Below are 144,179 nucleotides of genomic sequence, written 5' to 3' on the forward strand. Positions count from 1 at the left end.
GTTTACTGTATCCCTTGGACTTTCACATTGTCTATGAAAGACAGAAATTGCACCGGGATTGAAATCAAAAAGGAAAATGCCGACTTAAGTACAAGAAGAGTGAATCGTCTAATAGTTTGTGCTTTCGGCGGCTCCAGGGAGACCAGTATTAGATTCCGATGCACCAGTGCATGTTTAAGGTATCCCTTGGACATTCACTTTGACCATGAAACACAGTAATTGCATTGGGATAGAATATAAAATGAACAATGCCGACTTAAGTACAAGGGGAGAAAATTTTCTAAGAGTTTGTGCTTTGAGCGGCTCCTGGGAGACCAGTATTGGATTCCGATGCACCAGTGCAGGTTTCCTGTATCAATTGGTCCTTCACACTGACCATGATACACAGAATTTGCGTCGGCGTTGATTACAAAAGGGACAATGCCAACTTATGTACAAGTAGAGTGAATCTTATACGAAATTGAGGTTTGAGTGTTTGCTGTTGGACCTGTATTACATTCCGATGCACCAGTGCACGTTTACTGTATCCCTTTGACCTTCACATTGACCATGAAACACAGAAATTGCATCGGAATTGAATTCAAAAGGGACAATTGCGACTTAAGTACAAGAACAGTGAATCTTCTAAGAGTTTGTGCTTTGAGCGGCACCTGGGACACCAGAATTAGATTCCGAAGCACCAGTGCAGGTTTACTTTATCCCTTGGAACTTCACATTGACCATGAAACACAGAAATTGCATCGGGATTGATTACAAAAGGGACAATGCCGACTCCAATACAAGAAGAGTGAATGTTCTAAGAGTTTGCGATTTCAGCGGCTCCTGGGAGACCAGTATTGGATTCCGATGCACCAGTGCTGGTGTACTGTATCCCTTGGACCTTCTCATTGACCATGAAGGACAGAAATTGCATTGGGATTGAATACAAAATGCACAATGCCGACTTAAGACCAAGATGAGTGAATCTTCTAAGAGTTTGTGCTTTGAGCGGCTCCTGGGAGACCAGTATTAGATTTCGATGCATCAGTGCGTGTTTACTGTATCCCTTGGACGTTCGCATTGACTATGAAAGACAGAAATTGCATCGGGATAGAAATCAAAAGGGACAATACACACTTAAGCACAAGAAGAGTGAATCGTCTAAGAGTTTGTGTTTGGGCGGCTCCTGGGAGACCAGTTATAGATTCCGATGCACCACTGCCAGTTTACTGTATCCCTTAGACCATCATATTGACAATGAAACACAGAAATTGCATCGGGATTAAATACAAAAGGTCCAATGCCGACTTAAGTACAAGAAGAGTGATTCGTTTAAGAGTTTGTGCTTTCAGCGGGCCCAGGGAGACCAGTATTAGATTCCGATGCACCAGTGCATGTTTACCGTGTCACTTGGACTTTCACTTTGACCACGAAACACAGAAATTGCATCGGGATTGAATACAAAGGGAACAATGCCGACTTAAGTACTAGAACAGTGAATCTTCTAAGAGCTTGTGCTTTGAGCGGCTCCTGGGAGAACAGTATTAGATGCCGATGCACCAGTGCAGTTTTACTGTATCCCTTGGACCTTCACATCGACATTGTAACACAGAAATTGCATCGGGATTGAATATAAAATGCACAATGCCGACTTAAGTAAAAGGTGAGTTAATCTTCTAATAATTTGTGCTTTGAGCGGCTCCTGGGAGACCAGTATTAGTTTCCGTTGCACCAGTGCATGTTTACTGTTTCCCTTGGACCTTCAAATTGACCTTGTAACACAGGAATTGCATCGGGATTGGATTCAAAAGGCCCAATGCCGACGTAAGTACAAGGTGACTGATTCTTCCAAGTGTTTGTGATTTGAGCGGGTCCTGGGAGACCAGTATTAGATTCCGATGCACCAGAGCAGGTTTACTGTATCCCTTGGCCATACCCATTGACCAAGAAAGACAGATATTGCATTGGGATTGAAATCAACAGGGACAATGCCGACTTAAGTACAACAACAGTGGATCTTCTAAGAGTTTGTGCTTTGAGCGGCTCCTGGGAGACCAGTATTGGATTCCGAAGCACCAGTGTGGGTTTACGGTATCCCTTGGACCTTCACATTGACCATGAAACACAGAAATTGCATTGGAATTGAATACAAAAGGCACAATGACAACTTAAGTACAAGAAGAGTGAAACTACTAGGAGATTGTGCTTTGAGCGGCTCCTGGGAGACCTGTATTAGATTCCGCTGCACCAGTGCATGTTGACTGTATCATTTGGACCTTTACATTGACCATGAAACACAGAAATTGCATAGGGATTGAATACAAAAGGGACAATGCCGACTTAAGTACAAGAAGAGTTAATCTTCTAAGATTTGCGCATTCAGCGGCTCCTGGGAGATCAGTATTAGATTCAAATACACCAGTGCTGGTGTACTGTATCCCTTGGACCTTCACATTGACCATGAATCACAGACATTGCATCGGGATTGAATGCAAACGGCACAATGCCGACTTAAGTACAGGAAGAGTGAACCTTCTATGAGTTTGTGTTTTGAGCGGCTCCTGGGACACCAGTATTAGATTCCTATGCACCAGTGAATGTTTACTGTATCCCTTGGACTTTCACATTGTCTATGAATGACAGACATTGCATCGGGATTGAATGCAAACGGCACAATGCCGACTTAAGTACAGGAAGAGTGAACCTTCTATGAGTTTGTGTTTTGAGCGGCTCCTGGGACACCAGTATTAGATTCCTATGCACCAGTGAATGTTTACTGTATCCCTTGGACTTTCACATTGTCTATGACAGACAGAAATTGCACCGGGATTTAAATCAAAAGGGAAAATGCACACTTAAGTACAAGAAGAGTGAATCTTCTAAGAGTTTGTGTTTGGGCGGCTCCTGGGAGACAAGTATTAGAATCCGATGCACCAGTGCCGGTTTACTGTATCCCTTGGTCCTTCACATTGACCATGAAACACAGATATTGCATCGGGATTGAATTCAAAAATACAATTTCGACTTAGGTACAAGAAGAGCGAATTTTCTAAGAATTTGTGCTTTGAACGGCCCCAGGGAGACCACTATTAGATTCCGATGCACCAGTGCATGTTTACCGTGTCACTTGGACTTTCACTTTGACCATTAAACACAGAAATTGCATCGGGATTGAATACTAAAAGAACAATGCCGACTTAAGTACAAGAATAGTGAATCTTCTAAGAGTTTGTGCTTTGAGCGGCTCCTGGGAGAACAGTATTAGATACCGATGCACCAGTGCAGGTTTACTGTTTCCCTCGGACCTTCTCATTGACATTGAAACACAGAAATTGCATCGGGATTGAATACAAAAGGCACAATGACGACTTAAGTACAAGGTGAGTTAATCTTCTAAGAGTTTGTGCTTTGAGCGAATCCTGGGAGAGCAGTATTAGATTCCGAAGCACCAGTGCAGGTTTACTGTATCCCTTGACCTTCACATTGACCATGAAACACAGAAATTGCATTGGGATTGAATACAAAAGGCACAATGGCGACTTAAGCACAAGAAGAGTGAAACTACTAAGAGATTGTGCTTTGAGCAGCTCCTGGGAGACCTGTATTAGATTCCGATGCACCAGTGCACGTTTACTGTACCCCTTGGACCTTCACATTGACCACGAAACACAGAAATCGCATCGTGGTTGAATACAAGAAGCACAATGCCGAATCAAGTAAAGAACAGTGAATCTTCTAAGAATTTGTGCTTTGAGCGGCTCATGGGAGACCAGTATTAGATTCCGTTGCATCAGTGCAGGTTTACTGTATTTCTTGGACCCTCACATTGACCATGAAGCACAGAAATTGCATCGCGATTGAATACAAAAGGCACAATGACGACTTCAGTACAAGTAGAGTGAATCTTCTAAGAGTTTGTGCTTTGAGCGGCTCCTGGGAGACCAAAATTTGATTCCGATGCACCAGTGCAAGCTGACTGTATCATTCGGACCTTCACATTAACGATGATACACAAATATTGCATCGGGATTGAATACAAAAGAGACAATGCCGCCTTAAGTACAAGAAGAAAGATTTTTCTAAGAGTTTGCGCATTCAGCGGCTCCTGGGAGAGCAGTATTAGATTCCGATTTACCAGTGAAGGTATACTGTATCCCTTGGACCTTCATATTGACCATGAAACACAGAAATTGCATCGGGATTGAATACAAAAGGCAGAATGCCGACTTAGGTACAAGAAGAGTGAATCATCTAAGAGTTTGCACTTTGTACGGCTCCTGGGAGACCAGTATTAGATCCGATGCACAAGTGCAGGTTTACTGAATCCCTTGGACCTTCAAATTGACCTTGTAACACAGAAATTGCATCGGGATTGGATACAAAAGGCACAATGCCAACGTAAGTACAAGGTGGCTGATTCTTCTAAGAGTTTGTGTTTTGAGCGGCTCCTGGGTGACCAGTATAAGATTCCGATGCACCAGAGCAGGTTTACTGTATCCCTTGGCCATTCTCATTGACCATGAAAGACAGAAAATGCATTTTGATTGAGATCAAAAGGGACAATGCCGACTTAAGTACAAGAACTGTGAATCTTCTAACTGTTTGTGCTTTGAGCGGCTCCTGGGAGACCAGTATTAGATTCCGATGCACCAGTGCTGGTGTACTGTTTCCCTTGGACCTTCACATTGACCATGAATCACAGAAATTGCATCGGGATTGAATACAAAAGGCACAATGCCGACTTAAGTGCTCAAAGAAACAACCTTCTAAGAGTTTGTGCTTCGAGCGGCTCCTGGGACACCAGTATTAGATTCCTATGCACCAGTGCATGTTTACTGTATCCCTTGGACTTTCACATTGTCTATGAAAGACTGAAATTGCACCGGGATTGAAATCAAAAACGAAAATGCACACTTAAGTACAAGAAGAGTGAATCCTCTAAGAGTTTGTGTTTGGGCGCCTCCTGGGAGACAAGTAATAGATTCCGATGCACCAGTGCCGGTTTACTGTATACCTTGGACCATCAAATTGACAATGATACACAGGAATTGCATCGGGATTAAATACAATCTTTGGAATGCCGACTTAAGTCCAAGAAGAGTGAATCGTCTAAGAGTTTGTGCTTTCGGCGGCTCCAGGTAGACCAGTATTACATTCCGATGCACCAGTGCATGTTTAAGGTATACCTTGGACTTTCACTTTGACCATGAAACACAGAAATTGCATCGGGATTGAATACAAAAGGCACAATGGCGACTTCAGTACAAGAAGAGTGAACCTTCTAAGAGTTTGTTCTTTGAGCGGCTCCTGGGAGACCAGTATTAGATTCCAATGCTCCAGTGCAGGTTTACTGTATCCCTCGGACCTTCAGATTGACCATGAAACACATAAATTGCATCGGGATTGAATACAAAAGGCACAATGCCGACGTAAGTACAAGACGAGGGAATCTTCTAAGGGTATTTTGGTTTGAGCGGCTCTTGGGAGACCAGTATTAGATTCCGATGCACCAGCGTATGTTCACTGTATCCCTTGGACCTTCACATTGACCATGAAACACAGAAATCGCATCGGGATTTAATACAAAAGGGACAATGACGACTTAGGTACAATAAGAGCGAATCTTCTAAGAGTTTGCGCTTTCAGCAGCTCTTGGGAGACCAGTATTAGATACCGATGCATCAGTGGAGGTATACTGTATCCCTTGGACCTTCACATTGACCATGAAACTCAGAAATTGCATCGGGATTGAATAAAAAATGCACAAGCGAACTTAAGTACAACAAGAATGAATCTTCTACGAGTTTGTGGTTTGAGCGGCTCCTGGGAGACTTGTAATAGAATCCGATGCACCAGTGCACGTTTACTGTTTGTCTTGGACCTTCAAATTGACCATGAAACACAGAAATTGCATCGGGATTGAATACAAAAGGCACAATGACGCCTTAAGTAAAAGAAGAGTGAATCTTCTAAGAGTTTGTGTTTGGGCGGCTCCTGGGAGACCAGAATTAGATTCCGATGCACCAATGCAGTTTTACTGTATCCCTTGGACCTTCACATTGACAATGAAACACAGAAAATGCATCTGGATATATACAAAAGGTGGAATCCCGACTTAAGTACATGAAGAGTGAATCGTCTAAGAGTTTGTGCTTTCAGCGGCTAATGGGAGACCAGTATTAGATTTCGATGCACCAGTGCAGGTTTGCTGTATCCCTTGGACCTTCACATTGACCATGAAACACAGATATTGCATCGGGATTGAATACAAAGGGGACAATGCCGCCGCAAGTACAAGAAGAAAGAGTCTTCTAAGAGTTTCTGATTTGAGCGGCTCATGGGAGACCAGTATTACATTCCGATGCACCAGTGCAGGTTTACTGTATCCCTTGGACCTTCACATTCACAATGAAACACAGAAATAGCATCGGGATTAAATACAAAATGTGCAATCCCGACTGAAGTACAAGAAAAGTGAATCGTCTAAGAGTTTGTGCTTTCAGCGGCTAATGGGAGACCAGTATTAGTTTGCGATGCACCAGTGCAGGTTTACCGTATCCCTTGGACTTTCACTTTGACCATGAAACACAGAAATTGCATCGAGATTGAATACAAAAGGCACAATGCCGACTGAAGTACAAGAAGAGCGAATCTTCATAGAGTTTGTGCTTTGAGCGACTCCTGGGAGACTAGTATTAGATTCCGATGCACCAGTGCAGGTTGACTGTATCATTTGTACCTTCACATTGACCATGAAACACAGATATTGCATCGGGATTGAATACAAAAGGGACATTGCCACCGTAAGTACAAGAAGAAAGAATCTTTTAAGAGTTTTTGCTTTGAGCGGCTCATGGGGGACCAGTATTAGATTCCGATGCACCAGTGCAGGTTTACTGTATCCCTTGGACCTTCACATTGACAATGACACACAGAAAATGCATCTGGATACATACAAAAGGTGGAATCCCGACTTAAGTACATGAAGAGTGAATCCTCCAAGAGTTTGTGCTTTCAGCAGCTAATGGGAGACCAGTATTACATTTCGATGCACCAGTGCAGGTTCACCGTAACCCTTGGACTTTCACTTTGAGCATGAAACACAGAAATTGCATCGGGATTGAATACAAAAGGCACAATGCCGACTTAAGTACAAGATGAGTGAGTCTCCCAAGAGTTTGTGATTTGAGCGGCTCCTGGGAAACCTGTATTAGATTCCGATGCACCAGTGCAGGTTTACTGCATCCCTTGGACCTTCACATTGACCATGAAACACAAAAATTGCATCGTGATTGAATACAAAAGCACAATGCCAACTTAAGTAAATGAAGAATGATTCACCTAAGAGTTCTTGGTTTGAGCGGCACCGGTGTGACGTATATTTGATTCCGATGCACCAGTGCACTTTCACTGTATCCCTTGGACCTTCACATTGATCATGAAACACAGAAACTGCATTAGGATACAATACAAAAGGCACAATGCCAACTTAAGGACAAGTAGAGTAAATCTTCTACGAATTTACGGTTTGAGCGGCTCCTGGGAGACCTGTATTAGAATCCGATGCACCAGTGCACGTTTAAAGTGTCCCTTTGACCTTCACATTGACCATGAAACACAGAAATTGCATCGCGATTGAATACAAAAGGCACAATGCCAACTTAAGAACAAGTAGAGTGAATCTTCTACGAATTTGCGGTTTGCGCGGTTCCTGGGAGACCTGTATTAGAATCCGATGCACCATTGCACGTTTAAAGTATCCCTTTGACCTTCACGTTGACCATGAAACACAGAAATTGCATCGCGATTGAATTCAAAAGGGACAATGCCGACTTAAGTACAAGAAGAGCGAATTTTCTAAGAAATTGTGGTTTGAGCGGCTCCTAGGAGACCAGTATTAGATTCCGATGCACCAGTGCAGGTTTACTGTATCCCTTGGACCTTCACATTGACCATGACACTCAGAAATTGGATCGGGATGAAATACAAAAGGCACAAGAAAACTTAAGTACAAGAAGAATGAATCTTCTACGCGTTTGTGTTTGAGCGGCTCGTGGGAGACCTGTAATAGAAACCGATGCACCAATGCACGTTTACTGTTTGCCTTGGACCTTCACATTGACCATGAAACACAGAAATTGCATCGGGATTGAATACAAAATGGACAATGCCGACGTAAGTACAAGAAGAAAGAATCTTCTAAGAGTTTCTGCTTTGAGCGGCTCATGGGAGACCAGTATTAGATTCCGATGCACCAGTGCAGGTTTACTGTATCCCTTGGACCTTCACATTGACCATGAAACACTGAAATTGCATCGGGATTGAATACAAAATGCACAATGCCGACTTCAGTACATGAAGAGTGAATCTTCTGAAAGTTTCAGTTTTGAGAGGCTCTGGGAGACCAGTATTAGATTCCGATGCACCAGTGCAGGTTTGCTGTATCCCTTGGACCTTCACATTGACCATGAAACACAAAAATCGCATCGTGATTGAATACAAAAGGGACAATGCCGCCTTAATTACAAGGAGAAAGAATCATCTAAGAGTTTGCGTTTTCAGCGGCCCCTGGGAGACCAGTATTAGATTAAGATTTACCAGTGAAGGTATACTGTATCCCTTGGACCTTCACATTCACAATGAACACAGAAATTGTATCGAGACTGAATACAAAAGTCACAATGACGACTTAAGTACAAGGAGAGTGAATCTTCAAAGAGTTTGTGCTTTCAGCGGCTCCTGGGAGAACAGTATTAGTTCCGATGCACCAGTGCAGGTTTACTGTATCCCTTGGCCCTTCACATTGACCATGGAACACAGATATTGCATCGGGATTGAATACAAAAGCACAATGCCAACTTAAGTAAAAGAAGAGTGAATCACCTAAGAGTTTGTGGTTTGAGCGGCTCCAGTGGGACCTGTATTAGATTCCGATGCACCAGTGCACTTTCACTGTTTCCCTTGAACCTTCACATTGACCATGAAAAACAAAAAAAGCATCGGGATTGAATTCAAAAGGGCAATGCCGACTTAGGTAAGAGAAGAACGATTTTTCTAAGAAATTGTGGTTTGAGCGGCTCCTGGGAGACCAGTATTAGATTCCGATGCACCAGTGTAGGTCTACTGTATCCCTTGGACCTTCACATTGACCACGAACACAGAAATCGCATCGTGATTGAATACAAAAGGCACAATGCCGAATCAAGTAAAGAACAGTGAATCTTCTAAAAAATTGTGGTTTGAGCGGCTCATGGGAGACCAGTATTAGATTCCGTTGCACCAGTGCAGGTTGACTGTATCATTTTCACCTTCACATTGACCATGAAATACAGAAATTGCATCGGGATTAAATAGAAAAGGCACTAGCCAACTTAAGTACAAGAAGAATTAATCTTCTACGAGTTTGTATTTTGAGCGGCTCCTGGGAGACCTGTATTAGATTCCAATGCACCAGTGCAGGTTGACTGTATCATTTTGACCTTCACATAGAGCATGAGACACAGATATTGCATCGGGATTGAATACAAAAGGCACAATGCCGACCTAAATACAAGAAAAGTTTGTGCTATGAGCTGCTCCTGGGAGATCAGTATTAGACTCCGATGCACCTGTGTCGGTTTATTGTATCCCTTGGACTTTCACAGAGACAATGAAACACAGAAATTGCATCGGGGTTAAATACAAAAGGTGCAATGCCGACTTAAGTACAAGAAGAGTGAATCGTCTAAGAGTTTGTGCTTTCAGCGGCTAATGGAACACCAGTATTAGATTCCGATGCACCAGTGCAGGTTGACTGTATCATTTGGACCTTCACATTGACCATGAAACACAGAAATTGCATCGGGATTGAATACAAAATGGACAATGCCGACGTAAGTACATGAAGAAAGAATCTTCTAAGAGTTTCTGCTTTGAGCGGCTCGTGGGAGACCAGTATTAGATTCCGATGCACCAGTGCAGGTTTACTGTATCCCTTGGACCTTCACATTGACCATGAAACACTGAAATTGCATCGGGATTGAATACAAATTCACAATGCCGACTTAAGTACAAGATGAGTGAGTCTCCAAGAGTTTGTGATTTGAGCGGCTCCTGGGAAACCATTATTAGATTCCGATGCACCTGTGCAGGTTTACTGTATCCCTTGGACCCTCACATTGACCATGAAACACTGAAATTGCATCGGGATTGAATACAAAAGGCACAATGCCGACTTAAGTACAAGATGAGTGAGTCTTCTAAGAGTTTGTGATTTGAGCGGCTCCTGGGAAACCAGTATTAGATTCCGATGCACCAGTGCAGGTTTACTGTATCCCTTGGACCTTCACATTGACCATGAAACGCAGAAACTGCATCGGGATTGAATACAAAAGGCACAATGCCGACCCAAGTACAAGAAGAGTTTGTGCTTTGAGCTGCTCCTGGGAGACCAGTATTAGATTCCGAGGCACCAGTGCAGGTTTACCGTATCCCTTGGACCTTCACATTGACCATGAAACACCGAAATTGCATCGGGATAGAATACAAAAGCCACAATGCCAACTTAAAAACAAGTAGAGTGAATCTTCTACGAATTTGCGGTTTGAGCGGCTCCTGGGAGACCTGTATTAGAATTCGATGCACCAGTGCACGTTTAAAGTATCCCTTTGACCTTCACATTGACTATGAAACACAGAAATTGCATCGGGATTGAATGCAAAAGGGACAATTCCGACTTAAGTACAAGAAGAGCGAATTTTCAAAGAAATTGTGGTTTGAGCGGCTCCTAGGAGACCAGTATTAGATTCCGATGCACCAGTGCAGGTTTACTGTATCCCTTGGACCTTCACATTGACCATGACACTCAGAAATTGCATCGGGATTGAATACAAAAGGCACAAGCCAACTTAAGTACAAGAAGAATGAATCTTCTACGAGTTTGTGTTTGAGCGGCTCCTGGGAGACCTGTAATAGAATCCGATGCACCAGTGCACGTTTACTGTTTGTCTTGGACCTTCACATTGACCATGAAACACAGAGATTGCATCGGGATTGAATTCAAAAGGGACAATGCCGACTTATGTACAAGAAGACCGAATTTTCTTAAAAATTGTGGTTTGAGCGGCTCCTAGGAGACCAGTATTAGATTCCGTTGCACCAGTGCATGTTTACTGTATCCCTTGGACTTTCACATTGACTATGAAAGACAGATATTGCATTGGGATTGAAATCAAAAGGGACATTGCACACTTAACAACAAGGTGACTGATTCTTCTAAGAGTTTGTGTTTGGGCAGCTCCTGGGAGACCACAATAAGATTCCGATGCACCAGTGCAGTTTTACTGTATCCCTTGGACCTTCAAATTGACCATGAATTACAGAAATTGCATCGGGATTGAGTACGAAAGGCACAATGCCGACTTAAGTACAGGATGACTGAGTCTTCTAAGAGTTCGTGTTTTGAGTGGCTCCTGGGAGACCAGTATTAGATTTCGATGCACCAGTGCAGGTTTACTGTATCCCTTGGACCTTCACATTGACCATGAAACACAGAAACTGCATCGGGATTGAATACAAAAGGCACAATGCCGACCTAAGTACAAGAAGAGTTTGTGCTTTGAGCTGCTCCTGGGAGACCAGTATTACATTCCGATGCACCAGTGCAGGTTTACCGTATCCCTTGGACCTTCACATTGACCATGAAACGCAGAAATTGCATCGGGATTGAATACAATGGGGATAATGCCGACTTAAGTACAAGAAGAGTGAATCTTCTAAGAGTTTGTGGTTTGAGCGGCTCCTGGGAGACTCGTAATAGAATCCGATGCACCAGTGCACATTTACTGTTTGTCTTGGACCTTCACATTGACCATGAAACACAGAAATTGCATCGGGATTGAATACAAAATGCACAATGGCGACTCAAGTACAAGAAGTTTGTGATTTGAGCGGCTCCTGGGAGACCTGTATTAGATTCCAATGCACCAGTGCAGGTTGACTGTATCCCTTGGACCTTCACATTGACCACGAAACACAGAAATCGCATCGTGATTGAATACAAAAGGCACAATGCCGAATCAAGTAAAGAACAGTGAATCTTCTAAAATTTTGTAGTTTGAGCGGCTCATGGGAGACCAGTACTAGATTCCGTTGCACCAGTGCAGGTTGACTGTATCATTTTGACCTTCACATTGACCACGAAATACAGAAATTGCATCGGGATTAAATAGAAATGGCACAAGCCAACTTAAGTACAAGAAGAATTAATCTTCTACGAGTTTGTGGTTTGAGCGGCTCCTGGGAGACTCGTAATAGAATCCGATGCACCAGTGCACATTTACTGTTTGTCTTGGACCTTCACATTGACCATGAAACACAGAAATTGCATCGGGATTGAATACAAAAGGCACAATGGCGACTTAAGTACAAGAAGAGTGAATCTTCTAAGAGTTTGTGATTTGAGCGGCTCCTGGGAGACCTGTATTAGATTCCAATGCACCAGTGCAGGTTGACTGTATCATTTGGACCTTCACATAGAGCATGAGACACAGATATTGCATCGGGATTGAATACAAAAGGCACAAGCCAACTTAAGTACAAGAAGAATGAATCTTCTACGAGTTTGTGTTTGAGCGGTTCCTGGGAGACCTGTAATAGAATCCGATGCACCAGTGCACGTTTACTGTTTGTCTTGGACCTTCACATTAACCACGAAACACAGAGATTGCATCGGTATTGAATTCAAAAGGGACAATGCCGACTTATGTACAAGAAGAGCGAATTTTCTTAAAAATTGTGGTTTGAGCGCCTCCTAGGAGACCAGTATTAGATTCCGTTGCACCAGTGCATGTTTACTGTATCCCTTGGACTTTCACATTGACTATGAAAGACAGATATTGCATTGGGATTGACATCAAAAGGGACATTGCACACTTAACTACAAGAAGAGTGAATCTTCTAAGAGTTTGTGTTTGGGCGGCTCCTGGGAGACCACAATAAGATTCCGATGCACCAGTGCAGTTTTACTGTATCCGTTGGACCTTCAAATTGACCATGAATTACAGAAATTGCATCGGGATTGAGTACGAAAGGCACAATGCTGACTTAAGTACAAGATGAGTGAGTCTTCTATGAGTTCGTGTTTTGAGTGGCTCCTGGGAGACCAGTATTAGATTTCGATGCACCAGTGCAGGTTTAATGTATCCCTTGGACCTTCACATTGACCATGAAACACAGAAACTGCATCGGGATTGAATACAAAAGGCACAATGCCGACCTAAGTACAAGAAGAGTTTGTGCTTTGAGCTGCTCCTGGGAGACCAGTATTAGATTCCGATGCACCAGTGCAGGTTTACCGTATCCCTTGGACCTTCACATTGACCATGAAATACAGAAATTGCATCGGGATTGAATTCAAAGGGGATAATGCCGACTTAAGTACAAGAAGAGTGAATCTTCTAAGAGTTTGTGTTTGAGCGGCTCCTGGGAGACGAGTATTAGATTCCGATGCACCAGTGCAGGTTTACCGTATCACTTGGACTTTCACTTTGAGCATGAAACGCAGAAATTGCATCGATATTGAATACAAAAGGCACAATGCCGACTTAAGAACAAGAAGATTGAATCTTCTAAAAGTTTTTGCTTTGAGCGGCTCCTGGGAGACCAGTATTAGATTCCGATGCACCAGTGCAGGTTTACTGCATCCCTTGGAACTTCCCATTGACCATAAAACAAAGAAATTGCAACTGGATTGAATACAAAAGGCACAATGACAACTTAAGAACAAGTAGAGTGTATCTTCTACGAATTTGCGGTTTGAGCGGCTCCTGGGAGACGTGTATTAGAATCCGATGCACCAGTGCACGTTTAAAGTATCTCTTTGACCTTCACATTGACCATGAAACACAGAAATTGCATCGGGATTGAATACAAAAGGCACAATGACGACTTAAGTACAAGAAGAGTGAATCTTCTAAGAGTTTGTGCTTTGAGCGGTTCCTGGGAGACCAGTATCAGATTCCGATGCACCAGTGCAGGTTTACTGTATCCCTTGGACCTTCACATTGACCATGGAACACAGATATTGCATCGGGATTGAATACAAAAGGCACAATGCCGACCTAAATACAAGAAGAGTTTGTGCAAGGAGCTGCTCCTGGGAGACCAGTATTAGACTCCGATGCACCTGTGCCGGTTTACTGTATCCCTTGGACCTTCACAAAGACAATGAAACACAGAAATTGCATCGGGGTTAAATACAAAAGTGCAATGCCGACTTAAGTACAAGAAGAGTGAATCGTCTAAGAGTTTGTGCTTTCAGCGGCTAATGGAACACCAGTATTAGATTCCGATGCACCAGTGCAGGTTGACTGTATCATTTGGACCTTCACATTGACCATGAAACACAGAAATTGCATCGGGATTGAATACAAAATGGACAATCCCGACGTAAGTACATGAAGAAAGAATCTTCTAAGAGTTTCTGCTTTGAGCGGCTCATGGGAGACCAGTATTAGATTCCGATGCACCAGTGCAGGTTTACTGTATCCCTTGGACCTTCACATTGACCATGAAACACTGAAATTGCATCGGGATTGAATACAAAATGCACAATGCCGACTTAAGTACAAGATGAGTGAGTCTCCAAGAGTTTGTGATTTGAGCGGCTCCTGGGAAACCATTATTAGATTCCGATGCACCTGTGCAGGTTTACTGTATCCCTTGGACCTTCACATTGACCATGAAACACAGAAACTGTATCGGGATTGAATACAAAAGGCACAATCCCGACATAAGTACAAGAAGAGTTTGTGCTTTTAGCTGCTCCTGGGAGACCAGTATTAGATTCCGACGCACCAGAGCCGCTTTACTGTATCCTTTAGACATTCTCATTGACAATGAAACACAGAAATTGCATCGGGAATAAATACAAAATGCGCAATGCCGACTTAAGTGCAAGATGAGTGAGTCTTCTAAGTGTTTGTGATTTCAGCGGCTCCTGGGAGACCAGTATTAGATTCCGATGCACCAGTGCAGGTTTACCGTATCCCTTGGACCTTCAGAATAACCATGAAACACAGAAATTGCATTGGGATTGAATACAAAAGGGACAATGCCGACTTAAGTACAAGAAGGGTGAATCTTCTAAGAATTTGTGCTTTGAGCGGCTCCTGGGAGACGAGTATTAGATTCCGATGCACCAGTGCAGGCTTTACCGTATACCTTGGACTTTCACTTTGACCATGAAACACAGAAATTGCATCGAGATTGAATACAAAAGGCACAATGCCGACTTCAGTACAAGAAGAGTGAATCTTCTAAGCGTTTGTGCATTGAGCGGCTCCTTGGAGACCAGTATTAGATTCCGATGCACCAGTGCAGGTTTACTGTATCCCTTGGACATTCACATTGACCATGAAACACAGAGATTGTATCGGGATTGGACACAAAATGCACAATGCCGACTTAAGTACGAGAAGAGTGAATCTTCTACGAGTTTCAGTTTTGAGAGGCTCTGGGAGACCAGTATTAGATTCCGATGCGCCAGTGCAGGTTTGCTGTATCCCTTGGACCTTCACATTGACCACGAAACACAAAAATCGCATCGTGATTGAATACAAAAGGGACCATGCCGCCTTAAGTACAAGGAGAAAGAATCATCTAAGAGTTTGCGTTTTCAGCGGCTCCTGGGAGACCAGTATTAGATTAAGATTTACCAGTGAAGGTATACTGTATCCCTTGGACCTTCAAATTGACAATGAACACAGAAATTGCATCGAGACTGAATACAAAAGGCACAATGACGACTTAAGTACAAGGAGAGTGAATCTTCAAAGAGTTTGTGCTTTCAGCGGCTCCTGGGAGAACAGTATTAGTTCCGATGCACCAGTGCAGGTTTACTGTATCCCTTGGACCTTCACATTGACCATGAAAGACAGATATTGCATCGGGATTGAAATCAAAAGGGACAATGCCGACTTAAGTACAAGAAGAGTGAATCTTCTAAGAGTTTGTTGTTTGAGCGGCTCCTGGGAGACCAGTATTAGATTCCGATGCACCAGTGCAGCTTTGCTGTATCGTTTGGACCTTCACATTGACCATGAAACTCATAAATTGTATCGGGATTGACTAAAAAAGGGCACGAGCCAAGTTAAGTACAAGAAGAATCAATCTTCTACGAGTTTGTGGTTTGACCGGCTCATGGGAGACTTGTAATAGAATCCGATGCACCAGTGCACGTTTACTGTTTGCCTTAAACCTTCACATTGACCATAAAATACAGAAATTGCATCGGGATTGAATACAAAAGGCAAATTGCAGACTTAGGTACAAGATGAGTGAGTCTTTTAAGAGTTTGTGATTTGAGCGGCTCCTGGGAAACCATTTTTAGATTCCGATGCACCAGTGCTGGTTTACTGTATCCATTGGACCTTCACATTGACCATGAAGCACAGAAACTGCATCGGGATTGAATACAAAAGGCACAATGCCGACCTAAGTACATGAAGAGTTTGTGCTTTGAGCTGCTCCTCGGAGACCAGTATTAGATTGCGATGCACCAGTGCCGGTTTACTGTATCCTTTGCACATTCACATTGCCATTGAAACACAGAAATTGCATTGGTATTGAATACAAAATGCACAATGTCGACCTAAAAGCAAGAAGAGTGAATCTTCTAAGAGTTTGTAATTTGAACGGCTCGTGAGAGACCAGTATTAGATACCGGTGCACCAGTGCAGATTTACTGTATCCCTTAGACCTTCTCATTGACCATGAAACACAGAGATTGCATCGGGATTAAATACAAAAGGTACAATGCCTACTTAAGTACAAGGAGAGTGAATCTTCCAAGAGTTTGTGCTTTGAGCGTCTCCTGGGAGACCAGTATTAGATTCCGATGCACCAGTGCAGGTTTACTGTATCCCTTGGACCTTCACATTGACCATGAAACACAGAAATTGCATCGGGATTGAATACGTAAGGCACAATGCCGCCTTACGTACAAGGAGAGTGAATTTTCTAAAAGTTTGTGCTTTGAGCGTCTCCTGGGAGACCAGTATTAGACTCCGATGCACCAGCGCAGGTTTCTGTATCCCTTGGACCTTCACATTGACCATGAAACACAGAAATCGCATTGGGATTGAATACAAAGAACGCAATGCCAACATAAGTACAAGATGAGTGAATCTTCTAAGTGTTTATGCTTTCAGCGGCTCCTGGGAGACATGTATTAGATTCCGAAGCACAAGTGAAGCTATACCGTATCCCTTGGACCTTCAAATTGACCATGAAAGACAGAAATTGCATGGAGATTGGATACAAAATGGACAATGCCGACATAAGTACAAGAAGAGTGAATCTTATAAGAGTTTGCGCTATCAACGTGTCCTGGGAGTCCAGTATTAGATACCGATGCACCAGTGCAGGTATACTGTATCCCTTGGACCTTCACATTGAACATGAAACTCTAATATTGCATCGGGATTGAATACAAAAGGCACAATGTCGACCAAAGTACAAGAAGATTGAATCTTGTAAGAGTGTGTAATTTGAACGGCTCCTGGGAGACCTGTATTAGATACCGGTGCACCAGTGCAGGATTGCTGTATCCCTTGGACCTTCACATTGACCATGAAACACAGAAATTGCATCGGGATTAAATACAATAGTTACAATGCCGACTTAAGTACAAGGAGAGTGAATCTTCTAAAATTTTTGTGGTTTGAGCGTCTCCTGGGAGACCAGTATTAGACCCCGACGCACCAGTGCAGGTTTACTGTATCCCTTGGACCTTTGCATTGACCATGAAACACAGAAATTTCATTGGGATTGAATACAAAAGGCACAATGTCAACATAAGTACAAGAAGAGTGAATCACCTAAGAATTTGAGGTTTGAGCGGCTCCAGGGAGACCTGTATTAGATTCCGATGCACCAGTGCAGGTTTACTGTATCCCTTGGACCTTCAAATTGACCATTAAACACACAAAATTGCATCGGCATTGAATACAAAAGGACAATGCTGTCTTATGTACAAGAAGAGTGAATCTTCGAAGAGTTTGTGCTATGAGCTGCTCCTGGGAGACCAGTATTAGATTCCGATGCTCCAGTGCAGGTTTACTGTATCCCTTGGACATTCACATTGACAATGAAACACAGATATTGCATCGGGATTAAATACAAAAAACGCAGTGCCGACTTAAGTATAAGATGAGTGAATCTTATAAGTGTTTGTGCTTTCAGCGGCTCCTGGGAGAACTGTATTAGATTCGATGCACCAGTGCTGATTTACTGTATCCCTTGGACCTTCACATTGACCATGAAACACAGAAATTGCATCGGGATTGAATACAAAAGGCACAATGCCAACTTAAGCAAAAGAAGAGTGAATCTCCTAACAGTTTGTGGTTTGAGCGGTTCCGGGGAGACCTGTATTAGATTCCGATGCACCAGTGCAGGTTTATTGTATCTCTTGAAGCTTCTCATTGACAATGAAACACAGAAATTGTATCGGGATTAAATACAAAAGGCTCAATGCCGACCCAAGTACAAGAAGATTTTGTGCTATGAGCTGCTCCTTGGAGACCAGTATAAGATTCCGATGCAGCTGTGCCGGTTTACTGTATCCCTTGGACCTTCACATTGACAATGAAACATAGAAATTGCATCGGGATTAAAAACAAAAGGCGCAATGCCGAATTAAGTACAAGAAGAGTGAATCGTCTAAGAGTTTGTGCTTTCAGCGGCTAATGGGAGACCAGTATTAGATTCCGATGCACCAGTGCAGGTTTACCGTATCCCTTGGACATTCACTTTGATCATGAAACACAGATATTGCATCGAGATTGAATACAAAAGGCACAATGCCGACTTAAGTACAAGAAGAGTGAATCTTCTAAGAGTTTGTGCTTTGAGCGGCTCCTGGGAGACCAGTATTAGATTCCGATGCGGCTGTGCCGGTTTACTGTATCTCTTGGACCTTCACATTGACCATGAACTACAGAAAATGCATCGGGATTGAATACAGAAGGCAAAATGCCAACATAAGCACAAGAAGGGTGAATCTTCTAAGAGATTGTGCGTTGAGCGGCTCATGGGAGACCAGTTTAAGATTCCGATGCACCAGTGCTGGTTTACTGTATCCCTTGGACTTTCACTTTGACCATTAAACACACAAAATTGCATCGGCATTGAATACAAAAGGACAATGCTGACTTAAGTACAAGATGAGTGAATCTTCGAAGAGTTTGTGCTCTGAGCGGCTCCTGGGAGACCAGTATTAGATTCCGATGCACCAGTGCAGGTTTACTGTATCCCTTGGACCTTCACATTGACAATGAAACTCGGAAATTGCATCGGGATTAAATATAAAATACGCAGTGCCGACTTAAGTACAAGATGAGTGAATCTTCTAAGTGTTTGTGCTTTCAGCGGCTCCTGGGAGACCTGTATTAGATTCCGATGCACCAGTACAGCTGTACAGTATCCCTTGGACCTTCACATTGACCATGAATTACAAAAATGGCATCGGGATTGTATTCAAAAGGGACAATGCCGACTTAAGTACAAGAAGAGTGAATCTTCTAAGAGTTTGTGCTTTGAGCGGCTCCTGGGAGACTAGTATTACATTCTGATGCACCAGATCAGGTTTACCGTATTCCTTGCGGTTTCACTTGGACAATGAAACACAGAAATTGCATCGGGATTGAATACAAAAGGCTTAATGCCGACTTAAGAACAAGAAGAGTGAATCTTCTAAGAGTTTGCGTTTTGAGCGGCTCCTGCGAGACCAGTATTAGATTCCGATGCACCAGTGCTGATTTACTGTATCCCTTGGACCTTCACATTGACCATGAAACACAGAAATTGCATCGGGACTGAATGCAAAAGGCACAATGCCAACATAAGCAAAAGAAAAGAGAATCTCCTAACAGTTTGTGGTTTGAGCGGTTCCGGGGAGACCTGTATTAGATTTCGATGCACCAGTGCAGGTTTATTGTATCCCTTAGACCTTCACATTGACAATGAAACACAGAAAATACATCGGGATTAAATACAAAAGGCACAATGCCGACCTAAGTACAAGAAGAGTATGTGCTATGGGCTGCTGGGAGACCAGTATTGGATTCCGATGCAGCTGTGCCGGTTTACTGTATCCCTTGGACCTTCACATTGACAATGAAACACAGAAATTGCATCGGGATTAAATACAAAAGGCGCAATACCGACTTAAGTACAAGAAGAGTGAATAGTCTAAGAGTTTGTGCTTTCAGCGGCTAATGAGAGACCAGTATAAGATTGCGATGCACTAAAGCAGGTTTACCGTCTCCCTTGGACTTTCACTTTGACCATGAAACACAGATATTGCATCGAGATTGAATACAAAATGCGCAATTCCGACTTAAGTACAAGAAGAGAGAATCTTCTAGGAGTTTGTGCTTTGAGCGGCTCCTGGGAAGCCAGTATTAGATTCCGATGCACCAGTGCAGGTTGACTGTATCATTTGGACCTTCACATTGACCATGAAACACAGAAATTGCATCGGGATTGAATACAAAAGGACAATGCCGCCGTAAGTACATGAAGATAGAGTCTTCTAATAGTTTCTGCTCTGAGCGGCTCATGGGAGACCAGTATCATATTCCGTTGCGCCAGTGCAGGTTTACTGTATCCCTTGGACCTTCACATTGACCATCAAACACTGAAATTGCATCGGGATTGAATACAAAAGGGACAATGCCGACTTAAGTACAAGATGAGTGAGTCTTCTAAGAGTTTGTGATTTGTGCGGCACCTGGAAAACCAGTATTAGATTCCGATGCACCAGTGCAGGTTTACTGTATCCCTTGGACCTTCACATTGACCATGAAACACAGAAATTGCATCGGGATTGAATACAAAAAGCACAATGCCGACCTAAGTACAAGAAGAGTTTGTCCTTTGAGCTGGTCCTGGGAGAAGAGTATTAGATTCCGATGCACCAGTGCCGGTTTATTGTATCCTTTGGACATTCACATTGACAATGAAACACAGAAATTGCATCGGACTACATACAAAAGGCGCAATGCCATCTTAAGTACAAGATGAGTGAATCTTCTAAGTATTTGTGCTTTCAGCGGCTCCTGGGAGACCAGTATTAGATTTCGATGCACCAGTGCAGGTTTACTGTATGCCATGGACCTTCACATTGACCATGAAAGACAGAAATCTCATCGTGATTGAAATCAAAAGGGACAATGCAGACTGAAGTACAAGAAGAGTGAATCTTCTAAGAGTTTGTGCTTTGAGCGGCTCCTGGGAGTCCAGTATTAAATTCCGATGCACCAGTGCAGGTTTACTATATCCCTTGGACCTTCACATTGACCATGAATTACAGAAATTTTATCGGGTTTGAATACGAAAGGGACAATGCCGACTTAAGTCCAAGAAGAGTAAATCTTCTAAGAATTTGTGCTTTGAGCGGTCCTTGGGAGACCAGTTTTAGATTCCGATGCACCAGTGCAGGTTTACTGTATACCTTCGACCTTCACATTGACCATGAAACACAGATATTGCGTTGGGTTTGAATACAAAAGCACAATGCCAACTTAAGTACAAGATGAGTGAATCTTCTAAGAGTTAGTGCTTTGAGCGGCTCCTGGGAGACCAATATTAGATTCTGATGCACCAGTGCCGGTTTACTGTAACCCTCGGACTTTCACATTAACCATGAAACACATAAATTGCATTGGCATTAAATACAAAGAGGACAATGGCGACTTAGGTACAAGAAGAGTGAATTTTCAAAGAGTTTGTGCTTTGAGCTGCTCCTGGGAGAAGTGTATTTCATTCCGATGCACCAGTGCCGGTTTATTATATCCTTTGCACATTCACATTGACAATGAAACACAGAAATTGCATCGGGAATACATACAAAAGGCGCAATGCCAACTTAAGTACAAGATGAGTGAATCTTCTAAGTATTTGTGCTTTCAGCGGCTCCTGGGAGACCAGTATTAGATGTCGATGCACCAGTGCAGGTTTACTGTATCCCTTGGACCTTCACATTGACCATGAAACACAGAAATTGCATCGGGATTGAATACAAAAGGCACAATGCCGACTTAAGTACAAGATGAGTGGATCTTCTAAGCGTTTGTGATTTGAGCCGCTCCTGGGACACCAGTATTAGATTCCGATGCACCACTGCAGGTTTACTGTATCCCTTGGAACTTCACATTGACCATGAAACAAGAAATTACATCGGGATAGAATACAAAAGGCACAATGCCTACTTAAGTACAAGAAGAGTGAATCTTCTACGAGTTTGTGGTTTGAGCGGCTCCTGGGAGACCTGTATTAGATTCCGATGCACCAGTGCACGTTTATTGTATCCCTTGGACCTCCACATTGACCTTGAAACACAGATATCGCATCGTGATAGAATACAAAAGTCACAATGACGAATCAAGTACAAGAAGAGTGAATCTTCTAAGAGTTTGTGGTTTGAGCGCCACATGGGATACCAGTATTAGATTCCGATGCACCAGTGCACGTTAAGTGTATCCCTTGGACCTTCACATTGACCATGAAACAAAGAAATTGCATCGGGATTGAATACAAAGGGCACAATGACGACTTAAGTACATAAAAAGAGAATCTTCTAAGAGTTTGTGCATTGAGCGGCTCCTTGGAGACAAGTATTACATTCCGATGCACCTGCGCTGGTTGACTGTATCATTTGGACCTTCACATTGACAATGAGGCATAGAAATTTCATCGGGATTGAATACAAAAGTGACAATGCCGACTTAAGTACAAGATGAGTGAATCATCTAAGTGTATGAGTTTTCAGCGGCTCCTGGGATACCAGTATAAGATTCCGATGTACCAGTGCAGATTTACTGTATCCATTGGCCCTTCACATTGACCATGAAACACAGAAATTGCATCGGGATTGAATACAAAAGGCACAATGCCGACTTAAGTACAAGAAGAATTAACCTTCTAAGAGTTTGTGGTTTGAGCGGCTCCATGTAGACCTGTATTAGATTCCGATGCACCAGTGCAGGTTTACTGTACCCCTTGCACCTTCACTTTGACCATGAAACACAGAAATTGCATCGGGATTGATTACAAAGCTCAGAATGCCAACTTAAAGACAATAAGAGTGAATCTTCGAAGGGCTTGTGCTTTGAGCGTCTCCTGGTAGGCCTGTAATAGATTCCGATGCACCAGTGCACGTTTACTGTATCCCTTTGACCTTCACATTGACCACGAAACATAGATATTGCATCGGGATTGAATGCAAAAGGGACATTGCTGACTTAAGTACATGAAGAGTGAATCTTCTAAGAGTTTGTGCTTTGAGCGGCTCCTGGGAGACCAGTATTAGATTTCAATGCACCAGTGCAGGTTTACGGAACCCCTTGGATCTTCAAATTGACCATCAAACCCAGAATATGTATCGGGATTGAATACAAAAGGAACAATGCCGACTTAAGTACAAGGAGAGTGAATCTTCTAAGAGTTTGTGCTTTGAGCAGCTCCTGGGAGTCCACTATTAGATTCCGATCCACCAGTGCAGGTTTACTGTATCCCTTGGACCTTCACTTTGACCATGAAACACAGAAATTGCATCGGGATTGAATACAAAAGTCACAATGCCGACCTAAGTACAAGAAGAGTTTGTGCTTTGAGCTGCTCCTGGGAGACCAGTATTAGATTCCGATCCACCAGTGCCGGTTTACTGTATCCTTTGGACCTTCACATTGACAATGAAACACAGAAATTGCATCGGGATTAAATACAAAAAACGCAGTGCCGACTTATGTACCAGATGTGTGAATCTTCTAAGTGTTTGTGCTTTCAGCTTCTCTTGGGAGACCTGTATTAGATTCCGATGCACCAGTGCAGCTTTACCATATCCCTTGGGGTTTCACTTTGACAATGAGACACAGAAATTGGATCGGGAATGAATACAAAAGGCACAATGCCGACTTAAGTACAAGAAGAGTGAATCCACTAAGAGTTTGTGTTTTGAGCGGCACCTGGGAGACCAGTATTAGATTCCGATGCACCAGTGCAGATTTACTGTATCCCTTGGACCTTCACATTGACCATGAAACACAGAAATTGTATCGGGATTGAATACAAAAGGCACAATGACAACTTAAGCAAAAGAAGAGTGAATCTCCTAAGAGTTTGTGGTTTGAGCGGCTCCTGGGAGACCTGTATTAGATTCCGATGCACCAGTGCACGTTCACTGTATCCCTTGTACCTTCACATTCACCATGAAGCACAGAAATTGCATTGGGATTGAATACAAAAGGGACAATCCCGACTTAAGTACAAGAAGGGTGAATCTTCTAAGATATTGTACTTTGAGCGGCTCCTTGGAGACCAGTATTGGATTCCGATGCACCAGTGCAGGTTCACTGTATCCCTTGTACCTTCACATTCACCATGAAGCACAGAAATTGCATTGGGATTGAATACAAAAGGGACAATCCCGACTTAAGTACAAGAAGAGTGAATCTTCTAAGGGTATGCGCTTTCAGCGGCTCCTGGGAGACCAGTATTAGATTCCAATGAACCAGTGCAGGTTTACTGTATCCCCTGGACCCTCACATTGACCATGAAACACAGAAATTGCATCGAATTGAATACAAATGGCACAATGCCGACATAAGTACAAGATGAGTGAATCTTCTAAGAGTTTCTGCATTGAGCGGCTCCTATGAGACCAGTATTAGATTTAGATGCACCAGTGCAGGTTTACTGCATCCCTTGGCCCTTCACATTGACCATGAAAGACAGAAATTGCAACGAGATTGAAACCAAAAGGGACAATGCCGGCTGAAGTACAAGAAGAGTGAATAATTTAAGAGATTGTGCTTTGAGCGGCTCCTGGGGGACCAGTATTAGATTCCGATGCGCCATTGCAGGTCAACTGTATCTCTTGGCCATTCACATTGACCATGAATTACAGAAATTGCATCGGGCTTGAATAGAAAAGGGACAATAACGACTTAAGTCCAAGAAGAGTAAATCTTCTAAGAGTTTGTGTTTGATCGGCACATGGGAGACCAGTTTTAGATTCCGATGCACCAGTGCATGTTTACTGTATCCCTTGGACCTTCACATTCACCATGAAGCTCAGAAATAGCATTGGGATTGAATCCAAATGCACAATCCCGACTTAAGTACAAGGAGGATGGGTCTTGTAAGAGTTTGTGCTTTGAGCGGAACCTGGGAGGCCAGTATTAGATTCCAATGCACCAGTGCAGGTTTACGGTATTCCTTGGACCTTCTCATTGACCATGAAACACAGATTTTATATGGGTATTGAATACAAAAGGCACAATGATGACTTTACAAGAAGAGTATATCTTCTAAGCGTTTGTGCTTTGAGCGCCTCCTGGGAGACCAGTATTAGATTACGATGCACCAGTGCAGGTTTACTGTAAACCCTGGACCTTCACATTGACAATGAAACACAGAAATAGCATCGGGATTGATTACAAAAGGCACAATGCCGACTTAAGTACAAGAAGAGTGAATCTTCTAAGAGTTTGTGTTCTCAGCGGCTTCTGGAAGACCACTATTAGATTCCGATGCACCAGTGCAGGTTTGCCATATTTCTTGGACCTTCACATTGGCTATGAAACACAGAAATTGCATCGGGATTGAATACAAAATGCACAATGCCGACTTAAGTAAAAGGAGAGTGAGTTTTCTAAGAGTTTGCGATTTGAGCGGCTCCAGTGAGACCAGTATTACATTCCGATGCACTAGTGAAGGTTTACTGTATCCCTTGGACCCTCACATTGACCATGAAACACAGAAATTGCATCGGGAATGAATACTAAAGGCACAATGCCGACTTAAGTACAAGAAGAGTGAATCTTCTAAGAGTATGCGCTTTCAGCGGCCTTCTGAGACCAGTATTAGATTCCGATGCACCAGTGTAGGTGTACTGTATCCCTTGGACCTTCACATTGACCATTAAGCACAGAAATTGCATCGAATTGAATACAAATGGCACAATATCGACATAAGTACAAGTTGAGTGAATCTTCTAAGAGTTTCTGCTTTGAGCAGTTCCTGGGAGACCCGTATTAGATTTCGATGCACCAATGCAGGTTTACTGTATCCCTTGGACCTTCACATTGACCATGAAAGACAGAAATTGCATCGGGATTGAAATCAAAAGTGTCAATGCCGACTTAAGTACAACAAGAGTTAATCTTCTAAGAGCATGTGATTTGTGCGGCTCCTGGGAGACCAGTATTAGATTCCGATGCACAAGTGCACGTTTACTGTATCCCTTGGATCTTCACATTGACCATGAATTACAGAAATTGCATCGGGTTTGAATACAAAAGGGACAATGCCGACTTTACAAGAAGAGTGAATCTTCTAAGAGATTGTGCTTTGAGTGGCTCCTGGAAGACCAGTATTAGATTCCCATGCACCAGTGCAGGTTTACTGTAACCCTTTCACTTTCACATTGACCATGAAACGTAGAAATTGCATCGAAAATGAATACCAAGGGGACAATGCCGACTTAAGTACAAGAAGAGTGAATCTTCATCGAGTTTGTGCTTTGGGCGGTTCCTGGGAGTCCAGTATTAGATTCCGATGCACTAGTGCAGGTTTACTGTATCCCTTCGACATTCACATTGACGATGAAACACAGAAATTGCGTCGGGTGTGAATACAAAAGCACAATGCCGACTTAAGTACAAGATGAGTGAATCTTCTAAGAGTTAGTGCTTTGAGCGGCTCCTGGGAGACCAGTATTAGATTCTGATGTACCAGTGCCGGTTTACTGTAACCCTTGGACCTTCACATTTACCATGAAACACAGAAATTGCATTGGAATTGAATACAAAGGGGACAATTTCGACTTAGGTACAAGAAGAATGAATTTTCTAAGAGTTTGTGTTTGAGCGGCTCCTGGGAGACCAGTATTACATTCCAATTAACCAGTGCACATTTACTGCATGCCTTGGAACTTCACATTGACCATAAGACAGAAATTGCATCGGGATTGAATACGAGAGGGACAATGCCGACTTAAGTACAAGAAGAGTGAATCTTCAAAGAACTTGAGTTTGAGCGGATCCTGGGAGACCAGTATTAGATTCCGATGCACCAGTGCAGGTTTACTGTATCCCTTGGACCTTCACATTGACCATGTAACACAGAAATTGCATCGGGATTGAATACAAAAGGCACAATGCCGACTTAAGTACAAGATGAGTGGTTCTTCTAAGCGTTTGTGATTTGAACCGATCCTGGAAGACCAGCATTAGATTCCGATGCACCAGTGCAGGTTTACTGTATCCCTTGGAGCTTCGCTTTTATCATGTAACACAGAAATTGCATCGGGATTGAATATAAAAGGGACAATGCCCACTTAGGTACAAGAAGAGTGAATTTTCTAAGAGTTTGTGCTTTGAGCGGCTACTGGGACACCAGTATTAGATTCCGATGTACCAGTGCACGTTTACTGTATCCCTTGGACCTTCACATTGACCATGAAACGCAGATATTGCATCGGGATTGAATACATAAGGCGCATGCCGACATAAGTACAAGATGAGAGAATCTTCTAAGAGTTTGTGTTTTGAGCGGCTCCTTGGAGAGAAGTATTACATTCCGATACACCTGCGCAGGTTGACTGCATCATTTGGACCTTCCCATTGACAATGAAAAACAGAAATTGCATCGGGATTCAATACAAAAGTGACAATGCCGACTTAAGTACAAGAAGAGTGAACCTTGTAAGAGTTTGTGGTATGAGCGGCTGCATGGAGACCAGTATTAGATTCCGATGCACCAGTGCAGGTTTACTGTATCCCTTGGATCTTCACATTGACCATGAATTACAGAAAATGCATCGGGTTTGTATACAAAGGGGACAATGCCGACTTTACAAGAAGAGTGAATCTTCTAAGAGATTGTGCTTTGAGTGGCTCCTGGAAGACCAGTATTAGATTCTCATGCACCAGTGCAGGTTTACTGTAACCCTTTCACCTTCACATTGACCATGAAACATAGAAATTGCATCGGGAATGAATTCCATGGGGACAATGCCGACTTAAGTACAAGAAGAGTGAATCTTCAACGAGTTTGTGCTTTGTGCGGCTCCTGGGAGTCCAGTATTAGATTCCGATGCACTAGTGCAGGTTTACTGTATCCCTTCGACCTTCACATTGACGATGTAACACAGAAATTGCGTCGGGTTTGAATACAAAAGCACAATGCCGACTTAAGTACAAGATGAGTGAATCTTCTAAGAGTTAGTGCTTTGAGCGGGCCCTGGGAGACCAGTATTAGATTCTGATGTACCAGTGCCGGTTTACTGTAACCCCTGGACCTTCACTTTGACCATGAAACACAGAAATTGCATTGGAATTGAATACAAAGGGGACAATTTCGACTTAGGAACAAGAAGAATGAATTTTCTAAGAGTTTGTGTTTGAGCGGCTCCTGGGAGACCAGTATTACATTCCAATTAACCAGTGCACATTTACTGCATGTCTTGGACCTTCACATCGACCATAAGACAGAAATTGCATCGGGATTGAATACGAGAGGGACAATGCCGACATAAGTACAAGAAGAGTGAATCTTCAAAGAACTTGTGTTTGAGCGGATCCTGGGAGAGCAGTATTAGATTCCGATGCACCAGTGCAGGTTTACTGTATCCCTTGGACCTTCACATTGACCATGTAACACAGAAATTGCATCGGGATTGAATACAAAAGGCACAATACCGACTTAAGTACAAGATGAGTGGTTCTCCTAAGCGTTTGTGATTTGAACCGATCCTGGAAGACCAGTATTAGATTCCGATGCACCAGTGCAGGTTTACTGTATCCTTTGCTCCTTCACATTGACCATGAAACACAGATATTGCATCGGGATTGAATACAAAGCTCACAATGCCTACTTAAAGACAAGAAGAGTGATTCTTCTAAGCGTTTGTGCTTTGAGCGTCTCCTGGTACACCTGTTTTCGATTCCGATGCACCAGTGCACGTTAACTGTATCCCTTGGACCTTCACATTGACCATGAAACACAGACATTGCATCGGGATTGATTACAAAATCAACAATGCCTTCTTAAGTACATGAAGAGTGAATCTTCTAAGAGTTTGTGCTTTGAGCGGCTCCTGGGAGACCAGTATTAGATTCCGATGCCCCAGTGCAGGTTTACGGAATCCCTTGGACCTTGATATTGACCATCAAACACAGAATATGCATCGGGATTGAATACAAAAGCGACAATGCCGACTTAAGTACAAGAAGAGTGAATCTTCTAAGAGTTTGTGCTTTGGGCGGCTCCTGGGAGACCAGTATTAGATTCCGATGCACCAGCGCAGGTTTACAGTATCCCTTGGACCTTCCATTGACCATGAAACACAGAAATTGGATCGAGATTGAACACAAAACGCACAATGCCGACTTAAGTACAAGAAGAGTGAATCTTCGAAGATTTTGAACATTGAGCGGCTCCTGGGAGTCCACTATTAGATTCCGATCCACCAGAGCATGTTTACAGTATCTCTTGGACCTTCACATTGACCATGACACAAAGAAATTGCATCGGGATTGAATACAACAGCGACAATGCAGGCTTTAGTACAAAAAGAATTAATTTTCTAACAGGTAGTGCTGTGAGCGGCTCGTCAGAGACCAGTATTTGATTTCGATGCACCAGTGCAGGTTTAGTGTATCCCTTGGTCCTGCACATTGGCCATGGAACACAGATATTCCATCGGGATGGAATACATAATGGACAATGCCGACTTAAGGTTAAGAAGAGTCAATATTGTACGAGTTTGTGATTTGAGCGGCTCCTGGGAGACCAGTATTAGATTCGGATGTTCCAGTGCAGGTTTACTGTATCCCTTTGACCTTTACATTGACCAAGAAACACAGAAATCGCATCGGGATTCAATACAAAAGGGACAATGCCGACTTAAGTACAAGAAGAGTGAGTCTTCTAAGATTTTGTGGTTTGGGTGGCTCATGGGGACCAGTATTAGATTCCGATGCACCAGTGCAGGTTAACTGTATCCCTTGGACCTTCACATTGACGATAATACACCGAAATTGCATCGGGATTGATTACAAAATGCACAATGCCGATTTAAGTACAAGAACAGTGAATCTTCTAAGAGCTTGTGCTTTGGGGCGGATCATGGGAGACCAGTATTAGATTCCGATGCACCAGTGCCGTTTTACTGTATCCTTTCGACCTTCACATTGACAATGAAGCACAGAAATTGCATCGGGATTGAATAAAAAACTCACAATGCCAACTTAAGTACAAGAAGAGTGAATCTTCGAAGAGATCGTGCTTTGAGCGTCTCCTGGGAGACCTGTATTAGATTCCGATGCACCAGTGCTCGTTTACTGCATTCCTTTGACATTCACATTGACCATGAAACACAGATATTGCATCGGGATTAAATACAATAGGGACAATGCCGAATATGTACAAGAGGAGTGGATCTTCGAAGAAATTGTGCTTTGAGCGAATCCTGGGAGCCCGGTAATAGATTCCGATGAACCAGTGAAGGTTGACTGTATCATTTGGACATTCACATTGACCATGAAACACAGAAATTGCATCGGAATTGAATACAAAAGGCTCAATGCCGACTTAAGTACAAGAAGAATGAATCTTCTAGGAGGTTGTGATTTCAGCGACTCCTGGAAGACCAGTATTAGATTCCGATGCACCAGTGCAAGTTTACTGTATCCCTTTGACCTTCACATTGACCATGAAACACAGAAATCGCATCGAGATTGAATACAAAACGGACAATGCCGAATTAAGTACAAGAAGAGTGAATCTTCGAAAAGTTTGTTCTTTGAGCGGCTCCTGGGAAACCAGTATTAGATTCCGATGCACCAGTGCAGGTTTACGGAATCCCTTGGACCTTCACATTGACCATGAAACACAGAAATTGCATCGGGAGGAATTCATAAGGGACAATGCGACTTAAGTTTAAGAAGAGTGAACTTTGTATGAGTTTGCGCTTTGAGCGGCTCCTGGGAGACCAGTATAAGATTCCGATGGACCAGTGGAGGTTTACTATATACCTTTGACCTTCACATTGACCAAGAAACACAGAAATTGCATCGGGATTGAATACAAATGGGGCAATGCCGACTTAAGTACAAGACGAGAGAGTTTTCTAAGAGTTTGTGTACCAGTATTAGATTCCGATGCACCAGTGCAGGTTTACTGTATCCCTTGGCCCTCCACATTGACCATAAAACAGAGAAATTGCGTCGGGATTGATTACAAAAGGCACAATGCCGACTTAAGTACAAGAAGAGTGAATCTTCCTAGAGTTTGTGCTTTGGGCGGCTCCTGGCAGACCAGAATTAGATTCCGGTGCACCAGTGCTCGTCTACTGTATTCCTTTGACATTCACATTGACCATGAAACACAGAAATTGAATCGGGATTAAATACAATAGGGACAATGCCGAATGTGTACAAGAGGAGTGGATCTTCGAAAAAATTGTGCTTTGAGCGAATCCTGGGAGCCCGGTAATAGATTCCGATGCACCAGTGAAGGTTTACTTTATCACTTGGACCTTCACATTGGGCATTAAACAGAGAAATCGCATCAGGATTGAATAGAAAATGCACAATGCCGACTTAAGTACAAGAAGAGTGAATCTTTTAAGAGTATGTGATTTGTGCGGCTCCTGGGAGACCAGTATTAGATTCCGATGCACAAGTGCACGTTTACTGTATCCCTTGGATCTTCACATTGACCATGAATTACAGAAATTGCATCGGGTTTGAATACAAAAGGGACAATGCCGACTTTACAAGAAGAATGAATCTTCTAAGAGATTGTGCTTTGAGTGGCTCCTGGAAGACCAGTATTAGATTCCCATGCACCAGTGCAGGTTTACTGTAACCCTTTCACCTTCACATTGACCATGCAACGTAGAAATTGCATCGAAAATGAATACCAAGGGGACAATGCCGACTTAAGTACAAGAAGAGTGAATCTTCATCGAGTTTGTGCTTTGGGCGGTTCCTGGGAGTCCAGTATTAGATTCCGATGCACTAGTGCAGGTTTACTGTATCCCTTCGACATTCACATTGACGATGAAACACAGAAATTGCGTCGGGTTTGAATACAAAAGCACAATGCCGACTTAAGTACAAGATGAGTGAATCTTCTAAGAGTTAGTGCTTTGAGCGGCTCCTGGGAGACCAGTATTAGATTCTGATGTACCAGTGCCGGTTTACTGTAACCCTTGGACCTTCACATTTACCATGAAACACAGAAATTGCATTGGAATTGAATACAAAGGGGACAATTTCGACTTAGGTACAAGAAGAATGAATTTTCTAAGAGTTTGTGTTTGAGCGGCTCCTGGGAGACCAGTATTACATTCCAATTAACCAGTGCACATTTACTGCATGCCTTGGAACTTCACATTGACCATAAGACAGAAATTGCATCGGGATTGAATACGAGAGGGACAATGCCGACTTAAGTACAAGAAGAGTGAATCTTCAAAGAACTTGTGTTTGAGCGGATCCTGGGAGACCAGTATTAGATTCCGATGCACCAGTGCAGGTTTACTGTATCCCTTGGACATTCACATTGACCATGTAACACAGAAATTGCATCGGGATTGAATACAAAAGGCACAATGCCGACTTAAGTACAAGATGAGTGGTTCTTCTAAGCGTTTGTGATTTGAACCGATCCTGGAAGACCAGTATTAGATTCCGATGCACCAGTGCAGGTTTACTGTATCCCTTGGAGCTTCGCTTTTATCATGTAACACAGAAATTGCATCGGGATTGAATATAAAAGGGACAATGCCCACTTAGGTACAAGAAGAGTGAATTTTCTAAGAGTTTGTGCTTTGAGCGGCTACTGGGACACCAGTATTAGATTCCGATGTACTAGTGCACGTTTACTGTATCCCTTGGACCTTCACATTGACCATGAAACGCAGATATTGCATCGGGATTGAATACATAAGGCGCATGCCGACATAAGTACAAGATGAGTGAATCTTCTAAGAGTTTGTGTTTTGAGCGGCTCCTTGGAGACAAGTATTACATTCCGATACACCTGCGCAGGTTGACTGTATCATTTGGACCTTCCCATTGACAATGAAAAACAGAAATTGCATCGGGATTCAATACAAAAGTGACAATGCCGACTTAAGTACAAGAAGAGTGAACCTTGTAAGAGTTTGTGGTATGAGCGGCTGCATGGAGACCAGTATTAGATTCCGATGCACCAGTGCAGGTTTACTGTATCCCTTGGATCTTCACATTGACCATGAATTACAGAAAATGCATCGGGTTTGTATACAAAGGGGACAATGCCGACTTTACAAGAAGAGTGAATCTTCTAAGAGATTGTGCTTTGAGTGGCTCCTGGAAGACCAGTATTAGATTCCCATGCACCAGTGCAGGTTTACTGTAACCCTTTCACCTTCACATTGACCATGAAACATAGAAATTGCATCGGGAATGAATTCCAAGGGGACAATGCCGACTTAAGTACAAGAAGACTGAATCTTCAACGAGTTTGTGCTTTGTGCGGCTCCTGGGAGTCCAGTATTAGATTCCGATGCACTAGTGCAGGTTTACTGTATCCCTTCGACCTTCACATTGACGATGAAACACAGAAATTGCGTCGGGTTTGAATACAAAAGCACAATGCCGACTTAAGTACAAGATGAGTGAATCTTCTAAGAGTTAGTGCTTTGAGCGGCTCCTGGGAGACCAGTATTAGATTCTGATGTACCAGTGCCGGTTTACTGTAACCCCTGGACCTTCACTTTGACCATGAAACACAGAAATTGCATTGGAAATCAATACAAAGGGGACAATTTCGACTTAGGAACAAGAAGAATGAATTTTCTAAGAGTTTGTGTTTGAGCGGCTCCTGGGAGACCAGTATTACATTCCAATTAACCAGTGCACATTTACTGCATGCCTTGGACCTTCACATCGGCCATAAGACAGAAATTGCATCGGGATTGAATACGAGAGGGACAATGCCAACATAAGTACAAGAAGAGTGAATCTTCAAAGAACTTGTGTTTGAGCGGATCCTGGGAGAGCAGTATTAGATTCCGATGCTCCAGTGCAGGTTTACTGTATCCCTTGGACCTTCACATTGACCATGTAACACAGAAATTGCATCGGGATTGAATACAAAAGGCACAATACAGACTTAAGTACAAGATGAGTGGTTCTCCTAAGCGTTTGTGATTTGAACCGATCCTGGAAGACCAGTATTAGATTCCGATGCACCACTGCAGGTTTACTGTATCCTTTGCTCCTTCACATTGACCATGAAACACAGATATTGCATCGGGATTGAATACAAAGCTCACAATGCCTACTTAAAGACAAGAAGAGTGATTCTTCTAAGCGTTTGTGCTTTGAGCGTCTCCTGGTACACCTGTTTTCGATTCCGATGCACCAGTGCACGTTAACTGTATCCCTTGGACCTTCACATTGACCATGAAACACAGACATTGCATCGGGATTGATTACAAAATCAACAATGCCTTCTTAAGTACATGAAGAGTGAATCTTCTAAGAGTTTGTGCTTTGAGCGGCTCCTGGGAGACCAGTATTAGATTCCGATGCCCCAGTGCAGGTTTACGGAATCCCTTGGACCTTGATATTGACCATCAAACACAGAATATGCATCGGGATTGAATACAACAGCGACAATGCAGGCTTTAGTACAAAAAGAATTAATTTTCTAACAGGTAGTGCTGTGAGCGGCTCGTCAGAGACCAGTATTTGATTTCGATGCACCAGTGCAGGTTTAGTGTATCCCTTGGCCCTGCACATTGGCCATGGAACACAGATATTCCATCGGGATGGAATACATAAAGGACAATGCCGACTTAAGGTTAAGTAGAGTCAATATTGTACGAGTTTGTGCTTTGAGCGGCTCCTGGGAGACCAGTATTAGATTCGGATGTTCCAGTGCAGGTTTACTGTATCCCTTTGACCTTTACATTGACCAAGAAACACAGAAATCGCATCGGGATTCAATACAAAAGGGACAATGCCGACTTAAGTACAAGAAGAGTGAGTCTTCTAAGATTTTGTGGTTTTGGGTGGCTCATGGGGACCAGTATTAGATTCCGATGCACCAGTGCAGGTTAACTGTATCCCTTGGACCTTCACATTGACGATAATACACCGAAATTGCATCGGGATTGATTACAAAATGCACAATGCCGATTTAAGTACAAGAACAGTGAATCTTCTAAGAGCTTGTGCTTTGGGGCGGATCATGGGAGACCAGTATTAGATTCCGATGCACCAGTGCCGTTTTACTGTATCCTTTCGACCTTCAAATTGACAATGAAGCACAGAAATTGCATCGGGATTGAATAAAAAACTCACAATGCCAACTTAAGTACAAGACGAGTGAATCTTCGAAGAGATCGTGCTTTGAGCGTCTCCTGGGAGACCTGTATTAGATTCCGATGCACCAGTGCTCGTTTACTGTATTCCTTTGACATTCACATTGACCATGAAACACAGATATTGCATCGGGATTAAATACAATAGGGACAATGCCGAATATGTACAAGAAGAGTGGATCTTCGATGAAATTGTGCTTTGAGCGAATCCTGGGAGCCCGGTAATAGATTCCGATGCACCAGTGAAGGTTGACTGTATCATTTGGACATTCACATTGACCATGAAGCACAGAAATTGCATCGGAATTGAATACAAAATGCACAATGCCGACTTAAGTACAAGAAGAATGAATCTTCTAGGAGGTTGTGATTTCAGCGACTCCTGGAAGACCAGTATTAGATTCCGATGCACCAGTGCAAGTTTACTGTATCCCTTTGACCTTCACATTGACCATGAAACACAGAAATCGCATCGAGATTGAATACAAAACGGACAATGCCGAATTAAGTACAAGAAGAGTGAATCTTCGAAAAGTTTGTTCTTTGAGCGGCTCCTGGGAAACCAGTATTAGATTCCGATGCACCAGTGCAGGTTTACGGAATCCCTTGGACCTTCATATTCACCTCAACACTGAAATTGACTCGGGATTGAATACAAAAGGGACAATGCCGGCTTAAGTACAAGAACAGTGAATCTTCTAAGAGTTTGGCTTTGAGCGGCTCCTGGGAGTCCAGAATTACATTCCAATGCACCTGTGCAGGTTTACTGCATCCCTTGGACCTTCACATTGACCATGAAACACAGAAATTGCATCGGGATGGAATTCATAAGGGACAATGCGACTTAAGTTTAAGAAGAGTGAACTTTGTATGAGTTTGCGCTTTGAGCGGCTCCTGGGAGACCAGTATAAGATTCCGATGGACCAGTGGAGGTTTACTATATACCTTTGACTTTCACATTGACCAAGAAACACAGAAATTGCATCGGGATTGAATACAAATGGGGCAATGCCGACTTAAGTACAAGAAGAGTGAATCTTCCTAGAGTTTGTGCTTTGGGCGGCTCCTGGCAAACCAGTATTAGATTCCGATGCACCAGTGCTTGTCTACTGTATTCCTTTGACATTCACATTGACCATGAAACACAGAAATTGAATCGGGATTAAATACAATAGGGACAATGCCGAATGTGTACAAGAGGAGTGGATCTTCGAAAAAATTGTGCTTTGAGCGAATCCTGGGAGCCCGGTAATAGATTCCGATGCACCAGTGAAGGTTTACTTTATCACTTGGACCTTCACATTGGGCACTAAACAGAGAAATCGAATCAGGATTGAATAGAAAATGCACAATGCCGACTTAAGTACACGAAGAGTGAATCTTTGAAGAGTTTGTGGTTTGAGCGGCTCATGGGATACCAGTATTAGATTCCGATGCACCAGTGCAGGTTCACTGTATCATTTGGACCTTCACATTGACCATGAAACACAGAAATTGCATCGGAATTGAATACAAAAGGCACAATGCCGACTTAAGTACAAGAAGAATGAATCTTCTAGGAGGTTGTGATTTCAGCGGCTCCTGGAAGACCAGTATTAGATTCCGATGCACCAGTGCAAGTTTAATGTATCCCTTGGACCTTCACATTGACCATGAAACACAGAAATTGCATCAGGTTTAAATGCAAAAAGCACAATGCCGACTTAAGTACAAGAGGAGTGATCCTTCTAAGATATTGTGCTTTGGTCGGCTCCTGGGAGACCAGTACTAGACTCCGATGCACCAGTGCAGATTTACTGTATCCCTCGGAACTTCACATTGACCAAGAAACAGAGAAATTGCATCGGGATTAAATACATAAGGCACAGTGCTGACTTAAGTACAAGAAGAGTGAATCTTCTAAGAGTTTGTGTTTTGGGCGGCTCATGGGAGACCAGTATTAGATTCTGATGCACCAGTGCAGGTTGAATGTATCTTTTAGACCTACACATTGACCAAGAATCACATAAACTGCAACTGGACTGAATACATAGGGCACAATGCCGACTTAAGTACAAGAAAAGTGAATCTCGTAAGCGTTTGTGGTGTGAGCGGCTCCTGGGAGACCAGTATTAGATTCCGATGCACCAGTGCAGATTTACTGTATCGCTTTGACCGTCACACTGACCATGAAACACAGTTATCGCATCGGGATTAAATTCAAAAGGGGCAATGCCGACTTAAGTACAAGAAGAGTGAATCTTCTCAGAGTTTTTGCTTTGAGCGGCTCCTGGGAGACCAGTATGAGATTCCGATGCACCAGTGCAGGTTTACGGCATCCCTTGGACGTTCATATTGGCCATCAAACACAAAAATTGCATCGGGGTTGAATGCAGAAGGGACAACGCCGTCTTAAGTACAAGAAGAGTGAATCTTCTAAGAGTTTGTGCACTGGGCGGCTCCTGGGAGACCAGTATTAGATTCCGATGCGCCAGTGCAGCATTACGATATCCCTTGGACCTTCACATTGACCATGAAACACAGAAATTGCATCGGGATTGAATACAAAACGCACAATGCCGACTGTGGTTCATGAAGAGTAAATCTTCTAAGCGTTTGTGCTTTGAACGGGTCCTGGAAGACAAATATTAGATTCCGATGCACCAGTGCAGGTTTACTGTATCCCTTGGACCTTCACATTGACCATGAAACAAAGAAATTGCAACGGGATTGAATTCAAAATGCACAATGCCAACTTTAGTACAAGAAGAATGAATTTTCAAAGAGGCAGTGCTTTGAGCGGCTGCTCGGAGACCAGTATTAGATTCCGATGCACCAGTGCAGGTTTACTGTATCCCTTGGACCTTCACATTGACCATAAAACACAGAAATTGCATCGGGGTGGAATACATTAGGGACAATGCGACTTAAGTTTAAGAAGAGTGAATGTTGTAAGAGTTTACGCTTTAAGCGGCTCCTGGGAGACCAGTATTAAATTCCGACGCACCAGTGCAGGTTTACTGTATCCCTTTGACCTTAGCATTGACCAAAAAACACAGAAATCACGTCGGGATGAATACAAAACGGACAATGCCCACTTAAGTACAAGAAGAGTGAGTCTTCTAAGAGATTGTGCTTTGAGCGGCTCATGGAGACCAGTATTAGATTCCGATGCACCAGTGCAGGTTTACTGTATCCCTTCGCCCTTCACATTGACCATATAACACACAAATTGCGCAGGGATTAAATACAAAGGCACAATGCCGACTTAAGTACAAGAAGAATTAATCTTCTAAGAGTTGTGATTTGAGCGGCTCATGGGAGACGAGTATTAGATTCCGATGCACCAGTGCAAATTAACTGTATCCCTTGGACCTTCACATTGACCATGAATCACAGAAATTGCATCGGGATTAAATACAAAAGGGTCAATACCATCTTTAGTACAACATGATTGAATTTTCTTAGAGGCAGTGATTTGAGCGGCTCCTTGGAGAATAGTATTGGATTCCGATGCACCAGTGCCGGTTTACTGTATCCCTTGGATCTTCACATTGTCCAAGAAACACAGAAATCGCATCGCGATTGAATACAAAAGGACAATGCCGACTTAACTGCAAGAAGAATGAGTCTTCTAAGAGTTTGTGCTTTGAGCGGCACCTGGGAGACCAGTATTAGATTCCGACGCACCAGTGCAGGTTTTCCGGAATCCCTTGGACCTTTCCATTGACCTTGAAACAAAGAAATTGCATCGGGATTGAATACAAAATGCACAATGCCAACTTCAGTACAAGAAGAATGAATTTTCTAAGAGTCAGTGTTTTGAGCGGCTCCTCGGAGATCAGTATTAGATTCCGATGCACCAGTGCAGGTTTACTGTATCCCTTGGACTTCACATTGACCATGAAGCACAGAAATTGCATCGGGATTGAATAGAAAACGCACAATGCACGACTTAAGTACAAGAAGAGTGAATCTTCTAAGAGTTTGTGCTTTGAGCGGCTCCTGGGAGACCAGTATTAGATTCCAATGCACCAGTTCAGGTTTACGGAAACCCTTGGACCTTCATATTGACCATCAAACACAGAAATAGCATCGGGATTGAATGCAAAAGGGACAATGCCGACTTAAGTACAAGAAGAGTGAATCTTCTAAGAGTTTGTGTACTGGGCGGCTCCTGGGAGACCAGTATTAGTTTCCGACAAAACAGTGCAGGTTTACTGTATCCCTTTGACCTACCCATTGACCATGAAACACAGTAATTGCATCGGGATTGAATACTAAAGGGACAATGCCGACTTAATTACAAGAAGAATGAATCTTCTAGAAATTGTGCTTTCAGCAGCTCCTAGGAGACCAGTATTGGATTCCGATGTACCAGTGCAAGTTTACTGTATCCCTTTTGCCCTTCACATTGACCATGAAACACAGAAAATGCATCGGGGTTGAATACAAAAAGCACAATCCCTACTTAAGTACAAGAAGAGAGAATCTTCTAAGAGTTTGTGCTTTGAGGGGCTCCTGGGAGGCCAGTATTAGATTCCGATGCACCAGTGCAGCTTTACTGTATCATTTTGACCTTCACATTGACTATGAAACGCAGAAATTGCATCGGGATTGAACACAAAATGCACTATGCGGACTTAAGCTCAAGAAGAGTGGATCTTCTAAGAGTTTGTGCCTTCAGAGGCTCCTGGTAGACCTGTATTATATTCCGATTAACCAGTGCAGGATTAGCGTATCCCTTGGCTTTTCACATGGACCATGAATCACAGATATTGCATCGGGATTGAAAACAAAAGTGACAATGCCGACTTAAGTACAAGAAGGTGAATTTTCAACGATTTTGTGGTTTGAGCAGCTCCTGAGAGACCAGTATTAGAACCCGATGTTCCAGTGCAGGTTTACTGTATTACTTGGACCATCACATTGACCATGAAACACAGAAATTGCATCCGGATTGAATACAAAAGTGACAATGCCGACTTAAGTACAAGAAGAAATAATCCTCTAGGTGTTTGTGCTTTCAGTTGCTCCTGGGAGACCAGTATTGTATTCCGATGCACCAGTGCAGGTTTACTGTATCCCTTGGACCTTCACATAGACCATGACACACAGAAATTCCATCGGGATTGAATACAAAAGGGACAATGCCGACTTAAGTACAAGAAGGTGAATTTTCTAAAAGTTTGTGGTTTGAGCGGCTCCTGAGAGACCAGTAGTAGACTCCGATGCACCAGCGCAGGTTTACTGTATCCCTTGCACCTTCAAATTGACCATGAAACACATAAATCGCATCGGGATTGAATAGAAAAGGCACAATGACGACTTAAGTACAAGAAGAGTGAATCTTCTAAGAATTCGTGGTTTTAGTGGCTCATGGGAGTCCAGTATTATTTTCCGATGCACCTGTGCCGGATAACTGTATCCCTTGGACCTTCACATTGACCATGAATCACAGAAATTGCGTCGGGATTGAATACAAAATGGACAATGGCGACTTAAGTACAAGAAGAATGAATCTTCTAGGAGTTTGTGTTTTGAGCGGCTCCTGGGAGACCAGTATTAGATTCCGATGCACCAGTGCAGGTATACTGTATCCCTTGGACCCTCGCATTGACCATGAAACACAGAAATTGCATCGGGATTGAATACAAAACTCACAATGCCAACTTATGCACAAGTAGTGTGAATCTTCTAGGAGTTTGTGCTTTGAGCGTGTCCTGGGAGACCTGTATTAGATTCCGATGCACCAGTGCACGTTTACTGTATCCCTTTGACCTTCACATTCACCGTGAAACACAGGAATTGCATCGGGATTGAATAAAAAAGGGACAATGCCGACATAAGTACAAGAAGGTGAATTTTCTAAGAGTTTGTGGTTTGAGCGGCTCCTGAGAGACCAGTATTAGATTCCGATGCACCAGTGCAGGTTTACGGTATCCCTTGGACCTTCACATTGACGATAAAACACAGATATCGCATCGGGATTGAATACAAAAGCCACAATGACGACTTAAGTACAAGAAGAGTGAATCTTCTAAGAATTTGTGGTTTGAGGGGTTCATGGGAGCCCAGTATTAGATTCCGATGCACCAGTGCAGGTTTACTGTATCCCTTGGACCTTCACATTGGCCATGAATCACAGTAATTGCATCCTGATCGAATACAAAACTCACAATACCAACTTATGCACAAGTAGTGTGAATCATCGAAGAGTTTGTGGTTTGAGCGGCTCCTGAGAGACCTGTATTAGATTCCGATGCACCAGTGCAGGTTTACTGTATCACTTGAACCTTCACATTGTCCATGAAACACAGAAACCGCATCGGGATTGAATACAAAATGCACAATGACGACTTAAGTACGAGAAAGTGAATTTTCAACGATTTTGTGGTTTGAGCGGCTCCTGAGAGACCAGTATTAGAACCCGATGCACCAGTGCTGGTTTACTGTATCCCTTGGACCTTCACATTGACCATGAAACAATGAAATTGCATCCGGATTGAATACAAAAGTGACAATGCCGTTTTAAGTACAAGAAGAAATAATCCTCTAGGAGTTTGTGCTTTCAGCTGCTCCTGGGAGACCAGTATTAGATTCCGATGCACCAGTGCAGGTTTACTGTATCCCTTGGACCTTCACATTGACCATGACACACAGAAATTCCATCGGGATTGATTACGAAATTGACAATGACGACTTAAGTACAAGAAGGTGAATTCTCTAAAAGTTTGTGGTTTGAGCGGCTCCTGAAAGACCAGTATTAGATTCCGGTGCACCAGTGCAGGTTTACTGTATCCCTTGCACCTTCACATGGACCATGAAACACAGAAATCGCAATCGGGATTGAATACATAAGGCACAATGACGACTTAAGTACATAAGAGTGAATCTCCTAAGAGTTTGTGGTTTTAGCGGCTCATGGGAGACCGGTATTAGTTTCTGATGAACCAGTACAGGTTTCCTGAATCCCTTGGACATTTTCATTGACCATGAAACATAGAAATTGCACCGGGATTGAATACAAAATGCACAATACCGGCTAAAGTACAAGAAGAGTGAATCTTCTAAGAGTTTGTGCTTTGAGCGGCTCCTGGGAGTCCAGTATTACATTCCCATGCACCAGTGCCTGATTACTGTATCCCTTGGACCTTCACATTGACCACGAATCACAGAAATTGCATCGGGATTGAATACAAAAGGGACAATGCCGACTTAAGTTCAAGAAGAATGAATCTTCTAAGGGTTTGTGGTTGGAGCGGCTCCTGGCAGACCAGTATTAGATTCCGATGCACCAGTGTAGGTTTACTGTATCTCTTGGAACTTCACATTGACCATGAAACACAGAAATTGCATCGGGATTGAATACAAAACGGACAATGATTACTTAAGTACAAGAACAGTGAATCTTCTAAGAGTTTATGGTTTGAGCGGCTCCTGGGAGACCGGTATTTTATTCCGATGCACCAGTGCAGGTTTACTGTATCCCTTGGACCTTCACATTGTGTATGAAACCCAGAAATTGCTTCGGGATTGAATACAAAAGGCACAATGCCGACTTAAGTAAAAGAAGAGTGAGTCTTCTAAGAGTTTGTGGTTGGAGCGGCTCCTGGCAGACCAGTATTACATTCCGATGCACCAGTGCAGGTTTTTTGTATCCCTTGGACATTCACATTTACCATGAAACACAGAAATTGCATCGGGATTGAATACAAAACTCACAATGCCAACTTAAGCACAAGTAATGTGAATCTTGGAAGAGTTTGTGCTTTAAGCGGCTCCTGAGAGACCAGTTTTAGATTACGAAGCACCAGTGTAGGTTTACTGTATCCCTTGGACCTTCACATTGACCTGGATCACAGAAATCGCATCGGGATTAAATGCATAAGGCACAATGTCGACTTAAGTGCAAGAAGATCGTATCTTCTAAGAGTTTGTGCTTTGAGCGGCTCCTGGCAGACCAGTATTAGATTCCGATGCACCAGTGCAGGTTTACTGTATCCCTTGGACCTTCGCATTGACCATGAAACACAGAAATTGCATCGGGATTGAATTCAAAAGGCACAATGGCGACCTAAATACAACAAGAGTGAATCTTCTAAGAGTTTGTGGTTTGACTGGCTCATGGGAGACCAGTATTAGATTCCGATGCACCAGTGCAGGTTTACTGTATCCCTCGGTCCTACACATTGGCCATGATACACAGTAATTGCATCCTGATTGAATACAAAACTCACAATACCAACTTATGCACAAGTAGTGTGAATCATCGAAGAGTTTGTGGTTTGAGCGGCTCCTGAGAGACCAGTATTAGATTCCGATGCACCAGTGTAGGTTTACTGTATCCCTTGGACCTTCACATTGACCTGGATCACAGAAATCGCATCGGGATTAAATGCATAAGGCACAATGTCGACTTAAGTGCAAGAAGATCGAATCTTCTAAGAGTTTGTGCTTTGAGCGGCTCCTGGCAGACCAGTATTAGATTCCGATGCACCAGTGCAGGTTCACTGTATCCCTTGGACCTTCGCATTGACCATGAAACACAGAAATTGCATCGGGATTGAATACAAAACTCACAATGCCAACTTATGCACAAGTAGTGTGAATCTTCTAGGAGTTTGTGCTTTGAGCGTGTCCTGGGAGACCTGTATTAGATTCCGATGCACCAGTGCATGTTTACTGTATCCCTTTGACCTTCACATTCACCGTGAAACACAGGAATTGCATCGGGATTGAATAACAAAGGGACAATGCCGACTTAAGTACAAGAAGGTGAATTTTCTAAGAGTTTGTGGTTTGAGCGGCTCCTGAGAGACCAGTATTACATTCCGATGCACCAGTGCAGGTTTACGGTATCCCTTGGACCTTCACTTTGACGATAAAACACAGATATCGCATCGGGATTGAATACAAAAGGCACAATGACGACTTAAGTACAAGAAGAGTGAATCTTCTAAGAGTTTGTGGTTTGAGGGGTTCATGGGAGCCCAGTATTAGATTCCGATGCACCAGTGCAGATTTACTGTATCCCTTGGACCTTCACATTGACCATGAAACAATGAAATTGCATCCGGATTGAATACAAAAGTGACAATGCCGTTTTAAGTACAAGAAGAAATAATCGTCTAGGAGTTTGTGCTTTCAGCTGCTCCTGGGAGACCAGTATTAGATTCCGATGCACCAGTGCAGGTTTACTGTATCCCTTGGACCTTCACATTGACCATGACACACAGAAATTCCATCGGGATTGATTACGAAATTGACAATGACGACTTAAGTACAAGAAGGTGAATTCTCTAAAAGTTTGTGGTTTGAGCGGCTCCTGAAAGACCAGTATTAGATTCCGGTGCACCAGTGCAGGTTTACTGTATCCCTTGCACCTTCACATGGACCATGAAACGCAGAAATCGCAATCGGGATTGAATACAAAAGGCACAATGACGACTTAAATACATAAGAGTGAATCTCCTAAGAGTTTGTGGTTTTAGCGGCTCATGGGAGACCGGTATTAGTTTCTGAAGAACCAGTACAGGTTTCCTGAATCCCTTGGACATTTTCATTGACCATGAAACATAGAAATTGCACCGGGATTGAATACAAAATGCACAATACCGGCTAAAGTACAAGAAGAGTGAATCTTCTAAGAGTTTGTGCTTTGAGCGGCTCCTGGGAGTCCAGTATTACATTCCCATGCACCAGTGCCTGATTACTGTATCCCTTGGACCTTCACATTGACCACGAATCACAGAAATTGCATCGGGATTGAATACAAAAGGGACAATGCCGACTTAAGTTCAAGAAGAATGAATCTTCTAAGGGTTTGTGGTTGGAGCGGCTCCTGGCAGACCAGTATTAGATTCCGATGCACCAGTGTAGGTTTACTGTATCTCTTGGAACTTCACATTGACCATGAAACACAGAAATTGCATCGGGATTGAATACAAAACGGACAATGATGACTTAAGTACAAGAACAGTGAATCTTCTAAGAGTTTGTGGTTTGAGCGGCTCCTGGGAGACCGGTATTTTATTCCGATGCACCAGTGCAGGTTTACTGTATCCCTTGGACCTTCACATTGTGTATGAAACCCAGAAATTGCTTCGGGATTGAATACAAAAGGCACAATGCCGACTTAAGTAAAAGAAGAGTGAGTCTTCTAAGAGTTTGTGGTTGGAGCGGCTCCTGGCAGACCAGTATTACATTCCGATGCACCAGTGCAGGTTTTTTGTTTCCCTTGGACATTCACATTTACCATGAAACACAGAAATTGCATCGGGATTGAATACAAAACTCACAATGCCAACTTAAGCACAAGTAATGTGAATCTTGGAAGAGTTTTGCTTTAAGCGGCTCCTGAGAGACCAGTTTTAGATTACGAAGCACCAGTGTAGGTTTACTGTATCCCTTGGACCTTCACATTGACCTGGATCACAGAAATCACATCAGGAGTAAATGCGTAAAGCACAATGTCGACTTAAGTGCAAGAAGATCGAATCTTCTAAGAGTTTTTGCTTTGAGCGGCTCCTGGCAGACCAGTATTAGATTCCGATGCACCAGTGCAGGTTTACTGTATCCCTTGGACCTTCGCATTGACCATGAAACACAGAAATTGCATCGGGATTGAATTCAAAAGGCACAATGGCGACCTAAATACAACAAGAGTGAATCTTCTAAGAGATTGTGGTTTGACTGGCTCATGGGAGACCAGTATTAGATTCCGATGCACCAGTTCAGGTTTACTGTATCCCTCGGACCTTCACATTGGCCATGATACACAGTAAGTGCATCCTGATTGAATACAAAACTCACAATACCAACTTATGCACAAGTAGTGTGAATCATCGAAGAGTTTGTGGTTTGAGCGGCTCCTGAGAGACCAGTATTAGATTCCGATGCACCAGTGTAGGTTTACTGTATCCCTTGGACCTTCACATTGACCTGGATCACAGAAATCGCATCGGGATTAAATGCATAAGGCACAATGTCGACTTAAGTGCAAGAAGATCGAATCTTCTAAGAGTTTGTGCTTTGAGCGGCTCCTGGCAGACCAGTATTAGATTCCGATGTACCAGTGCAGGTTTACTGTATCCCTTGGACCTTCGCATTGACCATGGAACACAGAAATTGCATCGGGATTGAATACAAAACTCACAATGCCAACTTATGCACAAGTAGTGTGAATCTTCTAGGAGTTTGTGCTTTGAGCGTGTCCTGGGAGACCTGTATTAGATTCCGATGCACCAGTGCATGTTTACTGTATCCCTTTGACCTTCACATTCACCGTGAAACACAGAAATTGCATCGGGATTGAATACAAAATGCATCACGCCGACTTAAGTACAAGAAGAGTGAATCTTCTAAGAGTTTGTGCATTCAGAGGCTCCTGGGAGATCTGTATTATTTCCGATGCACCAGCGCAGGATTACTGTATCCCTTGGCTTTTCACATTGACCATGAATCACAGAAATTGCATCGGGATTGAATACAAAAGGGACAATGCCAACTTAAGTACGAGAAGGTGATTTTGCAACGATTTTGTGGTTTGAGCGGCTCCTGAGAGACCAGTATTAGAACCCGATGCACCAGTGCTGGTTTACTGTATCCATTGGACCTTCACATTGACCATGAAACAATGAAATTGCATCCGGATTGAATACAAAAGTGACAATGCCGTTTTAAGTACAAGAAGAAATAATCCTCTAGGAGTTTGTGCTTTCAGCTGCTCCTGGGAGACCAGTATTAGATTCCGATGCACCAGTGCAGGTTTACAGTATCCCTTGGACCTTCACATTGACCATGACACACAGAAATTCCATCGGGATTGATTACGAAATTGACAATGCCGACTTAAGTACAAGAAGGTGAATTCTCTAAAAGTTTGTAGTTTGAGCGGCTCCTGAGAGACCAGTATTAGATTCCGATGCACCAGTGCAGGTTTACTGTATCCCTTGCACCTTCACATGGACCATGAAACACAGAAATCGCAATCGGGATTGAATACAAAAGGCACAATGACGACTTAAGTACATAAGAGTGAATCTACTAAGAGTTTGTGTTTTGAGCGGCTCCTGGGAGTCCAGTATTACATTCCCATGCACCAGTGCCTGATTACTGTATCCCTTGGACCTTCACATTGACCACGAATCACAGAAATTGCAATCAGGATTGAATACAAAAGGGACAATGCCGACTTAAGTACAAGAAGAATGAATCTTCTAAGGGTTTGTGGTTGGAGCGGCTCCTGGCAGACCAGTATTAGATTCCGTTGCACCAGTGTAGGTTTACTGTATCTCTTGGAACTTCACATTGACCATGAAACACAGAAATTGCATCGGGATTGAATACAAAACGGACAATGATGACTTAAGTACAAGAAGAGTGAATCTAAGAAGAGTTTGTGCTTTAAGCGGCTCCTGAGAGACCAGTTTTAGATTACGATGCACCAGTGCAGGTTTACTATATCCCTTGGACCTTCAAATTGACCATGAAACACAGACATCGCATCGGGATTGAATCCAAAAGGCACAATGGCGACCTAAATACAACAAGAGTGAATCTTCTAAGAGTTTGTGGTTTTGACTGGCTCATGGGAGACCAGTATTAGATTCCGATGAACCAGTGCAGGTTTACTGTTTCCCTTGGACATTCTCATTGACCATGAAACATAGAAATTGCATCGGGATTGAATACAAAATGACCAATACCGCCTTATGTAAAAGATGAGTGAATCTTAGAAGGGTTTGTGCTTTGCGCGGCTCCTGGGAGACCAGTATTAGATTCCGATTCACCAGTGCAGGTTGACTGTATCATTTGGGCCTTCACATTGACTATGAAACACAGAAATTGCATCGGGATTGAATACAAAATGCACAATGCCGACTTAAGTACAAGAAGAGTGAATCCTCTAGGGGTTTGTGTTTTCAGCAGCTCCTGAGAGACCAGTATTAGATTCCGATGCACCAGTGCAGGATTATTGTATCCCTTGGAACTTCACATTGACCATGTATCACAAAAATTGCATCGGGATTAAATACAAAAGGCACAATGCCGCCATAAGTACAAGAAGAGTGAATCTTCTAAGAATTTGTGGTTTGAACGGCTCCTGCTAGACCAGTATTAGATTCCGATGCACCAGTGCAGGTTTACTGTATCCCTCGGACCTTCACATTGACCATGAATCACAGAAATTGCATCGGGATTGAATACATAAGGCACAATGTCAACTTAAGTGCAAGAACAGTGAATCTTCTAAGAGTTTGTGCTTTGAGCGGCTCCTGGGAGACCAGTATTAGATTGCGATGCATCAGTACAGGTAGACTGTGTCATCTGGAACTTCACATTGACCATGAAACACAGATATCGTATCGGCATTGTTTACAAAAGGAACAATGCAGACTTAAGTACAATAAGAATGAATCTTCTAAGAGTTTGTGCTTTGAGCGGCTCCTGGGAGACCAGTATTAGAATCCGTTGCACCAGTGCAGGCTTACTGTATCTTTTGGACCATCACATTGACCATGAAACACATAAATTGCATCGGGATTGATTACGAAAGGACAATGCCAACATGGGTTCAACAAGAATGAATCCCTTGGGAGTTAGTGCTTTCGGCGGCTTCTGGGAGACCTGTATTAGATTCCGATGTACCAGTGCAGGTTTACTCTATCCCTTGGGCCTTCACGTTGACCATGAAAAACACATATCGCATCGGGATTGACTGGAAAAGGCACAATGCCGACTTAAGTACAAGAAGAGTGAATCTCCTAAGAGTTTGTGGTTTTAGCGGCTCATGGGAGACTAGTATTAGATTCCGATTAACCAGTGCAAGTTTACTGTATCCTTTAAACATTCGCATTGACCATGGAACATACAGATTGCACCGGTAATGAATACAAAATGCACAATACCGGCTTAAGTACAAGAAGAGTGAATCTTCTAAGAGTTTGTGCTTTGAGCGGCTCCTGGGAGTCCAGTATTAGATTCCGATGCACCAGTGCCGAATAACTGTATCCCTTGGACCTTCAAATTGACCATGAATCACAGAAATTGCATCGGGATTGAATACAAAAGGGACAATGAAGACTTAAGTACAAGAAGGTGAATTTTCTGAGAGTTTGTGGTTCGAGCGGCTCCTGAGATACCAGTTTTAGATTCCGATGCACCAGTGCAGGTTAACTGTATCATTTGGACCTTCACGTTGACCATGAAACACAAAAATTGCATCGGGATTGAATACAATATGGACAATGCCGACTAAAGTACAACAAGAATGAATCCTCTAGGAATTTGTGCTTTCAGCGGCTCCTGGGAGACCAATATTAGATTCCGATGCACCAGTGCAGGTTTACTGTATCCCTTGGACCTTCAAATTGACCATGAAACACAGAAATCGCATCGGGATTGAATACAAAAGGCACAATACCGATTTATGTTTAAGAAGAGTGAATCTTCTAAGAGTTTGTGGTTGGAGCGGCTCCTGGCAGACCAAAAGTAGATTCCGATGCACCAGTGCAGGTTTACTGCATCCCTTCGAACTTAACATTGACCATGAAACACAGAAATTGCATCGGGATTGAATACAAAACTCACAATGCCAACTTATGCACAAGTAGTGTGAATCTTCTAGGAGTTTGTGCTTTGAGCGTGTCCTGGGAGACCTGTATTAGATTCCGATGCACCAGTGCACGTTTACTGTATCCCTTTGACCTTCACATTCACCGTGAAACACAGGAATTGCATCGGGATTGAATAAAAAAGGGACAATGCCGACATAAGTACAAGAAGGTGAATTTTCTAAGAGTTTGTGGTTTGAGCGGCTCCTGAGAGACCAGTATTAGATTCCGATGCACCAGTGCAGGTTTACGGTATCCCTTGGACCTTCACATTGACGATAAAACACAGATATCGCATCGGGATTGAATACAAAAGCCACAATGACGACTTAAGTACAAGAAGAGTGAATCTTCTAAGAATTTGTGGTTTGAGGGGTTCATGGGAGCCCAGTATTAGATTCCGATGCACCAGTGCAGGTTTACTGTATCCCTTGGACCTTCACATTGGCCATGAATCACAGTAATTGCATCCTGATCGAATACAAAACTCACAATACCAACTTATGCACAAGTAGTGTGAATCATCGAAGAGTTTGTGGTTTGAGCGGCTCCTGAGAGACCTGTATTAGATTCCGATGCACCAGTGCAGGTTTACTGTATCACTTGAACCTTCACATTGTCCATGAAACACAGAAACCGCATCGGGATTGAATACAAAATGCACAATGACGACTTAAGTACGAGAAAGTGAATTTTCAACGATTTTGTGGTTTGAGCGGCTCCTGAGAGACCAGTATTAGAACCCGATGCACCAGTGCTGGTTTACTGTATCCCTTGGACCTTCACATTGACCATGAAACAATGAAATTGCATCCGGATTGAATACAAAAGTGACAATGCCGTTTTAAGTACAAGAAGAAATAATCCTCTAGGAGTTTGTGCTTTCAGCTGCTCCTGGGAGACCCAGTATTAGATTCCGATGCTCCAGTGCAGGTTTACTGTATCCCTTGGACCTTCACATTGACCATGACACACAGAAATTCCATCGGGATTGATTACGAAATTGACAATGACGACTTAAGTACAAGAAGGTGAATTCTCTAAAAGTTTGTGGTTGAGCGGCTCCTGAAAGACCAGTATTAGATTCCGGTGCACCAGTGCAGGTTTACTGTATCCCTTGCACCTTCACATGGACCATGAAACACAGAAATCGCAATCGGGATTGAATACATAAGGCACAATGACGACTTAAGTACATAAGAGTGAATCTCCTAAGAGTTTGTGGTTTTAGCGGCTCATGGGAGACCGGTATTAGTTTCTGATGAACCAGTACAGGTTCCTGAATCCCTTGGACATTTTCATTGACCATGAAACATAGAAATTGCACCGGGATTGAATACAAAATGCACAATACCGGCTAAAGTACAAGAAGAGTGAATCTTCTAAGAGTTTGTGCTTTGAGCGGCTCCTGGGAGTCCAGTATTACATTCCCATGCACCAGTGCCTGATTACTGTATCCCTTGGACCTTCACATTGACCACGAATCACAGAAATTGCATCGGGATTGAATACAAAAGGGACAATGCCGACTTAAGTTCAAGAAGAATGAATCTTCTAAGGGTTTGTGGTTGGAGCGGCTCCTGGCAGACCAGTATTAGATTCCGATGCACCAGTGTAGGTTTACTGTATCTCTTGGAACTTCACATTGACCATGAAACACAGAAATTGCATCGGGATTGAATACAAAACGGACAATGATGACTTAAGTACAAGAACAGTGAATCTTCTAAGAGTTTATGGTTTGAGCGGCTCCTGGGAGACCGGTATTTTATTCCGATGCACCAGTGCAGGTTTACTGTATCCCTTGGACCCTTCACATTGTGTATGAAACCCAGAAATTGCTTCGGGATTGAATACAAAAGGCACAATGCCGACTTAAGTAAAAGAAGAGTGAGTCTTCTAAGAGTTTGTGGTTGGAGCGGCTCCTGGCAGACCAGTATTACATTCCGATGCACCAGTGCAGGTTTTTTGTATCCCTTGGACATTCACATTTACCATGAAACACAGAAATTGCATCGGGATTGAATACAAAACTCACAATGCCAACTTAAGCACAAGTAATGTGAATCTTGGAAGAGTTTGTGCTTTAAGCGGCTCCTGAGAGACCAGTTTTAGATTACGAAGCACCAGTGTAGGTTTACTGTATCCCTTGGACCTTCACATTGACCTGGATCACAGAAATCGCATCGGGATTAAATGCATAAGGCACAATGTCGACTTAAGTGCAAGAAGATCGTATCTTCTAAGAGTTTGTGCTTTGAGCGCTCCTGGCAGACCAGTATTAGATTCCGATGCACCAGTGCAGGTTTACTGTATCCCTTGGACCTTCGCATTGACCATGAAACACAGAAATTGCATCGGGATTGAATTCAAAAGGCACAATGGCGACCTAAATACAACAAGAGTGAATCTTCTAAGAGTTTGTGGTTTGACTGGCTCATGGGAGACCAGTATTAGATTCCGATGCACCAGTGCAGGTTTACTGTATCCCTCGGTCCTACACATTGGCCATGATACACAGTAATTGCATCCTGATTGAATACAAAACTCACAATACCAACTTATGCACAAGTAGTGTGAATCATCGAAGAGTTTGTGGTTTGAGCGGCTCCTGAGAGACCAGTATTAGATTCCGATGCACCAGTGTAGGTTTACTGTATCCCTTGGACCTTCACATTGACCTGGATCACAGAAATCGCATCGGGATTAAATGCATAAGGCACAATGTCGACTTAAGTGCAAGAAGATCGAATCTTCTAAGAGTTTGTGCTTTGAGCGGCTCCTGGCAGACCAGTATTAGATTCCGATGCACCAGTGCAGGTTCACTGTATCCCTTGGACCTTCGCATTGACCATGAAACACAGAAATTGCATCGGGATTGAATACAAAACTCACAATGCCAACTTATGCACAAGTAGTGTGAATCTTCTAGGAGTTTGTGCTTTGAGCGTGTCCTGGGAGACCTGTATTAGATTCCGATGCACCAGTGCATGTTTACTGTATCCCTTTGACCTTCACATTCACCGTGAAACACAGGAATTGCATCGGGATTGAATAACAAAGGGACAATGCCGACTTAAGTACAAGAAGGTGAATTTTCTAAGAGTTTGTGGTTTGAGCGGCTCCTGAGAGACCAGTATTACATTCCGATGCACCAGTGCAGGTTTACGGTATCCTTGGACCTTCACTTTGACGATAAAACACAGATATCGCATCGGGATTGAATACAAAAGGCACAATGACGACTTAAGTACAAGAAGAGTGAATCTTCTAAGAGTTTGTGGTTTGAGGGGTTCATGGGAGCCCAGTATTAGATTCCGATGCACCAGTGCAGATTTACTGTATCCCTTGGACCTTCACATTGACCATGAAACAATGAAATTGCATCCGGATTGAATACAAAAGTGACAATGCCGTTTTAAGTACAAGAAGAAATAATCGTCTAGGAGTTTGTGCTTTCAGCTGCTCCTGGGAGACCAGTATTAGATTCCGATGCACCAGTGCAGGTTTACTGTATCCCTTGGACCTTCACATTGACCATGACACACAGAAATTCCATCGGGATTGATTACGAAATTGACAATGACGACTTAAGTACAAGAAGGTGAATTCTCTAAAAGTTTGTGGTTTGAGCGGCTCCTGAAAGACCAGTATTAGATTCCGGTGCACCAGTGCAGGTTTACTGTATCCCTTGCACCTTCACATGGACCATGAAACGCAGAAATCGCAATCGGGATTGAATACAAAAGGCACAATGACGACTTAAATACATAAGAGTGAATCTCCTAAGAGTTTGTGGTTTTAGCGGCTCATGGGAGACCGGTATTAGTTTCTGAAGAACCAGTACAGGTTTCCTGAATCCCTTGGACATTTTCATTGACCATGAAACATAGAAATTGCACCGGGATTGAATACAAAATGCACAATACCGGCTAAAGTACAAGAAGAGTGAATCTTCTAAGAGTTTGTGCTTTGAGCGGCTCCTGGGAGTCCAGTATTACATTCCCATGCACCAGTGCCTGATTACTGTATCCCTTGGACCTTCACATTGACCACGAATCACAGAAATTGCATCGGGATTGAATACAAAAGGGACAATGCCGACTTAAGTTCAAGAAGAATGAATCTCTAAGGGTTTGTGGTTGGAGCGGCTCCTGGCAGACCAGTATTAGATTCCGATGCACCAGTGTAGGTTTACTGTATCTCTTGGAACTTCACATTGACCATGAAACACAGAAATTGCATCGGGATTGAATACAAAACGGACAATGATGACTTAAGTACAAGAACAGTGAATCTTCTAAGAGTTTGTGGTTTGAGCGGCTCCTGGGAGACCGGTATTTTATTCCGATGCACCAGTGCAGGTTTACTGTATCCCTTGGACCTTCACATTGTGTATGAAACCCAGAAATTGCTTCGGGATTGAATACAAAAGGCACAATGCCGACTTAAGTAAAAGAAGAGTGAGTCTTCTAAGAGTTTGTGGTTGGAGCGGCTCCTGGCAGACCAGTATTACATTCCGATGCACCAGTGCAGGTTTTTTGTTTCCCTTGGACATTCACATTTACCATGAAACACAGAAATTGCATCGGGATTGAATACAAAACTCACAATGCCAACTTAAGCACAAGTAATGTGAATCTTGGAAGAGTTTTGCTTTAAGCGGCTCCTGAGAGACCAGTTTTAGATTACGAAGCACCAGTGTAGGTTTACTGTATCCCTTGGACCTTCACATTGACCTGGATCACAGAAATCGCATCAGGAGTAAATGCGTAAAGCACAATGTCGACTTAAGTGCAAGAAGATCGAATCTTCTAAGAGTTTTTGCTTTGAGCGGCTCCTGGCAGACCAGTATTAGATTCCGATGCACCAGTGCAGGTTTACTGTATCCCTTGGACCTTCGCATTGACCATGAAACACAGAAATTGCATCGGGATTGAATTCAAAAGGCACAATGGCGACCTAAATACAACAAGAGTGAATCTTCTAAGAGATTGTGGTTTGACTGGCTCATGGGAGACCAGTATTAGATTCCGATGCACCAGTTCAGGTTTACTGTATCCCTCGGACCTTCACATTGGCCATGATACACAGTAAGTGCATCCTGATTGAATACAAAACTCACAATACCAACTTATGCACAAGTAGTGTGAATCATCGAAGAGTTTGTGGTTTGAGCGGCTCCTGAGAGACCAGTATTAGATTCCGATGCACCAGTGTAGGTTTACTGTATCCCTTGGACCTTCACATTGACCTGGATCACAGAAATCGCATCGGGATTAAATGCATAAGGCACAATGTCGACTTAAGTGCAAGAAGATCGAATCTTCTAAGAGTTTGTGCTTTGAGCGGCTCCTGGCAGACCAGTATTAGATTCCGATGTACCAGTGCAGGTTTACTGTATCCCTTGGACCTTCGCATTGACCATGGAACACAGAAATTGCATCGGGATTGAATACAAAACTCACAATGCCAACTTATGCACAAGTAGTGTGAATCTTCTAGGAGTTTGTGCTTTGAGCGTGTCCTGGGAGACCTGTATTAGATTCCGATGCACCAGTGCATGTTTACTGTATCCCTTTGACCTTCACATTCACCGTGAAACACAGAAATTGCATCGGGATTGAATACAAAATGCATCACGCCGACTTAAGTACAAGAAGAGTGAATCTTCTAAGAGTTTGTGCATTCAGAGGCTCCTGGGAGATCTGTATTATTTCCGATGCACCAGCGCAGGATTACTGTATCCCTTGGCTTTTCACATTGACCATGAATCACAGAAATTGCATCGGGATTGAATACAAAAGGGACAATGCCAACTTAAGTACGAGAAGGTGATTTTGCAACGATTTTGTGGTTTGAGCGCTCCTGAGAGACCAGTATTAGAACCCGATGCACCAGTGCTGGTTTACTGTATCCATTGGACCTTCACATTGACCATGAAACAATGAAATTGCATCCGGATTGAATACAAAAGTGACAATGCCGTTTTAAGTACAAGAAGAAATAATCCTCTAGGAGTTTGTGCTTTCAGCTGCTCCTGGGAGACCAGTATTAGATTCCGATGCACCAGTGCAGGTTTACAGTATCCCTTGGACCTTCACATTGACCATGACACACAGAAATTCCATCGGGATTGATTACGAAATTGACAATGCCGACTTAAGTACAAGAAGGTGAATTCTCTAAAAGTTTGTAGTTTGAGCGGCTCCTGAGAGACCAGTATTAGATTCCGATGCACCAGTGCAGGTTTACTGTATCCCTTGCACCTTCACATGGACCATGAAACACAGAAATCGCAATCGGGATTGAATACAAAAGGCACAATGACGACTTAAGTACATAAGAGTGAATCTACTAAGAGTTTGTGTTTTGAGCGGCTCCTGGGAGTCCAGTATTACATTCCCATGCACCAGTGCCTGATTACTGTATCCCTTGGACCTTCACATTGACCACGAATCACAGAAATTGCAATCGGGATTGAATACAAAAGGGACAATGCCGACTTAAGTACAAGAAGAATGAATCTTCTAAGGGTTTGTGGTTGGAGCGGCTCCTGGCAGACCAGTATTAGATTCCGTTGCACCAGTGTAGGTTTACTGTATCTCTTGGAACTTCACATTGACCATGAAACACAGAAATTGCATCGGGATTGAATACAAAACGGACAATGATGACTTAAGTACAAGAAGAGTGAATCTAAGAAGAGTTTGTGCTTTAAGCGGCTCCTGAGAGACCAGTTTTAGATTACGATGCACCAGTGCAGGTTTACTATATCCCTTGGACCTTCAAATTGACCATGAAACACAGACATCGCATCGGGATTGAATTCAAAAGGCACAATGGCGACCTAAATACAACAAGAGTGAATCTTCTAAGAGTTTGTGGTTTTGACTGGCTCATGGGAGACCAGTATTAGATTCCGATGAACCAGTGCAGGTTTACTGTTTCCCTTGGACATTCTCATTGACCATGAAACATAGAAATTGCATCGGGATTGAATACAAAATGACCAATACCGCCTTATGTAAAAGATGAGTGAATCTTAGAAGGGTTTGTGCTTTGCGCGGCTCCTGGGAGACCAGTATTAGATTCCGATTCACCAGTGCAGGTTGACTGTATCATTTGGGCCTTCACATTGACTATGAAACACAGAAATTGCATCGGGATTGAATACAAAATGCACAATGCCGACTTAAGTACAAGAAGAGTGAATCCTCTAGGGGTTTGTGTTTTCAGCAGCTCCTGAGAGACCAGTATTAGATTCCGATGCACCAGTGCAGGATTATTGTATCCCTTGGAACTTCACATTGACCATGTATCACAAAAATTGCATCGGGATTAAATACAAAAGGCACAATGCCGCCATAAGTACAAGAAGAGTGAATCTTCTAAGAATTTGTGGTTTGAACGGCTCCTGCTAGACCAGTATTAGATTCCGATGCACCAGTGCAGGTTTACTGTATCCCTCGGACCTTCACATTGACCATGAATCACAGAAATTGCATCGGGATTGAATACATAAGGCACAATGTCAACTTAAGTGCAAGAACAGTGAATCTTCTAAGAGTTTGTGCTTTGAGCGGCTCCTGGGAGACCAGTATTAGATTGCGATGCATCAGTACAGGTAGACTGTGTCATCTGGAACTTCACATTGACCATGAAACACAGATATCGTATCGGCATTGTTTACAAAAGGAACAATGCAGACTTAAGTACAATAAGAATGAATCTTCTAAGAGTTTGTGCTTTGAGCGGCTCCTGGGAGACCAGTATTAGAATCCGTTGCACCAGTGCAGGCTTACTGTATCTTTTGGACCATCACATTGACCATGAAACACATAAATTGCATCGGGATTGATTACGAAAGGACAATGCCAACATGGGTTCAACAAGAATGAATCCCTTGGGAGTTAGTGCTTTCGGCGGCTTCTGGGAGACCTGTATTAGATTCCAATGTACCAGTGCAGGTTTACTCTATCCCTTGGGCCTTCACGTTGACCATGAAAAACACATATCGCATCGGGATTGACTGGAAAAGGCACAATGCCGACTTAAGTACAAGAAGAGTGAATCTCCTAAGAGTTTGTGGTTTTAGCGGCTCATGGGAGACTAGTATTAGATTCCGATTAACCAGTGCAAGTTTACTGTATCCTTTAAACATTCGCATTGACCATGGAACATACAGATTGCACCGGTAATGAATACAAAATGCACAATACCGGCTTAAGTACAAGAAGAGTGAATCTTCTAAGAGTTTGTGCTTTGAGCGGCTCCTGGGAGTCCAGTATTAGATTCCGATGCACCAGTGCCGAATTACTGTATCCCTTGGACCTTCAAATTGACCATGAATCACAGAAATTGCATCGGGATTGAATACAAAAGGGACAATGAAGACTTAAGTACAAGAAGGTGAATTTTCTGAGAGTTTGTGGTTCGAGCGGCTCCTGAGATACCAGTTTTAGATTCCGATGCACCAGTGCAGGTTAACTGTATCATTTGGACCTTCACGTTGACCATGAAACACAAAAATTGCATCGGGATTGAATACAATATGGACAATGCCGACTAAAGTACAACAAGAATGAATCCTCTAGGAATTTGTGCTTTCAGCGGCTCCTGGGAGACCAATATTAGATTCCGATGCACCAGTGCAGGTTTACTGTATCCCTTGGACCTTCAAATTGACCATGAAACACAGAAATCGCATCGGGATTGAATACAAAAGGCACAATACCGATTTATGTTTAAGAAGAGTGAATCTTCTAAGAGTTTGTGGTTGGAGCGGCTCCTGGCAGACCAAAAGTAGATTCCGATGCACCAGTGCAGGTTTACTGCATCCCTTCGAACTTAACATTGACCATGAAACACAGAAATTGCATCGGGATTGAATACAAAAGGGACAATGCCGAATTAAGTACAAGAAATGTGAATCTTCTATGAGTTTGTGCTTTGAGCGGCTCCTGGGAGACCAGAATTTTATTCCGATGCACCAGTGCAGGTTTACTGTATCCCTTGGACCTTCACATTGTGTATAAAACACAGAATTTACTTCGGGATTGAATACAAAAGGCACAATGCCGACTTAAGTACAAGAAGAGTGAATTTTCTAAGAGTTTGTGGTTTAAGCGGCTCCTGGGAGACCAGTATTAGATTCCGATGCACCAGTGCAGGTTTACTGTATCCCTTGGATTTCACATTGACCATGAAAGAGAGAAATTGCATCGGGATTGAATACAAAAGGCACAATGCCAACTTAAGTACAAGAAGTTTGTGGTTTGAGTGGCTCCTGGCAGACCAGTATTAGATTCTGATGCACCAGTGCATGCTTACTGTATCCCTTGGACCTTCACATTGACCATGAAACACTGAAATCGCATCGGGATTGAATACAAAACTCACAATGCCAACTTACGCACAAGTAGTGTGAATCTTCGAAGACTTTAAGCTTTGAGCGTCTCCTGGGAGACCTGTATTAAATTCCAATGCACCAGTGCACGTTTACTGTATCCCTTTGACCGTCACATTGACCATGAAGTACAGAAATTGCATGGAGATTGAATACAAAAGGGACAATGCCGACTTAAGTACAACAAGGTGAATTTTCTAGGAGTTTGTGGTTTTAGCGGCTCATGGGAGACTAGTATTAGATTCCGATGAACCAGTGCAGGTTTAGTGTATCCTTTGGACATTCTTATTGACCATGAAACATAGAGATTGCCCCGGTATTGAATACAAAATGCACAATACCGGCTTAAGTATAAGAAGAGTGAATCTTCTAAGGGTTTGTGCTTTGAGCGGCTCCTGGGAGTCCAGTATTAGATTCCGATGCACCAGTGCCGGATTACTGTATCCCTTGGACCTTCAAATTGACCATGAATCACAGAAATTGCATCGTGATTGAATACAAAAGGGACAATGCCGACTTAAGTACAAGAAGGTGAATTTTCTAAGAATTTGTGGTTTGAGCGGCTCCTGAGATACCAGTTTTTGATTCCGATGCAACAGTGCAGGTTAACTGTATCATTTGGACCTTCACATTGACCATGAAATACAGAAATTGCATCGGGATTGAATACAAATTCGACAATGCCGACTAAAGTACAAGAAGAATGAATCCTCTAGGAATTTGTGCTTTCAGCGGCTCCTGGGAGACCAGTATAAAATTCCGATGCACCAGTGCAGGTTTACTGTATCTCTTGGACCATCACATTGACCATGAAACACAGATATCGCATCGGGATTGAATACAAAAGGCACAATGCCGACTAAAGTACAAGAAGAATGAATCCTCTAGGAATTTGTGCTTTCAGCGGCTCCTGGGAGACCAGTATTAGATTCCGATGCACCAGTGCAGGTTTACTGTATCCCTTGGACCTTCACATTGACCATGAAACACAGAAATCGCATCGGGATTGAATTCAAAAAGCACAATGCCGATTTAAGTACAAGAAGAGTGAATCTTCTAAGAGTTTGTGGTTGGAGCAGCTCCTGGCAGACCAACATTAGATTCCGATGCACCAGTGCAGGTTTACTGTATCCCTTCGAACTTCACATTGACCATGAAACACAGAAATTGCATCGTGATTAAATACAAAAGGGACAATGCCGACTTAAGTACAAGAAGTGTGAATCTTCTATGAGTTTGTGCTTTGGGCGGCTCCTGAGTTCCCAGAATTTTATTACGATGCACCACTGCAGGTTTACTGTATCCCTTGGACCTTCACATTGTGTATAAAACACAGAAATTGCTTCGGGACTGAATACAAAATGCACAATGCCGACTTAAGTACAAGAAAAATGAATCTTCTAAGAGTTTGTGGTTGGAGCGGCTCCTGGCAGACCAGTATTAGATTCCGACGCACCAGTGCAGGTTTACTGTATCCCTTGGACCTTCACATTGACTATGAAACACGGCTATAGCATCGGGATTGAATACAAAAGGCACAATGCCGACTTCAGTACAAGAAGGGTGAATCTTCAAAGAGTTTGTGGTTTGCGCTGCTTCTGGCAGACCAGCATTAGATTCCGATGCACCAGTGCCGGTTTACTGTATCCCTCGGACCTTCACATTGGCCATGAAACACAGAAATTGCATCCTGATTGAATACAAAACTCACAATAGCAACTTATGCACAAGTAGTGTGAATCATCGAAGAGTTTGTGGTTTGAGCGGCTCCTGAGAGACCAGTATTAGATTCCGACGCATCAGTGCAGGTTTACTGTATCCCCTGGACCTTCACATTGACCATGAAACACAGAAATCGCATCGGGATTGAACGCATAAAACACAATGTCGACTTAAGTGCAAGAAGATGGAATCTTCTAAGAGTTTGTGCTTTGAGCGGTTCCTGGCCGGCCAGTATTAGATTCCGATGCACCAGTGCAGGTTTACTGTATTCCTTGGACTTTCGCATTGACCATGAAACACAGAAATTGCATCGGGATTGAATGCGAAACTCACAATCCCAACTTAAGCACAAGTAGTGTGAATCTTCAAGGTGTTTGTGCTTTGAGCGTGTCCTGGGAGACCTGTATTAGATTCCGATGCACCAGTGCACGTTTACTGTATCCCTTTGACCTTCACATGCACCGTGAAACACAGAAATTGCATCGGGATTGAATACAAAAGGGATAATGCCGACTTAAGTACAAGAAGGTGAATTTTCTAAGAGTTTGTGGTTTGAGCGGCTCCTGAGAGACCAGTATTAGATTCCGATGCACCAGTGCAGGTTTACTGTATCCCGTGGACCTTCACATTGACGATAAAACACAGATATCGCATCGGGATTGAATACAAAAGGCACAATGACGATTTAAGTACAAGAAGAGTGAATCTTCTAAGAGTTTGTGCCTTCAGAGGCTCCTGGGAGACCTGTATTATATTTCGATGCACCAGTGCAGGATTATTGTATCCCTAGGCTTTTCACATTGACCATGAATCACAGAAATTGCATCGGTATTGAATACAAAAGGGACAATGCCGACTTAAATACAAGAAGGTGAATTTTCTACGATTTTGTGGTTTGAGCGGCTCCTGAGAGACCAGTATTAGTACCCGATGCACCAGTGCAGGTTTACTGTATCCCTTGGACCTTCACATTGGCCATGAAACAATGAAATTGCATCCGGATTGAATACAAAAGTGACAATGCCCTTTTAAGTACAAGAAGAAATAATCCTCTAGGAGTTTGTGCTTTCAGCTGCTCCTGGGAGACCAGTATTAGATTCCGATGCACCAGTGCAGGTTTACTGTATCCCTTGGACCTTCGCTTTGACCAAGACACACAGAAATTCCATCGGGATTGAATACAAAAGGGACAATGCCGACTTAAGTAAAAGAAGGTGAATTCTCTATATGTTTGTGGTTTGAGCGGCTCCAGAGAGACCAGTATTAGATTCCGATGCACCTGTGCAGGTTTGGTGTATCCCTTGCACCTTCACATTGACCATGAAACACAGAAATTCCATCGGGATTGAATACAAAATGCACAATACCGCCTTACGTAAAAGATGAGTGAATCTTCGAAGGGTTTGTGCTTTGAGCGGCTCCTGGGAGACCAGTATTAGATTCCGATGCACCAGTGCAGGTTGACTGTATTATTTGGGCCTTCACATTGGCTATGAAACACAGAAATTGAATCGGGATTGAATACAAAATGCACAATGCCGACTTAAGTAAAAGAAGAGTGAATCTTCTAAGAGTTAGTACTTTAAACGGCTCCACGGAGACCAGTACTAGATTCCGATTCACCAGTCCAGGTTTACTGTATCCCTTGGACCTTCACATTGACCATGTATCACATAAATTCCATCGGGATCGAATATTAAAGGGACAATGCCGACTTAAGTACAAGACGGTGAATTTTCTAAGAGTTTGTGGTTTGAGCGGCTCCTGAGAGACCAGTATTAGATTCCGATGCACCAGTGCAGGTTTACTGTATTCCCTGGACCTTCACATTGCCCATGAAACACTGAAATCGTATCGGCATTGAATACAAAAGCACAATGCCGACTTAAGTACAAGAAGAGTGAATCTTCTAAGAGTTTGTGGTTTGAGCGGCTCCTGGGACACCAGTATTAGATTCCGATGCACCAGTGCAGGTATACTGTATCCCTTGGACCTTCACATTGACCATGAAACACAGAAATTGCATCGGGATTGAATACAAAATGCACAATGACGACTTAAGTGCAAGAAGAGTGAATCTTCTAAAGAGTTTGTGCTTTGAGCGGCTCATGGGATCCCAGTATTAGATTCCGATGAACCAGTGCAGGTTTACTGTATCCCTTGGACATTCTCATTGACCATGAAACATAGAAATTGCATCGGGACGGAACACAAAATGCACAATACCTACTTAAGTACAAGAAGAGTGAATCTTCTAAGAGTTTGTGCATTGAGGGGCTCCTGGGAGACCAGTATTAGATTCCGATGCACCAGTGCAGGTTTACTGTATCATTTTGACCTTCACATTGACTATGAAACACAGAAATTGCATCGGGATTGAATACATAATGGACAATGCCGACTTCAGTATAAGTAGAATGAATCTTCTAGGAGTTTGTGGTTTCAGCGGCTCCTGGGAGTCCGGTATTAGATTCCGATGTACCAGTGCATTTATACTGTATCCCTTGGACCTTCACATTGACCATGAAGCACAGAAATTGAATCGGGATTGAATACAAAAGGCACAATGCAGACTTAAGTACAAGAGGGTGAATTTTCTAAGAGTTTGTGGTTTGAGCGGCTCCTGAGAGACCAGTATTAGATTCCGATGCACCAGTGCAGGTTTACTGTGTCCCTTGGACCTTCACATAGGACATGAAACACAGATATCGTATGGGCATTGATTACAAAAGGAACAATGCCGACTTAAGTACAAAAAGAATGAATCTTTTAAGAATTTGTGCTTTGAGCGGCTCCTGGGAGACCAGTATTAGAATCCGTTGCACCAGTGCAGGTTTACTGTATCTTTTGGACCATCACATTGACCATGAAACACAGAAATTGCATCGGGATTGATTTCAAAAGGACAATGCCGACATGGGTACAACAAGAATGAATCCCTTGGGAGTTAGTGTTTTCGGCGGCTCCTGGGAGACCTGTATTAGATTCCGATGCACCAGTGCAGGTTTACTCTATCCCTTGGGCCTTCACGTTGACCATGAAAAACAGATATGGCATCGGGATTGACGGGAAAAGGCACAATGCCGACTTAAGTACAAGAAGAGTGAATCTCCTAAGAGTTTGTGGTTTGAGCGGCTCATGGGAGACCAGTATTAGATTCCGATTAACCAGCGCAGGTTTAACGTATCCCTTGGACCTTCACATTGACCATGAATCACAGAAATTGCATCGGGATTGAATACAAAAGGCACAATGCCGACTTAAGCACAAGAAGAGTGAATCTTCTAAGAGTTTGTGTTTTCAGCGGCTCCTGGGAGACCAGTATTAGATTCCGATGCACCAGTGCAGGTTTACTGTATCCCTTGGACCTTCACATTGACCATGAATCACAAAAATTGCATCGGGATTGAATACAAAAGGCACAATGCCGACTTAAGCACAAGAAGAGTGAATCTTCTAAGAGTTTGTACTTTGAACGGCTCCAGGCAGACCAGTATTAGATTCCGATTCACCAGTGCAGGTTTACTGTATCTTTTGGACCTTCAAATTGAGCATGAAACACAGTAATTCCATCGGGATTGAATACAATATGGACAATGCTGACTAAAGTACAAGAAGAATGAATCCTCTAGGAATTTGTGCTTTCAGCGGCTCTTGGGAGACCAATATTAGATTCCGATGCACCAGTGCAGGTTTACTGTATCCCTTGGACCTTCACATTGACCATGAAACACAGAAATCGCATCGGGATTGAATACAAAAGGCACAATGCCGATTTAAGTTTAAGAAGAGTGAATCTTCTAAGAGTTTGTGGTTGGAGCGGCTCCTGGCAGACCAAAATTAGATTCCGATGCACCAGTGCAGGTTTACTGTATCCCTTCGAACTTAACATTGACCATGAAACACAGAAATTGCATCGGGATTGAATACAAAAGGGACAATGCCGAATTAAGTACAAGAAATATGAATCTTCTATGAGTTTGTGGTTTGAGCGGCTCCTGGGAGACCAGAATTTTATTCCGATGCACCAGTGCAGGTTTACTGTATCCCTTGGACCTTCACATTGACCATGAATCACAGAAATTGCATCGGGATTGAATACAAAAGGCACAATGCCGACTTAAGCACAAGAAGAGTGAATCTTCTAAGAGTTTGTACTTTGAACGGCTCCAGGCAGACCAGTATTAGATTCCGATTCACCAGTGCAGGTTTACTGTATCTTTTGGACCTTCAAATTGAGCATGAAAAACAGTAATTCCATCGGGATTGAATACAAAATGGACAATGCCGACTTAAGTACAAGAAGATTGAATCTTCTAAGAGTTTGTGGTTGGAGCAGCTCCTGGCAGACCAACATTAGATTCCGATGCACCAGTGCAGGTTTAGTGTATCCCTTCGAACTTATAAAGGCACGTTTGCATGCCGAGCGTGAGTTTCCTCGGAAACGCGAGATATTAATTAAATAAATAATCAGTGACAAATAAATAAAGCCTATGGCAGACAACTGCAGCGCTGTGTCGCTGATAAAACAAAAGCAGAATTACGTTACTCGTATGTTTGATTAAGAAAGGAGAGCTCTGGTTGAAGTGGTGCGAGAAGCACGTATTTTAGTTTATTGTCTGGCACACCGCCATATTTCATGTTATAGAAAATTACTGCGAGTTGCAACCATACTAGGCACTCGATTCTGAAAAGAATTTATATTTATAAAAGTAAGTAGGATTATGAACTGTAGGCTTATTCATTGAATATATCTGATTTAACTAACTGTGTAATTTTTTTTGTTTAGTAGACAATCACCTCTGTACGACGTTTTGGCATGGCTGGCAAATTATTGTAATATTGAGATTTAGATTATGAGTCCGCACCTACCGCAGCAGTCTTTGGAAACGATTTGATTACGAAGTCCGATTATTTCAGTTTTATTTCACGGTCAACTACGAGTAACATTGCCTTTACGAAAAAGCCATTGTCAAGCGTCTGATACCGAATAATTAAAACCTGACGACTCATAGGAGAGACAATCATACAGATAAAATAATTAATATTTTATTTTATTTTATTTTATTTTATTAATTTTATATTGGCGACTGCGTGTTGGACTTGTTATTTTGTCATTTGTTACATTGTTCTCTTTGTTTCATGTGAAAAATCAACTTTCTGGACCTGGACTTGACTATATGAGAAATAACAAAAATCAGAAGATATTTGCCAATTATAAAATTTTGCGGGAAGACGCAAAGAAGCTTCCAGCAAAATAAGGTAAGACGCAGCATCTTTGCATTAGCAGGCTTGACCAGACGTATAATTCAATGTATTAGCTTTTCAGTAAAATTCTGTAGTGTTTCTTTTCCGCATAACAGTTTCAGTGATAAATTTCATTCTCAGTACTTTTCCCTAAACAATAACGTATGCAACAATACCAATACACGAGTGTACAATATGGCCGACTTCTGTACGATATCATGTAACATGGCCAGCAGCCATTACCAATAATCTCAAATTCAGTTTATATTTTTAAATTAACAGACAGCCATTGTTGCTACGACCGATTCATGCTCAACTGCATTTTATTTTAAAATCAGTGTCAAATATTTTCTTGAAACATATATCACGTGTGGCATGGTAATAACTAGAAAACAATACGCAAAAATGGAACAGCAAAGACGTACTATTCAGACGCAATCCGACTCGGACGAGAGACAAATGTTAGAAAATGACTTTACGACAGCAACCGGTAGTGACGATTCATCAAACATTGACGCAAGTGTTGACGAAAATTTTGACAATAGGCCTTCCACCCCAAAAATTTCAAAGTCTCAATCAGAGCCCATGTTAATGCATGACGTCACGTCTAATGACGCGGCGGGGGCAGAGACCTTGCAAACAGTAAACATTGCCGACATGTTACAAATGCTAATGAAACAAAACGCAGAAAACATGGCAACCTTACAGACGCAAAATGAACAATTAAAGACACAAAATGACGGAATCAAATCTGATCTCATAGCACTCAAGACAGCTAATGACACCTTATGTAAGCGTGTGGAACTTATAGACGCCACACTGACCAAACAGATGACTGAACTCAGTGCTAAATTTTCCCAGCTTAATACGAGACAAGAAAAGATTACAATTGACGTAGCACTTTTACAGACACAAGTAAAAAACCTTAATGTAACGTGTGAAGTTCTTACTGAACAAATTCAAACATATCTTTCAGTACATGACAACCTTGAAAAACGAATTACTGACGTACAGAATAAATTTGACAATGTTGAACAACACCTGACTGACATCTTACAATCTGATGCCACAGCTCATTTTCAAAATATTAATAAAGAATTTCATGATTGGGTAGTCAACAAAGACAAACATTTTGATAGATGCTTACGTGAGAATTTACCAACAATTGTGCACGACTCCGTAGCGCAATACATTACTAATAACAAACAGCTGATCAGTGACGCAGTACAATCCGTCACTGCACCCATGAGACAATTCACGGATCGACCACAGTCTGAATGTAACGAAAATATCAGTCAAAATGTACAGTTCAGAAACCAATATACATTCGAGTATGATACACATATTCCGCACACGACAAATACACAAGAACAAAACACACCACGACTACAACACATACCACGATGTGGAAACACAAACACAAGCTATTATCATGGTAAACCACAGCAACATTATCGTAATTACTCGCCAGCTGGACATAGCAGTAATTACAGTGGGACAAATCCATATCATAATGCAAAGGAAGACGAAAGCTTAATGAAACACAGGCAATTTCAGATTTTTATCACAGAAAAACGAACCATTCATCCGGTGATTTTTCTCAAATCTTTTAGTAACGCATTTCCACGCACTTGGAGTGACCGGAAAAAGATTTCATATATTGTCGGTTACATCCAAGGCGATGCAGCTGTCTGGGCATACAGTCAAGCTGACGTATGTACCACGTACAGTGAGTTTGAGCGTGCTTTTCTGAACAAATTCTGGTCGCAATCCGTTCAGGAGCGACTCAGAAGACAAATTTTAGAACCTGAAACTTTTAACAGTAAAAATGGTAACTTACGCAGATATTTTGAAAAATACTTGAACATGGGACACTTTTTAGACGAACCAGTCGCAACGCGAGATATACTCCGTGCGTTGAAGGCCAAATTGCCTTTCAACATTAAAGAAAAACTCCTACATATCCCGGATGACGATTCAGATTATTTTTTAACAGCTTTAGATTCGGTTGACATGTTACTTGAAGATCAGCGCTTCGCGCGGCAAAACAGCAGCCACAATGTTTACACTAGTGGTATGCAAAACATGCAGGCTTGCCAACACAATTCTGGCGCGCCCACAGTTGGATACGCGGTACAACAAAAACAGCAAACTCACATGCCGTCTCAGTACGGAAATCAAAATCAACACGCGTATTCCAATACAAACAATAGTTACAACAATAATAACATTTCATGCGGCAATCCATACAAAAGGCACCGCGGTAATAACTACAATGGTAACAACGGATACAAAGGTAATAACAAAAACACAAACAGAAATAGAAATAATAATAACTACGAGCCAAGACAGCATCAAGGTTGGACTCGTAACGATCAGTACTTTCATTCAAACTCTGCTTTACCACAGCAGCCACCAGGTCAAAATTGGAGCATACCTTACGACCGACAGGTAAGTTATAATGCACAACAGCAACAACAACCGCAAAGGTTTGGAGATCATAATAGGCAATATCCGAATGTGAATATAATAGAAATGACACCTGATGCACAACCTCAATCTGTGTCAGTACCTAGTACAAATGCTAATCCAACAAACTAGAAACAGTCACTACTTTGCCCCAGGTCGTGGCTGAAGAATCCTTGGGGGGCGGCTTCAATGTTAATCAGTTATTTGACACCACACTTGAACAACAGAATAATGATATGCCGAGTAATTCTAAACAAAAACTACCTGTTTTATTTATAAGATACAACCACAATAACAATATATTAGATGAACTTTTACAAGACAGTACACAATGTCGTTTAAACACAAATGAAATTGTTTTAGCATCCACTACTGGTGTAGTAGGTGGGATTCCAACTACTATTGTCCTAGATACAGGTGCAGCTGTGAGCGTTTTATCTTTTAATTTCTATAAAAAGATGTGTGAATTGGAACCTGTGCCTGAGTTTCCTGCCCAAAACTGTAAAATAACTACTGCACTAGGTAATAAGTCATGTAGGGTTACGAAGCAAGTTTTTGTAAACGTTAAAATAGGTAATGGAACCGTACAATGGCCATTCCTGGTTGTACAAAACCTTGTGACTAATTGCATATTAGGAATAGATATTATGAGCGAGAAGGACTGCATTATAGACATCTCCAAAGGTAAATGTATTTTAAATGATAAAAGCAGGGTAATTATTATTGATTTGGACAGGAGAACTCTAAAGCATGACAAACACTGTACAGGGTACAAGGTTCAGTTAGTACTTGACAAAGACATTCAAGACATGCAAACACACTCATCTGACGCAGAGCTAATGGACTTGAAAACATTGCTTGATCATAAGATAAGTGAAGCTACAGCTCTCAGTGTACATGAACGTATAAAACTACAGGAAGTGTTATCCAAATATTTACAAGTTTTTACTAAACGATTAGGTGTTATCAACACGTATGTGTACAAGATTGAAGTTAAGCCTCACAAGATCTTCTACCATAAGACATATAACGTACCGTTATCTCAACGACCTGCTGTGTGGCAAGAATTAAAACAAATGTTAGACTGGAAGGTCATTGAACCATCCACCTCACCTTACTGTAGTCCTCTACTTGTTGTCAAAAAATCAAATGGAAGCATTAGGTTAGTGTTAGACGCACGAGCTATTAATGAAATAATTTTACCGGTTCACACAAAACCTGAAAATTTAGAAGAGCAATTACAGAAATTTCTAGATGCAAAATATTTTTCCACAATAGATCTCGCTAATTCGTTTTGGCAGGTGGGTATCACTCCTGATTCTCGGAAATATACTGCATTTATGTTCGGGGGGCGAACCTATCAGTTTTGTGTTCTACCCTTCGGACTGAATGTCAGCTCTGGGGTATTCATTACAGCCCTGGATACCGTGCTTGGCGACGATTTAGTTGAGACAGTCACACACTATGTAGATGATATACTGATAGCTACACAATCCTGGAATGAACACGTTGACACACTTCAAAGAATTTTAGAAAAATTTGCACAAGCTGGAGTCACAGCCAATCTTAGAAAATCAAAGTTTGGTTGCAGTGAGATAAAGTATTTAGGACATATCATTAATTCACAGGGCATACGTCAGGATCCCAGTAAATTAGATGCTATCAGAAACTTTCCTAGCCCTCGAACTAAAAAGCAGTTAAAATCATTCCTTGGGCTATGTTCATTTTTCAGACGTTTTTTGCCACAACCACTTTTGAACAGTAAACATCTGCTAAATCTACTCAGAAAGAATCAAGTTTGGATCTGGTCGGAACAGTGCCAGAATGACTTTAATACAATTAAACATGTTTTAGTGAATGCTAACATATTGAGCCATCCAGATTTCAATTTAGATTTTTGTATGACTTGTGACGCTTCACGTACTGGCTTGGGCTGTTGCTTATTTCAAGTTGTAAAGAATAAAGAGGAGGAACAGATAAGAATTATTGGGTTTGCGAGTCGCACTCTAACTGAATGTGAGCGTACATACTCCACTACTGAGTTAGAAACACATTCCATAGTATGGGCATTCAAGAAATTCAATTATTATTTATTTGGAAAACATACAGTAATTTACACTGATCACCAGGCCCTGACATTTTTGTTAACTTGTAAACTTGTACATCCTAGACTATCACGATGGGCAGTTACACTTCAGAACTACTCTTTTGAAATTAAGTACATAAGAGGTAAGGACAACACCATTGCAGACACTTTGTCTAGACTTCCACAAGGTATGAATGATACCAACAGTGACTTAGAAAATATAAATGACTACAGGATTCTCTTAATGCAAGACAAGCAGTATCACCAATATTATATTGATATGTGCAGAAACATGGCTGAATTACAAAAATCTGATCCTCACTGGTATAAAATAATAACATTACTGGTAGAAAAACACAATCATCCTTTGACTAAGTATTACAAGTTACACAATGATGTGCTATTTTACCGCCGACATCCAAATGCTACTAACTGGTGTGTATGCATTCCCAAAGAGTCTGAACGTAATTTAATTTGGCACACACACTTAGTTTGGGGTCATTATGGGACAAAAAAGTGTTTAGCAAAGCTCAGTACATACTGTTATTTTAGCAATATGAGAAGAAAAATTTACAGGGAACTGAAAACATGTGTCATATGTCAAAAATCAAAACCTCAGAATTTATCCACAAAAACAGATTTACATTCTATTTTACCTAGTAAACCCCTGGAAATTCTGTGTACTGACATCAGTGGACCGCATCCAGCAAGCTCTGGAGGCGTCAAATATATCTTAGCTTTTTACGATATATTTTCTAAACATGTTAAACTTTATGCTTTAAAATCCGCCACTGCAAGTGCTATAATACGAAGATTCTCAAGTGATTACCTAACGCACGTGGGAAAACCTAAAGCAATTCTATCAGATAATGCAGCATACTACTCTGGGTACAAATGGAGAAATTTCTTGATGGACAATAACATTAAAAGTATATTTATTTCGAGGTTTAGTCCACAATGTAACGCGACTGAGAGACTTTTCCGAGAATTAAATCGTTTCATGAGGACCTATATTTCATCAAAACATACTAAATGGGTGTCCTACCTAAGTCTTTTCGAAGACGTACACAATAACTTAAATATTTACGATACAAATTACACACCTAACGAGATCATGTTCAATTGCAAACAGAACGATCAGTGGATAGAACCATTACCTAAGTTGTCAGACAAGGAAATCACACCTGAACAGAAAATAAAAGAAGTATTGACTACGCTGACACATCATGCACAGATACGAAACAAACATCACAGAAACATAATAAAAAGAAAACAAAAATTCGAGGTAGGAATGCTTGTACTACTTCATACTCATCATAAATCTGTTGCACTCAAACGACGCAACGCTAGGTGGCGTCTGCTATATGAAGGACCTTATATAATTGTTAACATACCGCACCCTGGTGCGTATCTGTTACAACATCGTAGAACTAACAAAATTATTGGGCTATACGCACACCGAGATCTTAGAGCATTTCATGCTGAATAATGTCAAAGTCATACCCATCAAAATATTGCTAAGCAACTCGAAAAACTCTGTTGCTACAACACAGATAATAAGTAGTATAGAAATTTTCATTTCAGCGTTCCAGAGTCGCAGTTGAAGACAGAAGAACTTTTCTTTCAACGCCGCGGCTCCACCGAGAAGACTGAATATTAAAGTAAAATTTATGATTACGTAGCAGTGAATGACATATTAATTTTTCACGGAACATTTGTTATTGTAGGTACCACTGACTTGGTATGACACCTGACGAACTGACAGACGTCATCTGTGAAGCGATCTTTTACTTTGAGAAATAGATTAGACGCACATCTCTCAACACGAAAAGCATCTATCAGTAGTCAAGGCCACACAGACACTCTACACACACGCACAAAACGCGAGGAATCGAACATTTTCTCTCTCTTACTATTTTGAATATTTATTGAGTAGTGAAAACGCCTGGTCTTGCCTACTGATGTAATGAATGTTGTGTCTAACCTATCTTAATTTCAGATGACATCACAAAAAACATCGATAATATCCCAGCAAAACCGCCAAAGAGGATGTAAATATCTGCAATTCCATGTAATCAAATGTGACACAATGTAATAACCTATAGCGATGTAATGATGATGTAAACATGTTTATGTGCAACTGTATTATGTTTATACTAAGAAAATATGTGACGTGTGTATGTATAATTACTTTTTTTTTTTTAACTGATGTATCATGTAAAAATTTGAACAAAACGAGTGCCAAAAAGACATTGCATAGTGAACCTCTGTTCACGGACATTAACGAACATTACTAACTCTGCAACTACGCAGAAACCTATGTGAAGGAAACGGTTAATGCCATTCATTATGCATCGTACCTATGTAAACGCGATGAACGATTTCCTTGATTAATAAATACGAACATTTAGGTGAGCTATATTCAGCAAAAAACTGAAAATGTGAAGTGAATAATTTGTGCATCGTCTAGTGACATTACTACAGTACCCAACTTCAAGATGTTAACTGGATTAAATGGACACAAAGTGCCTGTCCAGAAAACAACACGACGGGTGGAAGAATTTTGGTTGGAACTTCAGGGAATGAAATGTTCTCGAAATGTGACGGACACTCTTACCTGGACGGTCCAAGGATCGACGCCAGCTATGTGCCGTCCGAGGTTCTGCAACCAAGCTTCCACGGAATGTAAAAAACGAACTGCACGTGGACCAATTACTCGACGGGTCACGTCTGATCTGTAATAAGCAACGCTTTTACCCACAACGAACTGCATCACAACGACTATAATGGAAATAGGAACTCGACACGCTTATGTATTAATCACGTTGTTATACAACGATGTTACTGTGATCAAAAAACTTTACCACGACGCGCACTCTATCTGCCAACATAAGAACTTTTACGGCACACCCGCGTCATTCAAAGTTTGTATATAATGTGTATAATGTAGGTCATGTAAATAATTGTAGATAACTTAGATTTTCTTGTGCCTTTAGGTGAATTGCTCACCTGCAGGTGTGTCCTTTCGCCTCGCAATTCAGGGGGCAATATAAAGGCACATTTGCATGCCGAGCGTGAGTTTCCTCGGAAACGCGAGATATTAATTAAATAAATAATCAGTGACAAATAAATAAAGCCTATGGCACACAACTGCAGCGCTGTGTCGCTGATAAAACAAAAGCACAATTACATTACTCGTATGTTTGATTAAGAAAGGAGAGCTCTGGTTGAAGTGGTGCGAGAAGCACGTATTTTAGTTTATTGTCTGGCACACCGCCATATTTCATGTTATAGAAAATTACTGCGAGTTGCAACCATACTAGGCACTCGATTCTGAAAAGAATTTATATTTATAAAAGTAAGTAGGATTATGAACTGTAGGCTTATTCATTGAATATATCTGATTTAACTAACTGTGTAATTTTTTTTGTTTAGTAGACAATCACCTCTGTACGACGTTTTGGCATGACTGGCATATTATTGTAATACTGAGATTTAGAGTGAATCTTCTAAGAGTTTGTGGTTTAAGCGGCTCCTGAGAGACCAGTATTAGATTCCGATGCACCAGTGCAGGTTTACTGTATCCCGTGGACCTTCACATTGACGATAAAACACAGATATCGCATCGGGATTGAATACAAAATGCACAATGACGACTTAAGTGCAAGAAGAGTGAATCTTCTAAAGAGTTTGTGCTTTGAGCGGCTCATGGGATCCCAGTATTAGATTCCGATGAACCAGTGCAGGTTTACTGTATCCCTTGGACCTTCACATTGACCATGAAACAATGAAAATGCATCCGGATTGAATACAAAAGTGACAATGCCCTTTTAAGTACAAGAAGAAATAATCCTCTAGGAGTTTGTGCTTTCAGCTGCTCCTGGGAGACCAGTATTATATTCCGATGCACCAGTGCAGGTTTACTGTATCCCTTGGACCTTCGCTTTGACCATGACACACAGAAATTCCATCGGGATTGAATACAAAAGGGACAATGCCGACTTAAGTACAAGAAGGTGAATTCTCTACATGTTTGTGGTTTGAGCGGCTCCAGATAGACCAGTATTAGATTCCGATGCACCTGTGCAGGTTTGGTGTATCCCTTGCACCTTCACATTGACCATGAAACACAGAAATTCCATCGGGATTGAATACAAAATGCACAATACCGCCTTACGTAAAAGATGAGTGAATCTTCGAAGGGTTTGTGCTTTGAGCGGCTCCTGGGAGACCAGTATTAGATTCCGATGCACCAGTGCAGGTTGACTGTATTATTTGGGCCTTCACATTGGCTATGAAACACAGAAATTGCATCGGGATTGAATACAAAATGCACAATGCCGACTTAAGAACAAGAACAGTGAATCTTCTAGGAGTTTGTGATTTCAGCGGCTCTTGGGAGACCAGTATTAGATTCCGAAGCACCTGTGCAGGTATACTGTATCCCTTGGACCTTCACATTGACCATGAACCACAGATATTTCATCGGGATTGAATACAAAAGGCACAATGCAGACTTAAGTACAAGAAGAGTCAATCTTCTAAGAGTTAGTACTTTAAACGGCTCCACGGAGACCAGTATTAGATTCCGATTCACCAGTCCAGGTTTACTGTATCCCTTGGACCTTCACATTGACCATGAATCACATAAATTCCATCGGGATTGAATATTAAAGGGACAATGCCGACTTAAGTACAAGACGGTGAATTTTCTAAGAGTTTGTGGTTTGAGCGGCTCCTGAGAGACCAGTATTAGATTCCGATGCATCAGTGCAGGTTTACTGTATTCCCTGGACCCTCACATTGACCATGAAACACTGAAACCGTATCGGCATTGAATACAAAAGCACAATGCCGACTTAAGTACAAGAAGAGTGAATCTTCTAAGAGTTTGTGGTTTGAACGGCTCCTGGGACACCAGTATTAGATTCCGATGCACCAGTGCAGGTATACTGTATACCTTGGACCTTCACATTGACCATGAAACACAGAAATTGCATCGGGATTGAATACAAAATGCACAATGACGACTTAAGTGCAAGAAGAGTGAATCTTCTAAAGAGTTTGTGCTTTGAGCGGCTCATGGGATCCCAGTATTAGATTCCGATGAACCAGTGCAGGTTTACTGTATCCCTTGGACATTCTCATTGACCATGAAACATAAAAATTGCATCGCGACGGAATACAAAATGCACAATACCGACTTAAGTACAAGAAGAGTGAATCTTCTAAGAGTTTGTGCATTGAGGGGCTCCTGGGAGACCAGTATTAGATTCTGATGCACCAGTGCAGGTTTACTGTATCATTTTGACCTTCACATTGACTATGAAACACAGAAATTGCATCGGGATTGAATACATAATGGACAATGCCGACTTCAGTACAAGTAGAATGAATCTTCTAGGAGTTTGTGGTTTCAGCGGCTCCTGGGAGACCGGTATTAGATTCCGATGTACCAGTGCATTTATACTGTATCCCTTGGACCTTCACATTGACCATGAAGCACAGAAATTGAATCGGGATTGAATACAAAAGGCACAATGCAGACTTAAGTACAACAGGGTGAATTTTCTAAGCGTTTGTGGTTTGAGCGGCTCCTGAGAGACCAGTATTAGATTCCGATGCACCAGTGCAGGTTTACTGTATCCCTTGGACCTTCACATAGGACATGAAACACAGATATCGTATCGGCATTGATTACAAAAGGAACAATGCCGACTTAAGTACAAAAAGAATGAATCTCCTAAGAGTTTGTGCTTTGAGCGGCTCCTGGGAGACCAGTATTAGAATCCGTTGCACCAGTGCAGGTTTACTGTATCTTTTGGACCATCACATTGACCATGAAACACAGAAATTGCATCGGGATTGATTACAAAAGGACAATGCCGACATGGGTACAACAAGAATGAATCCCTTGGGAGTTAGTGTTTTCGGCGGCTCCTGGGAGACCTGTATTAGATTCCGATGCACCAGTGCAGGTTTACTCTATCCCTTGGGCCTTCACGTTGACCATGAAAAACAGATATCGCATCGGGATTGACTGGAAAAGGCACAATGCCGACTTAAGTACAAGAAGAGTGAATCTCATAAGAGTTTGTGGTTTGAGCGGCTCATGGGAGACCAGTATTAGATTCCGATTAACCAGCGCAGGTTTAACGTATCCCTTGGACCTTCACATTGACCATGAATCACAGAAATTGCATCGGGATTGAATACAAAAGGCACAATGCCGACTTAAGCACAAGAAGAATGAAACTTCTAAGAGTTTGTGTTTTCAGCGGCTCCTGGGAGACCAGTATTAGATTCCGATGCACCAGTGCAAGTTTACTGTATCCCTTGGACCTTCACATTGACCATGAATCACAGAAATTGCATCGGGATTGAATACAAAAGGCACAATGCCGACTTAAGCACAAGAAGAGTGAATCTTCTAAGAGTTTGTACTTTGAACGGCTCCAGGCAGACCAGTATTAGATTCCGATTCACCAGTGCAGGTTTACTGTATCTTTCGGACCTTCAAATTGAGCATGAAACACAGTAATTCCATCGGGATTGAATACAAAATGGGCAATGCCGACTTAAGTACAAGAAGAGTGAATCCTCTAAGAGTTTGTGGTTGGAGCAGCTCCTGGCAGACCAACATTAGATTCCGATGCACCAGTGCAGGTTTACTGTATCCCTTCGAACTTCACATTGACCATGAAACACAGAAATTCCATCGTGATTGAATACAAAAGGGACAATGCCGACTTAAGTACAAGAAGAGTGAATCTTCTATGAGTTTGTGCTTTGGGCGGCTCCTGGGTTACCAGAATTTTATTACGATGCACCAGTGCAGGTTTACTGTATCCATTGGACCTTCCGATTGTGTATAAAACACAGAAATTGCTTTGGGACTGAATACAAAATGCACAATGCGGACTTAAGTACAAGAAGAGTGAATCTTCTAAGAGTTTGTGGTTGGAGCGGCTCCTGGCAGACCAGTATTCGATTCCGATGCACCAGTGCAGGTTTACTGTATCCCCTGGACCTTCACATTGACCATGAAACACAGAAATCGCATCGGGATTGAACGCATAAGGCACAATGTCGACTTAAGTGCAAGAAGAGTGAATCTTCTAAGAGTTTGTGCTTTGAGCGACTCCTGGCAGACCAGTATTAGATTCCGATGCACCAGTGCAGGTTTACTGTATTCCTTGGACTTTCGTATTGACCATGAAACACAGAAATTGCATCGGGATTGAATACAAAACTCACAATCCCAACTTAAGCACAAACAGTGTGAATCTTCAAGGAGTTTGTGCTTTGAGCGTGTCCTGGGAGACCTGTATTAGATTCCGATGCACCAGTGCACGTTTACTGTATCCCTTTAACCTTCACATTCACCGTGAAACACAGAAATTGCATCGGGATTGAAACAAATGGGATAATGCCGACTTAAGTACAAGAAGGTGAATTTTCTAAGAGTTTGTGGTTTGAGCGGCTCCTGAGAGACCAGAATTAGATTCCGATGCACCAGTGCAGGTTTACTGTATCCTGTGGACCTTCACATTGACGATAAAACACAGATATTGCATCGGGATTGAATACAAAAGGCACAATGACGACTTAAGTACAAGAAGAGTGAATCTTCTAAGAGTTTGTGCCTTCAGAGGCTCCTGGGAGACCTGTATTATATTTCGATGCACCAGTGCAGCATTACTGTATCCCTTGGCTTTTCACATTGCCCATGAATCACAGAAATTGCATCGGGATTGAATACAAAAGGGACAATGCCGACTTAAATACAAGAAGGTGAATTTTCTACGATTTTGTGGTTTGAGCGGCTCCTGAGAGACCAGTATTAGAACCCGATGCACCAGTGCAGGTTTACTGTATCCCTTGGACCTTCACATTGACCATGAAACAATGAAATTGCATCCGGATTGAATACAAAAGTGACATTGCCCTTTTAAGTACAAGAAGAAATAATCCTCTAGGAGTTTGTGCTTTCAGCTGCTCCTGGGAGACCAGTATTAGATTCCGATGCACCAGTGCAGGTTTACTGTATCCCTTGGACCTTCGCTTTCACCATGACACACAGAAATTCCATCGGGATTGAATACAAAAGGGACAATGCCGACTTAAGTACAAGAAGGTGAATCTTCTAGGAGTTTGTGCTTTCAGCGGCTTTTGGGAGACCAGTATTAGATTCCGATGCACCTGTGCAGGTATACTGTATCCCTTGGACCTTCACATTGGCCATGAACCACAGATATTTCATCGGGATTGAATACAAAAGGCACAATGCAGACTTAAGTACAAGAAGAGTGAATCACCTAAGAGTTTGTGGTTTGAGCGGCTCATGGGAGACCAGTATTGGATTCTGAGGAACCAGCACAGGTTTACCGTATCACTTGGATCATCTCATTGACCATGAAACAGAGAAATTGCAAAGGGATTGGATACAAAAGGCACAATGGCGACTTAAGTACAAGAAGAGTGATCTTCTAAGGGTTTGTGATTTGCGCGGCTCCTGGGAGGCCAGTATTACATTCTGATGCACCAGTGCAGGTTGACTGTACCATTTGGACCTTCCCATTGAGCATGAAACACAGAAATTGCATCGGGATTGAATACAAAAGGCACAATGCCGTCTTAAGTACAAGAAGAGTGAATCTACTAAGTGTTTGTGGTTTGAGCGGCTCCTGGGAAACCAGTATTAGATTCCGATGGACCAGTGCAGGTATACTGTATCCCTTGGACCTTCACATAGGACATGAAACACAGATATTGTATCGGCATTGATTACAAAAGGAACAATGCCGACTTAGGTACAAAAAGAATGAATCGTCTAAGAGTTTGTGCTTTGAGCGGCTCCTGGGAGACCAGTATTAGAATCCGTTGCACCAGTTCAGGTTTACTGTATCTTTTGGACCATCACATTGACCATGAAACACAGAAATTGCATCGGGATTGATTACAAAAGGACAATGCCGACATGGGTACAACAAGAATGAATCCCTTGGGAGTTAGTGTTTTCGGCGGCTCCTGGTAGACCTGTATTAGATTCCGATGCACCAGTGCAGGTTTACTCTATCCCTTGGGCCTTCACGTTGACCATGAAAAACAGATATCGCATCGGGATTGACTGGAAAAGGCACAATGCCGACTTAAGTACAAGAAGAGTGAATCTCCTAAGAGTTTGTGGTTTGAGCGGCTCATGGGAGACCAGTATTAGATTCCGATTAACCAGCGCAGGTTTAACGTATCCCTTGCACCTTATCATTGACCATGAAACACAGAAATTGCAACGGGATTGAATACAAAAGGCACAATGCTGACTTAAGTACAAGAAGAGTGATCTTCTAAGGTTTTGTGCTTTGAGCGGCTCCTGGGAGGCCAGTATTACATTCTGATGCACCAGTGCAGGTTCACTGTATCATTTGGACCTTCACATTGACCATGAAACACTGAAATTGCATCGGGATTGAATACCAAATGGACAATGCCGACCTAAGTACAAGAAGAATGAATCTTCTAAGAGCTTGTGTTTTCAGCGGCACCTGGGAGACCAGTATTAGATTCCGATGCACCAGTGCAGGTTTACTGTATCCCTTGGACCTTCACATTGACCATGAATCACAGAAATTGCATCGGGATTGAATACAAAAGGCACAATGCCGACTTAATCACAAGAAGAGTGAATCTTCTAAGAGTTTGTACTTTGAACGGCTCCAGGCAGACCAATATTAGATTCCGATTCACCAGTGCAGGTTTACTGTATCTGTTGGACCTTCAAATTGAGCATGAAACACAGTAATTCCATCGGGATTGAATACAAAATGGACAATGCCGACTTAAGTACAAGAAGAGTGAATCTTCTAAGAGTTTGTGGTTTGAGCGGCTCCTGGGAGACCAGTATCAGATTCCGATGCACCAGTGCAGGTTTACTGTATCCCTTGGATGTCACATTGACCATGAAACACAGAAATTGCATCGGGATTGAATACAAAAGGCACAATGCCAACATAAGTACAAGATGTTTGTGGTCTGAGCGGCTCCTGACAGACCAGTATTAGATTCCGATGCACCAGTGCATGCTTACTGTATCCCTTGGACCTTCACATTGACCATGAAACACAGAAATCGCATCGGGATTGAATACAAAACTCACAATGCCAACTTAAGCACAAGTAGTGTGAATCTTCGAAGACTTTAAGTTTTGAGCGTCTCCTGGGAGACCTGTAAAATTCCAATGCACCAGTGCACGTTCACTGTATACCTTTGACCGTCACATTGACCATGATGTACAGAAATTGCATGGAGATTGAATACAAAAGGGACAACGCCGACTTAAGTACAAGAAGGTAAATTTTCTAAGTGTTTGTGGTTTTAGCGGCTCATGGGAGACTAGTATTAGATTCCGATTAACCAGTGCAGGTTTACTGTATCCTTTAAACATTCTCATTCACCATGAAACATAGAGATTGCACCGGTAATGAATACAAAATGCACAATAAAGGCTTAAGTACAAGAAGAGTGAATCTTCTAAGAGTTTGTGTTTGAGCGGCTCCTGGGAGTCCAGTATTAGATTCCGATGCACCAGTGCAAAATTACTGTATCCCTTGGGCCTTCAAATTGACCATGAATCACAGAAATTGCATCGGGATTGAATACAAAAGGGACAATGCCGACTTAAGTACAAGAAGGTGAATTTTCTAAGAGTTTGTGGTTTGAGCGGCTCCTGAGATACCAGTTTTAGATTCCGATGCACCAGTGCAGGTTAACTGTATCATTTGGACCTTCACATTGAAAATGAAACACAGAAATTGCATCGGGATTGAATACAATATGGACAATGCCGACTAAAGTACAAGAACAATGAATCCTCTAGGAATTTGTGCTTTCAGCGGCTCCTGGGAGACCAGTATTAGATTCCGATGCACCAGTGCAGGTTTACAGTATCCCCTGGACCTTCACATTGACCATGAAACACAGAAATCGCATCGGGATGGAAAACAAAAGGCACAATGCCGATTTAAGTTTAAGAAGAGTGAATCTTCTAAGAGTTTGTGGTTGGAGCGGCTCCTGGCAGACCAATATTAGATTCCGATGCACCAGTGCAGGTTTACTGTATCCCTTCGAACTTAACATTGACCATGAAACACAGAGATCGCATCGGGATTGAATACAAAAGGGACAATGCCGACTTAAGTACAAGAAGAGTGAATCTTCTATGAGTTTGTGCTTTGAGCGGCTCCTGGGAGACCAGAATTTTATTACGATGCACCAGTGCAGGTTTACTGTATCTTTTGGACCTTCAAATTGAGCATGAAACACAGTAATTGCATCGGGATTGAATACAAAATGCACAATGCCATCATAAGTACAAGGAGGGTGAATCTTCAAAGAGTTTGTGGTTTGAGCGGCTCCTGGGAGACCATTATTAGATTCCGATGCACCAGTGCAGGTTTACTGTATCCCTTGGATTTCACATTGACCATGAAACACAGAAAATGCATCGGGATTGAATACAAAAGGCACAATGCCAACTTAAGTACAAGAAGTTTGTGGTTTGAGCGGCTCCTGGCAGACCAGTATTAGATTCCGATGCACCAGTGCATTCTTACTGTATCCCTTGGACATTCACATTGACCATGAAACACTGAAATCGCATCGGGATTGAATACAAAACTCACAATGCCAACTTAAGCACAAGTAGTGTGAATCTTCGAAGAGTTTAAGCTTTGAGCGTCTCCTGGGAGACCTGTATTAAATTCCAATGCACCAGTGCACGTTTACTGTATCCCTTTGACCGTCACATTGACCATGAAGTACAGAAATTGCATGGAGATTGAATACAAAAGGGACAATGCCGACTTACGTACAAGAAGGTAAATTTTCTAAGAATTTGTGGTTTTAGCGGCTCATGGGAGACTAGTATTAGATTCCGATGAACCAGTGCAGGTTTACTGTATCCTTTGGACATTCTCATTGACCATGAAACATAGAGATTGCCCCGGTTTTGAATACAAAATGCTCAAAACCGGCTTAAGTACAAGAAGAGTGAATCTTCTAAGGGTTTGGGATTTGAGCGGCTCCTGGGAGACCAGTATTAGATTCCGATGCACCAGTGCACGTTTACTGCATCCCTTTGACCGTCACATTGACCATGATGTACAGAAATTGCATGGAGATTGAATACAAAAGGGACAATGCCGACTAAAGTACAAGAAGAATGAAACCTCTAGGAATTTGTGCTTTCAGCGGATCCTGGGAGACCAGTATTAGATTCCGATGCACCAGTGCAGGTTTACTGTATCCCTTGGACCTTCACATTGACCATGAAACACAGAAATCGCATCGGGATTGAATACAAAAGGCCCAATGCCGACTAAAGTACAAGAAGAATGAATCCTCTAGGAATTTGTGCTTTCAGCGGCTCCTGGGAGACCAGTATTAGATTCCGATGCACCAGTGCAGGTTTACTGTATCCCTTCGAACTTCACATTGACCATGCATCACAGAAATCGCATCGGAATTGAATACAAAAAGAACAATGTCGATTTAAGTACAAGAAGAGTGAATCTCCTAAGAGTTTGTGGTTGGAGCGGCTCCTGGCAGACCAATATTAGATTCCGATGCACCAGTGCAGGTTTACTGTATCCCGTGGGCCTTCACATTGACCATGAAACACAGAAATCGCATCGGAATTGAATACAAAAAGAACAATGTCGATTTAAGTACAAGAAGAGTGAATCTCCTAAGAGTTTGTGGTTGGAGCGGCTCCTGGCAGACCAATATTAGATTCCGATGCACCAGTGCAGGTTTACTGTATCCCTTCGAACTTCACATTGACCATGAAACACAGAAATTGCATCGTGATTGAATACAAAAGGAACAATGACGACTTAAGTACAAGAAGAGTGAATCTTCTATGAGTTTGTGCTTTGAGCGGCTCCTGGGTTACCAGAATTTTATTACGATGCACCAGTGCAGGTTTACTGTATCCCTTGGACCTTCACATTGTGTATAAAACACAGAAATTGCTTCGGGACTGAATACAAAAGGCACAATGCCGACTTAAGTACAAGAAGAGTGAATCTTCTAAGAGTTTGTGGTTGGAGCGGCTCCTGGCAGACCAGTATTAGATTCCGATGCACCAGTGCAGGTTTACTGTATCCCTTGGACCTTCACATTGACTATGAAACACGGCTATAGCATCGGGATTGAATACAAAAGGCAAAATGCCGACTTCAGTACAAGAAGGGTGAATCTTCAAAGAGTTTGTGGTTTGCGCTGCTTCTGGCAGACCAGTATTAGATTCCGATGCACCAGTGCCGATTTACTGTATACCTCGGACCTTCACATTGGCCATAAAACACAGAAATTTTATCCTGATAGAATACAAAACTCACAATACCAGCATATGCACAAGTAGTGTGAATCATCGAAGAGTTTGTGGTTTCAGCGGCTCCTGAGAGACCAGTATTAGATTCCGATGCACCAGTGCAGGTTTACTGTAACCCCTGGTCCTTCACATTGACCATGAAACACAGAAATCGCATCGGGATTGAACGCATAAGCCACAATGTCGACTTAAGTGCAAGAAGAGTGAATCTTCTAAGAGTTTGTGCTTTGAGCGGCTCCTGGCAGACCAGTATTAGATTCCGATGCACCAGTGCAGGTTTACTGTATTCCATGGACTTTCACATTGACCATGAAACACAGAAATTGCATCGGGATTGAATACAAAACTCACAATCCCAACTTAAGCACAAGTAGTGTGAATCTTCAACGAGTTTGTGCTTTGAGCGTATCCTGGGAGACCTGTATTAGATTCCGATGCACCAGTGCACGTTTACTGTATCCCTTTGACCTTCACATTCACCGTGAAACACAGAAATTGCATCGGGATTGAATACAAAAGGGATAATGCCGACTTAAGTACAAGAAGGTGAATTTTCTAAGAGTTTGTGGTTTGCGCGGCTCCTGAGAGACCAGTATTAGATTCCGATGCACCAGTGCAGGTTTACTGTATCCCGTGGACCTTCACATTGACGATAAAACACAGATATTGCATCGGGATTGAATACAAAAGGGACAATGCCGACTTAAATACAAGAAGGTGAATTTTCTACGATTTTGTGGTTTGAGCGGCTCCTGAGAGACCAGTATTAGAACCCGATGCACCAGTGCAGGTTTACTGTATCCCTTCGACCTTCACATTGACCATGAAACAATGAAATTGCAACCGGATTGAATACAAAAGTGACAATGCCGTTTTAAGTACAAGAAGAAATAATCCTCTAGGAGTTTGTGCTTTCAGCTGCTCCTGGGAGACCAGTATTAGATTCCGATGCACCAGTGCAGGTTTACTGTATCCCGTGGACCTTCACATTGACCATGAAACACAGAAATCGCATCGGAATTGAATACAAAAAGAACAATGTCGATTTAAGTACAAGAAGAGTGAATCTCCTAAGAGTTTGTGGTTGGAGCGGCTCCTGGCAGACCAATATTAGATTCCGATGCACCAGTGCAGGTTTACTGTATCCCTTCGAACTTCACATTGACCATGAAACACAGAAATTGCATCGTGATTGAATACAAAAGGAACAATGACGACTTAAGTACAAGAAGAGTGAATCTTCTATGAGTTTGTGCTTTGAGCGGCTCCTGGGTTACCAGAATTTTATTACGATGCACCAGTGCAGGTTTACTGTATCCCTTGCACCTTCACATTGTGTATAAAACACAGAAATTGCTTCGGGACTGAATACAAAAGGCACAATGCCGACTTAAGTACAAGAAGAGTGAATCTTCTAAGAGTTTGTGGTTGGAGCGGCTCCTGGCAGACCAGTATTAGATTCCGATGCACCAGTGCAGGTTTACTGTATCCCTTGGACCTTCACATTGACTATGAAACACGGCTATAGCATCGGGATTGAATACAAAAGGCAAAATGCCGACTTCAGTACAAGAAGGGTGAATCTTCAAAGAGTTTGTGGTTTGCGCTGCTTCTGGCAGACCAGTATTAGATTCCGATGCACCAGTGCCGGTTTACTGTATACCTCGGACCTTCACATTGGCCATGAAACACAGAAATTTTATCCTGTTAGAATACAAAACTCACAATACCAACATATGCACAAGTAGTGTGAATCATCGAAGAGTTTGTGGTTTCAGCGGCTCCTGAGAGACCAGTATTAGATTCCGATGCACCAGTGCAGGTTTACTGTAACCCCTGGTCCTTCACATTGACCATGAAACACAGAAATCGCATCGGGATTGAACGCATAAGGCACAATGTCGACTTAAGTGCAAGAAGAGTGAATCTTCTAAGAGTTTGTGCTTTGAGCGGCTCCTGGCAGACCAGTATTAGATTCCGATGCACCAGTGCAGGTTTACTGTATTCCATGGACTTTCACATTGACCATGAAATACAGAAATTGCATCGGGATTGAATACAAAACTCACAATCCCAACTTAAGCACAAGTAGTGTGAATCTTCAAGGAGTTTGTGCTTTGAGCGTGTCCTGGGAGACCTGTATTAGATTCCGATGCACCAGTGCACGTTTACTGTATCCCTTTGACCTTCACATTCACCGTGAAACACAGAAATTGCATCGGGATTGAATACAAAAGGGATAATGCCGACTTAAGTACAAGAAGGTGAATTTTCTAAGAGTTTGTGGTTTGCGCGGCTCCTGTGAGACCAGTATTAGATTCCGATGCACCAGTGCAGGTTTACTGTATCCCGTGGACCTTCACATTGACGATAAAACACAGATATTGCATCGGGATTGAATACAAAAGGGACAATGCCGACTTAAATACAAGAAGGTGAATTTTCTACGATTTTGTGGTTTGAGCGGCTCCTGAGAGACCAGTATTAGAACCCGATGCACCAGTGCAGGTTTACTGTATCCCTTCGACCTTCACATTGACCATGAAACAATGAAATTGCAACCGGATTGAATACAAAAGTGACAATGCCGTTTTAAGTACAAGAAGAAATAATCCTCTAGGAGTTTGTGCTTTCAGCTGCTCCTGGGAGACCAGTATTAGATTCCGATGCACCAGTGCAGGTTTACTGTATCCCTTGGACCTTCACTTTGACCATGACACACAGAAATTCCATCGGGATTGAATACAAAAGGGACAATGCCGACTTAAGTACAAGAAGGTGAATTCTCTATAAGTTTGTGGTTTGAGCGGCTCCAGAGAGACCAGTATTAGATTCCGATGCACCTGTGCAGGTTTGGTGTATCCCTTGCACCTTCACATTGACCATGAAACACAGAAATCGCATCGGGATTGATTACAAAAGGCACAATGGCGACCTAAATACAACAAGAGTGAATCTTCTTAGAATTTGTGGTTTGACTGGCTCATGGGAGACCAGTATTAGATTCCGATGAACCAGTGCAGGTTTATTGTATCCCTTGGACATTCTCATTGACCATGAAACAAAGAAATTGCATTGGGATTGAATACAAAATGCACAATACCGCCTTACGTAAATGATGAGTGAATCTTCGAAGGGTTTCTGCTTTGAGCGGCTCCTGGGAGACCAGTATTAGATTCCGATGCACCAGTGCAGGTTGACTGTATTATTTGGGCCTTCACATTGGCTATGAAACACAGAAATTGCATCGGGATTGAATACAAAATGCACAATGCCGACTTAAGTACAAGAAAAGTGAATCTTCTAGGTGTTCGTGCTTTCAGCGGCTCTTGGGAGACCAGTATTAGATTCCGATGCACCTGTGCAGGTATACTGTATCCCTTGGACCTTCAGATTGACCATGAACCACAGATATTTCATCGGGATTGAATACAAAAGGCACAATGCAGACTTAAGTACAAGAAGAGTCAATCTTCTAAGAGTTAGTACTTCAAACGGCTCCACGGAGATCAGTATTAGATTCCGATTCACCAGCCCAGGTTCACTGTATCCCTTGGACCTTCACATTGACCATGAATCACATAAATTCCATCGGGATTGAATATTAAAGGGACAATGCCGACTTAAGTACAAGACGGTGAATTTTCTAAGAGTTTATGGTTTGAGCGGCTCCTGAGAGACCAGTATTAGATTCCGTTGCACCAGTGCAGGTTTACTGTATTCCTTGGACCTTCACGTTAACCATGAAACACTGAAATCGTATCGGCATTGAATACAAAAGCACAATGCCGACTTAAGTACAAGAAGAGTGAATCCTCTAAGAGTTTGTGCTTAGAGCGGCTCCTGGGAGACCAGTATTAGATTCCGATGCACCGGTGCAGGTTTACTGTATCCCTTGGACCTTCACATTGAGCATGAAACACAGAAATCGCAGTGGGATTGAATGGAATAGGCACAATGCCGACTTAAGTACAAGAAGAGTGAATCACCTAAGAGTTTGTGGTTTGAGCGGCTCATGGGAGACCAGTATTGGATTTCGAGGAACCAGCACAGGTTTACCATATCACTTGGATCTTCTCATTGACCATGAAACAGAGAATTTGCAAAGGGATTGGATACAAAAGGCACAATGGCGACTTAAGTACAAGAAGAGTGATCTTCTAAGGGTTTGTGATTTCCGCGGCTCCTGGGAGGCCAGTATTACATTCTGATGCACCAGTGCAGGTTGACTGTATCATTTGGACCTTCCCATTGAGCATGAAACAAAGAAATTGCATCGGGACTGAATACCAAATGGACAATGCCGACTTAAGTACAAGAAGAGTGAATCTACTAAGTTTTTGTACTTTGAACGGATCCAGGGAGACCACTATTAGATTTTGATTCACCAGTGCAGGTTTACTGTATCTTTTGGACCTTCAAATTGAGCATGAAGCACAGAAATTGCATCGGGATTGAATACAAAAGGGACAATGCCGGCTGAAGTACAAGAAGAGTGAATCTTCTAAGAGTCTGTGGTTTGAGCGGCTCCTGGGAGACCAGTATTAGATTCCGATGCACCAGTGCAGGTATACTGTATCCCTTGGACCTTCACATTGACCATGAAACACAGAAACTGCATCGGGATTGACACAAAATGTACAATGCCGACTTTAGTGCAAGAAGAGTGAATCTTCTAAAGAGTTTGTGCTTTGAGCGGCTCATGGGATCCCGGTATTACATTCCGATGGACCAGTGCAGGTTTACTGTATCCCTTGGACATTCTCATTGACCATGAAACATAGAAATTGCATCGGGACGGAATACAAAATGCACAATACCGACTTAAGTACAAGAAGAGTGAATCTTCTAAGAGTTTGTGCATTGAGGGGCTCCTGGGAGACCAGTATTAGATTCCGATGCACCAGTGCAGGTTTACTGTATCATTTTGACCTTCACATTGACTATGAAACACAGAAATTGCATCGGGATTGAATACAAAATGCACTATGCCGACTTAAGTACAAGAAGAGTGAATCTTTTAAGAGTTTGTGCCTTCAGAGGCTCCTGGGGGACCTGTATTATATTCCGATGCACCTGTGCGGGATTACTGTATCCCTTGGCTTTTCACATTGACCATGAATCACAGAAATTGCATCGGGATTGAATACAAAAGGGACAATGCCGACTTAAGTACAAGAAGGTGAATTTTCTACGATATTGTGGTTTGAGCGGCTCCTGAGAGACCAGTATTAGAACCCGATGCACCAGTGCAGGTTCACTGTATCCCTTCGATCTTCACATTGACCATGAAACAATGAAATTGCATCCGGATTGAATACAAAATTGAGAATGCCGTTTTAAGTACAAGAAGAAATAATCCTCTAGGAGTTTGTGCTTTCAGCTGCTCCTAGGAGACCAGTGTTAGATTCCGATGCACCAGTGCAGGTTTACTGTATCCCTTGGACCTTCACATTGACCATGAAACACAGAAATTGCATCGGGCTTCAATACAAAATGAACAATGCCGACTTAAGTACAAGAACAGTGAATCTTCTAAGAGTTCGTGTGTTCAGCGAATCCTGGGAGACCAGTATTAAATTCCGATGCACCAGTGCAGGATTTCTGTATCCCTTGGACCCTCACATTGACCACGAATCACAGATATTGCAGCGGGATTAAGTACAAAAGTGACAATGCCGACTTAAGTACAAGAAGGTGAATTTTCTAAGAGTTTGAGGTTTGAGAGGCTCCTGAGAGACCTGTATTAGATTCCGATGCAGCAGTTCAGGTTCACTGCATCCCTTGGACCTTCACATTGACCATGAAACACAGAAATCGCATCGGGATTGAATATAAAAGGCACAATGCCGACTTAAGTAAAAGACGAGTGAATCTTCCAAGAGTTTGGGCTTTGAGCGGCATATGGGAGACCAGCATTAGATTCCGATGCCCCAGTGCAGGTTGACTGTATCATTTGGACCTTCACATTGACCATGAAACACAGAAATTGCATCGGGATTGAATACTAAAGGGACAATGCCGAGATAAGTACAAGAAGAATGAATCCTCTAGGAGTTTGTGCTTTCAGCGGCTCCTGGGAGACCAGTATTAGATTCCGATGCACCAGTGCAGATTTAATGTATCTTTTGGACATTCACATTAACCATGAAACACAGAAATCGCATCGGGATAGAGTAGAAAAGGCACAATGCCGACTTAAGTCCAAGAAGAGTGATTCTTATAAGATTCTTTGATTTGAGCGGCTCCTGGGAGGCCAGTATTCCATTCCGCTGCACCAGTGCAGGTTGACTGTATCATTTGGACCTCCACATTGACCATGATACACAGAAATTGCATCGGGATTAAATAGAAAATGCACAATGCTGACTTAAGTACAAGAAGAGTGAATCTTCTAAGATTTTGTGTTTTGAGCGGCTCCTGGAAACCGAGTATTACATTCCGATGCACCTGTGCAGGTTTACTGTATCCCTTGGACCTTCACATTGACCATGAAACACAGAACTTGCATCGGGATTGAATACAAAAGGGGCAATGCCGACTTAAGTACAAGAAGAGTGAATCTTCTAAGAATTTGTGGTTTGAGCGGCTCATGGGAGACCAGTATTAGATTCCAATGCACCAGTGCAGGTCAACTGTATCCCTTGGACCTTCACATTGACCATGAAACACAGAAATTGCGTCGGGATTGAACACTAAACGCACAATGCCGACTTACGTACAAGAAGAGTGAATCTTCTAAGAGTTTGTGGTTTGAGCCGCCCCTGGGAGACCAGTATTAGATTCCGATGTACCAGTGCAGGTTCACTGTATCCCTCTGACCTTCACATTGACCATTAAACACAGAAATTGCATCGGAATTGAATACAAAAGGCACAATGCCGACTTAAGTACATGAAGGTGAATTTTCTAAGAGTTTGTGGTTTGAGGGGCTCCTGAGAGACCAGTAATAGATTCCGATGCACCAGTGCAGGTTGACTGTATCATTTGGACCTTCACATTGACCATGAAACACAGAAATTGCATCGGGATTTAACGCAAAAAGGACAATGCCGACTTAAGTACAAGAAGAATGAATCCTCTAGGAGTTTGTGCTTTCAGCGGCTGGTGGGAGACCAGTATTACATTCCGATGCACTAGTGCAGGTTTTCTGTATCATTTGGACCTTAAAATTGACTATGAAACACAAAAATTACATCGGGATTGAATACAAAATGCACAATGCCGACTTAAGTATAAGAAGAGTGTATCTTCTAAGAGTTTGTGGATTGAGTGGCTCCTGGGAGACCAGTATTAGAATCCGATGCAGCAGCGCAGGTTTACTGTATCCCTTGGACCTTCACATTGTGTATGAAACACATAAATTGCATTGGGATTGAATACAAAAGGCACAATCCCGACTTAAGTACAAGAAGAGTGTATCTTCTAAGAGTTTGTGGTTGTAGCAGGTCCTGGCAGACCAGAATTAGATTCCGATGCACCTGTGCAGGTTTACTGTATCCCTTGGACATTCACATTGACCACGAAACACAGAAATTGCATCGGGATTCAATACTAAATTAACAATGCCGACTTAAGTACAAGAACAGTGAATCTTCTAAGAGTTTGTGCATTCAGCGGCTCCTGGGAGACCAGTATTAAATTCCGATGCACCAGTGCAGGATTACTGTATACCTTGGACATTCACATTGACCACTATTCACAGATATTGCATCGGGATTAAATACAAAAGTGACAAGGCCGACTTAAGTACAAGAAGAATGAATCCTCTAGGAGTTTGTGCTTTCAGTGGCTCCTGGGACACCAGTATTAGATTCCGATGGACCAGTGCAGATTTAATGTATCTTTTCGACATTCACATTGACCATGAAACACAGAAATCGTATCGGGATTGAATAGAAAAGGCACAATGCTGACTTAAGTACTAGAAGAGTGAATCTTCTAAGATTTTGTGCATTGAGCGGCTCCTGGAAACCCAGTATTATATTCCAATGCACCTGTGCAGGTTTACTGTATACCTTGGACCTTCACATTGACCATAAAACAAAGAACTTGCATCGGGATTGAATACAAAACTCACAAGATGTGTGAATCTTCGAAGGGTTTGTGCTTTGAGCGTCTCCTGGGAGTCCTGTACTAGATTCCGATGCACCAGTGCACGTTTGCTGTATCCCTTTGACCTTCACATTGACCACAAAACACAGAAATTGCATCGGGATTGAGTAAAATAAGGACAATGCCGACTTAAGTACAAAAAGGTGAATTTTCCAAGAGTTTGTGGTTTGAGCGGCTCCTGAGAGACCAGTATTAGATTCCGATGCACCAGTGCACCTTAACTGTATCCCTTTCACCTTCACATCGAACATGAATCACGGAAATCGCATCGGGATTGAATACAAAGTGCACAATGCCGACTTCAGTACAAGAAGGTGAATTTTCTAAGAATTTGTGGTTTGAGCGGCTGCTGAGAGACCAGTTTTAGATTCCGAAGCACCAGTGCAGGTTTACTGTATCTCTTGGACCTTCACATTGACCATGAAACACAGACATCGCATCGGGATTGAATACAAAAGGCACAATGGCGACTTAAATACAAGAAGATTGAATCTTCTAAGAGTTTGTGGTTTGAGCGGCTCATGGGGGACCAGTATTAGATTTTCATGAACCAGTGCAGGTTTATTGTATCCTTTGGACATTCTCATTCAAGAAGAAACATAGAAATTGCATCGGGATTGAATAGAAAATGCAAAATAACGACTTATGTAAAAGAAGAGTGAATCTTCGAAGAGTTTGTGCTTTGAGCGGCTCCTCGAAGACCTGTATTAGATTCCGATGCACCAGAGCACGTTTACTGTATCCCTCTGACCTTCACATTGACCATTAAACACAGTAATTGCATCGGGATTGAATACAAAATGGACAATGCCGACTTAAGTACAAGAAGGTGAATTTTCTAAGAGTTTGTGGTTTGAGCGGCTCCTAAGAGAACAGTATTAGTTTCCCATGCACCAGTGCAGGATTACTGTATCCCTTGGACCTTCACATTGTCCATGAAACACAGAAATTGCATCGGGATTGAACACAATAGGGACAATGCCGATTTAAGAACAAGAAGAATGAATCCCCTAGGAGTTTGTGCTTTCAGCAGCTGCTGGGACACCAGTATTACATTCCGATGAACCAGTGCAGGTTTACTGTATCACTTGGACCTTAACATTGACTATGAAACACGGAAATTGCATCGGGATTGAATACAAAATGCACAATGCCGACTTAAGTATAAGAAGAATGAATCTTCTAAGAGTTTGTGCCTTCAGCGGCTCCTGGACGACCAGCATTAGATTCCCATGCACCAGTGCAGGATAACTGTATCGCTTGGAACTTCACATTGACCATAATTCACAGATATTGCATCGGGATTGAATACAAAAGGGACAATGCCGACTTAAGTACAAGATGAGTGAAGCTTCTAAGAGTTTGTGCTTTGAGCGGGTCCTGAGAGACGTGTATTAGATTCCGATGCACAATTGCAGGTTTACTGTATCCCTTGGACCTTCACATTGACCATGAAACACAGGAATCACATCGGGATTGAATACAAAAGGCACAATGCCGACTTAAGTACAAGAAGAGTGCATCTTTTAAGAGTTTGTGCTTTGAGCGGCTTATGAGTGACCAGTATTAGATTCCGACGCACCAGTGCGGGTTGACTGAATCATTTGGACCTTCACATTGACCATGAAACACAGAAATTGCATCGGGATTGAAGACAAAAGGCACAATGCCGACTTAAGTACAAGAAGAGTGAATCTTCTAAGAATATGTGGATTGAGCGGCACATGGGAGACCAGTATTAGATTCCGATGCACCAGTGCAGGATTACTGTATCCCTTGGACCTTCACATTGACCATGAAACCCAGCAATCGCATCGGGATTGAACACAAAAGACACAATGCGGACTTAAGTACAAGAAGAGTAAATCTTCAAAGAGTTTGTGGTTTGAGCGGCTCTAGGGAGACCAGTATTAGATTCCGATGAACCAGTGCAGGTTTACTGTATCCCTTGGACGTTCTCATTGACCATGAAACACAGAAATAACATCGGGATTAAATACAAAAGGAGCAATGCCGACTTAAGTACAAGAAGTGTGAATCTTCTAAGAATTTGTGCATTGAGCGGCTCCTGGAAGACCAGTATTAGATTCCGATGCACTAGTGCAGGTTTACTGTATCCCTCGGACCTTCACATTGACCATGAATCACAGAAATTGCATTGGGATTGAATACAAATGGGACAATGCTGACTTAAGTACAAGAAGTATGAATCCTCTAGGAGTTTGTGCCTTCAGCGGCTCCTGGGAGACCAGTATTGGATTCCGATGAACCACCGCAGGTTTACTGTATCCCTTGCACCTTCACATTGACCATGAAACACAGAAATTGCATCGGGATTGAATAGAAAGAGCACAATGCCGACTTAAGTACAAGAACAATGAATCATCTGGGAGTTTGTGCTTTAAGCGGCTCCTGAGAGACCAGTTTTCGATTCCGATGCAACAGTGCAGGTTTAGTGTATCCCTTGGACCTGCTCATTGACCATGAAACACGGAAATTGCATCGGGATTGAATACAATAGGCACAAAACCGACTTAGGTACAAGAAGAGTGAATCTTCTAAGAGTTTGTGCTTTGAGCGGCACCAGTGAGACCAGTATTAGATTCAGATGCACTAGTGCAGGTTTACTGTAACCCTTGGACGTTCACATTGACCATGAATCACAGAAATGGCATAGGAATTGAATACAAAAGGGACAATGCTGACTTAAGTACAAGAAGTATGAATCCTCTAGGAGTTTGTGCTTTCAGCTGCTCCTGGGAGACCAGTATTAGATTCCGATGAACCAGTGCAGGTTTACTGTATCCCTTGCACCTTCACATTGACCATGAAACACAGAAATAGCATCGGGATTGAAAACAAAAGGAACAATGTCGACTTAAATACAAAAAGAGTGAATCTTCTAAGAGTTTGTGCTTTGAGCGGCTCCTGGGAGACCAGTATTAGATTCCGATGAACCAGTGCAGGTTTACTGTATCCCTTGGACCTTCTCATTGAGCATGAAACACGGAAATTGAATCGGGATTGAATACAACAGGCACAAAACCGACTTAAGTACAAAAAGAGTGAATCTACTAAGAGTTTGTGGGTTGAGCGGCTCCTGGCAGACCAGTATTACATTCCGATGCACCAGTGAAGGGGTTGACTGTGTCATTCGGCCCTTCACATTGACCATGAAACAAAGAAAACTCATCGGGATTGAATACAAAATGAACAATGCCGTCTTAAGTACAAGGAGAATGAATCTTCTAGGAGTTTGTGCTTTCAGCTTCTCCTGGGAGACCAGTTTTAGATTCCGATGCACCAGTGCAGGTTTACTGTATCCCTTGGACCTTCACATTGAGCATGAAACACAGAAATTGCATTGGGACTGAATACACAAGGCGCAATGCCGACTTGATCAGAGGAAGAGTGAATCTTCTAAGAGTTTGTACTTTGAACGGCTCCAGGGAGACCAGTATTACATTCCGAATCACCAGTGCAGGTTAACTGTATAACTTGGACCTTCACATTGAGCATGAAACTTAGACATTGCATCGGGATTGAATACAAAATGCACAGTGCCGACTTAAGTACAAGAAGAGTGAATCTTCTAAGAGGTTGTGCCTTCAGCGACTCCTGGGAGACCAGTATTTGATTCGGATGCACCGTTACAGGTTTACTGTATCATTTGTACCTTCACATTGACCATGAAACACAGAAATCGCATCGGGATTGAATAGAAAAGGCACAATGCCGACTTCAGTACAAGAAAAGTGAATCTACTAAGAGTTTGTGGTTTGAGCGGCTCATGGGTCCCAGTATTAGATTCCGATGAACCAGTTCAAGTTTACCGTATCCCCTGGACCTTCTCATTGGCCACGAAACACAGATTTTGCATCGGGATTGAATACAAAACTCACAATGCCAATTTAAGCACAAAAAGTGTGAATCTTCGAAGAGTTTGTGCTTTGAGCGTCTCCTCGGAGACCTGTATTATATTCCGATGCACCAGTGCACGTTTTCTGTATCCCTTTGACTTTCACATTGACCATGAGAGACAGAACTTGCATCGGAATTGAATACTAATGGGACAATGCCGAATTAAGTACAAGAAGAATGAATCCTCTAGGAGTTTGTGCTTTTAGCGGTTCCTGTGAGACCAGTATTAGATTCCGATGCACCAGTTCACGTTTACTGTATCCCTTCTACCCTCACATTGAACATGAAAAACAGATATTGCATTGGGATAGAATACAAAATGCACACTGCCAACTTAAGTACAAGAAGAGTGAATCTTCTTAAAGTTTGTGCCTTCAGCGGCTCCTGGGAGACCAGTATAAGATTCCGATGCACCAGTGTAGGATTACTGTATCCCTTGGACCTTCACATTGACCATGAATCGCAGAAATTGCATCGGGATTGAATACAGAAGGGACAATGTCGACTTAAGTACATGAAGGTGAATTTTCTAAGTGTTTGTGGTTTGAGCGGCTCCTGGAAGACCAGTATTAGATTCCGATGAACCAGTGCAGGTTTACCGTATCCCTTGGACGTCCTCATTGACCATGAAACACAGAAATTGCATCGGGATTGAATACAAAGTGCACAATGCCGACTTAAGTACAAGAAGAGTGATCATATAAGAGTTTGTGCTTTGAGCGGCTCCTGGGAGGCCAGTATTACATTCGGATGCACCAGGGCAGGTTGACTGTATCATTTGGACCTTCACATTGACCATGAACCACAGAAATTGCATCGGTATAGAATAAAAAATGGACAATGCCGACTTAAGTACAAGAAGAATGAATCTTCTAGGAGTTTGTGTTTTCAGTGGCTCCTGAGAGACCAGTATTAGATTCCGATGCACCAGTGCCGGGTTACTGTATCCCTTCGACCTTCACATTGACCACGAAACACAGAACATGCATCGGGATTGAATACAAAAGGCACAATGCCCACTTAAGTACAAGATGAGTGAATCTTCTAAGGGTTTGTGCTTTGAGCGGCCCCTGGGAGACCAGTATTAATTTCCGATGCTCCAGTGCAGGTTGACTGTAACATTTGGAGCTTCACATTGACCATGAAACACAGAAATCGCATCGGGATTGAATAGAAAATGCACAATGCCGACTTAAGTACAAGAAGAGTGAATCTTCTAAGTGTTTGTGGTTTGAGCGGCTCATGGGAGACCAGTATTAGATTCCGATGCACCAGTGCAGGTTTACTGTATCCCTTGGTCCTTCACATTGAACATGAAACACAGATATTGCATCGGGATTGAATACAAAAGGGACAATGCCGACTTAAATACAAGAAGAGTGAATCTCTTCAGAGTTTGTGCTTTGAGCGGCTCCTGGGATAGCAGTATTAGATTCCGATGCATCAGTGCAGGTTTACTGTATCCCTTGGACCTTCACATTGATAATGAAACACAGAAATTGCATCGGGATTGAATACAAGTGGGCAAATGCCCACTTAAGTACAAGAAGAGTGAATCTTCTAAGAATATGTGGATTGAGCGGCACATGGGAGACCAGTATTAGATTCCGATGCACCAGTGCAGTTTGAATGTATCATTTGGACCTTCACATTGACCATGATACACAGAAATTGCATTGGGATTGAATACATAAGGCACAATGCCGACTTAAGTACAAGAAGTGTGAATCTTCTAAGATATTGTGCTTTGAGCGGCTCCTGGTTGGCCAGTATTACATTCCGATGCACCAGTGCAGGTTGACTATATCATTTGGACCTTCACATCGGCCATGATACACAGAAATTGCTTCGGGATTGAATACATAAGGCACAATGGCGACCTAAGTACAAGAAAACTGAATCTTCTAAGATTTTGTGGTTTGAGCGGCTCCTGGAAGACCAGTATTAGATTGCGATGATCCAGTGCAGGTTGACTGTATCATTTGGACCTTCACATTGACTATGAAACACAGAAATTGCATCGGGATTGAATACAAAAGGGGCAACGCGGACTTAAGTATAAGAAGAGCGAATTTTCTAAGAGTTTGTGGTTTGAGCGGCTCCTGGGAGACCAGTAATAGATTCCGATGCACCACTGCAGGATTACTGTATCCCTTGGACCTTCACATTGACCATGAAACCCAGCAATCGCATCGGGATTGAACACAAAAGGCACAATTCCGACTTAAGTACAAGAAGAGTAAATCTTCAAAGAGTTTGTGGTTTGAGAGGCTCTTGGGAGACCAGTATTAGATTCCGATGAACCAGAGCAGGTTTACTGTATCCCTTGGACGTTCTCATCGACCATGAAACACAGATATAACTTCAGGATTAAATACAAAAGGAGCAATGCCGACTTAAGTACAAGAAGTGTGAATCTTGTAAGAGTTTGTGCTTTGAGCGGCTCCTGGAAGACCAGTATTAGATTCCGATGCACTAGTGCAGGTTTACTGTATCCCTTGCACCTTCACATTGACCGTGAAACACAGAAATTGCATCGGGATTGAATAGAAAGAGCACAATGCCGACTTAAGTACAAGAACAATGAATCATCTGGGAGTTTGTGCTTTAAGCTGCTCCTGAGAGACCAGTTTTCGATTCCGATGCAACAGTGCAGATTTAGTGTATCCCTTGGACCTTCTCATTGACCATGAAACACGGAAATTGCATCGGGATTGAATACAATAGGCACAAAACCGACTTAGGTACAAGAAGAGTGAATCTTCTAAGAGTTTGTGCTCTGAGCGGCACCAGTGAGACCAGTATTAGATTCCGATGCACTAGTGCAGGTTTACTGTAACCCTTGGACATTCACATTGACCATGAATCACAGAAATTGCATAGGAATTGAATACAAAAGGGACAATGCTGACTTAAGTACAAGAAGTATGAATCGTCTAGGACTTTGTGCTTTCAGCGGCTCCTGGGAGACCAGTATTAGATTCCGATGAACCAGTGCAGGTTTACTGTATCCCTTGCACCTTCACATTGACCATGAAACACAGAAATAGCATCGGGATTGAAAACAAAAGGAACAATGTCGACTTAAATACAAAAAGAGTGAATCTTCGAAGAGTTTGTGCTTTGAGCGGCTCCTGGGAGACCAGTATTACATTCCGAATCACCAGTGCAGGTTAACTGTATCACTTGGACATTCACATTGAGCATGAAACACAGGCATTGCATCGGGATTGAATACAAAATGCACAGTGCCGACTTAAGTACAAGAAGAGTGAATCTTCTAAGAGTTTGTGCCTTCAGCGACTCCTGGGAGCCCAGTATTTGATTCGGATGCACCGTTGCAGGTTTACTGTGTCCCTTGTACCTTCAAATTGACCATTAAACACAGAAATCGCATCGGGATGAATAGAAAAGGCACAATGCCGACTCAAGTACAAGAAAAGTGAATCTACTAAGAGTTTGTGGTTTGAGCGGCTTATGGGTCCCAGTATTAGATTCCGATGAACCAGTTCAGGTTTACCGTATCCCCTGGACCTTCTCATTGGCCTTGAAACACAGAAATTGCATCGGGATTGAATACAAAACTCACAGTGCCAATTTAAGCACAAAAAGTATGAATCTTCGAAGAGTTATTGCTTTGAGCGTCTCCTCGGAGACCTGTATTATATTCCGATGCACCAGTGCACGTTTTCTGTATCCCTTTGACTTTTACATTGACCATGAGACACAGAACTTACATCGGAATTGAATACTAAAGGGACAATGCCAGCTTAAGTACAAGAAGGTGAATTCTCTAAGAGTTTGTGGTTTGAGTGACTCCTGAGAAACCAGTATTAGGTTTACTGTATCCCTTGGACCTTCACATTGACCATGAAACACAGAAATTGCATCGGGATTGAATACAAAAGGGACAATGCCGAATAAGTACAAGAAGAATGAATCCTCTAGGAGTTTGTGCTTTTAGCGGTTCCTGTGAGACCAGTATTAGATTCCGATGCACCAGTTCACGTTTACTGTATCCCTTCTACCCTCACATTGACCATGAAAAACAGATATTGCATTGGGATAGAATACAAAATGCACACTGCCGACTTAAGTACAAGAAGAGTGAATCTTCTTAAAGTTTGTGCCTTCAGCGGCTCCTGGGAGACCAGTATAAGATTCCGATGCACCAGTGTAGGATTACTGTATCCCTTGGACCTTCACATTGACCATGAATCGCAGAAATTGCATCGGGATTGAATACAGAAGGGACAATGCCGACGTAAGTACAAGAAGGTGAATTTTCTAAGTGTTTGTGGTTTGAGCGGCTCCTGGAAGACCAGTATTGCATTCCGATGCACCAGTGCAGGTTTACTGTATCCCTTGTACCTTCACATTGACCATGAAACACATAATTCGCATCAGGATTGAATAGAAAAGGCACAATGCCGACTTAAGTACAAGTAGAGTGAATCTTCAAAGAGTTTGTGGTTTGAGCGGCTGATGGGACACCAGTATTAGATTCCGATGAACCAGTGCAGGTTTACCGTATCCCTTGGACGTCCTCATTGACCATGCAACACTGAAATTGCATCGGGATTGAGTACAAAGGGCACAATGCCGACTTAAGTACAAGAAGAGTGATCATCTAAGTGTTTGTGCTTTGAGCGGCTCCTGGGAGGCCAGTATTACATTCGGATGCACCAGTGCAGGTTGACTGTAACATTTGGACCTTCACATTGACCATGAAACACAGAAATCGCATCGGGATTGAATAGAAAATGCACAATGCCGACTTAAGTACAAGAAGTGTGAATCTTCTAAGTGTTTATGGTTTGAGCGGCTCATGGGAGACCAGTATTAGATTCCGATGAACCAGTTCAGGTTTACTGTATCCCTTGGACCTTCACATTGACCATGAAACACAGAAATTGCATCGGGATTGAATACAAATGGCATTTTGCCGACTAATGGACAAGAAGAGTGATCTTCTAAAAGTTTGTGTTTTGAGCGGCACCTGGGAGGCCAGTATTAATTTCCGATGCTCCAGTGCGGGTTGACTGTAACATTTGGACCTTCACATTGACCATGAAACACAGAAATCGCATCGGGATTGAATTGAAAAGGCACAATGCCGACTTACGTGCAAGAAGAGTGAATCTTCTAAGGTTTTAGTGGTTTGAGCGGCTCATGGGAGACCAGTATTAGATTCCGATGAACCAGTTCAGGTTTACTGTATCCCTTGAACTTTCACATTGACCATGAAACACAGAAATTGCATCGGGATTGAATACAAAATACACAACGCCTACTAAAGTTCAAGAAGAGTGAAATTTATATGACTTTGTGCTTTGAGCGGCTCCTCGGAGTCCGTGTTAGATTCCGATCCACCAGTGCAGGCTTACTGTATCCCTTGGACCTTCACATTGACCATGAAACACAGAAATTGCATCGGGAAGAAATTCATAAGGGACAATGCCGACTTAGGTACAAGAAGAGTTAATCTTCTAAGAGTTTGAGATTTGAGCGGCTCCTGGGTGTCCAGTATTAGATTCCGATGCACCTATGCAGGTTTACTGTATCCCTTAGACCTTCACATTGACCAAGAAACTCAGAAATCGCATCGGGATTGAATACAAAAGGGACAATGCCGACGTAAGAACAAGAAGAGTGAGTCTTCTAAGAGTTTGTCTTTGAGCGGCTCATGGGAGACCGGTATTATACTCTGATGCACCAGTGCAGGTTGACTGTGTCATTTGGTCCTTCACATTGAATATGAAGAATAGAAATTGCATCGGGATTGAATACAAAATGCAGAATGCCGAGTTAAGTACAAGAAGAGTGAATCTTCTAAGAGTTTGTGGTATGAGCGGCTCCTGGCTGAGCAGTGTTAGATTCCGATGCACCAGTGCAGCTTTACTGTATCCCTTGCACCTTCACATTGACCAAGGAACACAGAAATAGCATCGAGATTGAATACAAAACTCACAATGCCAACTAAAACACAGGAGGTGTGAATCAACGAAGAGTTTGTGATTTGAGCTTCTCCTGGGAGACCTGTATTAGATTCCGATGCACCAGTTCACGTTTACTGTATCCCTTTGGCCTTCACATTGACCATGAAACACAGAAATTGCATCGGGATTGAATACAATAGGGACAATGCCGACTTAAGTACAAGAAGAGTAAATCTCCAATGGGTTTGTGTTTTGAGCGGCTCCTGGAAGACCAGCATTAGATTCCGTTGCTACAGTGCCGGTTTACTGTATGCCTTGGACCTTCACATTGACCATGAAACACAGATATTGCATCGGGATTGAATACAATAGGGACAATGCCGACTTAAGTATAAGAAGAGTGAATATCTTCAGAGTTTGTGCTTTGAGCGGCTCCTGGGACACCAGTATTAGATACCGATGCACCAGTGCAAGTTTACTGTATCCCTTCGACCTTCACATTGACCATGAAACACCGAAATTCCATCGCGATTGAATACAAAAGGCACAATGCCGCTCTTAAGTACCAGAAGAGTGAATCTTCTAAGACTTTGTGCATTCAGCGTCTCCTGGGAGACCACTATTAGATTCCGATGCACCAGTGCACGTTTACTGTATCCCTTGGACCTTCACATTGACCGTGAAACACAGAAATTGCATCGGGATTGAATACAAATGGAACAACGCCGAATTAATTACAGGAAGAGTGAATCTTCTAAGAGATTGTGCTTTCAGCGGCTCCTGGGAGACCAGTATTAGATTGGAATGCACCAGTGCAGGTTTACTGTATACCTTGGACCCCCACATTGACCATCAATTACAGAAACCGCATCGGGATTGAATACAAAAGAGTCAATGCTGACTTAAGTACAAGAAGAGTGAATCTCTTCGGAGATTGTGCTTTGAGCGGCTTCTGGGATACCAGTATTAGATTCCGATGCACCAGTGCAGGTTTACTGTAACCCTTCGACCTTCACATTGACCATGAAACACAGAAATCGCATCGGGATTGAATACAAAAGGGACAATGCCGACTTAAGTACAAGAAGAGTGAATTTTCTAAGAGTTTGTGGTTTGAGGTGGTCCTGGGAGAAAAGTGTTAGATTCCGATGCACCAGTGCAAGTATATTGTATGCCTTGGACCTTCACATTGGCCATGAAACACAGAAATTGCATTGGGATTAAACACAAAGGGACAATGCCATGTTAAGTACAAGTTGGATGAATCTTATAAGATTTTGTGCTTTGAACGGCTCCTGGGACACCAGTATTAGATTCCGATGCACCAGTGCAGGTTAGCGGTATCCCTTCGACTTTCACATTGACCATGAAATACAGAATATGCATCGGAATTAATTACAAAAGAGACAATGCCGTCTTAAGTACAGGAAGAGTGAATCTTCTAAGAGTTTGTGCTTTGAGCGGCTCCTGGGGATAAGTATTACATTCCATTTCACCAGTGGAGGTTTACTGTATCCCTTGGACCTTTACATTGACCATGAAACACAGAAATTGCATCAGGATTGAATACAAGTGGGACAATGCCGACTTAAGTACAAGAAGACTGAATTTTCTAAGTGTTTGTGGTTTGAGCGGCCTTTGGGAGCCCAGTATTAGATTCCGATGCACCAGTGCAGGTTTACTGTATCCCTTGGACCTCCACATTGACCATGATACTCAGAACTTGCATCGGGATTGAATACAAAAGGAGCAATGCCGACTTAAGTACAAGAAGTGTGAATCTTCTAAGAGTTTGTGCATTGAGCGGCTCCTGGAAGACCAGTATTAGATTCCGATGCACTAGTGCAGGTTTACTGTATCCCTCGGACCTTCACATTGACATTGAATCACAGAAATTGCATTGGGATTGAATACAAATGGGACAATGCTGACTTAAGTACAAGAAGTATGAATCCTCTAGGAGTTTGTGCCTTCAGCGGCTCCTGGGAGACCAGTATTGGATTCCGATGAACCACCGCAGGTTTACTGTATCCCTTGCACCTTCACATTGACCATGAAACACAGAAATTGCATCGGGATTGAATAGAAAGAGCACAATGCCGACTTAAGTACAAGAACAATGAATCATCTGGGAATTTGTGCTTTAAGCGGCTCCTGAGAGACCAGTTTTCGATTCCGATGCAACAGTGCAGGTTTAGTGTATCCCTTGGACCTTCTCATTGACCATGAAACACGGAAATTGCATCGGGATTGAATACAATAGGCACAAAACCGACTTAGGTACTAGAAGAGTGAATCTTCTAAGAGTTTGTGCTTTGAGCGGCACCAGTGACACCAGTATTAGATTCCGATGCACTAGTGCAGGTTTACTGTAACCCTTGGACGTTCACATTGACCATGAATCATAGAAATTGCATAGGAATTGAATACAAAAGGGACAATGCTGACTTAAGTACAAGAAGTATGAATCCTCTAGGAGTTTGTGCTTTCAGCTGCTCCTGGGAGACCAGTATTAGATTCCGATGAACCAGTGCAGGTTTACTGTATCCTTTGCACCTTCACATTGACCATGAAACACAGAAATAGCATCGGGATTGAAAACAAAAGGAACAATGTCGACTTAAATACAAAAAGAGTGAATCTTCTAAGAGTTTGTGCTTTGAGCGGCTCCTGGGAGACCAGTATTAGATTCCGATGAACCAGTGCAGGTTTACTGTATCCCTTGGACCTTCTCATTGACCATGAAACACGGAAATTGAATCGGGATTGAATACAACAGGCACAAAACCGACTTAAGTACAAAAAGAGTGAATCTACTAAGAGTTTGTGGGTTGAGCGGCTCCTGGCAGACCAGTATTACATTCCGATGCACCAGTGAAGGGGTTGACTGTGACATTCGGCCCTTCACATTGACCATGAAACAAAGAAAACTCATCGGGATTGAATACAAAATGAACAATGCCGTCTTAAGTACAAGGAGAATGAATCTTCTAGGAGTTTGTGTTTTCAGCTTCTCCTGGGAGACCAGTTTTAGATTCCGATGCACCAGTGCAGGTTTACTGTATCCCTTGGACCTTCACATTGAGCATGAAACACAGAAATTGCATTGGGACTGAATACACAAGGCGCAATGCCGAATTGATCAGAGGAAGAGTGAATCTTCTAAGAGTTTGTACTTTGAACGGCTCCAGGGAGACCAGTATTACATTCCGAATCACCAGTGCAGGTTAACTGTATAACTTGGACCTTCACATTGAGCATGAAACTTAGACATTGCATCGGGATTGAATACAAAATGCACAGTGCCGACTTAAGTACAAGAAGAGTAAATCTTCTAAGAGTTTGTGCCTTCAGCGACTCTTGGGAGACCAGTATTTGATTCGGATGCACCGTTGCAGGTTTACTGTATCCCTTGTACCTTCACATTGACCATGAAACACAGAAATCGCATCGGGATTGAATAGAAAAGGCACAATGCCGACTTCAGTACAAGAAAAGTGAATCTACTAAGAATTTGTGGTTTGAGCGGCTCATGGGTCCCAGTATTAGATTCCGATGAACCAGGTTAAGTTTACCGTATCCCCTGGACCTTCTCATTGGCCATGAAACACAGAAATTGCATCGGGATTGAATACAAAACTCACAATGCCAATTTAAGCACAAAAAGTGTGAATCTTCGAAGAGTTTGTGCTTTGAGCGTCTCCTCGGAGACCTATCATATATTCCGATGCACCAGTGCACGTTTTCTGTATCCCTTAGACTTTCATATTGACCATGAGACACAGAACTTGCATCGGAATTGAATACTAATGGGACAATGCCGACTTAAGTACAAGAAGGTGAATTCTCTAAGAGTTTGTGGTTTGAGTGACTCCTGAGAAACCAGTATTAGTTTTACTGTATCCCTTGGACCTTCACATTGACCATGAAACACAGAAATTGCATCTTGATTGAATACAAAAGGGACAATGCTGACTTAAGTACAAGAAGTATGAATCCTCTAGGAGTTTGTGCTTTCAGCTGCTCCTGTGAGACCAGTATTAGATACAGATGCACCAGTTCACGTTTACTGTATCCCTTCTACCCTCACATTGAACATGAAAAACAGATATTGCATTGGGATAGAATACAAAATGCACACTGCCGAATTAAGTACAAGAAGGGTGAATCTTCTTAAAGTTTGTGCCTTCAGCGGCTCCTGGGAGACCAGTATAAGATACCGATGCACCAGTGTAGGATTACTGTATCCCTTAGACCTTCACATTGACCATGAATCGCAGAAATTGCATCGGGATTGAATACAGAAGGGACAATGCCGACTTAAGTACAAGAAGGTGAATTTTCTAAGTGTTTGTGGTTTGAGCGGCTCCTGGGAGACCAGTATTAGATTCCGATGAACCAGTGCAGGTTTACCGTATCCCTTGGACGTCCTCATTGACCATGAAACACAGAAATTGCATCGGGATTGAATACAAAGTGTACAATGCCCACTTAAGTACAAGATGAGTGAATCTTCTAAGGGTTTGTGCTTTGAGCGGCCCCTGGGAGACCAGTATTAATTTCCGATGCTCCAGTGCAGGTTGACTGTAACATTTGGACCTTCACATTCACCATGAAACACAGAAATCGCATCGGGATTGAATAGAAAATGCACAATGCCAACTTAAGTACAAGAAGAGTGAATCTTCTAAGTGTTTGTGGTTTGAGCGGCTCATGGGAGACCAGTATTAGATTCCGATGCACCAGTGCAGGTTTACTGTATCCCTTGGTCCTTCACATTGAACATGAAACACAGATATTGCATCGGGATTGAATACAAAAGGGACAATGCCGACTTAAATACAAGAAGAGTGAATCTCTTCAGAGTTTGTGCTTTGAGCGGCTCCTGGGATAGCAGTATTAGATTCCGATGCATAAGTGCAGGTTTACTGTATCCCTTGGACCTTCACATTGATAATGAAACACAGAAATTGCATCGGGATTGAATACAAAAGGGACTGCCGACTTAAGTACAAGAAGAGTTAATCATCTAAGAGTTTGTGTTTTGAGCGGCTCTTGGGAGACCAGTATTAGATTCCGATGCACTAGTGCAGGTTTACTGTATCCCTTGGACCTTCACATTGCCCATGAATCGCAGAAATTGCATCAGGATTGAATACAAAATGCACAATGCCCACTTAAGTACAGGAAGAGTGAATCTTCTAAGAGTTTGTGCGTTGAGCGGCTCCTGGGGATAAGTATTAGATTCCGTTTCACCAGTGGAGGTTTACTGTATCCCTTGGACCTTTACATTGACCATGAAACACAGAAATTGCATCGGGATTGAATACAAGTGGGACAATGCCGACTTAAGTACAAGAAGAGTGAATCTTCTAAGAATATGTGGATTGAGCGGCACATGGGAGACCAGTATTAGATTCCGATACACCAGTGCAGTTTGGCTGTATCATTTGGACCTTCACATTGACCATGATACACAGAAATTGCATTGGGATTGAATACATAAGGCACAATGCCGACTTAAGTACAATAAGTGTGAATCTTCTAAGATTTTGTGCTTTGAGCGGCTCCTGGTTGGCCAGTATTACATTCCGATGCACCAGTGCAGGTTGATTATATCATTTGGACCTTCACATCGACCATGATACACAGAAATTGCTTCGGGATTGCATACATAAGGCACAATGGCGACCTAAGTACAAGAAAAGTGAATCTTCTAAGATTTTGTGGTTTGAGCGGCTCCTGGGAGACCAGTATTAGATTGCGATGATCCAGTGCAGGTTGACTGTATCATTTGGACCTTCACATTGACTATGAAACACAGAAATTGCATCGGGATTGAATACAAAAGTGGAAACGCGGACTTAAGTATAAGAAGAGCGAATTTTCTAAGAGTTTGTGGTTTGAGCGGCTCCTGGGAGACCAGTAATAGATTCCGATGCACCAGTGCAGGATTACTGTATCCCTTGGACCTTCACATTGACCATGAAACCCAGCAATCGCATCGGGATTGAACACAAAAGGGACAATGCCGACTTAAGTACAAGAAGAGTAAATCTTCAAAGATTTTGTGGTTTGAGCGGCTCTTGGGAGACCAGTATTAGATTCCGATGAACCAGAGCAGGTTTACTGTATCCCTTGGACGTTCTCATTGACCATGAAACACAGATATAACATCAGGATTAAATACAAAAGGAGCAATGCCGACTTAAGTGCAAGAAGTGTGAATCTTGTAAGAGATTGTGCTTTGAGCGGCTCCTGGAAGACCAGTATTAGATTCCGATGCACTAGTGCAGGTTTACTGTATCCCTTGGACCTTCACATTGACCATGAATCACAGAAATTCCATTGGGATTGAATACAAAAGGGACAATGCTTACTTAAGTACAGGAAGTATGAATCCTCTAGGAGTTTGTGCCTTTAGCGGCTCCTGGAAAACCAGTATTGGATTCCGATGAACCAGCGCATGTTTACTGTATTCCTTGCACCTTCACATTGACCATGAAACACAGAAATTGCATCGGGATTGAATAGAAAGAGCACAATGCCGACTTAAGTACAAGAAGAATGAATCATCTGGGAATTTGTGCTTTAAGCGGCTCCTGAGAGACCAGTTTTCGATTCCGATGCAACAGTGCAGGTTTAGTGTATCCCTTGGACCTTCTCATTGACCACGAAACACGGAAATTGGATCGGGATTGAATACAATAGGCACAAAACCGACTTAGGTACAAGAAGAGTGAATCTTCTAAGAGTTTGTGCTCTGAGCGGCACCAGTGAGACCAGTATTAGATTCCGATGCACTAGTGCAGGTTTACTGTAACCCTTGGACATTCACATTGACCATGAATCACAGAAATTGCATAGGAATTGAATACAAAAGGGACAATGTTGACTTAAGTACAAGAAGTATGAATCGTCTAGGACTTTGTGCTTTCAGCGGCTCCTGGGAGACCAGTATTAGATTCTGATGAACCAGTGCAGGTTTACTGTATCCCTTGCACCTTCACATTGACCATGAAACACAGAAATAGCATCGGGATTGAAAACAAAAGGAACAATGTCGACTTAAATACAAAAAGAGTGAATCTTCGAAGAGTTTCTGCTTTGAGCGGCTCCTGGGAGACCAGTATTACATTCCGAATCACCAGTACAGGTTAACTGTATCGCTGGGACCTTCACATTGAGCATGAAACACAGACATTGCATCGGGATTGAATACAAAATGCACAGTGCCGACTTAAGTACAAGAACAGTGAATCTTCTAAGAGTTTGTGCCTTCAGTGACTCCTGGGAGCCCAGTATTTGATTCGGATGCACCGTTGCAGGTTTACTGTGTCCCTTGTACCTTCACATTGACCATGAAACACAGAAATCGCATCGGGATGAATAGAAAAGGCACAATGCCGACTTAAGTACAAGAAAAGTGAATCTACTAAGAGTTTGTGGTTTGAGCGGCTCATGGGTCCCAATATTAGATTCCTATGAACCAGTTCAGGTTTACCGTATCCCCTGGACCTTCTCATTGGCCATGAAACACAGAAATTGCATCGGGATTGAAAACAAAACTCACAATGCCATATTAAGCACAAAAAGTATGAATCTTCGAAGAGTTATTGCTTTGAGCGTCTCCTCGGAGACCTGTATTATATTCCGATGCACCAGTGAACGTTTTCTGTATCCCTTTGACTTTTACATTGACCATGAAACACAGAACTTACATCGGAATTGAATACTAAAGGGACAATGCCGACTTAAGTACAAGAAGGTGAATTCTCTAAGAGTTTGTGGTTTGAGTGACTCCTGAGAAACCAGTATTAGGTTTACTGTATCCCTTGGACCTTCACATTGACCATGAAACACAGAAATTGCATCGGGATTGAATACAAAAGGGACAATGCCGAATTAAGTACAAGAAGAATGAATCTTCTAGGAGTTTGTGCTTTTAGCGGTTCCTGTGAGACCAGTATTCGATTCCGATGCACCAGTTCACGTTTACTGTATCCCTTCTACACTCACATTGACCATGAAAAACAGATATTGCATTGGGATAGAATACAAAATGCACACTGGGGACTTAAGTACAAGAAGAGTGAATCTTCTTAAAGTTTGTGCCTTCAGCGGCTCCTGGGAGACCAGTATAAGATTCCGATGCACCAGTGTAGGATTACTGTATCCCTTGGACCTTAACAATGACCATGAATCGCAGAAATTGCATCGGGATTGAATACAGAAGGGACAATGCCGACTTAAGTGCAAGAAGGTGAATTTTCTAAGTGTTTGTGGTTTGAGCGGCTCCTGGAAGACCAGTATTGGATTCCGATGCACCAGTGCAGGTTTACTGTATCCCTTGTCCCTTCACATTGACCATGAAACACAGAAATTGCATCGGGATTGAATACAAAATACACAACGCCTACTTAAGTTCAAGAAGAGTGTAATTTATATGACTTTGTGCTTTGAGCGGCTCCTCGGAGTCCGTGTTGGATTCCGATGCACCAGTGCAGGCTTCCTGTATCCCTTGGACCTTCACATTGACCATGAAACACAGAAATTGCATCGGGAAGAAATTCATAAGGGACAATGCCGACTTAGGTACAAGAAGAGTGAATCTTCTAAGAGTTTGAGATTTGAGCGCCTCGTGGGTGTCCAGTATTAGATTCCGATGCACCTATGCAGGTTTACTGTATCCCTTAGACATTCACATTGACCAAGAAACACAGAAATCGAATCGGGATTGAATACAAAGGGCATTTTTCCGACTTAGGGACAAGAAGAGTGATCTTCTAAAAGTTTGTGTTTTGAGCGGCACCTGGGAGGCCAGTATTTATTTCCGATGCTCCAGTGCAGGTTGACTGTAACATTTGGACCTTCACATTGACCAAGAAACACAGAAATCGCATCGGGATTGAATACAAAAGGCAGAATGCCGAGTTAAGTACAAGAAGAGTGAATCTTCTAAGAGTTTGTGGTATGAGCGGCTCCTGGCTGAGCAGTGTTAGATTCCGATGCACCAGTGCAGCTTTACTGTATCCCTTGCTCCTTCACATTGACCATGAAACACAGAAATAGCATCGAGATTGAATACAAAACTCACAATGCCAACTAAAACACAGGAGGTGTGAATCAACGAAGAGTTTGTGATTTGAGCTTCCCCTGGGAGACCTGTATTAGATTCCGATGCACCAGTTCACGTTTACTGTATCCCTTTGACCTTCACAATGACCATGAAACACAGAAATTGCATCGGGATTGAATACAATAGGGACAATGCCGACTTAAGTACAAGAAGAGTAAATCTCCTATGGGTTTGTGTTTTGAGCGGCTCCTGGAAGACCAGCATTAGATTCCGTTGCTACAGTGCCGGTTTACTGTATGCCTTGGACCTTCACATTGACCATGAAACACAGAAATTGCATCGGGATTGAATATAAAATGCACAATGCCGACTTAAGTACAAGAAGAGCGAATTTTCTAAGAGTTTGTGCTTTGAGCGGCTCCTGGGAAACTAGTATTAGATTCCGATGCACCAGTGCAGGTTTACTGTATCCCTTGGTCCTACACATTGACCATGAAACACAGAAATCGCATCGGGATTGAATACAAAAGGGACAATGCCGACGTAGGAACAAGTGGAGTGAGTCTTCTAAGATTTTGTGCTTTGAGCGGCTCATGGGAGACCAGTATTAGATTCCGATGCACCAGTGCAGGTTTACTGTATCACTTGGCCCTTCACATTGACCATGAATCACAGAAGTTGCGTGGGGATTAATTACATATGGCACAATGCCGACTTAAGTACAAGAAGAGTGAATCTTCTAAGAGTTCGTGTTTTAGCGGCTCTTGGGAGACCAGTATTAGATTCCGATGCACCAGTGCAGGTTTACACGATCCCTTGGACCTTCACGTTGACCATCAAACACAGATATTGCATCGGGATTGAATATAAAAGGCACAATGCCAACTTAAATGCAAGAAGATTTAATCTTCTAAGAGTTTCTGCTCTGAGCGGCTCCTGGGAGACCAGTATTAGATTCCGTTGCACCAGTGCAGGTTTACTGTATCCCTTGGTCCTTCACATTGAACATGAAACACAGATATTGCATCGGGATTGAATACAAAAGGGACAATGCCGACTTAAATACAAGAAGAGTGAATCTCTTCAGAGTTTGTGCTTTGAGCGGCTCCTGGGATGCCAGTAGTAGATTCCGAAGCACCAGTGCAGGTTTACTGTATCCCTTGGACCTTCACATTGCTAATGAAACACAGAAATTGCATCGGGATTGAATACAAAAGGGACTGCCGACTTAAGTACAAGAAGAGTTAATCATCTAAGAGTTTGTGTTTTGAGCGGCTCTTGGGAGACCAGTATTAGATTCCGATGCACCAGTGAAGGTTTACTGTATCCCTTGGACCTTCACATTGACCATGATACACAGAACTTGCATCGGGATTGAATACAAAGGGACAATGCCGACTTAAGTACAAGTAGGGTGAATCTTCTGAGAGTTTGTGTTTTGAGCGGCTCCTGGGAGACCACTATTAGATTCCGATGCACCAGTGCTGTTTAACTGTATCCCTTGAACCTTCACATTGGCCATGAAACACAGAAATTACATCGGGATTGAATACATAAGAGACTATGCCAACCTAAGTACAGGAAGAGTAAATCTTCTAAGAGTTCGTGCTTTGAGCGGCTGCTGGGAAACCAGTATTAGATTCCGATGCACCAGTGCAGGTTTACTGTATCCCTTGGTCCTTCACATTGACCATGAAACACAGATATTGCATCGGGATTGAATACAATAGGGACAATGCCGACTTAAGTATAAGAAGAGTGAATATCTTCAGAGTTTGTGCTTTGAGCGGCTCCTGGGATACCAGTATTAGATAACGATGCACCAGTGCAAGTTTACTGTATCCCTTCGACCTTCACATTGACCATGAAACACCGAAATTCCATCGCGATTGAATACAAAAGGCACAATGCCGCTCTTAAGTACCAGAAGAGTGAATCTTCTAAGACTTTGTGCATTAAGCGTCTCCTGGGAGACCACTATTAGATTCCGATGCACCAGTGCACGTTTACTGTATCCCTTGGACCTTCACATTGACCGTGAAACACAGAAATTGCATCGGGATTGAATACAAATGGAACAACGCCGAATTAAGTACAAGAAGAGTAAATCTTCTAAGAGATTGTGCTTTCAGCGGCTCCTGGGAGACCAGTATTAGATTCGAATGCACCAGTGCAGGTTTACTGTATACCTTGGACCCCCACATTGACCATGAATTACAGAAACCGCATCGGGATTGAATACAAAAGAGTCAATGCTGACTTAAGTACAAGAAGAGTGAATCTCTTCGGAGATTGTGCTTTGAGCGGCTTCTGGGATACCAGTATTAGATTCCGATGCACCAGTGCAGGTTTACTGTATCCCTTCGACCTTCACATTGACCATGAAACACAGAAATCGCATCGGGATTGAATACAAAAGGGACAATGCCGACTTAAGTACAAGAAGAGTGAATTTTCTAAGAGTTTGTGGTTTGAGGGGGTCCTGGGAGAAAAGTGTTCGATTCCGATGCACCAGTGCAAGTTTACTGTATGCCTTGGACCTTCACATTGGCCATGAAACACAGAAATTGCATTGGGATTGAACACAAAGGGACAATGCCATGTTAAGTACAAGAAGGATGAATCTTATAAGTATTTGTGCTTTGAACGGCTCCTGGGACACCAGTATTAGATTCCGATGCACCAGTGCAGGTTAGCGGTATCCCTTGGACTTTCACATTGACCATGAAATACAGAATATGCATCGGAATTAATTACAAAAGAGACAATGCCGACTTAAGTACAGGAAGAGTGAATCTCCTAAGAGTTTGTGCTTTGAGCGGCTCCTGGGGATAAGTATTACATTCCGTTTCACCAGTGGAGGTTTACTGTATCCCTTGGACCTTTACATTGACCATGAAACACAGAAATTGCATCAGGATTGAATACAAGTGGGACAATGCCGACTTAAGTACAAGAAGACTGAATTTTCTAAGTGTTTGTGGTTTGAGCGGCTCCTGGGAGCCCAGTATTAGATTCTGATGCACCAGTGCAGGTTTACTGTATTCCTTCCACCTTCCCATTGACCAAGAAACACAGAAATTGCATCGGTATTGAATACATAAGGCACAATGACGACTTAAGTACAAGAAGAGGGAATCTTCTTTGAGTTTGTGCTTTTAGTGACTCTTGGGAGACCACTTTTAGATTCCAGTGCACCAGTGCAGGTTTAGTGTATCCATTGGACCTTAACATTGACCATGAATCACAGAAATAGCATCAGGATTGAATACAAAAGGGACAATGCCCACTTAAGTACAACAACGGAGAATCTTATAAGATTTTGTGCTTTGAGCGGCTCCTGGGAGCCCAGTATTACATTCCGATGCACCAGTGCTGGTTAACGGTATCCCTTGGACCTTCACTTTGACCATGAAACACAGAATATGCATCGGGATTGAATACATAAGAGACAATGCCGACTTAAGTACAAGAAGGCTGAATCTTCTAAGTGATTGTGCTTTGAGCGGCTCCTGGGAGACCAGTATTAGGTTCCGACGCACCAGTGCAGGTTTACTGTATCCCTTGGACCTTCACATTGACCATGAATCACAGATATTGCATCGGGATTGTATACAATAGGGACAATGCCGAATTAAGTACAAGAAGAGTGAATGTCTTCAGATTTTGTGCTTTGAGGGGCTCTGGGATACCAGTATTAGATTCCGATACACCAGTGCAGGTTTACTGTATCCCTTGGTCCTTCACTTTGCCCATGAATCGCAGAAATTGCATCGGGATTGAATACAAAATGGACAATGCCAATCTAAGTACAAGAAGGGTGAATCTTCTAAGAGTTTGTGTTTTGAGCGGCTCCTGGGAGACCAGGATTATGTTCCGATGCACCAGTGCTGATTAACTGTATCCCTTGGACCTTCACATTGACCATGAAACACAGAAATTACACAGGATTGAATACATAAAAGACAATGCCAACATAAGTACAAGTAGAGTAAATCTTCTAAGAGTTTGTGCTTTGAGCGGCTCCTGGGAAACTAGTATTAGATTCCGATGCACCAGTGCAGGTTTACTGTATCCCTTGGTCCTTCACTTTTACCATGAAACACAGAAATCGCATCGGGATTGAATACAAAAGGGACAATGCCGACATAAGGACAAGAGGAGTGAGTCTTCTAAGAGTTTGTGCTTTGAGCGGCTCATGGGAGACCAGTATTAGATTCCGATGCACCAGTGCAGGTTTACTGTATCACTTGGTCCTTCACATTGACCATGAAACACAGAAGTTGCGTGGGGATTAAATACTTGTGGCACAATGCCGACTTAAGTACAAGAAGAGTTAATCATCTAAGAGTTTGTGTTTTGAGCGGCTCTTGGGAGACCAGTATTAGATTCCGATGCACCAGTGCAGGTTTACTGTATCCCTTGGTCCTTCACTTTGCCCATGAATCGCAGAAATTGCATCGGGATTGAATACAAAATGCACAATGCCGACTTAAGTACAGGAAGAGTGAATCTTCTAAGAGATTGTGCTTTCAGCGGCTCCTGGGAGACCAGTATTAGATTCGAATGCACCAGTGCAGGTTTACTGTATACCTTGGACCCCCACATTGACCATGAATCACAGAAACCGCATCGGGATTGAATACAAATAAGACAATGTTGACTTTAGTAAAAGAAGAGTGAATTTTCTAAGAGTTTGTGGTTTGAGCGGCTCCTGGGAGAAAAGTGTTAGATTCCGATGCACCAGTGCCAGTTTACTGTATTCCTTGGACCTTCACATTGACCATGAGTCACAGAAACCGCATCGGGATTGAATACAAAAGAGTCAATGCTGACTTAAGTACAAGAAAGGTGAATCTTCTAAGAGTTTGTCTTTGAGCGACTCCTGGGAGACCAGTATTAGATTCTGATGCACCAGTGCAGGTTTACTGTATTCCTTCCACCTTCCCATTGACCAAGAAACACAGAAATTGCATCGGTATTGAATACAGAAGGCACAATGACGACTTAAGTACAAGAAGAGGGAATCTTCTATGAGTTTGTGCTTTTAGTGGCTCTTGGGAGACCACTTTTAGATTCCAGTGCACCAGTGCAGGTTTAGTGTATCCATTGGACCTTAACATTGACCATGAATCACAGAAATAGCATCAGGATTGAATACAAAAGGGACAATGCCCACTTAAGGGGATACGGAATCGGATTTTGGGTTAAAAAATGGAATTTTTTTTATTGGCGTATTATATTCTGCCATGTTTCCTCTTTAAAATGACGTATCATACATAGCTCTACTACAATTATAACTATTTTATTTTTATATATTTGTGAGATCGGGTATTGCGCTTTAGTTATACACGTCTCTCGTGGCTGACCATGAACTTTTTGGCAGTACCTTTAAAGTGACATGAATTCAAATATCCCGGTTTCCAGCGACTATTTATACACTAGTTGCCCGAAAATGTTTCTCTCTGGTTTCCTCAAGTTACTCTTTGACTTTGTGGCGGGACTGTTTTGTAAACAGTGTGATATAAGAAAGTAGTTGTTGTTGAGTTATTTCGTATTTAGTGCTTCATTTTTCGCAGTGAAAATGCCTAGAGCTAAAGCAAAAGTATTTAAAAAGCGTGTGAACTGGCAAAAGAAAAGAAATAATGATTCATTAGCAAAGCAAAGCAGTTCATCATCATCACTGTTGGAAAATGTGAATCCACTTATTACTGATTTGCCGAACGAACTTACACCAAATGAAAACAGTGCTTCTCATAAAAAACTAAGAGATTTGGAAGAGAAATATAATTTACTTGATAGAGGGAACGAAGTTTTTGAACTCATTGATACGAATATATTGTGTGAAGCTCTTGAAAACAGTTGGTGCTGCAAAAAATGTCATGGAAACGTTTCTCTGAAAGTAGAATCCCATGTTGGCCTGGCTGCCCAGTTTAATTTAATATGCAGTGTTTGTAAATACAGCTGTAAGTTTCCAAGTTCGGTTTCAGTAACTGTAAATAATGGATACAAGAAAACTGAACTTTATAGTGTAAATATTAGGTTAGTTTATGGATTGCGAGCAATTGGTAAGGGCAAAGCAGCTGGTGATATGCTATGTGGTGTTCTAAATCTTCCAAGTGCACCTTCAAAGTTTGAAGCTTACAATTATGTACTAGGATCTGCAGTTGAAGATGTAGCACAGAAGTCAATGCAGGTTGCTGTGGAAGAAGCAGTGGAAGAAAATGACGGCAGTCGTGACCTCACAGTGGCGTTTGATGGCACGTGGCAGAAAAGGGGCCACACCTCCAACAATGGTGTTGTAACAGCAACTAGTGTTGATACTGGCAAGGTTATTGATGTTGCAATAATGTCTAAATACTGTAGGTGCACAGGCAGGCTGAAAAATGAACACAGTGATGACTGTATTGCTAATTATTATGGTAGTAGTGGTGGCATGGAGGTTGCTGGGGTGAAGAAAATTTTTCATCGCTCTTCACAGTGGTATAATGTTCGCTATGTCAAATATCTGGGAGATGGTGACTCTAAAGCATTCAAAGAAGTTTTGGAAAGCAAACCATATGGGAACAGTGTAAATATAAGCAAACTTGAATGTATAGGACATGTGCAGAAGAGAATGGGTGCCAGGCTGAGAAGGTTAAAATCAGTTATGAAAGGGAAAAAACTAGATGATGGGAAAACCTTGGATGGCAGAGGAAGATTGACTGATTCCATAATAGACCACATTCAGAACTGCTATGGCCTTGCAATCAGGCAAAATACAGGCAATCTTGAAGAAATAAGGAGAGCTATATGGGCTTTATATTTCCACACCGCATCCACGGATGAGCATCCACAACATGGTTTGTGCCCCAAAGGTGAAAACAGCTGATGTAAATACAATAGGGGACTAACAACAGGTGAGAAATACATTCACCACCACAGTCTACCATCAGCCATCATGGCAGAAATAAAGCCCATTTTCAGAGATCTGGCTGACAGAAGTCTTCTGATGAAATGTCTTCACGGAAAAACGCAGAACCCCAACGAGTGCTTGAATAGTGTGATATGGCATCGTCTCCCAAAAACAGTGTTTGTCGGAATTAATACACTACATTTTGGTGTGTATGATGCTGTGGCAACCTTCAATCTTGGAAATATAACTAAATGCCAGGTCCTTCAAAAGTTGGGTATGTGTGTTGGTTCCCGTACGGTACGTGCTATGTTCTTTTTAGATCAGCACAGACTAAGGCATGCTGATAATATAATCAAGACATTAGTGAGAAAAGCAAGACAGGTGCAGAGGGGTGCCAAAAGAAGACTTGAAGATGATTATGAAGACTGTGAAGGGGGTATTAGCTACGGATCAGGAATGTTTTAATCTTCTTTCTCCGTTTCCCGTAAGTTTACTTTTTACTTCATCTAGGAACATTATCTCAGGTACTGGTCAACCTAGAAGTCTGAAATTTTTATGACGTAGTGACATAGGTCCCTATTACATACTGAAACAACGATTTTTTAATTACTTGATTTACAAAAGACTTAGGGGTGATAGTCTAGTAAAAAGCGATGGAAAAAATTTACTTAAAAATAAATGTACAATATCTCTGTAAGAAAATACTTTGACAATAAACTGTTGTTTCAGTATTGTTGTAACATATGAATGCACATACAGTAACATTTTTACCTCTCTGTCTCCAGTAGTTTGCGAGAAAATGTTCCCTATAGTAGGCATATATTAACATTGCGGGGATAGGTGATTCCGTATCCCCTTAAGTACAAGAACGGAGAATCTTATAAGATTTTGTGCTTTGAGCGGCTCCTGGGAGCCCAGTATTAGATTCCGATGCACCAGTGCTGGTTAACGGTATCCCTTGGACCTTCACTTTGACCATGAAACACAGAATATGCATCGGCATTGAATACATAAGAGACAATGCCGACTTAAGTACACGAAGGCTGAATCTTCTAAGAGTTTGTGCTTTGAGCGGCTCCTGGGAGACCAGTATTAGGTTCCGACGCACCAGTGCAGGTTTACTGTATCCCTTGGACCTTCACATTGACCATGAATCACAGATATTGCATCGGGATTGAAAGCAATAGGGACAATGCCGAATTAAGTACAAGAAGAGTGAATGTCTTCAGATTTTGTGCTTTGAGCGGCTCTGGGATACCAGTATTAGATTCCGATACACCAGTGCAGGTTTACTGTATCCCTTCGACCATCACATTGACCATGAAACACAGAAATTCCATCGCGATTGAATACAAAAGGCACAATGCCGTCTTAAGTACAAAAAGAGTTAATATTTTTAAGAGTTTGTGCTATGAGCGGCTCCTGGGAGACCAGCATTAGATTCAGATGCACCAGAGCACGTTTACTATATCCCTTGGACCTTCACATTGACCATGAGACACAGATATTTCTTCGGGATTGAATACAAATGGGACAATGCCGACTTACGTACAAGAAGAGTGAATCTTCTAAGAGATTGTGATTTCAGCGGCTCCTGGGAGACCAGTATTACATTCCGATTCACCTGTGCAGGTTTACTGTATCCTTTGGACCTCCACACTGAGCATGAAGCACACAAATTGCATCAAGATTGAATACCAAAGGGACAATGCCGACTTAAGTACAAGAAGAATGATTCTTCTAGGAGTTTGTGGTTCGAGCGGCTCCTGGGAAACCAGTATTAGATTCCGATGCACCGGTGCAGGTTCACTGTATCCCTTGGACCTTCACATTGACCATTAAACACAGAAATTGCATCGGGATTGGATACAAATCGGACATTGCCGACTTAAGTACAAGAATAGTGAATCTTCTCAGAGTATGTGCTTTGAGCGGCTCCTGGGAGACCAGTATTAGATTCCGATGCACCAGTGCAGGTTTACTGTATCCCTTGGACTTTCACATTGACCATGAAACACAGAAATTGCATTGGGATTGGATACGAGAGGGACAATGCCGACTTAAGTACAAGCAGAGAGAATTTTCTAAGAGTTTGTGGTTTGAGCGGCTCCTGAGAGACCAGTGTTAGATTCCGATGCACCAGTGCAGGTTTACTATATCCCTTCGACCTTCATATTGACAATGAATCACAGAACTTGCATCGGGATTGAATACAAAATGGACAATGCCAATCTAAGTACAAGAAGGGTGAATCTTCTAAGAGTTTATGTTTTGAGCGGCTCCTGGGAGACCAGGATTATGTTCCGATGCACCAGTGCTGATTAACTGTATCCCTTGGACCTTCACATTGACCATGAAACACAGAAATTACATCAGGATTGAATACATAAAAGACAATGCCAACATAAGTACAAGTAGAGTAAATCTTCTAAGAGTTTGTGCTTTGAGCGGCTCCTGGGAAACTAGTATTAGATTCCGATGCACCAGTGCAGGTTTACTGTATCCCTTGGTCCTTCAATTTTACCATGAAACACAGAAATCGCATCGGGATTGAATACAAAAGGGACAATGCCGACATAAGAACAAGAGGAGTGAGTCTACTAAGAGTTTGTGCTTTGAGCGGCTCATGGGAGACCAGTATTAGATTCCGATGCACCAGTGCCGGTTAGCGGTATCCCTTGGACTTTCACATTGACCATGAAGTACAGAATATGCATCGGAATTAATTACAAAAGTGACAATGCCGACTTAAGTACAAGAGGGCTGAATCTTCTAAGAGTTTGTGCTTTGAGAGGCCCCTGGGAGACCAGTATTAGGTTCCGATGCACCAGTGCAGGTTTACTGTATCCCTTGGTCCTCCACATTGAACATGAAACACAGATATTGAATCGGGATTGAATACAAAAGGGACAATGACGACTTAAATACAAGAAGAGTGAATCTCTTCAGAGTTTGTGCTTTGAGCGGCTCCTGGGATACCAGTATTAGATTCCGATGCTCCAGTGCAGGTTTACTGTATCCCTTGGACCTTCACATTGACCATGAAACACAGAAATTCCATCGGGATTGAATACAAAAGGGACTGCCGACATAAGTACAAGAAGAGTTAATCATCTAAGAGTTTGTGTTTTGAGCGGCTCTTGCGAGACCAGTATTAGATTCCGATGCGCCAGTGCAGGTTCACAGTATCCCTTGGACCTTCACTTTGCCCATGAATCGCAAAAATTGCATCGGGATTGAATACAAAATGCACAATGCCGACTTAAGTACAGGAAGAGTGAATCTTCTAAGAGTTTGTGCTTTGAGCAACTCCTGGGGTATAAGTATTAGATTCCGTTTCACCAGTGGAGGTTTACTGTATCCCTTGGACCTTCACATTGATCATGAAAGACAGAAATTGCATCGGGATTGAATACAAGTGGGACAATGCCGACTTAAGTACAAGAAGACTGAATTTTCTAAGTGTTTGTGGTTTGAGCGGCTCCTGGGAGACCAGTATTAGATTCCGATGCACCAGTGCTGTTTAACTGTATCCCTTGAACCTTCACATTGACCATCAAACACAGAAATTACATCGGGATTGAATACATAAGAGACTATGCCAACCTAAGTACAAGAAGAGTAAATCTTCTAAGAGTTTGTGCTTTGAGCGGCTCCTGGGAAACCAGTATTAGATTCCGATGCACCAGTGCAGGTTTACTGTATCCCTTGGTCCTTCACATTGATCATGAAACACAGATATTGCATCGGGATTGAATACAATAGGGACAATGCCGACTTAAGTATAAGAAGAGTGAATATCTTCAGAGTTTGTGCTTTGAGCGGCTCCTGGGATACCAGTATTAGATTCCGATGCACCAGTGCAAGTTTACTGTATCCCTTCGACCTTCACATTGACCATGAAACACTGAAATTCCATCGTGATTGAATACAAAAGGCACAATGCCGCTCTTAAGTACCAGAAGAGTGAATCTTCTAAGAGTTTGTGCTTTCAGCGCCTCCTGGGAGACCACTATTAGATTCCGATGCACCAGTGCACGTTTACTGTATCCCTCGGACATTCACATTGACCGTGAAACACAGAAATTGCATCGGGATTGAATACAAATGGAACAATGCCGACTTAAGTACAAGAAGAGTGAATCTTCTAAGAGATTGTGCTTTCAGCGGCACCTGGGAGACCAGTATTAGATTCGAATGCACCAGTGCAGGTTTACTGTATACCTTGGACCCCCACATTGACCATGAATCACAGAAACCGCATCGGGGTTGAAAACAAAAGTGTCATTGCTGACTTAAGTACAAGAAGAGTGAATCTTCTAAGAGTTTGTGTTTGAGCGACTCCTGGGAGACCAGTATTAGATTCCGATGCACCAGTGCAGGTTTACTGTATTCCTTCGCCCTTCCCATTGACCAAGAAACACAGAAATTGCATCAGTATTGAATACATAAGGCACAATGACGACTTAAGTACAAGAAGAGGGAATCTTCTAAGAGTTTGTGCTTTTAGTGGCTCTCGGGAGACCACTTTTAGATTCCAGTGCACCAGTGCAGGTTTACTGTATCCATTGGACCTTCACATTGACCATGAAACACAGAAATTCCACCGGGATTGAATACAAAAGGCACAATGCCGACTTAAGTACCAGAAGAGTGATTCTTCTAAGAGTTTTTGCTCTGAGCAGCTGCTGATAGGCCAGTATTAGATTCCGTTGCACCAGTGAAGGTTTACTGTATCCCATGGACCTTCACATTGACCATGAAACACAGAAATTGCATCGGGATAGAATACAAAAGGGACAATGCCCACTTAAGTACAAGAACGGTGAATCTTATAAGATTTTGTGCTTTGAGCCTCTCCTGGGAGCCCAGTATTAGATTCCGATGCACCAGTGCTGGTTAACGGTATCCCTTGGACCTTCACATTGCCCATGAAACACAGAATATGCATCGGGATTGAATACATAAGAGACAATGCCGACTTAAGTACAAGAAGGCTGAATCTTCTAAGAGTTTGTGCTTTGAGCGGCTCCTGGGAGACCAGTATTAGGTTCCGACGGACCAGTGCAGGTTTACTGTATCCCTTGGTCCTTCACATTGACCATGAATCACAGATATTGCATCGGGATTGAATATAATAGGGACAATGCCGAATTAAGTACAAGAAGAGTTAATGCCTTCAGATTTTGTGCTTTGAGCGGCTTCTGGGATACCAGTATTAGATTCCGATACACCAGTGCAGGTTTACTGTATCTCTTCGACCTTCACATTGACCATGAAACACAGAAATTCCATCGCGATTGAATACAAAAGGCACAATGCCGACTTAAGTACAAGAAGAGTGAATCTTCTAAGAGTTTGTAATTTGAACGGCTACAGGGAGACCAGTATTACATTCTGATTCACCTGTGCAGGTTTACTGTATCCCTTGGACCTCCACACTGAGCATGAAGCACACAAATTGCATCAAGATTGAATACCAAAGGGACAATTACGACTTAAGTACAAGAAGAGTGAATCTTCTCAGAGTATGTGCTTTGAGCGGCTCCTGGGAGACCAGTATTAGATTCCGATGCACCAGTGCAGGTTTACTGCATCCCTTGGACCTTCACATTGACCATGAAATACAGATATTGCATCAGGATTGAATACAAAAGGCAATATGCCAACTTAAGTACAAGAAGAGTGAATTTTCTAAGAGTTCGTGCTTTGAGCGGCTCCTAGGAGACCAGTATTAGGTTCCGACGCACCAGTGCAGGTTTACTGTATCCCTTGGTCCTTCACATTGAACATGAAACACAGATATTGCATCGGGATTGAATACAGAAGGGACAATGCGGACTTAAGTACAAGAAGGTTCATTTTCTAAGATTTCGTGGTTTGAGCGGCTCCTGGGAGGCCATTATTACATTCCGATGCACACGTCCAGGTTGACTGTATCATTTGGACCTTCACATTGACCATGAAACACAGAATTTTCATCGGGATTGAATAGAATATGGACAATGCCGACTTACGTACAAGAAGATTGAAACTTCTAGGAGTTTGTGCTTTCAGTGTCCCCTGGGAGACCAGTATTAGATTCCGATGCACCAGTGCAGGTTTACTGTGTCCCTTGGACCTTCACATTGACCATGAAACACAGAAATTGCATCCTGATTGAATACAAAACTCACAATGCCAACTTAAGCACAAGTAGAGTGAATCATCGAAGAGTTTGTGTTTTGAGCGTCTTTTGGGAGACCTGTATTAGATTCCGATGCATCAGTGCACGTTCACTGTATCCCTTTGACCTTCACATCGACTATGAATGACAGAAATTCCATCGATATTGAATACAAAAGGGACAATGCCGACATAAGTACAAGAAGGTGAATTTTCTAAGAGTTCGTCTTTTGAGCGGCTCCTGAGAGACCAGTATTAGATTCCGATGCACCAGTGCAGGTTTACTGTATCCCTTGGACCTTCACATTGACCACGAAACACAGAAATTGCATCCGGATTGAATACAAAAGGGACAATGCCGACTTGAGTACAAGAAGAAATAATCCTATAGGAGTTTGCGCTTTCAGCTGCCCCTGGGAGACCAGTATTAGATTCCGATGCACCAGTGCAGGTTTACTGTATCCCTTGGACCTTCACATTGACCATGACACGCAGAAATTACATCGGGATTGAATACAAAAGGCAAAACGCCGACTTATGTACAAGAAGTGTGAATCTTCTAAGAGTTTGTGTTTTGAGCGGCTGCTGGGAGAAAAGTGTTGGATTCCGATGCACCAGTGCAAGTTTACTGTACCCCTTGGACCGTCACATTGGCCATGAACCACAGAAATTGCACCGGGATTGAATACAAATGGGACAATGCCGACTTAAGTACAAGATGGATAAATCTTATAAGATTTTGTGCTTCGAGCGGCACCTGGGGACCAGTATTAGATCTCGATGCACCAGTGCTGGTTAACGGTATCCCTTGGACCTTCACATTGACCATGAAACACAGGATATGCATCGGGATCGTATACAAAAGAGACAATGCCGACTTAAGTACACGAAGACTGAATCTTCTAAGAGTTTGTGCTTTGAGCGGCTCCTGGGAGACGAGTATTAGGTTCCGACGCACCAGTGCAGGTTTACTGTATCCCTTGGGCCTTCACATTGACCATGAAACACAGAAATTGCATCGCGATTGAATACAAAGCTCACAATGTCAACTTAAGCACAAGTAATGTAAATCTTCACAGAGTATGTGCTTTGAGCGTCTCCTGGGAGACCTGTATTAGATTCCGATGCACCAGAGCACGTTTACAGTATCCCATTGACCTTCAGATTCACCATTAAACACAGAAACTGCATTGGGATTGAATACAAAAGGAACAATGCCGACTTAAGTACAAGAAGAGTGAATCTTCTAAGAGTTCGTGGTTTTAGCGGCTCATGGAAGACCAGTATAAGATTTCGATGAACCAGTGCAGGTTTACTGTATCCTTTGCACCTTCACATTGACCATGAAACACAGAAATCGCATCGGGATTGAATACAAAAGGCACAATGACGACTTAAGTACAAGAAGAGTGAATCTTCTAAGAGTTCGTGGTTTTAGCGGCTCATGGAAGACCAGTATAAGATTTCGATGAACCAGTGCAGGTTTACTGTATCCCTTGGGCCTTCACATTGACCATGAATCACAGAAATTGCGTCGCGATTGAATACAAAGCTCACAATGTCAACTTAAGCACAAGTAATGTAAATCTTCGAAGACTATGTGCTTTGAGCGTCTCCTGGGAGACTTGTATTATAATCCCAAGCACCAGAGCACGTTTACTGTATCCCTTTGACCTTCACATTGACCGTCAAACACAGAAATAACATCGGGATTGAATACAAAAGGGACAATGCCGATATAAGTACAAGAAGGAGAATTTTCTAAGAGTTTGTGGTTTAAGCGGCTCCTGAGAGACTAGTTTTAGATTTCGATGCACCAGTGCAGGTTTACTATATTCTTGGACCTTGACATTCACCATGAAACACAGAAATCGCATCGGGATTGAATACAAAAGGCACAATGACGACTTAAGTACAAGAAGAGTGAATCTTCTAAGAGTTCGTGGGTTTAGCGGCTCATGGAAGACCAGTATAAGATTTCGATGAACCAGTGCAGGTTTACTGTATCCCTTGCACCTTCACATTGACCATGAAACACAGAAATCGCATCGGGATTGAATACAAAAGGCACAATGACGACTTAAGTACAAGAAGAGTGAATTTTCTAAAAGTTTGTGGTTTGAGCGGCTCCTGAGAGACCAGTATTAGATTTCGATTCGCCAGTCCAGGTTTACTGTATCCCTTGGACTTTCACATTGTGTAAGAAACACAGAAATTGCATCGGGATTGAATACAAAAGGCACAATGCCGACTTAAGTTCAACAAGAGTGAATCTTCTAAGCGTTTGTGGTTGGAGCGGCTCCTGGCAGACCAGGATTAGATTCCGATGCACCAGTGCAGGTTGACTGTATCCCTTGGACCTTCGCATTGACCATGAAACACAGAAATTGCATCGGGATTGAATGCAAAACTCACAACGCCAACTTAAGCACAAGTAATATGAATCTTCCAAGAGTTTGTGCTTGGAACGTCTCCTGGGAGACCTGTATTAGATTCCGATGCACCAGACCACGTTTACTGTATCCCTCTGACCTTCACATTGACCATTAAACACAGTTATTGCAACGGGATTGAATACAAAGAGGACAATGCCGACTTAAGTACAAGAAGGTGAATTTTCTAAGAGTTTGTCGTTTGAGCGGCTCCTGAGAGACCAGTTTTAGATTCCGATGCACCAGTGCAGGTTTACTGTATCCCTTGGACCTTCACATTGACCACGAAACACAGACATCGCATCGGTATTGAATACAAAAGGCACAATACCGACTTATGTAAAAAAACAGTGAATCTCCGAATGGTTTGTGATTTGAGCGGCTCCTGGAAGACCAGTATTAGATTCCGATGCACCAGTACAGGTTGACTGTATCATTTGGGCCTTCACATTGACTATGAAACACAGAAATTGCATCGTGATTGAATACAAAATGCACAATGCCGACTTAAGTACAAGAAGAGTGAATCTTCTAAGAGTTTGTAATTTGAACGGCTACAGGGAGACCAGTATTAGATTCCGATTCACCTGTGCAGGTTTACTGTATCCCTTGGACCTTCACATTGAGCATGAAACACAGAAATTGCATCGGGATTGCATACAAAAGGGACAATGCCGACTTAAGTACAAGAAGAGCGAATCTTCTAAGAGTTTGTGGTTTAAGCGGCTCGTGGGAGACCAGTAATAGGTTCCGATGCACCAGTGCAGGTTTACTGTATCCCTTGCACCTTCACATTGACCATGAAACACAGAAATTGCATCGGGATTGAATACATAAGGCACAATGCCGTCTTAAGTACAAGAAGACTGAATCTTCTAAGAGTTTGTGCTTTGAGCGGCTCCTGGGAGACCAGTATTAGATTGCGATGCACCTGTGGAAGTAGACTGTATCACTTGGAACTTCAGATTGACCATGAAACACAGAAATTGCATTGGCATTGAATAGGAAAAGCACAATGCAGACTTAGGTACAAGAAGAGAGAATCTTGTAAGAGTTTGTACTTTGAACGGCTCCACGGAGACCAGAATTAGATTCCGATTCACCAGTCCAGGTTTACTGTATCCCTTGGACCTTCACATTGAGCAGGAAACAAAGAAATGGCATCGGGAATGAATACAAAAGGACAATGCCGACTTAATCACAAGAAGAGTGAATCTTCTAAGAGTTTGTGGTTTGAGTGGCTCCTGGCTGAGCAGTATAAGATTCCGATGCACCGGTGCAGGCTTACTGTATCCCTTGGACCCTCTCATTGACCATGAAACACAGATATTGCATCGGGATTGAATACAAAACGGACAATGCCGACTTAAGTACAAGAAGGTGAATTTTCTAAAAGTTTGTGGTTTGAGCGGCTCCTGAGAGACCAGTATTAGATTTCGATTCGCCAGTCCAGGTTTACTGTATCCCTTGGACTTTCACATTGTGTAAGAAACACAGAAATTGCATCGGGATTGAATACAAAAGGCGCAATGCCGACTTAAGTTCAACAAGAGTGAATCTTCTAAGCGTTTGTGGTTGGAGCGGCTCCTGGCAGACCAGGATTAGAATCCGATGCCCCAGTGCAGGTTTACTGTATCCCTTGGACCTTCGCATTGACCATGAAACACAGAAATTGCATCGGGATTGAATGCAAAACTCACAATGCCAACTTAAGCACAAGTAATGTGAATCTTCCAAGAGTTTGTGCTTGGAGCGTCTCCTGGGAGACCTGTATTAGATTCCGATGCACCAGACCACGTTTACTATATCCCTCTGACCTTCACATTGACCATTAAACACAGTTATTGCAACGGGATTGAATACAAAGAGGACAATGCCGACTTAAGTACAAGAAGGTGAGTTTTCTAAGAGTTTGTCGTTTGAGCGGCTCCTGAGAGACCAGTTTTAGATTCCGATGCACCGGTGCAGGTTTACTATATCCCTTGGACCTTCACATTGACCATGAAACACAGACATCGCATCGGTATTGAATACAAAAGGCACAATACCGACTTATGTAAAAAAAGAGTGAATCTCCGAAGGGTTTGTGATTTGAGCGGCTCCTGGGAGACCAGTATTAGATTCCGATGCAACAGTACAGGTTGACTGTATCATTTGGGCCTTCACATTGACTATGAAACACAGAAATTGCATCGGGATTGAATACAAAATGCACAATGCCGACTTAAGTACAAGAAGAGTGAATCTTCTAAGAGTTTGTAATTTGGACGGCTACAGGGAGACCAGTATTAGATTCCGATTCACCTGTGCAGGTTTACTGTATCCCTTCGACCTTCACATTGAGCATGAAACACAGAAATTGCATCCGGATTGCATACAAAAGGGACAATGCCAACTTAAGTACAAGAAGGTGAATTTTCTAAGAGTTTGTGGTTTGAGCGGCTCCTGAGAGACCAGAATTAGATTCCGATGCACCAGAGCAGGTTTACTGTATCCCTTGGACTTTCACATTGTGTAAGAAACACAGAAATTGCATCGAGATTGAATACAAAAGGCACAATGCCGACTTAAGTACAAGGAGAGTGAATCTTCTAAGAGTTGGTGGTTTGAGCGGCTCCTGAGATACCAGTATTAGACTCCGATGCACCAGTGCAGGTTGACTGTATTCCTAGGTCCTTCACATTGACCATGAAACACAGAAATTGCATCAGCAATGAATACAAAAGGGACAATGCCGCCTAAAGTCCAAGTAGAATGAATCCTCTTGGAGTTTGTGCTTTCAGCGGCTCCTGGGACACCAGTATTAGATTCCGATGCGCCAGAGCTGGTTTATTGTATCCCTTGGACCTTCACATTGACCATGAAACACAGAAATCGCATCGGGAATGAATACAAAAGGCACAATTCCGATTTAAGTACAACAAGAGTGAATCTTCTAAGAGTTTGTGGTTGGAGCGGCTTGTGGCAGACCAGTATTAGATTCCGATGCACCAGTGCAGATTGACTGTATCATTCGGACCTTCACATTGATTATGAAACACAGAAATTGCATCGGGATTGAATACAAAATCGACAATGCCGAGTTAAGTACAAGGAGTGTGAATCTTCCAAGAGTTTGTGACTTCAGCGGCTACTGGGAGGCCAGTGTTAGATTGCGATGTACCAGTGCAGGATTACTGTACCCCTTGGACCTTCACATTGAGCACGAATCACAGAAATTGCATCGGGATTGAATACAAAAGGCACAATGCCGACTTAAGTACAAGAAGGTGAATTTTCTAAGAGTTTGTGGTTTGAGCGGCTCCTGAGAGACCAGAATTAGATTCCGATGCACCAGAGCAGGTTTACTGTATCTCTTGGACCTTCACATTGTGTATGAAACACAGAATTTGCATCGGGAATGAATACTAAAGGCACAATCCCGATTTAAGTACAAGAAGAGTGAATCTTCGAAAAGTTTGTTGTTGGAGCGGCTCCTGGTAGACCAATAATAGATTACGATGCACCAGTGCAGGTTTACTGTATTCCTTGGACCTTCACATTGACGACTAATTACAGAAATTGCATCGGGATTGAATACAAAATGCACAATGCCGACTAAACTACAAGAAGGTGAATTTTCTATGAGTTTGTGGTTTGAGCGGCTCCTGAGAGACAAGTTTTAGATTCAGATACACCAGTGCAGGTTTACTATACCCCTTGGACCTTCACATTGACCACGAAACACAGCCATCGCATCGGGATTGAATACAAAAAGCACAATGGCGAATTAAATACAAGAAGAGTGAATCTTCTAAGAGTTTGTGGTTTCAGCGGCTCATAGGAGAGAAGTATTAGTTTCCGATGCACCAGTGCAGGATTACTGTATCCCTTGGACCTTCACATTGACCACGAATCACAGAAATTGCATCGGTATTGAATACAAAAGGCACAATGCCGACTTAAGTAAAAGAAGGTCAATTTTCTAAGAGTTTCTGGTTCGAGCGACTCCTCAGAGACCACAATTAGATTCCGATGCACCAGTGCAGGTTTACTGTATCCCTTGGACCGTCACATTGACCATGAAACACAGAAATTGCATCGGCAATGAATACAAAAGGGACAATGCCGACTAAAGTACAAGTAGAATGAATCCTCTTGGAGTTTGTGCTTTCAGCGGCTCCTGGGAAACCAGTATTAGATTCCGATGCACCAGAGCAGGTTTACTGTATCTCTTGGACCTTCACATTGTGTATGAAACACAGAATTTGCATCGGGAATGAATACAAAAGGCACAATGCCGACTTCAGTACAAGAAGAGTGAATCTTCGAAAAGTTTGTTGTTGGAGCGGCTCCTGGTAGACCAATATTAGATTCCGATGCACCAGTGCAGGTTTACTGTATTCCCTGGACCTTCACATTGACCACTAATCACAGAAATTGCATCGGGATTGAATACAAAATGCACAATGGCGACTAAAGTACAAGAAGGTGAATTTTCTAAGAATTTGTGGTTTGAGCGGCTCCTGAGAGACAAGTTTTAGATTCAAATGCACCAGTGCAGGGTTACTATACCCCTTGGACCTTCACATTGACCACACAACACAGCCATCGCATCGGGATTGAATACAAAAAGCACAATGGCGACTTAAATACAAGAAGAGTGAATCTTCTAAGAGTTTGTGGTTTGAGCGGCTCATGGGAGAGAAGTATTAGTTTCCGATGCACCAGTGCAGGATTACTGTATCCCTTGGACCTTCACATTGACCACGAATCACAGAAATTGCATCGGTATTGAATACAAAACGCACAATGCCGACTTATGTACAAGAAGGTGAATTTTCTAAGAGTTTGTGGTTTGAGCGGCTCTTAAGATACCATTATTTGATTCCGATGCACCAGTGCAGGTTTACTGTATCCTTTGGACCTTCACATTGACCATGAAACACATAAATTGCAACGGGATTGAATACAAAAGGGACAATGCCGACTAAAGTACAAGTAGAATGTATACTCTTGGAGTTTGTGATTTCAGCGGCTCCTGGGAGACCAGTATTAGATTCCGATGCACCAGTGCAGGTTTACTGTATCCCTTGGACCTTCACATTGACCACGAATCACAGAAATTGCGTCGGGATTGAATACAAAAGGCAGAATGCCGACTAAAGTACAAGAAGGTGAATTTTTTAACAGTTTGTGGTTTGAGCGGCTCCTCAGATACCAGTATGAGATTCCGATGCACCAGTGCAGGTTTACTGTATCCCTTGGACCTCCACATTGACCATGAAACACAGAAATTGCATCGGGATTGAATACAAAATCGACAATGCCGAGTTAAGTACAAGGAGAGTGAATCTTCTAAGAGTTTGTGACTTCAGCGGCTACTGGGAGGCCAGTTTTAGATTCCGATGCACCAGTGCAGGATTACTGTATCCCTTGGACCTTCACATTGAGCACGAATCACAGAAATTGCATCGGGATTGCATACAAAAGGGACAATGCCGACTTAAGTACAAGAAGAGCGAATCTTCTAAGAGTTTGTGGTTTAAGCGGCTCGTGGGAGACCAGTAATAGGTTCCGATGCACCAGTGCAGGTTTACTGTATCCCTTGGACCTTCACATTGACCATGAAACACAGAAATTGCATCGGGATTGAATACATAAGGCACAATGCCGTCTTAAGTACAAGAAGAGTGAATCTTCTAAGAGTTTGTGGTAGGAGCGGCTCCTGGCAGACCAGTATTAGAATCCGATGCACCAGTGCAAGGTTTACTGTATCCCTTGGACCTTCACATGGACCATGAAACACAGAAATTGCATCGGGATTGAATGCAAAACTCTCAATGCCAACTTAAGCACAAGTAATGTGAATCTCCGAAGGGTTTGTGTTTTGAGCGACTCCTGGGAGACCAGTATTAGATTCCGATGCACCAGTGACGGTTGACTGCATTATTTGGGGCCTTCACATTGACTATGAAACACAGAAATTGCATCGGGATTGAATACAAAATGCACAATGCCGACTTAAGTACAAGAAGAGTGAATCTTCTAAGAGTTTGTGACTTCAGCGGCTCCTGGGAGACCAGTATTAGTTTCCGATGCACCAGTGCAGGATTACTGTATCCCTTGGACCTTCACATTGATCAAGAATCACAGAAATTGCATCGGGATTGAATACAAAAGGCACAATGCCGACTTAAGTACAAGAAGGTGAATTTTCTAAGAGTTTGTGGTTTGAGCGGCTCCTGAGAGACCAGAATTAGATTCCGATGCACCAGAGCAGGTTTACTGTATCCCTTGGACTTTCACATTGTGTAAGAAACACAGAAATTGCATCGAGATTGAATACAAAAGGCACAATGCCGACTTAAGTACAAGGAGAGTGAATCTTCTAAGAGTTGGTGGTTTGAGCGGCTCCTGAGATACCAGTATTAGACTCCGATGCACCAGTGCAGGTTTACTGTATCCCTAGGACCTTCACATTGACCATGAAACACAGAAATTGCATTGGCAATGAATACAAAAGGGACAATGCCGACTAAAGTACAAGTAGAATGAATCCTCTTGGAGTTTGTGCTTTCAGCGGCTCCTGGGAAACCAGTATTAGATTCCGATGCGCCAGAGCTGGTTTATTGTATCCCTTGGACCTTCACATTGACCATGAAACACAGAAATCGCATCGGGAATGAATACAAAAGGCACAATTCCGATTTAAGTACAACAAGAGTGAATCTTCTAAGAGTTTGTGGTTGGAGCGGCTTGTGGCAGACCAGTATTAGATTCCGATGCACCAGTGCAGGTTGACTGTATCATTCGGACCTTCACATTGATTATGAAACACAGAAATTGCATCGGGATTGAATAAAAAATCGACAATGCCGAGTTAAGTACAAGGAGAGTGAAACTTCTAAGAGTTTGTGACTTCAGCGGCTACTGGGAAGCCAGTGTTAGATTCCGATGTACCAGTGCCGGATTACTGTATCCCTTGGACCTTCACATTGAGCACGAATCACAGAAATTGCATCGGCATTGAATACAAAAGGCACAATGCCGACTTAAGTACAAGAAGGTGGATTTTCTAAGAGTTTGTGGTTTGAGCGGCTCCGGAGAGACCAGAATTAGATTCCGATGCACCAGAGCAGGTTTACTGTATCTCTTGGACCTTCACATTGTGTATGAAACACAGAATTTGCATCGGGAATGAATACTAAAGGCACAATCCCGATTTAAGTACAAGAAGAGTGAATCTTCGAAAAGTTTGTTGTTGGAGCGGCTCCTGGTAGACCAATATTAGATTCCGATGCACCAGTGCAGGTTTACTGTATTCCTTGGACCTTCACATTGACGACTAATTACAGAAATTGCATCGGGATTGAATACAAAATGCACAATGCCGACTTAAGTACAAGAAGGTGAATTTTCTAAGAGTTTGTGGTTTGAGCGGCTCCTGAGAGACAAGTTTTAGATTCAGATACACCAGTGCAGGTTTACTATACCCCTTGGACCTTCACATTGACCACGAAACACAGCCATCGCATCGGGATTGAATACAAAAAGCACAATGTCGAATTAAATACAAGAAGAGTGAATCTTCTAAGAGTTTGTGGTTTCAGCGGCTCATAGGAGAGAAGTATTAGTTTCCGATGCACCAGTGCAGGATTACTGTATCCCTTGGACCTTCACATTGACCACGAATCACAGAAATTGCATCGGTATTGAATACAAAAGGCACAATGCCGACTTAAGTACAAGAAGGTGAATTTTCTAAGAGTTTGTGGTTTGAGCGGCTCTAGAGATACCAGTATTTGATTCCGATGCACCAGTGCAGGTTTACTGTATCCCTTGGACCTTCACATTGACCATGAAACACAGTTATCGCATCGGGATTGAATACAAAAGACACAATGCCGATTTAAGTACAAGAAAATTGAACCTTCTAAGAGTTTGTGGTTGGAGCGGCTTGTGGCAGACCAGTATTAGATTCGGATGCACCAGTGCAGGTTGACTGTATCGTTTGGACTTTCACATTGATTATGAAACACAGAAATTGTATCGGGATTGAATGCAAAACGGACAATGCCGATTTAAGAAGAAGAAGAGTGAATCTTCTAAGAGTTTGTGACTTCAGCGGCTCCTGGGAGGCCAGTATTAGATTCCGATGCACCAGTGCAGGATTACTGTATCCCTTGGACCTTCTCATTGAGCGCAAATCACAGAAATTGCATCGGGATTGAATACAAAAGGCACAATGCCGACTTAAGTAAAAGAAGGTCAATTTTCTAAGAGTTTCTGGTTCGAGCGACTCCTGAGAGACCACAATTAGATTCCGATGCACCAGTGCAGGTTCACTGTATCCCTTGGACCGTCACATTGACCATGAAACACAGAAATTGCATCGGCAATGAATACAAAAGGGACAATGCCGACTAAAGTACAAGTAGAATGAATCCTCTCGGAGTTTGTGCTTTCAGCGGCTCCTGGGAAACCAGTATTAGATTCCGATGCACCAGAGCAGGTTTACTGTATCCCTTGGACCTTCACATTGACCATGAAACACAGAAATCGCATCGGGATTGAATACAAAAAGCACAATTCCGATTTAAGAACAACAAGAGTGAATTTTCTAAGAGTTTGTGGTTGGTGCGGCTTGTGGCAGACCGGTATTAGATTCCGATGCACCAGTGGAGGTTTACTGTATCATTTGGACCTTCACATTGATTATGAAACACAGAAATTGCATCGGGATTCAATACAAAATCGACAATGCCGAGTTAAGTACAAGAAGAGTGAATCTTCTAAGAGTTTGTGACTTCAGCGGCTACTGGGAGGCCAGTGTTAGATTCCGATGCACCAGTGCAGGATAACTGTATCCCTTGGACCTTCACATTGAGCACGAATCACAGAAATTGCATCGGGATTGAATACAAAAGGCACAATGCCGACTTAATACAAGAAGGTGAATTTTCTAAGAGTTTGTGGTTTGAGCGGCTCCTGGGAGACCAGAATTAGATTCCGATGCACCAGAGCAGGTTTACTGTATCTCTTGGACCTTCACATTGTGTATGAAACACAGAATTTGCATCGGGAATGAATACAAAAGGCACAATGCCGACTTAAGTACAAGAAGAGTGAATCTTCGAAAAGTTTGTTGTTGGAGCGGCTCCTGGTAGACCAATATTAGATTCCGATGCACCAGTGCAGGTTTACTGTATTCCTTGGAACCTCACATTGACCACTAATCACAGAAATTGCATCGGGATTGAATAAAAAATGCACAACGCCGACTAAAGTACAGGAAGGTGAATTTTCTAAGAATTTGTGGTTTGAGCGGCTCCTGAGAGACAAGTTTTAGATTCAGATGCACCAGTGCAGGGTTACTATACCCCTTGGACCTTCACATTGACCACGAAACACAGCCATCGCATCGGGATTGAATACAAAAAGCACAATGGTGACTTAAATACAAGAAGAGTGAATCTTCTAAGAGTTTGTGGTTTGAGCGGCTCTTGAGATACCATTATTTGATTCCGATGCACCAGTGCAGGTTTACTGTATCCTTTGGACCTTCACATTGACCATGAAACACATAAATTGCAACGGGATTGAATACAAAAGGGACAATGCCGACTAAAGTACAAGTAGAATGTATACTCTTGGAGTTTGTGATTTCAGCGGCTCCTGGGAGACCAGTATTAGATTCCGATGCACCAGTGCAGGTTTACTGTATCCCTTGGACCTTCACATTGACCACGAATCACAGAAATTGCGTCGGGATTGAATACAAAAGGCACAATGCCGACTAAAGTACAAGAAGGTGAATTTTTTAAGAGTTTGTGGTTTGAGCGGCTCCTCAGATACCAGTATGAGATTCCGATGCACCAGTGGTGGTTTACTGTATCCCTTGGACCTCCACATTGACCATGAAACACAGAAATTGCATCGGGATTGAATACAAAAGGACAATGCCGATTAAAGTACAAGTAGAATGAATCCTCTTGGAGTTTGTGCTTTCAGGGGCTCCTGGGAGACCCGTATTAGATTCCAATGCACCAGTTCAGATTTACTGTACCCCTTGGACCTTCACATTGACCATGAAACACAGTTATCGCATCGGGATTGAATACAAAAGGCACAATGCCGATTTAAGTAAAAGAAGGTTGAATCTTCTAAGAGTTTGTGGTTGGAGCGGCTTGTGTCAGACCAGTATTAGATTCCGATGCACCAGTGCAGGTTGTCTGTATCGTTTGGACTTTCACATTGATTATGAAACATAGACATTGCATCGGGATTGAATACAAAACGGGCAATGCCGACTTAAGAGGAAGAAGAGTGAATCTTCTAAGAGTTTGTGACTTCAACGGCTCCTGGGAGGCCAGTATTAGATTCCGATGCACCAGTGCAGGATTACTGTATCCCTCGGACCTTCATATTGAGCGCAAATCACAGAAATTGCATCGGGATTGAATACAAAAGGCACAATGCCGACTTAAGTAAAAGAAGGTCAATTTTCTAAGAGTTTCTTGTTTGAGCGACTCCTGAGAGACCAGAATTAGATTCCGATGCACCAGTGCAGGTTTACTGTATCCCTTGGACCGTCACATTGACCATGGAACACAGAAATTCCATCGGCAATGAATACAAAAGGGACAATGCCGACTAAAGTACAAGTAGAATGAATCCTCTTGGAGTTTGTGCTTTCAGCGGCTCCTGGGAAACCAGTATTAGATTCCGATGCACCAGAGCAGGTTTACTGTATCCCTTGGACCTTCACATTGACCATGAAACACAGAAGTCGCATCGGGATTGAATACAAAAGGCACAATTCCGATTTAAGTACAAGAAGATTGAATCTTCTAAGAGTTTCTGGTTGGAGCGGCTTGTGGCAGACCAGTATTAGATTCCGATGCACCAGTGCAGGTTGACTGTATCATTTGGACCTTCACATTGATTATGAAACACAGAAATTGCATCGGGATTGAATACAAAATGGACAATGCCGACTTAAGTACAAGACGAGTGAATCTTCTAAGACTTTGTGACTTCAGTGGCTCCTGGGAGGCCAGTGTTACATTCCGATGCACCAGTGCATGGTTACTGTATCCCATGGACCTTCACATTGAGCACGAATCACAGATATTGCATCGGGATTGAACACAAAAAGCACAATGCCGACTTAAGTACAAGAAGGTGAATTTTCTAAGAGTTTTTGGTTTGAGCGGCTCCTGAGAGGCCAGAATTGGATTCCGATGCACCAGAGCAGGTTTATTATATCTCTTGGACCTTCACATTGTGTATGAAACACAGAATTTGCATCGGGATTGAATACAAAAGGCACAATGCCGACTTAAGTACAAGAAGAAAGAATCTTCTAAGAATTTGTGGTTGGAGCGGCTCCTGGCAGACCAGTATAAGATTCCGATGCACCAGTGCAGGTTTACTGTATCCCTTGGACCGTCACATTGACCATGAAACACAGAAATTGCATCGGCAATGAATACAAAAGGGACAATGCCGACTAAAGTACAAGTAGAATGAACCCTCTTGGAGTTTGTGCTTTCAGCGGCTCCTGGGAAACCAGTATTAGATTCCGATGCACCAGAGCAGGTTTACTGTATCCCTTGGACCTTCACATTGACCATGAAACACAGAAGTCGCATCGGGATTGAATACAAAAGGCACAATGCCGACTTAAGTACAAGAAGGTGAATTTTCTAAGAGTTTGTGGTATGAGCGGCTCTAGAGATACCAGTATTTGATTCCGATGCACCAGTGCAGGTTTACTGTATCCCTTGGACCTCCACATTGACCATGAAACACAGAAATTGCATCGGGATTGAATACAAAAGGACAATGCCGATTAAAGTACAAGTAGAATGAATCCTCTTGGAGTTTGTGCTTTCTGCGGCTCCTGGGAGACCCGTATTAGATTCCGATGCACCAGTTCAGAGTTACTGTACCCCTTGGACCTTCACATTGACCATGAAACACAGTTATCGCATCGGGATTGAATACAAAAGGCACAATGCCGATTTAAGTAAAAGAAGGTTGAATCTTCTAAGAGTTTGTGGTTGGAGCGGCTTGTGTCAGACCAGTATTAGATTCCGATGCACCAGTGCAGGTTGACTGTATCGTTTGGACTTTCGCATTGATTATGAAACATAGGCATTGCATCGGGATTGAATACAAAACGGACAATGCCGACTTAAGAAGAAAAAGAGTTAATCTTCTAAGAGTTTGTGACTTCAGCGGCTCCTGGGAGGCCAGTATTAGATTCCGATGCACCAGTGCAGGATTACTGTATCCCTCGGACCTTCATATTGAGCGCAAATCACAGAAATTGCATCGGGATTGAATACAAAAGGCACAATGCCGACTTAAGTGAAAGAAGGTCAATTTTCTAAGAGTTTCTTGTTTGAGCGACTCCTGAGAGACCAGAATTAGATTCCGATGCACCAGTGCAGGTTTACTGTATCCCTTGGACCGTCACATTGACCATGAAACACAGAAATTGCATCGGCAATGAATACAAAAGGGACAATGCCGACTAAAGTACAAGTAGAATGAATCGTCTTGGAGTGTGTGCTTTCAGCGGCTCCTGGGAAACCAGTATTAGATTCCGATGCACCAGAGCAGGTTTACTGTATCCCTTGGACCTTCACATTGACCATGAAACACAGAAGTCGCAACGGGATTGAATACAAAAGGCACAATTCCGATATAAGTACAACAAGAGTGAATCTTCTAAGAGTTTTGTGGTTGGAGCGGCTTGTGGCAGACCAGTATTAGATTCCGATGCACCAGTGCAGGTTGACTGTATCATTTGGACCTTCACATTGTTTATGAAACACAGAAATTCCATCGGGATTGAATACAAAATCGACAATGCCGAGTTAAGTACAAGAAGAGTGAATCTTCTAAGAGATTGTGACTTCAGCGGCTACTAGGAGGCCAGTGTTAGATTCCGATGCACCAGTGCAGGATTACTGTATCCCTTGGACCTTCACATTGAGCACGAATCACAGAAATTGCATCGGTATTGAATACAAAAGGCACAATGCCGACTTAAGTACAAGAAGGTGAATTTTCTAAGAGTTTGTGGTTTGAGCGGCTCCTGAGAGACCAGAATTAGATTCCGATGCACCAGAGCAGGTTTACTGTATCTCTTGACCTTCACATTGTGTATGAAACACAGAATTTGCATCGGGAATGAATACAAAAGGCACAATGCCGACTTCAGTACAAGAAGAGTGAATCTTCGACAAGTTTGTTGCTGGAGCAGCTCCTGGTAGACCAATATTAGATTCCGATGCACCAGTGCAGGTTTACTGTATTCCTTGGACCTTCACATTGACCACTAATCACAGAAATTGCATTGGGATTGAATACAAAATGCACAATGCCGACTCAAGTACAAGAAGGTGAATTTTCTCAGAGTTTGTGGTTTGAGCGGCTCCTGAGAGACAAGTTTTAGATTCAGATGCACCAGTGCAGGTTTACTATACCCCTGGACCTTCACATTGACCACGAAACACAGCCATCGCATCGAAATTGAATACAAACAGCACAATGGCGACTTAAATACAAGAAGAGTGAATCTTCTAAGAGTTTGTGGTTTGAGCGGCTCATGGGAGAGAAGTATTAGTTTCCGATGCACCAGTGCAGGATTACTGTATCCCTTGGACCTTCACATTGACCACGAATCACAGAAATTGCATCGGTATTGAATACATAACGCACGATGCCGACTTATGTACAAGAAGGTGAATTTTCTAAGAGTTTGTGGTTTGAACGGCTCTTGAGATACCATTATTTGATTCCGATGCACCAGTGCAGGTTTACTGTATCCTTTGGACCTTCACATTGGCCATGAAACACATAAATTGCAACGGGATTGAATACAAAAGGGACAATGCCGACTAAAGTACAAGTAGAATGTATACTCTTGGAGTTTTTGATTTCAGCGGCTCCTGGGAGACCAGTATTCGATTCCGATGCACCAGTGCAGGTTTACTGTATCCCTTGGACCTTCACATTGACCACGAATCACAGAAATTGCGTCGGGATTGAATACAAAAGGCAGAATGCCGACTAAAGTACAAGAACGTGAATTTTTTAAGAGTTTGTGGTTTGAGCGGCTCCTCAGATACCAGTATGAGAATCCGATGCACCAGTGCAAGTTTACTGTATCCCTTGGACCTCCACATTGACCATGAAACACAGAAATTGCATCGGGATTGAATAGAAAATCGACAATGCCGAGTTAAGTACAAGGAGAGTGAATCTTCTAAGAGTTTGTGACTTCAGCGGCTACTGGGAGGCCAGTTTTAGATTCCGATGCACCAGTGCAGAATTACTGTATCCCTTGGACCTTCACATTGAGCACAAATCACAGAAATTGCATCGGGATTGAATACAAAAGGCACAATGCCGACTTAAGTACAAGAAGGTGAATTTTCTAAGACTTTGTGGTTTGAGCGGCTCCTGAGAGACCAGAATTAGATTCCGATGCACCAGAGCAGGTTTACTGTATCTCTTGGACCTTCACATTGTGTATGAAACACAGAATTTGCATCGGGAATGAATACTAAAGGCACAATCCCGATTTAAGTACAAGAAGAGTGAATCTTCGAAAAGTTTGTTGTTGGAGCGGCTCCTGGTAGACCAATATTAGATTCCGATGCACCAGTGCAGGATTACTGTATCCCTTGGACCTTCACATTGACCACGAATCACAGAAATTGCATCGGTATTGAATACAAAAGGCACAATGCCGACTTAAGTACAAGAAGGTGAATTTTCTAAGAGTTTGTGGTATGAGCGGCTCTAGAGATACCAGTATTTGATTCCGATGCACCAGTGCAGGTTTACTGTATCCCTTGGACCTTCACATTGACCATGAAGCACAGTTATCGCATCGGGATTGAATACAAAAGGCACAATGCCGATTTAAGTACAAGAAGATTGAATCTTCTAAGAGTTTGTGGTTGGAGCGGCTTGTGGCAGACCAGTATTAGATTCCGATGCACCAGTGCAGGTTGACTGTATCATTTGGACCTTCACATTGATTATGAAACACAGAAATTGCATCGGGATTGAATACAAAATGGACAATGCCGACTTAAGTACAAGACGAGTGAATCTTCTAAGACTTTGTGACTTCAGTGGCTCCTGGGAGGCCAGTGTTACATTCCGATGCACCAGTGCATGGTTACTGTATCCCATGGACCTTCACATTGAGCACGAATCACAGATATTGCATCGGGATTGAACACAAAAGGCACAATGCCGACTTAAGTATAAGAAGGTGAATTTTCTAAGAGTTTGTGGTTTGAGCGGCTCCTGAGAGGCCAGAATTGGATTCCGATGCACCAGAGCAGGTTTATTATATCTCTTGGACCTTCACATTGTGTATGAAACACAGAATTTGCATCGGGATTGAATACAAAAGGCACAATGCCGACTTAAGTACAAGAAGAAAGAATCTTCTAAGAATTTGTGGTTGGAGCGGCTCCTGGCAGACCAGTATAAGATTCCGATGCACCAGTGCAGGTTTACTGTATCCCTTGGACCGTCACATTGACCATGAAACACAGAAATTGCATCGGCAATGAATACTAAAGGGACAATGCCGACTAAAGTACAAGTAGAATGAACCCTCTTGTAGTTTGTGCTTTCAGCGGCTCCTGGGAAACCAGTATTAGATTCCGATGCACCAGAGCAGGTTTACTGTATCCCTTGGACCTTCACATTGACCATGAAACACAGAAGTCGCATCGGGATTGAATACAAAAGGCACAATTCCGATTTAAGTACAACAAGAGTGAATCTTCTAAGAGTTTGTGGTTGGAGCGGCTTGTGGCAGACCAGTATTAGATTCCGATGCACCAGTGCAGGATGACTGTATCATTTGGACCTTCACATTGTTTATGAAACACAGAAATTCCATCGGGATTGAATACAAAATCGACAATGCCGAGTTAAGTACAAGAAGAGTGAATCTTCTAAGAGTTTGTGACTTTAGCGGCTACTAGGAGGCCAGTGTTAGATTCCGATGCACCAGTGCAGGATTACTGTATCCCTTGGACTTTCACATTGTGTATGAAACACAGAATTTGCATCGGGAATGAATACAAAAGGCTCAATGCCGACTTAAGTACAAGAAGAGTGAATCTTCGAAAAGTTTGTTGTTGGAGCGGCTCCTGGTAGACCAATATTAGATTCCGATGCACTAGTGCAGGATTACTGTATCCCTTGGACCTTCACATTGACCACGAATCACAGAAATTGCATCGGTATTGAATACAAAAGGCACAATGCCGACTTAAGTACAAGAAGGTGAATTTTCTAAGAGTTTGTGGTTTGAGCGGCTCCTGAGAGACCAGAATTAGATTCCGATGCACCAGAGCAGGTTTACTGTATCTCTTGGACCTTCACATTGTGTATGAAACACAGAATTTGCATCGGGAATGAATACAAAAGGCACAATGCCGACTTAAGTACAAGAAGAGTGAATCTTCGACAAGTTTGTTGTTGGAGCGGCTCCTGGTAGACCAATATTAGATTCCGATGCACCAGTGCAGGTTTACTGTATTCCTTGGACCTTCACATTGACCACTAATCACAGAAATTGCATCGGGATTGAATACAAAATGCACAATGCCGACTAAAGTACAAGAAGGTGAATTTTCTAAGAGATTGTGGTTTGAGCGGCTCCTGAGAGACAAGTTTTAGATTCAGATGCACCAGTGCAGGTTTACTATACCCCCTGGACCTTCACATTGACCACGAAACACAGCCATCGCATCGGGATTGAATACAAAAAGCACAATGACGACTTAAATACAAGAAGAGTGAATCTTCTAAGAGTTAGTGGTTTGAGCGGCTCATGGGAGAGAAGTATTAGTTTCCGATGCACCAGTGCAGGATTACTGTATCCCTTGGACCTTCACATTGACCACGAATCACAGAAATTGCATCGGTATTGAATACAAAAGGCACAATGCCGACTTAAGTACAAGAAGGTGAATTTTCTAAGAGTTTGTGGTTTGAGCGGCTCTTGAGATACCAGTATTTGATTCCGATGCACCAGTGCAGGTTTACTGTATCCCTTGGACCTTCACATTCACCATGAAACTCAGAAATTGCATCGGGATTGAATACAAAAGGGACAATGCCGACTAAAGTACAAGTAGAATGAATACTCTTGGAGTTTGTGATTTCAGCGGCTCCTGGGAGACCAGTATTAGATTCCGATGCACCAGTGCAGGTTTACTGTATCCCTTGGACCTTCACATTGACCATGAAACACAGATATCGCATCGGGA

The sequence above is a fragment of the Schistocerca piceifrons genome, chromosome 3 (assembly GCF_021461385.2).
Source record: "Schistocerca piceifrons isolate TAMUIC-IGC-003096 chromosome 3, iqSchPice1.1, whole genome shotgun sequence".
Taxonomy (NCBI): Eukaryota; Metazoa; Arthropoda; class Insecta; order Orthoptera; family Acrididae; genus Schistocerca; species Schistocerca piceifrons.